General features: G+C 47.5%; 1 protein-coding gene across 4 annotated transcripts; it reads left to right on the top strand.

Moving 5' to 3' along the window:
- The first annotated feature begins 47,067 nt into the window (after nucleotides 1-47,067).
- CCNL2 (cyclin L2) lies at nucleotides 47,068-128,938 on the top strand. 4 transcript variants are annotated; one of them, XM_069610117.1, is made up of 11 exons: nucleotides 47,068-47,628; nucleotides 49,873-49,947; nucleotides 61,181-61,290; nucleotides 61,794-61,914; nucleotides 62,335-62,399; nucleotides 117,528-117,627; nucleotides 117,716-117,820; nucleotides 118,328-118,469; nucleotides 126,180-126,297; nucleotides 126,384-126,470; nucleotides 127,642-128,938. In XM_069610117.1, exons 1-11 carry the CDS (start codon nucleotides 47,383-47,385, stop codon nucleotides 127,997-127,999), a joined length of 1,527 nt encoding a protein of 508 aa, XP_069466218.1. In that variant the 5' UTR covers nucleotides 47,068-47,382; the 3' UTR covers nucleotides 128,000-128,938. The 4 variants fall into 4 exon arrangements, with proteins under 4 accessions (XP_069466218.1, XP_069466219.1, XP_069466221.1 ...); XM_069610118.1 differs by lacking the exon at nucleotides 47,068-47,628 and having other exon boundaries at nucleotides 61,118-61,290; XM_069610120.1 differs by lacking the exons at nucleotides 47,068-47,628; nucleotides 49,873-49,947; nucleotides 61,181-61,290; nucleotides 61,794-61,914; nucleotides 62,335-62,399 and adding an exon at nucleotides 94,829-94,843.
- Nucleotides 128,939-144,179: the final 15,241 nt, after the last annotated feature.

The raw sequence follows: 144,179 nt of genomic DNA, 5'->3' as shown, positions 1-144,179 counted from the left end.
CATGACCTCTGTGTAGTGGGGGCGCAATAGACACTCACCAGAGTGTCCCTGGCTATTGGGTGAGTAGAACGACCAATGCATGACCTCTGTGTAGTGGGGGGTGGGAATAGACACTCACCAGAGTTCACACAGCTTACCACTGCAATAGCTAATGGCAGTATGCCATGTCACAGGCAAATGTAAAAAAAACCTAGCCATGGAGTGGCACACCTTGGAATGGCAACATGTGTAAGGGAATATAGTCACCGGTGATGAAGTAGTAGGTGCACCCATGTACTGGGTGGCTATTTCTCATGCCCTGCGCAGTGGTTTCTACAATCGTGTGTGCTGCCTCTGCCTGACGCTGATTTAGCCTACACCTTACAAGACATGAGGCACCTAGTACATAGGAACACACCATTGTGTACATTGGAAGGAATGCGACATGTAGTTGCCTAGCAGCAAATCACAAATGGAGGCATTGCAGGCTAAACCGTCTCAGTAGTAATGTGTGATCCAAGTGTGTAATATTGAACAGTTGATCCAAGTCAATTTAGCAGAATGCATAATGAAATCTGTGGCCTGTACTATCTTGTGTGCTAATATCATACAGTGACTGTGTACATGCTATCATCGCCAACACCAAATTCCTACCACAAACATCCTATTACCTTTCTGTCACTCCCATGCAGGTGATGCCGGATACACCCTCACGCCATGGCTCATGACACCCATCAGACAACCACGGAACAGGTACGAGGAGGCCTACAACTGGGCACACATACGGACACGGGGCATGATAGAGCGGACCTTTGGACTGCTGAAGGCCAGGTCCCGCTGCCTCAGCCGATCCGGCAGGGCTTTGCTGTACAGCCCTGTAAAGGTTGGGAAAATTGTGCAGGCATGTGCCATGCTGCACAATATGTGTATACGCAGGAACATTCCACTGTCCCCGGACATGGACCCAGCAGATGAGGATGAAGAGGATGAGGATGATGATGATGATGGGATGAGTGTACAATCAGAGTGGGGAGCCATGGATGGACAAGCACGGGGAGCACTTATAAACAATGCTTTCTGATTCAATTCTACTGCACATAGAGCACACTATTTTGTAACACTTACATTAAATGATTGAAACACACACGGAAGAAGATTGCCCACTCATAATTCGATTTTGCAACCCAGTGTATTAAGAAAACAAATACAGGAACAGGTGCAACAAGAATAAACACCCATACGTACCTACGACCTCCCAAACGTACCCACCCCCCAGCCAGGCCCCAACTACCTATTCCCACTATGGACCACCCCCACCTCCCAAACATACCCACCCTCCAGCCAGGCCCAAACTACCTATGTCCACTATCGACCACCCCCACTTCCCAAATGTAGCCACCCTCCAGCCAGGCCCCAACTACCTATTTCCACTATGCACCACCCCCACCCTCCAGACAATGGAACAACACTCTATTTCTTCCCACACTTGGCCCCATGTATCTCCCTCTGAGTAGCCCCAGACAGTCGTGTGGACCTCCTCCTGGGGCTGCCTGCCTGCGAGCTGGAAAGAGTGGTGCTCGTGGAGGGCATAGTGGGGTTCTGTGGGGGTAGGCGGCTCATGATGGCCAGCAACATTGTCTCAGCAATGTTCGACTGAATGCTGTTGCCCTCACGGACCCTACGTGACATCAACATGTCCGACGTGGCACAACGCCCAGTGGCACATGCAACCCTGCAGCCTATTTTTTGGTTGCTCTCGCGCTTCATGCAGGATTCCTCGCATTGGAGCCTGGACTCCTCAAGGTGTCGCTCAACTAGTTCCGCCAGCATGTCCTGCCGTTCCTCTATGCGCTGGAGACGGCTGGTTATCTCCTGCAGTGATGGTGTTGGGGAGCGCATAGGACTCCTGAGGCTCACTGGGCTAAATGTGCCCAGTTCATCAGGGGCGTGGGGGTTGTCCTCGTTGTCTGATCCTGGTGTCTCACTGGCCTGTTCATCTTGAATGCTGTCCATGCCATCTGACTCAGACAGGTCTGGTGGTGGTGCTGCACTTGCCGCTGTAATAGCTGTGGCAGCAGGGGTGTTTTGCTGGGGTGCCTGCTAGATTACCGGGGCTGCAGGGGTGGTTGGCTGTGGTGCCCGTTGGGTTACCAGGGCTGCAGGGGTGGCTGGCTGCAGTGCCTGCTGGGTAGCCAGGGCTGCAGGGGTGGTTGTGTGCGGTGCGTGCTGGGTAGCCGGGGCTGCAGGGGTGGTGGTTTCCTGGCCGTGGTGCACCTGGGCCGTCATTACACCACGGGTGGCCGAGGTGCCAGCACCTGATGTTGGGTGACGTCTTTGAGGATGGGCACGTCCAGTCCCCCTCAACGTCCTCGGTTGAGCCCCATCCTTCTCAGATGATGTTCTTGGAGGAGACTAAAAGCCATGCTGTTAGTGTGACAGGATGTGTAGAGTTCAATAACATGCAACACACTCCTCAAGCAACATCACATTGTGGTTACATGCACTGATGTGTGTTGTGGTCATGTGGATGTGTATGGGTCATACTTGGGTGCACGCAATCTGCCTGGCTCGGGGGAGGAGTGGCATGGGAGTAGTGGGTGTGCTTGGGTTGATGGCAACTGTGATATGTGTTTTTCTGTGCATTGATTGGGAGGGGCAGGTTTAGCTTGATTCACAATCATGTTTTCGCTCTTTCTGTACTCACCAGCCTCGGCAGGTGTCACTGCTCCTGCCTCTGCTGCACCAACTCCCTTGATGCCTTTGAGGTGCAGCACGCTGCTACACTTTTCCTCCCACGGGAGCAGCTTCGGTGGCGAATGTGGTACACCTGTACCACTGCACTGTTGTCTGTGGGCTGCCAGTCGGTTGTGCACCCTCATGCATAGGTCATCCCACCTTTTGTGGCAGTCCTTGACCGAACAAGCTGCGGCCCCCACAGCTGACACCATCTGGGCAGCCTCAGCCCATATGATATGATATGATATGCTATTTATAACGCGCTTAATATCCAGAGGTTTCTAAGCGCGGATCCGGGGATCAAACCTGTGTTGCTCTGTGTCGTTGCTTCCAAAGTGAGCATGTTGCCACTGAGCTATCCTCCTGAGACCCTATGGCCTTGCGCCTCAGCTGCATGCTGCGCCTCTGATCTGAGGTCAATAACTCCCCTGCATTGTCAACTATGTGGTCGACAAGCAGGGTGAGTTCAGCTTCACTGAAGCAGGGTTTGCTCTGACGGCTCACTGGAATCCTGGAAGACATATCCCTGAGTACTTGTGGACACTCACAGTAGCTGGATGCCTTGTGGAACCTGGGAATTGCAGTGGATTGTGATTTTTGTAATGGCCGCTGCTCTCTTCCCGGTTTCAGCAATAATGGTATTTCCGGGTCTGGTGTTTCCGCCTCGGCATAGGCGGTGCCGCAATGTCCAGCATGCACAGGGCAGAGGCAGATGCGCCACTGACATTTGTGGCAGTACATCCATATCCGCCGGTCTTACGGTGGTAGCGGTGTCACAGGTTCTGCACTTTGCTGATGCGTGCGGCTGCCAAGCCGTAATTCTACCTTGTTTTTGCCACCATGAGGTACCATCGCCATCACAGTAACACCACATTTTTAACGCCAAACTTGTAATGAGGCCCGCTGAGTTTGCATTCTAGTCAGTAGTACATCTACCGAATGAGGCACAATCACGGTTAAGGAGAGTCCCAAAACCATGCCTTCACTTTATTTTACTGAGGAGGCAGCAGCAGCCGAAGCCTTGAAACATTTTGGCAAAGCGCATGCAATAGGGTCTTACGTGGAGGAAAAATAACTGCATTGCCTGTTCTTTCCCCCATGTTCCTGTGTCAAAACAGCCAAAGCACAACCATCCCTTTCATGCACAAATAACACAAATTCATTAGCGTAATTTGTTGTGCCCAATACTGGCGTGGAATCAAAAGCATCTTGACAAACTGTATCCCAAGGTAGAGCTAGAGCTACATCTTTCTTTGTTCGGGCTAACAAAGGCTTAATAAAAAGGGAGAAATTTGGAATCCATTGGCTGCAATAGGAAGCCATCCTGATAAAAGCCCTAACCTCTTAATAAGTGTTTAGTACCGCCATATCAGAGATAGTTTGTACCCATTCAGGTGCAGTGCACCTACCCTCATTCGACACAAGGTAACCTAAATAGGCAACCTCCTGTTGACAATACTGGAATTTCTTTAAAGATACCTTATGTCCATTGTCAGCTAGATGTTTTAACAATAATATAGTACCCTCCTTACAAGTGCTCTCTGAATGTGCAGCGATAAGAAGGTCACATATGTATTGTATTAGCGTGCAAGAGGAAGGTAATTCAAGCGCATCTAGTTGCTCTTTGAGGGCCCCACTGTAAATGTTGGGTCTTTCTGTGTACCCTTATGGGATTCTGGTGAAAGTAAAGGAATGTCTCCCAAGAGTAAAGGCAAAACAATATCTGCTATACAGGTGTATGGGTATGCTAAAAAAATGCATTTTTCAGGTCTATTGCCGAAAAACTGGTAGCCTGCGTGAGGATCATGGTTAGAATGATAGTGATGTCACGAACAATGGGAAACTGGGGTGAAACAACCTTATTAATAGCTCTCAAGTCAATAACAAAATGTTACAGTAATGCATTGTTACCTTTCTTGTAAACAGGCAAAATTGGACTATTACATGCACTAGCAGAAATGTCCTCTTTCACACCTCGATGTACGAGGTCAGAGACAATACTTTTAAGAGCTTGCTCTCCATCAACCAAAACTTTATATTGGGGAATGCGAGGTGAGGTGGCACCGGTTTTTAAAACTATGCGCACTGGTTCAACATCTAAAATTCCAACATCATTGTCATTAAGTGCCCAGAGATGTGTAGGTACCTGGTGCAGCTCACTGGGTAAAGGCAAAGCCATGAATTGAGAAGTGGAATTCCGTTGGGGAGAAATTGTCAAGTAAACCCCATCCGGAGAGCAGTAAATCACTATGTAAATCACATGTAATGTTTTCAGCCCCAGCAGATTTGAACTGCAGTTGGTTATTAACAAAAAGGGACACAAGTCAGTGAATGCTGCAAAGAGATGGGCACCGGTTGGGAGACCGGGCTTACCACTGGAGTACCAGAGAACACTACTAATACATTTTGTAGCCCTGACAGGGGGCTATCTGAAACCTTTAAGTGGTCAATGGAGTATTTTTGAGCTCCTGTGTCCACTAGAAAGGTTTGCGCCCTAACCCCAACTTTTGTTTTTACGTAGGGCCCTTTCTGGTCTCCGGGGATAGGGGTGGGTTCCAGATCCTGCTTCAGGCTGTACTAGTGAAATAAAATATTATTGGATGTATAATCTTTAGAAAAAACAGTGTGGGTAGTGTTGTCAAAAATGTTCGCGCCCCTAGTATTCTCTTGCCCATCTTGATTCCCTACATTATTGTCGTATTGCTGGTTCTGGGAGAACTGACTTCTGTTTGGCCCCTGAATGCCATTGCTAGGTGCTCTTCTACTGGACATTCCACTCGCTTTCTGTTGGAGGATCGGACACTGTGCCCTCCAATGGCCTTCTTGTTTACAATAGGAACACTGGTTCACATTCACAGTTCCCATGGTTGGGGCGAACTGTCCCCTGGGTTGGGCATTTCCTCCTCTAGGTCCTCCTCCTATTTGCTGCAAAAGCACCCCAGTCTTTAAATCAATTTTTTTCTTTTCAATCTTTTCCTTCTCACTGTTCACTCTATCCTCATAATGCTGGGCCGTACATAGATTTCCAGATGGTGTCTTAGTTGGCCAGGTACTCTCTGAAGCTTTTATTTGAGACTGAATGTCGGGCAAAAGTCCATGTACAAATGTATCAACAGACAACCTCTTCCCTGATTCAGTTCTCAAGTTCTGGCCACGATAGACAGCAAATACATGTTCAAATTTGTTTAAATGTTATGTTGTTTCTTCTGTCCTCTCCTGCACGCAGGTAGTCAATTTATCCCAAACAATCCTCTTTTCCGGGACTAGGGTTTTTAGTTTGTTCATGATATGGTTGGGTAACTGTAATATCGATTGGGGGGGTTTTCGCCCGCCTTTTGGTCAGCGTCTGCTCTCACTAGGGCGGCCCATGTGTTTCCAAAGGTTGTGTCATCTTCGACAGATCTAACCTGTTTCCATAAATCTGGGGGTAATATGTTCCATAAATCTGGGGGTAATATGACAGAAAAAAGCAGATACATGTCCCCCAGGGCAAACACACCGGAATTTAAAAATGACTGTATTTCTGTGTAAAACCCAGTGTTTTTTTCTAACATTGGGGATGGTTTGCTTGAGAGTATTTATTTCTATCCTAGAAAAGGGGACATATACAAATTATGCAAGATGATGAGACTCTGTAATTATTTCGCGGTTGTGGTCGTCTGGATGGGGTTCCCTTTTAAGGGGCACTAATATCAGGGATACTTCTCTCATGGGCAATTGTGAGGTGGGATCCTCAAATTGTTTATTCAACAGTAATGCTAAGTCGGGGGACAGTGAAGGTGCTGAAGTATCCTCAGCAAACATGCGTTTATATATCTGCATAATACCTGCTGCACAACACAATTGTCTTTTAAAACATTCGTCTTGTAAGTATTCAGCCATAACCTGCAACACTTTTTTCTGAATGGGCGGGGAATATTGGGTGAAAGTGTCATGGATACTATAGGGGGGGATAGAGGGATCTGAAATCCATCTGTGCGCATCTCTATTGATGATGCGCATTTCTTCAGTGTCTCTAATGCGTAAGAGAAAAGCGTGTTTTTGGACGTATGATGCAAGTTGAGTGGTACCAGCATTTTTATCTAGCTTGAATTAGTGTAGCTGATCCATTTCTCGCTTAAAGGAAAATAGCTTCAACCTGTGGTTCTGTACTTCTAGTGGTGTAACTCGGGTACAGGCTAGAAAATTCAAATCTTGCAAATTTTGGGGTACAGCGGTATCAGTATGATTGCCCCAAATCTGGACCAGGTATTGTCCTATCTGTTCTAGCAATACTTTCTGTTCAGGGTTGTGTTCATGATCACGAAGAGAGCGGGAAGCGGCTGCTTCATTGCCCTCCTGTATTTGTTGTTCTGCAAATGTTCTCAATATTCTTCTTCCCTCAGTGGATAATGTACTACGAGTCACAGCTCTCTGGTTACTGGGGGAACTGTGGTATTCACGTAGAGGAGTGGCAGATGTGAGAGGGGATGTTGGTTGTGAAGTCTCAGGTGATTCTGGTAGGGAAGGGGGTGGGGGCAAAGAGTCAGAGCTTGTGACAGGAGCTAGTAGCTCTGGCTGGATTGCTGGTTGTGGTGGTGGAACATGGGGAGGGGTGGTGGTGATGAAGGAGGTGCTCACCTCTCACTCAGCAGTTTGTCCATTAACTCATCAGATGTGTGCAAGTCTTTTGACAGGTATATTTCATGTATGTCTAACTGGACGTTCCTGTCCATGGCCCTAATAGCCTCATCCTGCTTCTATTGGTCATGTGCTAAAGCCTTTTCTGCTTGGGTAATGTGTCTGCAAGCACATTTTTCTCTACTTTTGAGGCTCTCGGTGGCTTCTTTGCCCAATCCCGAACCGCATCAAAAGCAGCGGGTCTAGCCTTTTTTTGTAACAGCACCGATTCTAAGTGCTGTATGCTAGTAAGTTCAAAAGAACCATTCTCCCGCCACTGAAGGTCTGCCACATGTCTGGTCTGGCAGTGCCAAATACTATTAATAACTATCGCTCTTAACCCAAACTTTATGTACATCTCGTATGCGGGGGGACCCTCAGGTGGGGCAGGCTGACCATATTGTAACCCATGGGGTTGTTTTCTATTGCACCAGAGCACTGCCCAACATGTGCGCATCTTACTAAAACCAGGCATTCCTTAACTCAAAAATGGTCTTACCTGGCAAAATATTTTGCAATTTTTTTTTATATATACAAACAGTTTGAAACAAACTCACCTGATTCAAAATCAAAAGTAATCCCCCATCAAATGAACCCTGTGACTGGTGGTCTTCGAAGAAAAAGTGAAACTCAGTCACAGCTTACGATTTGGGACTCTCACCGGGATGACCTCTGGGCGAAGAGACGGACGTGGATCACGAGTAGCAGCTGCAAGAAACTCTGTCTCAGATTAGCAGGGGCCCCCAGTACTCTCTGGTCCCAGCGTCAATTTACTCCGTCCTCGAAAAGCGATGGATCACCCTCAGGAGAGCCCCACGTCCTGGGCGCCAAGCCCCACGTCCCGGGGCGCCAATTTGCGAAGCCAAAATCTAGCACTGCAAACAAGGTAAGAAAGACCATCAGTCACAATTTAAATATTAACAACAGTTTATTTGCTTTAAGCGGACCCAGGTTCATCTAGGACTGAGAACAGCCATAGAGAGAAGTGAGAATTTATGTTGTGGTATGTTCGCCTTATATACATTTTTGATTTGCTGAAGTTGTCAATTTCCAGACAGTTTATGGCTTCCTGCAACATATACATTTTCTGCGAAAAACATAAATTTCTCATGAGTATCATGTTTGCACAAGTTAGCCTTTCCTAAAGTTCAAACTGTTCCCAGCGCAAGGAGACATTCTCATGTACGTAATCTATGTTTTGCCCGACCAAAGGTCGCTGTGCATCTGTGGCTCTGTAGTTTGTTTAGAATACCCCCATCCTGGAATGTACAGAACGTGTCATGCTTGCAGTAATCAGTGGTAAATATATTTTCAGGCCTGTTCAATTAGCTTTGGAAGACGAGAGACGGGAAGGCATATATTATCTCTTATCTTACTTGCACCGGGCTGTTCACGGTCTGAGGCCTGCACAAACACTGAGTTAATCATTCCTTGCTAAGCATGTTTTTTTTCTGAAGAGCTCAGCAACCTCATGCTGTGAATATTTTAATCTGGAAAATAGGAGACACAAAATGGAGGGTGTGAGCGAGATGAGTTAACCTAGGCTAATCAAAATGGATGCCGTTTCACAGGGGGATATCCCAGATTTCTGGACTTGGGCTCCTGGAAACCCATGGGGTCTTCCCATCTTTTCAAAATTGGGGAAGTCAAACTAGGAGACTTTGACCTAATTTGCTTGCAGGAGGCCTGCGTGAGTAAAAAAACGAGCCTGGACGGCTAAACTGTCTGCATTAACCCAGCCATAGCGGCAGCAGTGGGTAGACCATCAGCAGGTCTTTTAAGGAATGGGATGGGTCTAGAAGTGGTGACTATGGTGAACCTAAATCATTTTATGCAAAAGGTGGTCCTATGCTGACATCCCAACAGTTTGACCCGAACAAAAAGGGGAGAAGGCCTTCTGATCATTATAAATGTCTACTGGGTATGTTTGAATTTTTTAGGCAAAATCAGTGACCTTACTGATGAAATCTACGTGACCGAAGAGCCATCCTCCCTAATAGTTTGTGGGTACCTGAACATCACGTGTCTAAATGAAAAGGGCTCTATAAATAGAACGGATAGCTGTACTTAACACCTTCTGAAAGAAGGGGGCTGGCATGGATAAGAGCAATGGACCAAAGAGATCTTCATGTACTGAATGGCTGTTTTGATAGTGACATCCCTTGCAACCGAACCTGGTCTAGAGGTACTTAAACAGCGATAATTGACTATATCTTTGTCTCTAGAGACCCCATCCCAAGAATAAAAGTATTCAAAGTGATGAAAACTAAGGCAAGCGATCATAGCTTGCTAAGACTGAAAATTGAAGTTTTGAATCGGAAAACAGAGGTCGGGACGAGCGTGGCAGTATAGTAGTCAATGGGGGCTGTAGGCTGAAAATGTCCAGTAAGAACATAAAGAGCCTGTCTGCCCAATACTCAGAAAGAACGAATGCAAAGGTACCAAATGACTCGGTTAACCTACAACAACGCCCTGGTAGCCAAAGGAAGGGCACTTAGGAAAGCACTAAGACGCCTAAACATATTGGAGGAGGAGACTTTAACCTTGGCTACCAGGCCCTTAAAGAACATCTACAAGTACTGGCTATGTGGGCACAATGCCAGTATGCTGCAACAAAATGCAGAGGACATATTGAGGGTACTAAGTAAAAAGAGCTTGGGAGAGGTTTGGGGCCTAATACAGGGCACAAACTCTACTCAAGATGCCTATCAAGTAAATGGGGTCTCTGAAGCCATCTGACTGGCCCATTTTAAATCCTTTTACTCCTCTAAAACCCAAATGGTGGTGGACATGGAGGATGGGTGAATGGCATGTAGAGAAGAATGTGGAGGAAATCTTGGGTTTGATCAAGAAATCTAGCTCATCTTGTGCCCCTGGTCCCAATGGCATGACTAATGCAATGCTAAAACAGGAGCCAGAGTTTTGGGCACTTTTTTGTCCATGGTCTTTAATGGATTGAGCAGGAACACGATATCCCTGACTCCTGGAGACCGGCTATTATTGTCCCAAAATGTAATAGAAGCAGCAGGGACGACCCTGAGAACTATTGGCCTATTACCCTCCTGGACATAATGGGGAAGACCTTTGGGTCATCTTTGCTGGCATAGCTGAACAAATGGGCTGAAAGTGAGGGACACCCAAAATTCCCTCCAGTCAGGCTTCATTAAAGGACTTGGAACTAGCCCGAACATCGCCCCAATTACATTTCTGAAATGCAGGCCCCTGGATTGGAAATCGAATACATATGTCGACTTTGTTGATTTTGTTCAAGAATTTGACAGTGTGAGCAGTCCTAGGCACTGGGAGAAGCTATCAAGGTGGGGTTGTCTGAAAGAAATTTTGCAACAGCTAAAGGCACTGCACACTGAGAATACTTTGAGGGTAAGGCTGAATGGAACGGGATTACTTTCTGATGAAATAAAAACCTCAAGGGGGCTTAGACAAGGCTGCCCGGCACATCCCCGTTTCAACCTGTACATCTCAGACTTAGGGGAGTCCTTAATAGAGGCCAGATCTTTCCCCCCAAAGATAGGTAGAATTCCAAATGGCCACCTCCTATGTACAGACGACGTAGTCCTATTGGACCAAACCATGATCTGACAACATCAACCAAAAAAGCTAAAGGAATATGTGGCCTAGCTGTAAATACAATGAAAACTAAAATCATGTTTTTTGGTTTACAATGGAAGCAACAGCCAAAGTTTAAGTTGTACTTAGGCCGCTCTGAAATTGAAGTAGTCGAATCATTTAAATATCTGGGAGTCTCAATAAACATGAGCAAAGCTGAAGTCAATGCAGAAGTGATAATCAAAGCCAAAGCACAAACTCTGGCAACCCAGGCAAGATTGCTTATTAAGAAGTTTTGTCGGATTTCGATGATTGCATTGTTGGACTTCTATAAGATGGAAACCACCCCAGCATTATCTTATGGAGCATAGGCCTGGTTTCTCGTCCGTTATTCTTTGCGGCCTGCGGTGAAGGGCATTTTCTAGAAAAAGGTGCTGGGTCTTCCAAGATCCATCCCAATACAAGTGGTCCAGCGTGTACTTCGGTTGATTTGCTTAAATCCATAGTAGATTGGAGATCATTGCCTCTTTATGGGAAATGTATCCAGAAATCTCCACCTCTATTGTTTACCCTGTTGAAAAAGAACTGGATTTGAACAATGGTGGGACCCTTGAAAAATGGGATCTATATTGCAAATCACTGTTGGAAAATCTATTGGTATCGGAGGAAGATTTATGCACAAACCCAAATAAGGTCAAGGAAAGCTTATACAGAACAGACTGGATAGCAACTTCGGATGAAGCAAATAGGTAAAAACTACATTGCCAGTTAAAGTGCAAAACAAGGGCATATGGGTCAACACCAAAGCACTTGACAAAATCTCTGAACAGCTATTATAGAGCACAATTCACATGAGGCTGCGTTTCAATCTCTATCCTACCCAAGAGGTGCTCTCCGTAAGAGCTGGCCCTGGACTCCGAACCCTACACTGTAGATTCTGTGAAGATTTGGATTCAGAAGAAAACCAGCACCATTTACTGATTTCATGCAAAATATTCATGAACCCCCAAACAAAACTCTTTTCAAACACCCTGTCTAGGTTTACCTCAATTTCCTCAGAGGACTGGTGGAATCTGCTATTGTGTGGAAACCGGCCGACCTTGGTTTTTGCTGCCATGCAGTTCCTGTAGGTCATATTTAAGAGCGAATATGGAAACGAGAGATGAACAGGGGAGGCTGGACAACTACAACTGAACGTGTCATTGTAAATGGCTAATAGGCACCATAAAACTGCTAGTGTTGCTGACAAGGATTTGTGTGGAATTTCCAATTTCCTTCTTTCTCGTCCTCTTTATCTCCCTCTCGCTACCTCCATGCTCTATAGTTCTCTGTTTTAAGAGTATCAGGATCAACATGACTGATGATGGTTTAAATGGAATTTCTTTTGTTTTCCCAAAAAAATTGAAATAAGCTAAAATGCAAAAATTAAAAAAAACATTTGCTAACAAAAAGAAGTTGATTCAAGATCTTGGTTACAAGTCAAAAGAGGAACACTTTATTGAATATTTGTGAACTTTTGGTTGAATTCAAGTTGGAGCTTTGATTAATCAACGTGGAACTTTTTGTTGTGAGGCAGGATTTCCTTATCCTTTTGGAGCTGCTAAACATAATCCTACTTAAATCTGGGGATGGGGTAATTCACCCAGATTGTAAAGAGAAGCTTTTATCATGATGTGAACTTAACTGTTATATTTGTTGCTTGTGAACTGCAATATATTAACTTGGTGTATGTACAAGTGTGAGGGATTGTTAGAGTGTTACCTTTAGTTTATTTTAGGCAGGGAAATCCTCGTCGGGGTAGGTATAGTGAGATGTTTATCGAACCTTTTGAGTTAATAAAATTGCATCTTTTGAAAAACCTTCACAAAGTTGTCCGCCTCACATTTCTGACCCCCCACAAGATGTTGTAGTCAACCTTAACCAGATTACATATTGTTGATCATGCAATTTCATGCTGAATATTTGTTTTATTAAGAAACCGACAGTGGTGAGATGATTGGTCTGCATGCCCAGACATCCCTAATTTAAACTTAATGATAGATGTGCATTAGGATTTTTGCTGCACAATATATCATGCATCTCCACTAAGTGATATAATCCTTGTTCGATCTACAGTAGAACTAAGAGCATTGAGACATTTACACAGTACAAGTAAGATGACTTTGATCGACATAATGCCTAACACTGAGGTGGAAATAATGCTAAGATTGGCCTGGTTGGTCCCCATTAATGAAGCAATTGCACATTTTAAATGTGGACACATAATATTGTGATACAACTTGGTTTGATTGAACTGATGATGGTTGGGCAGAGTACATGATGAAACAGCATATATATGTGTATTGTGGGATCTGTGTGATTTGGCCGTGGCATAATTGTTTGCGGCGGAATTGACCATAGCCAAACTCCCCAATACACCCCCCCCCCCACTTACCTTTTCCGCTTCTGCCTCTTTCTGACTCTGCAGCGTCAGTTACCGTTGCTCTTACGTGGGTGGGATTCAACGCCGAAGGGTCGGCTTTTCTCTTTTTTGTTTTTTTTTCCCCGTCCCCCACCTCCAATTCACAGAAAGTGGGGGACAAACCTGCTATCCCCAAAAGCCATCAATACCGAACTTGGGGAGTGGGGAACATCCCTGCAACCCCCGCTCCCCATGTTCGGTGGTGATTACCCAATTTGATCGATTTTAATCGATGAAATGGTACTGGCCGAATTTAGCCTCATGTACGACTTGATTAATAAAAATCGATCAAATTGGGGGCGTGGCTTGGAGCGCTGACGATGCGGCTGCTCCTCTGAGAACCTCCATGCCGGGCCTGCCGAAAAAGAGAAATTAATGGAGTTTGGCACCAAATTGCATGCTCTCCCGCTACCGTGCAACGGGAGGACCCAAAGACCTCAGAGGGCGAGTTTGAGGGCTCACAGTTCCCGGGGGACCTACTCCAATCCCCTCCAGCGACCTCGCGCGCCGGGAGCTGAGGAGATCAAGATGGCGGCCGGGGACTCGCGCTGACACGGTCCCCTGACACAAAAGAATGAAGCCCCCCCGAGTGTCCTCTTCGGGCGGATTGGAGGAGGAGCCCCTTGCCCACAGCCCGGCCCGCGGATCCCTGGTGCCACTTGACCAGAGGCCCCCATTGCCTCCTGCCCTAGCTTGGAAAGGGACCCTGGCCCTGGGGGGCCCTCCTCCTGCTGCCGCCTGTTCCAGAGCTGCACTCTTCAGCCCCTCCGTGGTGCGGCCGTGGAACCTGGCCCCCCCCAGAATGCTACCTTTTCCGAGCCTCGGCCCACACCCTCAATGAATGCAGGAGCCGCGGGGCAGACCGGACTTCTCTGCCCCGTGGGGTATGGAGGCGAGGGGCCACCTTGGAGAGGGGCTGGCCTGTAAGCTCCCCTCCTATCTTCCAGGCAACTGGGCCAGCACATCACGGCCTCGGGACATCCCTAGGGCCCGGAGGCCCCTCCATCATCACCTGGGGCACCCCAGCCCACCCAGCTATCCTGCTCGTGCACCCCAATGGCTCCGGAGAGTGGAGTGAGCCCCTGCATTGATCTGTCCCCCCCAGAATACAACTTGCCTCCATCCACGGCCGAACTCCAAAGACTGCCCACCGTCACCTTACTCCTGGGGCTCTCCTGCCCATCCAGCGGAGCTTGGCGGGCATCTCATTGCCCCGGAAAAGTCACACAGATAACCACAACGACAAGGCCTATGGGAGATGCACCGGCTGTGTTAGGACTTCCCGCTCTGAGGTAAGCCAGCTCCACCTGACCACCATTTCCCTCTTACAAGGCCCTCCCTCGTAAACAGCAAGCAACACAGCCCTAAATAGGGATTTCCCCTCTTCCCCCTTCCTGGGGCACCCCGGCCTATTCAAATACTCCCCTCCACTCCCTGGCTACCGGACGCCCAGTGGATACTGGCTGCCTCCGCAGCACTTGGCCACGCGCTGCTGGAGCAGAAACCTCCCGTATCTGCACTCTACCCAACGAGAGCACCGAACAAAGGCACTGAGCACCCATCAACCTAAAGAGCTGCTAGGTGCAGGCCCAGTGACCTCCACCTGGCTGCCCCCGCTAGTCAAAAACAACACCTCGACACTTCCCTCCCCTCTAACAGGAACCCACCATGGCTAAGCAATCAAAGGCCAATAAAAATGCAGACATCTCCACAATGCTACTGGCAACCGACAAGGCCAAGAAAACTGATACCCCCTTAATAATGGCCCCACAAATGACAGCGGACGATAAAGAATCCCTAGCAACCAAAGAGGACATCCAGGCCTTTATGGCAGACATCAAAACCGAGTCCAGATCATGCATGACAGAACTCACTACAAAACTTGAACATACCAACCAAAGGGTTACAGAAGTGGAACAGCGTATAGGGGAAATTGAAGATCATTCTCAGGACCAGTCAACATCGATGGGGGAGATCCAACGCTCGATCCAGTCCCTGCAAGACAGGTGTGAGATTCTAGAGTTTAAACAGGAGGAATTGTCGCAACAATCTCCGACTCCGGGGTATTCCAGCCTCCATCCCGGACAAATATTTCCCCGAATTTGTGGGGAACTTTTTTCAAGCCCTCCTCCCCCACCTAGACAAATCGTTGCTTCTAATGGACCAAACCCACAGGTTGCGCCCTCGACGACAGACTCCCCATCTGATGTGATAATCAGAGTGCACTTCTTTACAACTAAGGAAGCCATCTCAGAGATAAGCCGCACCCGAGACAAACTGTCCTTCCAGGGGTCCCTCTTCAGATCTACCAGGACCTCTCACTACTCACTTTACAAAAGAGAAATGCCCTCCGCCCTCTCACCCTTTTCCTCCAAAGCCGCCAGATCTGATACAGGTGGCTCTTTCCTATGGCTCTTCAGTTCACGTTGGCAGAGTGAGGGGGGTCTGTCTCTGAAACCCCAGGCCCCCCCACGTTGTACAAGTTGGGGCTCTCCCATTGGAGGCTCTGTTTAAAAGTTCAGAGACAGAGTGGCCAGCAGTTGCAACCCTACTATAATGGCGGCTAGTCCTCCTCCCTCTGCGGCGATGGACCCCCCCGGGCTCTCGAACTCTCCGATTTATCTCCCTTAAAATCGAGGGCCTGAACACCCCGGCTAAACGCAAATCGATCATCCAGCAACTCCTAGACAAAGGCACGGGTGTAGCCTTGCTGCAGGAGACCCATCTGCTCCCGGGGGATTTTGGCCGCCTTAGATCGAAAGACTTCCCATTGCAGCTATTGGCCTCGGATGGCACCAAAAAAGGAGGGACGGTGATCCTCTTCAGAAGGGGCCTAAACCCGCAGATCCTAAACACCAAAATAGATCCAGCGGGCCGCTATGCGGCAATCAAGTGCCTCCTATTGGGCCAACTCTACACGCTGGTATCCGCTTACGCTCCTAACGTGGGCCAGACGGCCTTCTATGATTCCTTGGGCACGACCCTCTCATCCTTCTCAGAAGGGTTGAAGGTGATTGAAGGCGACTTCACCGGAGTCCCAGACCCTACGAAAGACAAGTCGCCCCCCCCTCTAAAGATCTTAACACAGCCCTGGGATTCCTGCACTCTTAAGGACCCTGGAGGTGGTGGACGCCTGGAGGGTGCTCCATCCCACAGAAAGGGACTTTTCACTTTTCTCATACGTCCACAGGACCTTCTCCAGAATTGACCTCCTCTTAACCTCTCCGCAAACTCTGGCCTACACCAATGAAATCTAGATTGGAACACGCACTCTATCAGACCACGCACCAGTAACCCTGGAACTCCGAGCCCACCGGGCTACACCCCCTCCACTGCGCCGCTGGGCTTTATTTGACCCAATCCTCAATGACATGCCCCTGAGAGATGCAATCGCCTCCACGATCCGTAACTTCTTCAAGGGAAACCGCAACGAAGACACCTTCCCGGCGAACACATGGGATACTATGAAAGCGGTGGTCCGGGGGGAACTCATTGACCAGGGAGCTACATATCATAAAGCTAGGCGCCAAACCAGCCTCTCCCTGGAGAAGGAGATCCAAGAAGCAGAAAAAACACACAAGCTGAAAGGATGGTCCCCGAAGACGAAGACACAACGGGCGATCCGCACTGCCCGAAATAAAATCGAGGCGCATTACGCCAAACACACAGCTCATCTCCTGGCCAAGGCGAAGCAATTTTATTATGCCAAAAATAATAAAGCGAATAAACTGTTAGTGAGAAAATTAGCCAAGGCAAGACGGACCAACACCATCACCGGGCTACGGGACTCCCAAGGTAGGGTCCACTACGCAGAGCCGGAGAAACAACAACTGTTGGCGGTCCACCTGGCTCGAGTGATGTCCCCCACTCCCAGAGACCAGAGCAAACAAAGGGAATACCTACAAAAGGCGACGCTACCCCACCTGAAGGAGGTAACCTGAATAAACAACCACACATCTATCACAAGTGAGGAGGTTATTAAAACCCTCAGAGCACGGGCCCCAGGGCCCGACGGGTTCTCAGCAAGATTCTATAAAATCTTCCCACTGCAACTGGTGGCCCCTAAGGTCGCCCTCTTTAACTCTTTCAGGGACTCGGGCATGGTCACTCCCTCGATGGCAGAATCCATCACAATCCTGTTGCCCAAGCCGGGAAAAGACCCGAAAGACCCAGCCTCATACACACCCATCACCTTGATGAACATTGACGCTAACATTTATTAGAAAATCCTGGCCAACCGCCTTTCAGCCATCCTACCCGAAATAATCCACCCGGACCAATCTGGCTTTATCGTCAATAGATCTACAGGAGATAATGTCTGGAGAGCCTTGAACTTGATTGATATTACAACCCGAAAATCGCAGAAACTAGACCTCGTGGCCCTGGACACTGTCAAAGCGTTCAACAGGGTGGACAGGACCTTTATGAGCCAAACCTTGGAAGCCTTCCATATCATACCCATGTTCCAGAAGATGGTCTTAGCGAACTACCAAGCTCCAAAAACCCTCCTTAGAGTCAATGGTGCCCTCTCCGCCCCAATATCGCTTGGCTGTGGGAACAGGCAGGGATGCCCGCTATCCCCATTACTCTTTGTCATGGTGATGGAGCCATTTCGCCCAGAGGATCAGAGCCAACCCCAACACCAAAGGCCCTCAGATTGGCCTCACCCAACACAAAATAGCCCTCTATGCAGACAACATCCTGCTCACTCTCTTTGAAACCGCTTGCTCCCTGCGCCACGCCCTGACAGAAATAGACAACTACGGGAAAGTCACAGGCTTCTCCATTAACTACCACAAGTCAGTTGCCCTGGGGTCTGGCCTGTCGTTGGGGCGACTGGAGGACCTCTCCTCTCTATGCCCAGTACAATGGAGAGAAAACACTATCCCCTACCTGGGAGTCCAGATCCTGGCGGACCCTAAAGCGGTTTATCAAGCAAACTTCCCCCCACTCTTTCACAAATTAGAAAAAGACCTGAAGAGGTGGGCGACGCAGGGAATCTCCTTGATGGGCACATCACAGCGAGCAAGTTGAATCTTCTCCCTAGATTCCTGTATGCATGCTTCGCTCTCCCCATAACGATTGCACCGGCCGCCCTCCAGGGACTCCAGTGGAAACTGCTCCAATTAATCTGGAAAGGCAAAAAGGCCCGAATCCCCCTAAGAACAATGCTGGGAAACGCTTGCCTGGGAGGACTAAGAGTACCCGACGTCAGAACTACCAAATAGCGGCCCAACTAGCCCACATTCACGCCTGGCTAATGTCCTCGGGGAGCCCTCGATGGGTGGAGATTGAACAAACCCGGCTGCCTCTTCCTCTACATTTCCTCTGTAGGTGCCTTTCCCCGGCTTACTACGTGTAAGAAAAAATAAAATAACCAACACAACCCCTGTCGGGGAAGGAGGCACCGAGACCCGGATGCAAGAGTTCAAAGGATGGTTTATTTCTCCAGCTAGGAAATAACCCACAAAACCCTTCTACAACATTTACATCATAACTCATATATATATCAATTAAAGTAACTCTAACAAAAAATACTAAAAGGACCCGATTGGCCAGGCGGTGTGGTGCTGTAGGTGTGGGTGGCATCTCTTCCTTCTGGTTGGCTGAGTGGCTGACGAGATGACAGACGTCAAATATCTTGTGCTCCACGCAGGTCAGGGTCCGGTCACTGTGGTCACTACCTAAACTAATATGTTGCATTTGAAAAACACTAAATAACAAATTATCTAAACATTTTATGCTATTTTTCATATTTCTACACAAGTCACACATAGTAATTATTGTCAGTACAATTGGGTCATTCGTGGTGTTAATTGGAGGCCTTGACCTTTATTGTGCATGTAAAAAGAATCAAGCTGTGTTTCACATATCTCCTAAGCTTTATACCTATTAGGATAAGTAAAAACATATATTGTGGTAAGATGCTTAAGGTTAGTAGTGGGTGTGTTGGGTGAGTTTCGCAGCACAGGCAAGGGTCTGGCACTTGAAAGAAATACCTTACAGGGAGCACAGGGTCAGGATGGCAATAAATTGCTCTAAATGGGGGTGGGTGGCTTGCACGTTTATGGGGACGAACAAGCAGAAAGTGCTCAGCTCATCCTGGTTCACGTGCTGTTTCTCATGCTAGCAGTGATCTCAGAGGAAGAAAACTGTATCATATTGGTTGTTGCAACTTTCTCCGGCTTCAGCGTGAGAATAGGAGTGCAGAGTTTTCCTTCGCAGGGGGAGTGCAAGGGTGGGGGCCAGCCAGCTGCCTGCGTGCTTGTGTGTGTGTGTGTCTCTGTCCTTGGCTGCTGCGGTGGAAGGGGAGCTGAGCATTGCTGTACTATCGCAGTGAGGCCTGTTTACCCAAGATGGAGTTGAAAGGGGGCACAAAAGATGGATGCCCAGTGTCCTACTCAGTAGTCCCATCTATGTAGCGGTCAACCGTGGTTAACTTTACATAAGGGCAAGGGGCAATCCCACTACCGGAGGCACGTGGTCCAAGCTTTGTGCTGAGGAGTGTACGGTGCGAGGGGGCCTAGGGGCCCCTCACTCCCATACATTCCCCCCTTTCGTTACATCTAAAGTAACAAACTACTTATCTCGTTCTTTCCGTTCTCCCTTCGGTAGCGCTCAGCTTCAGCCACAGCCTCATCCCAAGCGGGTGTACCCTTTATTGGCATCCATGATTTGCACACACTTCTTAAGCTGTTACCTCTTCTTGCGTATTCTTCTGGGGTGACCATTAAGTATATCCCACCATCCCCATCTAAATCTATCCAAACCTCGTTATACCACAGCAAGTCCTTTGGTTCTTTAATGGTAGTGTGATGTAAATTATCGACCACGTCCCCATACTGCCTATAGATGGCAGTCATTCTATACTGCGGTGTGGTGTATTCTCCGGTTTGTACTTGGGCATCTATCATGGTAGCCACCGTTGTCTGTTGGCCCACTGTTACCATCATCATCGCTGAATTAGGCATATTATTTTCACAGCATCTTAGTCCCAGTTGGCACAAACAGAATATTAGGAGAAGAAAGACAATAATGGGAATGAGTATCTTCGCTGCTATGTTCACCCATGATGGTATCCAGCTTAACAGATTGTCGAACCATGTGTTGTTGTCTGCTCCACCTTCTGTTCTCATTCTTTCTCCTAAATTATGCACTGCTGTTATCACGTGTGACAGTGTCCCGTTATCAGCATCTGAAGTTGGTATAAACTTGCAGCACGCCCCCCCAATTTTTTTGCATACACCGCCGCCCATCGCCGTGATAAGATCTAAGACATATCTGTTTTGCATCGTCATCAGGCGCAGTGCACGGAGCTCTATTTTTATGATGTTGAATCCTTCTTCAGTGTCGTTAGCCAGCTGGATGAGCTCCCAGCGTGTTATCTGCAGCCATTTCGCGTTTGTCCTTGCTTGAACCCCTGGTGCTAGAAATGATGCAAAAAATGTCTCTGCAGATGAGAAAAGCTTGTACTGCTGCGGGATTTCAGCAAGGAGTTCTGACGATTTGGACGAAATATAATTGGATCTTTTGCTGTGTGACAACTTGGTTCTCACTGTTTCTTCTGGCAATAGTTTGTATGCTGGGGGCTCCGTGATTGTCTCATCGGGCGCTGTCGATGGTTCAGCCGATTGCCCTGCTGCCGATATGTCAGCCGATTGGCCTGCTGTCGAGCTGTCAGCCAAAGACCTTGCTGTAAACTGAATGTGGCTCTCTGGTATCACCATTAGTGCTGAGTGAAGTGTGGCTAGGGCACAAGTGTCCCTCCAGGATGCTGGGAGATGCAGGTAAGCTCGTTTGCCACAGATCCAGTATATGTCCATTAATGCGGCAGCGCCTTTTTTCATATCTGGTATTATTAAAGTCTTATTGCACTGCTGTGCGTTTCCCATATTCACCTTCCCTTCTCCATGGAAGCAAAGTTTGTGCGGTATTTCCCTTTGAATCTTTATGGGTCTCTCCAGGGGTGTGACCCATGTCAGCTTGGTGATATGCTGTGACCAGATGGGGATGCATGTTTCTTTTGCCCACTCGTATGTTTCGTCTGGCAGCCCTCGAAGCCCCTTAGCTTTGCATTCAATCGTTTCATCATGCCACTTGTCCTCTGCATACCTTGTCCCTTTTATGATGAAAAATGGCTCTTGGAGGCAAATTACTCCTTGTCGTCTGCTGGTGCATGTTTGTTCGTTTTCCAATTTTTCCATGGTGACTGTGTGTGCCTGAAATGTCTTTTTTATTCTACACAGCATCAGATGAATCAACCATTGGGCCTCAGACAAGGGTACTTTCTATGGAATTAACATTTTTGGGGTTCCAGTTGCATGAGGGATAAGTGAGCATACTTAGCAACTTTCATTACTTGTTTGCTTTGCTGCGGTGCTCCTGTCTGAATATCATTTATTTGATTGGTCAGGGTATCGGGGGTCCTCTATTTAATCTAACCCCAGGTTGTGATAAATATCATATGTTTTTTCTCGCCCCCTTTTTTCTCCTCCTTCTTTTGTTTTTTAATTGGATACCAACTCTTTGATGTTGCAGCGGGAATATTCTGGACCATGCATCATCAATGTTGTTCATGATGACATGTGTGTATTCAGTAGTGGTTTCTGGTGCCGTGTGTGTGTGTGCATGCTTGTATTTCTGGAGTTAGTCAATCAATAGTAATCGTCATTTTCATTCCATCCAAGCTCTATTTCCTTGGCCATAGTATTACTCAACAATGGAATAGCAGTTTTGTTCACATGCAATTTGTTATAGGATGGCGTTGCATTTATACTATTTGCTTCAACGTTATAAGTGTCCTTCAAAATGGTTGTTACTCCACTCCATATTAGTTTAGACCCTGGTTTTGTCATATTAGCCCCGCTCCCCCCTTTGTTCATTTCATTTACCACAAATAAAACAACGTTATACCAAATAAAATAAAACATCATTATTGCAAATAGTATGGCAGCATATTTTATAATGCATTCTACATTGCTCCATCTACTGGCCCTAGTGGCATCCCTATTTTTATCTAACATTTCAGCCTGCTCAGCCGTTTAATCGCATTGGCTCATGTTGAACCTATGTGGGCGAGACAAATTCGTTAAGTCATCATGAAAAGAAACATATTTGCAATTGTTCATTCTTTTTCATCTTTTTGCTCAATTAGGCAATTAACAATTTCTTTCCATTTATCATAAAAACAATGAAGAAAAATAGAAAAAATAACACGATTCATATGAGATTTGAAAAGAAAAAAGAAAAAAGAGAGAGAGAGAGAGAGAGAAAGACAGAATATATAAAAAACATTTTGCTTTTTCACTATACTTTCCCTGTCTTAGTTGCAGTTTTCATCATGTCAGACTGTGTTAGCGATGCCATTCACGCAGTCTGTTTCATTTTGGGGGAGTGCGACACTGCGCGCCCTTTTCACGTCCGAGAGGTGCACCCAATATTTCACTTTAACTGCAGTTGGGGTGCTGTACACCACTGTGTATGGACCATGAAATCTTGGTGAATTCCACCTTCTTACAAAACTCCTAACATAGATGTGTTCCCCTGGCATTAATGGCCCCTCCGGGCTATCTGCTGCTGGCATGGAGGTGTCTGTTGCTACATCTTCAGTAAATGGAGGAGCAATTTGTTTTGCTATGCTGCGTACTGCGCGTGTTAGCTGTGCTAGGTATTCCTTAAACTCTTCCCCCAGCACTGTGGCAGCCCTGTGTGCATCAGACGCCCTCCTAACAGGAGAGAGCGGCGTGTGCATTCTTCTCCCCGTCACGATTTCGTGCGGGCTCAAATGGTGATCCCTGCATGGTTGATTTCTGAGTTGGAACAGTGCTAGGGGCAGACAATATACCCAATTTTTTTTCAACGTGCTCCATAATTTCGATAAATTACTTTTGAGCAGCCCGTTGATCCTCTCCACAACTCCATTGGCCATTGGATGATAAATCGAACATAGTTTATGTTTCACCCCCAGGAGGGAGGTTACTTCTTTGAAGAGATCATTCACAAAGTGCGTGCGGTTTTCTGAACGGATCACGTCACCGATTCCCCACCGCGAGAATACTTCTCGCACAAGGAACTTGGCAGCACATTTTGCATCCGGATGGGGACAGGGGCCCGCTTCCACCCACCGTGAAAAAGGGCATACCACCACAATCAAGTATCTTGCTCCATTACATCTTTCTCCCATATCGGCGTAGTCGATATGTAGTTCTCTGAATGGACCTGTAGGGCGTGGCAAAGTGCCACGCAGAGTTCGTAATGTCATTCCTGAATTGTAAGTTTGGCATGTAGTACATTCAATCACAAATTTAGACAAGTATTCGTGCAGATTGGGAACAAACCAATCCTCCTGAATGTCTGAGGCGATGGGTTGTTTTGTAACGTGAGCTGGGAAGTGCAGTTGTTGGAACGCTACTTATCTTTGCTGATCTGGCACTGAAAAAAACGTTGTCACCTACAATCGTTACGCCACGGAATGGTGCAGGGGCACTGTTTGCGGCCGCTACAAAAGGGTTATTGTTTATGTTCCCTACTGAGTTTTGTCTTGCCATGGGCTGTAGTGCGTTTTGCTGTTGTGGCTGCTGCTGTTGCTGCTGTTGTGGGGCTGGCTGTCTTTGTTGCATTTGGGGGTCATAGCAGTACTGATCTTGTTGTCCCTCCTCCCCATTGGAGCTCAACAAGGGCTACCTGTGTGTGGGCAGCCCCACTCCTGTTCATTGTTCATGGGCTGCTGCTGCCCCTGAAAACACCCCGATGGTCGCATTCTACAATCTCGTGAATAATGTCCCCACCTTCGACAATTCCAACATGACCCCTGTTGTCCTCCTCTTGGTCCTTGCCCACCATACCCTCTGTTTCCCATTCCTCCGTATCCTCCCCTCTGCCCATGGTACCCACCTCTTCCTTGGGCCGGCCTGTCCTGCCACTGTGATCTTTGGCATGGCTGTTCCTCTTCGTTCCACCGTCCTTGGTCCTCTCCAACCCACTGCGCTGCTATCCCAACGGTCCTTCCTCCCGCGTTTTCCTCTCCTTCGTTTCCTCTGTCTGCGGTTACACTGGCAGTAATGGCGGCGACCTTCACTAATTTTGTCTGCACTAATTTTGCTTCGTCGGCCAGCCTCTTTTGTGTGACCTCCTTTCCCTTCTCTTTGATCCTCCTCCAATGGTGTACAATTATGCTCTGAATTTCAGGCCACCCTTTGGCTTCGATTTGAGCTATTTTGTCCAAGGCCTTCTGCACCTCTTTCGGCAACCCCTTTTAATGATAAAATAAAATAAGGCTGTTGATTGATTCCATGACGTACCAGTTTCACTTCTCCATAATTCTTGCACTCGCAAAATGAATTGCGCAGGATCCTCGCTCTCCTCCATCGTGCACTGCATCACTGCATGTAGATCTGGAACGTCTGGAAATGCACGCCGCAATGCATCCCACACTTGTGCTCGAACATTGTTGAATGGTGATCCATCGTGGCGATCACAGCTCATTGTTACTCCCGGGAACCCTGCCCTTTCCCAGATTGTGTTTGCTTGGTCCCCGATTGCTGATACTAATAAGCTTTTCACATCACCTATAGCTAACGGCACGCATACCGTGTTCTTCTCAAATACATGTATCCACTTACCTGCTCCTCCCGTCAGCGGGGGAAGAGTTTTAACAGGTTGTTTTTGTCCATTTGGGCCCACGGGATATAGTTTGGCCTACTTGCTCCTTTATGTATTAGTGGCATTTGTAGTTTCTGTTTCTTTCCTGTTTTGCTCGTTCACTCCTCCCTGTTCGTTGTTTTAATCTACCCTGCCTTCAGGTGTATAGTGTTCTGGGTAACGGCAGTTTGGCAGTGGGGAACCCTCTGTGGCAGCTGCCTCTTCGTATTCATCTAAATCATCCCATACTTCTTCTATTTCTGACTCTAGCTCGTTATTGTCCTCCCAGTTTTCCTTGGGTTCACTTCCTTGTCTTTCACCCTGATCTCCACCTTGTTGACTCTCTGGTGTATCTGGGCGTATAATTCTCACTGGCTTGTTATTCAATTGGAACAGGAACTGTCCTGACTGCCACTCTTGTTCTTGTCTTTGCTGTGATGACGTCCCTTGTGATGCTATAGATTGTCCTGATACTGAGACTGCTGGGGTTACATTGCTTGCTGCTCCTATCGGAGGTCTGAGATCTGCCAGTGACATCGGGGGTACCTCCTCTCCCCCTGGCAGCATTTGCCCCTTGTCGCATAGAGCTCTTAACCGTGTTATTTCCATTTGTGCGTGTGCTAGCTGGCGATTTAAATCGCCTGTTAAACGTGCTAGGTTCACAGGAGGCGCACTCGTGGTGCCGTACATGCTTCCTTTGTCATATGGTGGGGTTCAGGGGCTGTTGCCCCGCACTGAGCAGTGGGGGTGGGTGGTATATACAGAGATTCACTAAACCCTACTGCTGGCCTGGTCATTAAGGGATAGATTTTTGTTACTTCGTTCTTGGTTGTAGTCGTTGAGCACTCCCCTTTTGGTGTCCCGCTTACTTCTTCAGGTATTTTCTGCTTTTCTATCATTCGGCTTGTACCTACCTCTGCCGTGGGGGTAACTTCCTCGAACATTTGCCATAAATCTAACACTTCTCTCCGGTTCTGTAACTGTTTCCCTTTGTATCGGGCTAGCAAATGTGTTGATACTAGGTCCAACACTCTTTTGTCGAATGACCCTCCTTCTGGCCAAATTGGTATAACCCCATCTCCTTTTATCTCAGTGATCCAATGATTGTGATACTTCTGTATCCTATCGCTATAAAGTGGAAGGTGCTGGCAAATATGTGCTAGTGGCGTTACTCCCCCCATGGCAATGCTTCTTTTCCTTTCTTGTGTGTTCTGGTACCCTTGAGTCCCTTCCCACCTCTGACTTGGTGTGTCAGTTACAATATGTGAAAATACGTTCTTTATCAATGCTCGCAATTATGGTATGTCACAGCTGTTCTTTCTGAGAGGTGTTACCTGGTCACCTCTCACAATTTATTTCCTTGCCTATTATTTATTAATCAACAAGTTACTTGTACTGAAATACTTTAGCGTGTTCAACAGGACATATACACAAAGCAGACCGACAAACATATAATCATGCAACATACACATGCACTGCCTGCGCGCGTTTGTTCTTTTCCTATTCCCGTTACTGTCCCCAGTTTTTCTTCTTCCCTATTCTACTATTTCGCATTCACTCCCCAACTCTTTCACCTTATTATGTCTCAAGATTTCTTACCTCCACGGAAAAAGAATATTCTAAAACTAATCCGAGTCTACTCAATATATAAGACCCCTACTATTTTTCTCTTTATCTCTATTCTGCACTTGGTCGGGACAAATGCTACGCGGCGCCGCCTTCTACCCCGTACGGCCTAGGATACCACTTCTCTTCTTCTCACTTCTTACAACACCTAATGGCCATATAAAGGATAGATCAGAAAAGCCTCGCCATCACTCGCACAGACCCTATTCTTAACTACCTTCCCTTTGTTGCTAATTCCCTTCTTCCCGTATTTCCCCTTACCCTCCTTTGGGATCTTTGCAACCGGGACTCCACGTGTTCAGTCAGGCACTCCGAGGGTCGCCGCTCACGGCCGGACCTCGCTCAGGTCCGTCCCCCAACTAAGCCGTGGCCTGCCTTGGCGAGCAGCCTTTTCGATCGGGTATTCGTCAACCGGGAACCCTTGAGCCTTTCTTCTTGGTGTGCACAGTCTGGTCAACCGCGGAGGCGATGGTTTTGCTGGGGGCGTCCTGGATCTCGCTGCCGGGTGGTGCAGGCCTCGAGGCACCTCTCTAAATCACGTCGCGGGGGTCACCAAAAATGTAGGTGCCTTTCCCCGGCTTACTACTTGTAAGAAAAAATAAAATAACCAACACAACCTCTGTCGGGGAAGGAGGCACTGAGACCCGGCTGCAAGAGTTCAAAGGATGGTTTATTTCCCCAGCTAGGAAATAACCCACAAAACCCTTCTACAACATTTACATCATAACTCATATATATATCAATTAAAGTAACTCTAACAAAAAATACTAAATGGACCCGATTGGCCAGGCGGTGTGGTGCTGTAGGTGTGGGTGGCATCTCTTCCTTCTGGTTGGCTGAGTGGCTGACGAGATGACGGACGTCAAATATCTTGTGCTCCACGCAGGTCAGGGTCCGGTCACTGTGGTCACTACCTAAGCTAATATGTTGCATTCGAAAAACACTAAATAACAAATTATCTAAACATTTTATGCTACTTTTTATATTTCTACACAAGTCACACATAGTAATTATTGTCAGTACAATTGGGTCATTTGTGGTTTTAATTGGAGGCCTTGACATTTATTGTGCATGTAAAAAGAATCAAGCTGTGTTTCACAGATCTCCTAAGCTTTAGACCTATTAGTATAAGTAAAAACATATATTGTGGTAAGATGCTTAAGGTTAGTAGTGGGTGTGTTGGGTGAGTTTCGCAGCACAGGCAAGGGTCTGGCACTTGAAAGAAATACCTTACAGGGAGCGCAGGGTCAGGATGGCAATAAATTGCTCGGAATGGGGGTGGGTGGCTTGCACGTTTATGGGGACGAACGAGCAGAAAGTGCTTAGCTCATCCTGGTTCACATGCTGGTTTTCATGCTAGCAGTGATCTCAGAGGAAGAAAACTGTATCATATTGGTTGTTGCAACTTTCTCCGGCTTCAGCGTGAGAATGGGAGCGCAGAGCTTTCCTTCGCAGGGGGAGTGCAAGGGTGGGGGCCAGCCAGCTGCCTGCGCCCTTTTGTGTGTGTGTGTGTCTCTGTCTTTGGCTGCTGCGGTGGAAAGAGAGCTGAGCATTGCTGTACTATCGCAGTGAGGCCTGTTTACCCAAGATGGAGTCGAAAGGGGGCACAAAAGATGGATGCCCCGTGTCCTACTCAGTAGTCCCATCTATGTAGCGGTCAACCGTGGTTAAGTTTACATAAGGGCAAGGGGCAATCCCACTACCGGAGGCATGTGGTCCAAGCTTTGTACTGAGGAGTGTACGGCGCGAGGGGGCCCCTTACTCCCATACACCTCCCACACACTCCACCCCACCTCCGACAAAGCAGAGACGAACTACTTCTCTCCACCTAACACATGTTAAAAGCGTGGGACTGGGCGCGGCGGCAACAAAAGATCCCGAGGGGCTTTAGCCTCTTGTGCCCAGTCTTTATGAACCCCTCTTTTGCCCCCGTAACCAATCCCCACAATTTCAAGAACTGGATAAGGGAGGCTTAGAGTCACGGGACCAATTTTTCACTGAAGGTCACCCGCGAACATTTGAACAATGTAAAGAGACCTTTCGGCTGAAAGAAACAGAAAGATTTACCTATATTCAACTTCGGCACTAAAATTGCAAGATCTCCCGACTCGGGGAAGGATCTCGGCTCTATATAAATGCTTTTCGGGAGACTTCCTCAGCTCCAAAACCTGAGCAATGGCCCAATGGGAGGCAGACCTAGGGCACCCGCTAACTGACCAGAACTGGGTGGATATTTGGTCACAAACTCACTCAGCGTCCTCCTGCATCACAAACCGACAATGTGCATACAAACTCCTACTACGGTTGTACTACCCCCCTATGGTTTCATCGCATAAATCAGGCCTTGAGCCCCACCTGCTGGAGACTATGTAGACAGCCAGGTTCCTTTTACCACATGTGGTGGTCGTGCCCGAAGATGAAACTTTTCTGGTCCCAATGCGTGACCACATTCGCAGACATCACCCAGAAGGCAATCCCACTTGGACCTGAAACTATCCTTCTGGGGGCCCCAGTCCCAGGATGCTTCCCAAGATTAGGAAGAAAGGCCACACTCCTGACTCAATGCCTCCTGGCAGCGCGGATTGTGGTGGCCCATACTTGGAAGACTGCTGAGGGACCACTGATGGTGCTGTGGTGGGGGAAAATGTGGGACATTCTGATTACAGAAAAGATAACAGTGGCCAGAGCCGGGACTCTGCACCACTTCCAGGACATTTTGGCCCCATTCCTAGACTATAACTGGAGGTTCCCGCCCATAACCCACCTACCCCGGAACACTGTGACAATTCTGGAAGGGATAGAAACGAACTGAGCGGAAGAAGAAGCATAGGAGGGATGGGCAGGGGGGCGGGAAGGGTTGGGGGCTGACTGCCATGTGCTGATTTTGCTTGTAATGTTTTCACTCTGCTCGATTGCAAAAATAAAGACAGTTAAAAAAAATAAAAAATAAAAATCAATCAAATTGGGTAATACCGTATTGTGACAAATCCCAGGATGTCGTCCCTGCTTCCCTGGGAGGAGCCAAGTCCCATGAGGGCAGGGTGGTGAGGCTGCTACGTGATAGTCCCTCCCGGGGCGGTACTCAGCGCTTGGATCGCGTAGGGAGGGATTCCCTCCATGGGACCAGGGACGACTAGCTGGAAAGAATGCAGTATGCAATGCCAGCACCGGAACCCCTCTCACTCCGCTATCCTCTTGACCTCTGTACTCCATACATCTACATATAGGTGAAGAGTAGAAGAGTCCACTTCCTGGGGAAGTACTGAGATGAGGAAGAAGAACCCCCTATACCCACTGGAAAATCTGAAGATCAGTACTGCGACAAGGGAGAGGTACAGAGAAGTAAAGATTGCCATGTGGAACCAAGCTAAGCAGTCTAGTGTTCCCCAGAACTTGATTGGCCAGAGCCAATGCAAATTAGAGGACATAAAAACAGAGAGAGAAGGACCCTCCCTGGAGGGAACGTGAACAGAAGAAACATTGGAAGCCCGAGGTCGGTGTAGAAGACGCTTTGCAAGCTGCCACAAGACTGTCCGTTTTTGTCGGTCCTGGACGGAAGAAGAAAAAAGCTGCTGGAGTTTGCTCCAGCTCCCGCAGAACGCTGGGGTACGTGGCCAGGGGAATCGAAGTTGGAGCAGAAGAAGTAGTGCCGCTGTGTTGCCACCGCACGCCATCACGTGAGAGTGGCCCAAAGGAACCAACACAAAGCCACACTCAAGCCCCCCACCACCAGAACAGAGCTTTCGGGATGCTTGTTGGGAAGTTGATAGAACTCAGAATTGATGAATGCCGGCTTGGGGACCCGCATCCAGTGAAGAGGTTAATCTAAAACCCTGTTCACCATCATAGAACTTGGCAGGGGATTGAACCGTGTCTGTGTAACAAAGATTGGAAATGATTATGTGTTAGGGACCCGCACGGGGAAGAGTAACTAGCATCCTCTTCATCATCACAGTGTCTGGCAGGGTATTGAACCAGACCTGTGAAATCCAGCATGAGAAAGCATACAGGTCTGGCACCAGCACACCTATGACTGAGATAAAAGTTTTTGTGAAAGTGGAAAAGCCTGAGAAAGGCCAGGGGAAGAAACGAATACCCCCTGGCATTGTGAATTGTACAAGCTTGAGCAAGGTCAGAAGCATACCCCCTAACATTGTGAATTGTGCGAACCCGAAAAAGGTCATGGGAAGAGAATCATTCCCCTGATGTTGTGAACAGTGTAGACCTGAGAATGACCAGCGGAAGGGAGGCATTCCCTGTGGTATTACAAGAAGCTAAAGAAAGACCAGATGAAAGGGAGTCATTTCCTCTGGCATTGCGAGAAAATTTATTAAAGGTGTCCGAGACCCTAGGCAGTACCTGGCAGGGAATTATACCAGGACTGCCCACTGAGCCAATGAAAGGGCTCCACCAGAAAAGGCCTGGAGAAGGCAGACATTACCCCATCACTTGTTGAACTTTCTAAGAAACCTTAGAAATACCAGGGCAAAGGAGACAATCCTGTATCAGCCGTTGGACTGCCGCCTAAGCCTCGGAAAGGCCAGGGGAAGGGAGACATTACCCCCATCAGTTGTTGGACTGCCGAATAAGCCTGAAAAAGACAAGAGGAAGGGAGACATTCCCCCATCAGTTGTTGGACTGCTGCATAAGCCAGAGAAAGGCCAGGGGAAGAGAGAAATTCCCCCATCAGTTGATAGACTGCCAAACAAACCTGAGAAAGGCTAGGGGAAGGGAAACATTCTTCCCACCAGTTGAGCTTGAACTTAATTTTGAGGACTCTTAACTTTATTCAGTGAAGGCTTTGATCCTATCCAGAAGAAAGGGATTTACTTCTTAAACTTAGTTTATAGTGTAAGGGAAAGAGCTAGGATTATGACATAGGACTGTGGACTTTTTACTTTGGACATTCCGACAGACCCATTAGCATTTTAGTTGAGGCTGGGAAACCCCTCTTAGAAATAGGGCAACGTAGGGTTTTCCTTTCAGTTATATTTTGAATACACATTTTTGCCAACCACCATGCCACCATTGTGTCGGAGTCTTACTTCTACACCCTTACAGTATATTGAAGGAGTGACCACTATACCTTTAAGATGGTGCCTTTGTTCACACTGACCTATGTGTGGGGAAAGAGAAAAGGGACTAGGTCTGTATATGTATTCCCCTTTCCCCATTGCAATTCAGATGAAGCACGGAATGGGTGAAACACGTAAATTGTAAGTAATGGTCTTTCCACCAATAAAGCTATTATTGGAAATATCTGATGGCCTGGAGGAGTTTATTTTGGAGTACCGCTGTCCCCAATGAGCAGGGTTTGAAATTCAGAGGATGTGGGAAGTCATGACCAGCTTATCTTGGCGCATACCCATAGCAAAGCCCATGAGCACATACATGTTATAAGAGAAGTGAGTCACAATGACATACAAAATGGCATTATGCGGGACATAGCATTATGGGGGACATCAACGCTAACATGCAGAGTTAAGCTGATCATGGCTTTCCACATCCACTGAATTTGAAGGGTGTTGTTGCGTTAAATCTGCTCAACTTAACTACACTTTAAAGGTTTTTCAGTGAATTTCAAGGGTTTTGTTTGACCATATATTTTTTACACCCCACTAGCCATGGCCTTTGGCCGGGTCTACTGTACATGTTCCCCCAATGTCTTTCTTTTGTACCCACTTGGTGGCCTGAGGCATTGGCCGTGGCCACAATACATGTCTTTCGTGCCCACTAGCTAGGGCCTTCAGCCGTGCCCACTGTATCTTTTAAAACCCTACCTTTCTTTCCCGCTCACTAACCATGACCTTTGCCCAGGTCCATTGTCCCCCGCCTTTGGCCGTGGCCCCTTTACATGTTGCCCCAATATCTTTCTTCTGGTCCCACTAGACATGGCCTATGGCCATACCCTTTGCCCATGGCCTTCGGCTGTGGCCACTCTACATATTGCTCAAATAGGTTTCCTAAACGCCCACTAGCCATGGCCACACCACTAGGTTTCTTTTAGACACACTAGCCATGGCCTTTCTTTGTGGCCCCTTGACATGTTGCCCACTAGGTTTTGTTGGAGCCCACTAGTCATGGTCTTCGGCCGTGGCCACTTTCCATTTTGCACCATTTTCTTCCTTGAAGTAACCCAGTAGCCATACCCTTCGGCCACACCTATTACCACCCACCTCACGGTAGCTGTAAAATTACCCTTTTTTGTCTTAATCTCATTTTTTTAACTCTCTCTTTTAAAAGCAACTTTTCCCCCATAGGTTATCAATGTACTACAGATAACCGCAATTATTGTCAAAAGCGTGCAAAATCCCAAACTCTTCCCTGCACTCGCAACCACTCACCAAGTGCCCCCTCCTTGTGCCATACTCCCCCACTCTCCTTAAGTTCTTTTTCCCTTCCTAGCTCTCTCCCATTCCCCCATCACTCTTCCTTTCGTCTGACGCACTTTCCTTCCCAATTTAGTTATCTATCATAACCACGGTTTTCCTGCTGGATAACCCCGGTTAAGTGAAAATGTTCGAGCTCTGACCTTGGTCCCCAGACCACGCCCCCCTCAACCGCCCAATTTCACATGCCGTCCTGTATCTCCTTCCCCACACCTAACCTGATGCCATTCTCTCCCTTTTCCTCCTCCAAATGGCATTTTTTCCACTTCTCGTTTTTACGGATCTCCCCGGATACCTGTTATAACCATGGCTGTCTATCGCATCGAACAAAAAAAGAATGACTGCTTTTTCATTTCTGAAAAGCCTTGCTATTGCATTGTGGGGCACATATATAGCTATAATTTTGGGAGATGGGGGCAACCCCTTCTCTGTAAAATATGTAAACAACTACTGGATGGAATAACACCAGAACCCTCCCGGAAATCTCATTAGCTTATCAGCTGCAAAGCACCAAGACCGATATAAAGGTTTTAAGGAGCAGGGGGCACCCCATTCTCTGTCGAATATTTTTTAAAACGACTGGATGAATTTACCCTAAACTAGTCAAGGATATTAAGTCAACGATTGTACCCAAATTGTATCTTATTTGGTCCAAATATAAGTGGTTTTCACGCTACAGCTGTTCAAAAACTGCACTTTTTCTCTATGGGAAAATAAATGTGAGTAGGCTGAAAACAGCATTTTTATGTTTTCTTAATAACTTTTCCATTTTTTAACAAATTTTTCCCAAAATGTCCAATTAAGTGGGACACTTGACAAACTGTTTGTTTGGAAAATGTCATCCGAATCCAACCAGCAAGTTAAATGTTATTCACCTTAGCTCAGCCTCTTTGCTGTAAAAAGCACCAAGGCCGATATTAAGGTTTTAAGGAGCAGAGGGCACCCCCTTCTCTGTAAAATATTTTTAAAACTGCTGGATGGATTCACCCCAAACCAGTCAAGGAATTTAAGTCAATGCCCCAAGATGTTTCTTATTTGTTCCAAAGCGTTTTTTGCGCTACAGCGGTTCAAAAACTGCACCTTTTCTCTATGGGAAAATTAATGGCCTGAAAACTGTGAAACTGTGGTATTTTGTTTTCTTAATAACTGTCTCATTTCTACAACATTTCTTACTCAATTATTTGCAGTTTGGGGAGCCGGGGCAGGGAGGAGGCGTCAGGGGGGCTTGACAAACTCTTTGTTGTGAATATTTCATCCAAATCCATCCAGCAAGTCAAAAATTATTAGCAATAGTTTAAAAGCATGGGGTTAACATACTTTTGTATAGTTACATATCTAGTACATTAAAAACGGTTCCAATGGGAGGCGTGGCCTGGAGCACCAGCGATGCGGGACGTTGAAGGCCTAGTCGCATCTCCTTGGCCGGCGCCCCCGCCTCAGATAGTGGAGTTCAGCATTCCTTCTTCCCCCGAGTTCATACGCCTCTTCAGTAACAACTCACCGGCTCCGAAACATGGAACTACAGTTATTTGTGGCGGGCTTCCCACGGTTCATGCCCATTTCCAAGGTACTTACCAAATATGGGTCCTTGGAATGAAACACAGTGCATGTTTCTTGCCCCAGCCTGGTGGGCTGGGGGCACACGTTTGGCCCGTTTGGCCAGGGGACGTGCCGTACCTAAAATGTCGACCCCCCTACCGGTTAAAATTCCGACCTCCCGTTGGAGGCCGGGGTTTAAATCCCAATGGCAGGGTGGCTGCCATTAACTTCTCTCAAGTGTTCGATACTATTTATCGCACCTGTGGAGCAAGTTGAGAACATGGCAACTTTCAAACTATTTATTGGCTCTGCTTATGAAGATACATGAACATTTGTCTGTTCAGGCGAGATTGAACGGGCAGGGGTGCCTGACAGGGGACTTTAAGTTTATAGGGGACTCTGTCAAGGATGTGTCCTGATGTCCCCTGCCTCTTCAATCTCTATCTTTATGACTTAGCGACGTACAACAAGGTGGCCCAAAGCGCAGCTCAGTTGAAATGGATTAACACCAGATACTGCCATTTCACCATTCGCCAACTCTGAGAATACTACAAATTAAAAATGGCCACATCGCTGTTATATGGACATGAGTCCAACTACCATGCCAGAGAGTTAGATTGGTACACCATTGAATCAATTATTTGGAAAAATTGACTTAATGTGCCAACTTGCATACCGATCGCTGCATTACGAATTGAATTGGGACTAGTTTCCCTGCAGGGATGGTTTTATTGGAAACCCCTCTCCTTCTACAGGTGCATCGTAGCACCTTCTCCAGGGTCTCCATTTACCAAATTGTACGCAGATATGACAGGGCTTGCAAAATCTACTAGCCTACTAGCATTGGCCAGTAGTTTATGCAGGCCGAGTACAATTTGCATGATACTCTACCATGCTGGCGAGTATGGGGATGTTAGAAACATTTTTTCATTCAATGCAAACACACTTTGCAGTAAATGGAAAATACAGGTTTCACTGTGCATGCTCAAGCATTTCAGCTTGCAGCAAATATGAAGTTGTTAGAATATTATAATAATATGCATCTTTCTTAGCCCTAAGCTAATCCCTTTTTGTGATCCAAATCCTGTTCTCTTAGTAATGTTCAAAAAGGGGTCGCATTTGTCAGTCAATGAGTAAAACAAAATGGAAATGTGTTTGTGGCTTTTTCTGTCGGTCATTACAAGAAAAAACTTGTTCTGTGTAAAGGGCATGTTTTAGCCGCCTGACCTTCACTGATAAACTTAGGTTAAACAACATTAAGGATAGGTCCTCCCATTCAGCAAAGTAAGAAAAGCTGTTCCAATATGGTTCCATTCTCTTAATTGAAGGCTATGTAAAGACTGACTGCACTAAGCAGAGGTTAGTTACACACAGAGTTATAGTGTTCAGCCCTTCCACTTTTGCTAAACGCATGAAAGGTATCTTTTAAAGGGTGTGCAAATAGGGTGACCATTGTTGGAACGAAGGGCAGGTGCATTCTGTGTTTAAGACCTCAAACTTAAGTCACCATCCGTGAACTAGGGGATAAAGTAGATGGTTAAGCTATAAGCAAAGCGGAGATTCTTAACATAGCAAATAAAATGTTGAAAATGCAATTTGTCCTGCCATCTTGAGTTTAGATATATTATTGTGTATGCAGTTTAACCATATATGCGTTATTATCTTTTGCAAATGAATAACAAATGACATATGTTGATGCCGGCACTGCTTTTTTGTATACATAGTGACACAGTGAATCATTCAGGCACTTCACTTCTCCACTCTCCATGAAATACTGGCCGTGGATGAACCTGAAGTCCGCTCGAGTGTATGATATGCGCAAAATAAATCTTACCTTGCAATTTTGAAACTCTGTCTCAGATGCTCTACTTTGTTTGAATTATAGCGCTTAGAAGTCTAAATGTGTGCTTATTGCAACATGCACTATTTTACTAAAAGCAATGGTAAATATTTTGTCACCAGTCACCTTGGGGCAAGTGCATTTCTCTTAGGTCAGGTATGTAAACTAAGGAACTCGTCTTGTAGGTCTAGTGGGATTTTTAAGAATTTGCAAGGTCTGCATGATTGAAAAAAAACATGTGGGTTATTTTTGTTCTTACACTGAATCTATTCTAGATGTTTGTGATTTGATCCAAGATACCTTAGTGACCAATCCAGTTTGGACGAAAAAAATATTCCTGGACGACTGGATAATCACAATTAAAAGTATGAGATCGTATTGTATGGTACTGTTTATTTATAAAGCGCCTATATACAGGCAAGTGTTTCAAAGCGCTCAAGGAGGGTGGGTACATGGGGAAAAAACAACGGTCGCTCAGAGCCTTTGAAATTCTGAGACAATAATAGTGTGCACAAGTAGAGTAAGTGCATATAATACATTTAACAGTTGAGACACAGCAAATAGGCCTAAACAGCGATTCTGCAGTATTTACCAAGTGCATTTAGGGTGAAGACCAGGGAGAACAGACAGACGATCTTCAGGCGCAGTGCATTCGGAACGTGCAAGTGTGCAGTGGTCACAGGGAGGGGGTGGTCCAAGTGCAACCAGCCAGTGGAGACTGGGGTAAGTGCACAGAGAGCCACTCTCTAGTGAATTTCCCAGTGCAGTAAGGGTGTAGGGCCCTGAGGCAAGTGCGAGAGAGGACTGACGGGGGTGCCTGGGACCTGTGAGAGCCTGGGGTACACCAGGCGGCCTCAGCAAAGCTGTAGGGAAAACGAGGGAGAGTGGGAAAGAGTAGAGAGCAAGATTAGCAGGGAAGAGGGAGAGAGAGGAGAAGAGGAAGGTCTTGAGGAGTTTTCAGAACTTAAGGAGATTAGGCTCAAGATGGACGGCGGCAGTGAGGCTGTTCCAAAGGGAGGCACCTGCTGAGGATAAGGATCTCCCTCCAAATCTCTGCTTGGAGAACCGGCTCACTCGCATAAGGTTGGACGTAGATGCGCAGAGGGCTCATGAGGGACAGTATTTAGGGAGGCAATGTTGCTGGTAGGTAGGTACCAGGCCCCAGAAGGCCTTGTGGAAAATGCAGAGGGTCTTGAATGTGATCCTTGCAGCCACGGGGAGCCAGTGGAGGGATTTCAGCACTGGAGAGATGCAGTCCCAGAGCTTGAGACCAAGGATAAGTCTTGCGGTTCTGTTCTGGATGAGTTGCAGAGGGTGCAGGGCAGAAGCAGGGAGGTTGAGGAAGAGGCTGTTGCAGTAGTCCAGCCTAGAGAGAACCAGGGCTCTGGAGACATTGAGAGGCTGGGGGAAAGTGAGAAAAGGTAGAGTATCTCTGAGGAGGTGTAGCTGATAGTTAGACTTTTTAGAGATGACTGAAATGTAGGAGGAGAAGGAGAGAGTGGAGTCGAAGATGACACCAAGGTTTTTATCCTCACAGGTTGGCGCGGGTGCAGGGCCAAGTGAGGCCTGCCAGAGTGAAAGTGGGAGTAGGGGTCCCAATGCAAACGATTTCAGTCTTACTGCCGTTGAGGCCAAGGTCATTTGCAGCACACCAAGACTGAATAGCGGACAGGCAGTCAGATATGAGCGTGAAGGAGACAGCTGGGGGTAGCCTGAAGGATAGTTGCGTGTCACCTGCGTAGCACTGGAAGTTAGAGGTGAAAGTGGCAATCACACGTGCCAAGGCAGTCATATAGATGTTGAAGAACCAGGGGAATAGGTTAGATCCCTGGGGAATGCCACAGGTTGAGAGAGCGATAGTCGAGTGAAAGGCTCAGAGTTGCACCTGGGATGGGCAGTCGGAGAGAAAGGAGGTCAACCATGCCAGAGGCTGACCTGTGATTCCCAGGGTATCACAGAGATGTGTGATTAGGATTTTATGGTTAACTGTGTCAAAGGCTGAGGAGTGGTCAAGGAAAATGACAGAGGGAGTGCTAGTGTCAATAGGCTAACGTTTGCGATAAACAACTGAGTGTAGTGCTGTAATACTTGATGAAGTTCCCAAATCCGTATTGGTTACTACAATTTCTTTAATTTAGACTAAATGCGAAACCCACAGGTGAGATCATGTATATTTGTTCAGGAAAAGTTTGTAGGTTTGTTCATAATGAATCCTGGTTGGTAACTAGTGAATTTTGGGATAGAACGATTATCAGACACCAGATTGACCTGTAACCCTGTGCTATGCATGCAACTGATCTTGCCCATATTGGATTTGACCTGCAGTTCAGTGTTGGATTTATAATGTAACTTGTCTGTTAGATACCAGATTGCCAACCTGTCTTGACTTGCAGCCTTGTCCGGTACTTGTAACTGAACCTGCTGTCATGATGCCTACCTCCAAGGAGCCAGGCCCAGCCCAGCAACCCCAGAGGGAGACATCATTTTCCCCAATGACGTCTCAGCGGGCCCAAGTTGGGGCCTTTTGGACTCAGTCCTGGCGCCTTTGGCGCCAGGCTCATTCTGGACCCCAGTCCTGGCGCCTTAGGCGCCAGGCTCATAAAGCAAGACATGTGTGTAAGTGTTTTAATGTGCACTTACCTGAAGCAGACCGTGCTGCTACATCCAGGCCCTCTTGAGGACTGAATGGGACTACTTTATCTTTTGGGCTACTTTATCACTCGGGTGTGGTCTGAGGAAGAATACATACCTGAGTGGAAGGATACATACCTGGAACTACTTTACAGGCTATTTAAACCACACCCGAAGAGCGGCACATGCTTCGCGTTGTTCTGCATCTAGCAGCTGGACGCTCAACGTGTTTGCTCCTGCATTCGGACTTCTGCCACGCCTGCCAGCATCCTGATCACCTACAAAGGAAGAGAAAGAGAGAATAGGAGAAGGAAAAGACTTTACCTGCAAGATCCGCATTCCGGAGTCAGCTCGCCGACGATCCTGCAAAGGAAGACACTTAATTTAAAAGCACATCGCATCGACCGCCGCAGCGCCGCATTCCACTCACCTTCACAGGGCGCCTCCATGTTCAGCAGCGATCACCCGGATTCGCAGCCACGCTTCAACGCCTAGGGAGAAAAAGACAAGAGCAAAGGTGAGAGAGAGAAGGGAATGAGGAAACCTAAACCTCCATGTTAAGACTTACCTGTTGGGTCATTCCCTCTTCATTTCGGGTCCGCGCCGCATCCAGGCATTTCCGGACCCCGGCCCCTATGGGGAAAAAGACATTAGCGTCAATGAGCGAATGAAAAGACATTACCCAAAAACGCTCATCAAGACTTACCTGATTTCTACAGGGATTCACCTCGCATCTCGGGTCGGTGCCTTTTCCCCGGCATTCCGTACCGCGGCCCCTATGGGGAAAAAGACATTGACATTAGCATATTGATGCAAGGACAAAAGGGGAACCTTTCAAGGAACTTACCTGGAAGCCAAGCAAGTTTGGTTCTCATAAAACCAAGAATACAGTGAAGTAACTGGATACCAACGCGCCCCTGCATCAGAAGCAGGAAGGAGAGCTCGCCCTTCAAGACCCTAAGAAGGATACTTTTGCAAGCCGGACAAGCAGGAGTTGGGAGTCCGGTCCAGTCCATCTTCTGAGCCCCGCGCAACACCATAGAAGAGGTCACAGCAGCACGATCCTGGCCAGGGCCTCCGTGGGAGTCAGGTGAGCGTAACAGAACGCGAAGCCTACCCACAATTCCCCACCCGGGCGCTATGGAGACTTCTGAGACAGACCAGCTGGCCCAGCTGTTGGGGGAATTAATGGCAGAGGTACACTCAGCTCGCCAAGAGACTAATGCCCTCAAAAGAGAACTCATTCTCTCCAAGGAATAAACTGATGACCTGGCCAAACGATTGCTACAGAGTCAGGCTGGACAAATTCCTTTACCTAGTCCCGGGGGAATTTCCACTTCGTTGGGTTCGAGTAACTCTGTTCAGATCAATCTGCCGGGATCCATGCCTTTAGCACCGCCTGAACGTTTTGCGGGGGACCCAAAGAAATATGCCATTTTTATGAACCAATGTCGCTTACATTTTATATGCAGACCAGGAGCCTTCCCTGATGATAGGACCAAAGTGGCCTTTGTGTTATCGTACCTAAGTGGCTGTGCTGCCGATTGGTCTGTTCCCTTGGTGAACCAGAACGATCCAATTCTCCAGGATTTTCAGGGCTTTCAGGCCAGCATGGAAAGGTTGTTCGCTCGACACTTGCAGGGACAGACCCTTGACAACGAACTGCTATCTCTACGACAAGGTAGTCAAGATCTTTTGTCTTATATAGCCTCCTTTAACAGACTGGTGGTGGAAACCGGATGGCCTGAAAATAAAAGGATCACTTTATTTCACCGGGGTCTGCGCGGAGAGCTAAAAGACATTCTGGCCCAAGTAGTGAATCCACCCCAGGGCTGCGCAGAATATATTGACTTTGTGGTACAACTGGATCACAGACTTCAGAATAGGAAAGCAGATCGGTCCAAGTTTGAAACCCGAGTACCGATCAGAACCCTCGTAAACCCCAGGAATACCGAAGCTTCGGAACCTATGCAAATAGGGGGAGTTAAGGGGCCGTTAACTCAAAAGGAACGCGAGAGAAGGCGACAAAAGCAACTATGCCTCTATTGCGGGGCTTCCGGTCACTTTCTTCGTGATTGTCCGGTATAACCACCTAGGAAGGTGGTTGGTGCCTCTGACAACAACTTAATGGAACCTGTTTCGGGAAACGACCTGGCTCGACAAGCGTAGAGGTCCGCCTGCCGAGCTTGAAAACGAACTCTCTGACCTCGCATTTTGTCTTGCCAATGGTGCTCGTGGATCCAAAAAGGCCCCAACGGTTGCATGCCATCAAAGCATACGTCGACAGCGGAGCTATCGGAAACTACGTGGACCGCGAATTGGCCTCCAGGATGAACCTTCCTCTGCATCCAAAAATAAACCAGGATGTCATTACTACGGTTGATGGTACCGAAATAGCCTCTGGGCCGGTAACGCATTCCACCACAGAAGTGACACTTGTGAGTCAGGATGGACATCGGGAAGCAATAGTGTTTGATATAATCAAGGCTCCACAATTTCAAGTAATCCTCGGAATTCCTTGGTTAGAAACACACAATCCTCGAATAGACTGGCGAGCAAAGAGAATAACTTTTCCAGATTGTGGTCCCACTTGTTATCCTAGAAATCCAGCTATTGGTTTAGCCACAGTAACCTCTGCCACTGTTCAACTACCGGCAGAATACCTTGAATACCAGGACGTTTTTCAGAAAGAACAGGCTAACACGCTACCCCCTCATTGTTCTTACGATTGACAGATCGATCTAGTTCCCAATGCTCAACCGCCGTGTAGTAGGATTTACGCTCTCACTGAACCTGAAAACCAGCATTTGCGTCAGTATTTGGATCAGTACCTTGCCAATGGCTTTATTCGCCCATCAAAGTCCCCGGTCTCTTCCGCTTTGTTCTTCGTGCCTAAAAAAGAAGGAGACCTTAGAACTTGTATTGACTACCGTGCTTTAAATCAGATAACGATAAAGAATCGTTATCCCCTGCCTCTGATCCCTGAACTTCTTGAACAAGTAAAAGATGCTCGTATATACACCAAGTTAGATCTCCGGGGAGCTTATCACCTAGTGTGAGTAAAAGAAGGTGACGAGTGGAAGACAGCTTTCCGCACCAAATACGGGCTCTTCGAATATCAGGTTATGCCCTTTGGTTTGTGCAACGCGCCTGCAGCTTTTCAATTCTTTATGAACGATGTTCTGCGAGAACTTATCGATGTTTGTGTCATCGTATACATCGACGACATCCTGGTGTACTCATCTTCTGAGTCAGATCATCGAAAACATGTTCGAGCAGTTCTAGAGAAATTGCGCCAGCACAAACTATTTGCCAAGCTGGAAAAGTGTGTCTTTCATACCACTGAGGTTGAATTCCTCGGATTTGTTCTGACTCCTAAAGGAATTCGAATGGATTCACGAAAGGTGGACACTATCCTCAAATGGCCATCTCCCGGTTCAGTGAAAGGGGTTCAGAGTATGCTTGGCTTTGCCAACTTCTATCGAAGATTCATCCCGGAGTTTTCACGAATAGTCCAACCCATTACTGCTCTTTTACGTAAGAATAAACATTTTGAATGGACTCCAGAGGCCGAACAAGCCTTTCAAGACCTAAAGACCAAATTCACTTCCGCACCTTTGTTGAAGCACCCGCGTCCTGATCTCCCGTATATTGTTGAAACTGACGCATCCAGTTTAGCCATGGGAGCTGTCCTGTCGCAAAGGGATCCGAAAACTAACCAGCTATACCCTGTAGCCTTTTGGTCCAGGAAATACTCAGCTCCTGAAATTAATTACCCAATTACCGACAAAGAGTTACTGGCCATTAAATCTGCTTTTAAGGATTGGCGTCATTACCTCCTCGGTGCAAGACACACCATCACTGTAATTACGGATCACAGAAATTTGCAGTATTTAAAGACGGCCAAAGCCCAATCTTCACGACAACTCCGATGGGCTTTATTCTTTGCAGAATTTGATTTTATAATTACCTATCGCCCTGGCTGCAAGAATGGCAAAGCGGACGCCTTATCCCGGATTGGCATGGAAGAACCCAATTCGTGTTTAGAACCTGTGCCGATAATACCTGAACAAAGAATCTTAGGTTTGACTTCATTGCAAACCATCGAGGACGTTGAAACTCGAGTCAAACTACTTTTTGACCCTTCAGCCTTACTGGAATGGACTCAAAAGGGTCCCCACTTCACTGTTAAGGATAACTTACCGTACTTCCAAGAGCGGTTATTTCTGCCAAGTAAGGAATTGCAAGAACTAGTTATTGCTCATTGCTCATGAATCGTTAATGGAAGGACACGATGGTATCGCTAAAACGGAAGAAAAGATCAAACGCCAATTCTGGTGGCCTTCTTGGAGAAAAGACATAAAGTCTTTTGTGATGTCTTGCAGAGTTTGCGCCCAAAATAAAGGTCAAAGGAACAGGCCAGCCGGCCTACTTCAACCCTTGGAGATTCCACCGGCACCTTGGCACACCTTGTCTATGGACTTCATTACGGACCTGCCTCTGTGTGGTGGTTACAACACTATCCTAGTAATCGTGGATCTGTTCTCCAAAATGGCCCACTTTATCCCTCTAAAAGGATTGCCTTCAGCTTCCATCCTGGCCAAGGAATTCCTGGAGAATATAGTTCGAATACATGGTTTCCCTTCCGTACTAGTCTCAGATTGTGGAAGTCAATTAATTTCCCATTTTTGGAGGAAGTGTTGCCAACTAGCACAAATAGATGTGCGATTATCCACCAGCCACCACCCCCAGACCGACGGACAAACCGAGAGGACAAATCAGACTCTCGAGCAATATCTTCGGTGCATGTTGCACCAATCCGAGTACAATTGGAAAGACATTCTTTGGATCGCAGAATATGCATACAACAATTCTATGCATTCCGGAACCGGTCAAACTCCTTTTTATACTTTGTATGGTCACCATCCTCGAACCTCTGACCTAGATCCACCTCTGACCCTGGAAATGCCTGCAGTAAATCATCTGCATTCCACAATAACCCGAGCCTTCAAAGAAGCTACAAATCATTTACAGCAAGCCAAGAAAAAGTACAAAGAAAACGCTGATTTGCACAGAAGTAAAACACCTCCTTACCAAGTAGGAGACCAGGTTTGGCTAGCAACTAGACATTTATCTCTCAAGGGCCCACGGACTTTCAATCCCAGATTCATTGGGCCTTACCCCATCAAAGCCATAATCAACCCAGTGGCCTTTAAACTGGATTTGCCTTCCAACATGCGTATTCATCCCGTTTTTCACGCATCACTTTTGAAACCGGTACAACCAGGAACCCGACTGTCCAGGCCTCCAGATCCTATTCAAATTGATGGGGAATTAGAATTCGAAGTGAAAGACATTTTAGACTCCAAAATGTTGAAGTCAAAACTCTTCTATCTTGTTGACTGGAAGGGTTATGGACCTCATGAGAGATCGTGGGAGCCTAGTAACCATATTCACGCACCTCGATTAATACGAAGGTTCCACCGTAGATTCCCGAACAAGCCAAAACCCCCGGAGGAAACAACCTTGGGAGGGGCCTTGTGGGGGGGTACTGTCATGATGCCTACCTCCAAGGAGCCAGGCCCAGCCCAGCAACCCCAGAGGCAGACATCATTTTCCCTAAGGACGTCTCAGCGGGCCCAAGTTGGGGCCTTTTGGACGCAGTCCTGGCGCCTGGCTCATTCTGGACCCCAGTCCTGGCGCCTTAGGCGCCAGGCTCATAAAGCAAGACATGTATGTAAGTTTTTTAATGTGCACTTACCTGAAGCAGACCGTGCTGCTACATCCAGGCCCTCTTGAGGACTGAATGGGACTACTTTATCTTTTGGACTACTTTATCACTCGGGTGTGGTCTGAGGAAGAATACATACCTGAGTGGAAGGATACATACCTGGAACTACTTTACAGGCTATTTAAACCACACCCGAAGAGCGGCACATGCTTCGCGTTGTTCTGCATCTAGCAGCTGGACGCTCACCGTGTTTGCTCCTGCATTCGGACTTCTGCCACGCCTGCCAGCATCCTGATCACCTACAAAGGAAGAGAAAGAGAGAATAGGAGAAGGAAAAGAAATTTACCTGCAAGATCCGCATTCCGGAGTCAGCTCGCCGACGATCCTGCAAAGGAAGACACTTAATTTAAAAGCACATCGCATCGACCGCTGCAGCGCCGCATTCCACTCACCTTCACAGGGCGCCTCCATGTTCAGCAGCGATCACCCAGATTCGCAGCCACGCTTCCACGCCTAGGGAGAAAAAGACAAGAGCAAAGGTGAGAGAGAGAAGGGAATGAGGAAACCTAAACCTCCATGTTAAGACTTACCTGTTGGGTCATTCCCTCTTCATTTCGGGTCCGCGCCGCATCCAGGTGTTTCCGGACCCCGGGCCCTATGGGGAAAAAGACATTAGCGTCAATGAGCGAATGAAAAGACATTACCCAAAAACGCTCATCAAGACTTACCTGATTTCTACAGGGATTGCACCTCGCATCTCGGGTCGGTGCCTTTTCCCCGGCATTCCGTACCGCGGCCCCTATGGGGAAAAAGACATTCACATTAGCATATTGATGCAAGGACAAAAGGGGAACCTTTCAAGGAACTTACCTGGAAGCCAAGCAAGTTTGGTTCTCATAAAACCAAGAATCCAGTGAAGTAACTGGATACCAACGCGCCCCTGCATCAGAAGCAGGAAGGAGAGCTCGCCCTTCAAGACCCTAAGAAGGATACTTTTGCAAGCCGGACAAGCAGGAGTTGGGAGTCCGGTCCAGTCCATCTTCTGAGCCCCGCGCAACACCTTAGAAGAGGTCACAGCAGCACGATCCTGGCCAGTGCCTCCGTGGGAGTCAGGTGAGCGTAACACCTGCCTGCAACACACCATATTTGACTTACAACTTAGTGCTGTACACACAATTTAACTTATCTTCAACATACACTACTACATATCTGATGTAGCCCCCTTACCATGAGACGTGGCTTTGCCAGACTGTGCACCTACCCTGTATCTTTTGCGTATCTGTACATCTGATGTAGTCCCGTACCATGAGGTGTGCTCTGCCAGCTCTTGCTTTCAAGAACCCACCTGCATGTTGTTACTATGGGTGGTCCTGCACTTCTTAGAATGTCACACTGCACTTTCTGTAACTACCGCCTAGATGCCTGTTGGTTTTGTGCACTGCTATAAACGTAAACATAAAATAAATGAAGTTAGTTTAATGATAGGTTTGTTAACATTTCTGGTCTGCATAGGTTTGTTTGCTATTAAAAAAACATGGCTGAATGGGGAATTACCACCCCATTCCGAGGTTGGCGGGGCGGTAATTCCCCATGCCCCTTCCCCATTCCCATTTTTGCCCCATAGGGCATAATGGGAATGGGGAAGGCGCTAATTATGGTACCGCAAATTGCGGTACCGTAATTAGCACCAAGGTCCCTTTGCGGGTCCCTACTTTAAAGGCTGGTCTACACCAGCCGTTGGGGTCAGGTCCCGCAAAGGGACCTCGTAGTAAGGCGGTAAGGGTTAACGGTCACCGGTAGCATTACCGGTGACCGTTAACCCTTACCGCCTTCTGTGTATGAGGCCCTATATATACATAAATGTGTAAATAAATAATATATCACTGCCTTATCTAAAAAAAAGCTCTTTGGGCCCCTTGGAAAATTTAAAAAAAAAAAAAAACATGAAAGGCTGGAAGGTCAGGGCTCGTGACACAGTATTTTATATTATGCTGGGTCACGATGTATATTTGATATTTGTTCGTTTATTTAAAAAGCTTTAAATGTTGTTTTTAGGAAAATGTTCTCTTTGTTACTCGAGATTCGAAAAGTAGTCTTATCTATTGACCTTTCAAATGTTATATAAGGCTAACTTGGTTTAGCTATAGTTCATAAAACCATTCAAAAAAGGTTGGCAAGTGTGCTTAAGAGCTTGCATTTACCAGTTCCTGAACTTCCCCCGAATTCACTTTGCGAAGGAGATAAAGTACAAGCAGTACCGGAAGTCTGAAGCAACTGGCAACATTTGGCAAGGGTCTGAGTCACGCACGGCCCGTCACTTTACAGCATGAATCACGACGGGCACACGTCACCAAACCGCTCCCTAAGAACAAAGACATGACGACGTAGCACCAAGGTGGTACGATAGTCCAATCAGAAGAGACAGCACTGGGGCCAGATTTCTGTTGTGCCCAATCGCGTGCGTTGTTGTTGAGATAGTAGGTGGGGCCTCGGGCCGGAGTTTCGGTGTGAGGTAACGGCTGTTCGTGGCGTGCGCCCCCTTAGTTTCCTGTCGGAGCCGAGAGGAGAGTAGCGCTCGGGAAAGATGGCCACGATGGCAGCGACAGGCATGACGACACCGGGAACGGGCGCCGTCTCCGAGGGTATTCTAATCGGAGATCGACTGTACTCCGGAGTCCTAATTACGTTGGAGAATTGCCTGATGCCCGAATCCCAATTTTCCCAGACCCCGTCCGTTACAGACGGCCTTGGTTCGGACATTGAAAGCGCTCTGCGAAGTGTGGGTTGCGAGCTCATCCAGTCGGCTGGCATCCTGCTACGTATGCCGCAGGTGAGAACATAGCCTTTACTAGACCAAAGAGTCATATTACCGTTTGTCAATAGACTATTTTTGGGAAACTACTAGAGAAATGTCTTAAACCTTGATCAGATGAAGGCACGGTATAGTTGGTATAGTGAGTAAAGTTGGTTGTTGGGTATTCTGGCCGTCCTGCAAGTTTTTTGCTTGAAGGTAAAATGGCGGCGTGGCGCTCGGCCTACTATAGTCATTGCAGTCTGTAGATCTGTGCAGTTGATATATTACGTGAGTGTGCAGCTTCAAATGTTAAGATCTCGACGAGTTTCGATATTCGAGATTTAATAGCCCTATTTGGCGATGTTTAGGACCTTTTAGTTTACAGCGAGAAAGCTTGATATAAAATGGCGGCCAAGAGTGCAGCTGTCACAATAGCGGCGCCTGCTTGAGCTAAAGGATGTCCCTCCTTATAAGGAAGTACGTTTATCAAAGCGTTAGTCACGCTTTTTACATCGAATTGTTATGATCCGCCGATTGTATTTCTATATGCGTAGTCATTTAAAACTTTGCGTTCATGATATGCAACCTTCCGCAGCGGCCTTTTATTTTGGGGTCATCCACGGTTATAACTGCCCATATTGGTAGACACTTATGGTGGCCTGCGAACCATGTTTTTCTCCCATAAAAGAAAATGGGGAAAATCTTTACAACCTTAATAACGCAACAAAACTATCCATGACTCGATTCTGTGCGAATTTAACTTTCCCTCCTATTGCGGTTTAGCTTTAACTTGTACTGTCGCATCTAACGTGGTCATTGTATTCGTTTCCTGGTCAAACTTAATGTAAAGGAGATGTGACCATTGTTTTTTTAAGAAATGTGAGTCATATTCCAGTCCAATGCGGCAAACTTATAACTTGATGTACTTGCTTGACTTTATAGAATTAATCGTGCCCCTCTTAAAAAATCATCTCGCATCATAGGCCGTTTTGGCACAGGTAAATCGCGCTGCACGTTTTTCCTGTGTTTCCCATATGATCTGCGAGGGAATGGGTTCCAGGAAATTCAACTGCCTGCAATTCAGGAGTTATGTGCCAGTAAGACAGATCCTCTTCTCCGGGAAATACCAGCGCTCTCGTTTTCTCTGGCCGCCCACTCTTGGCCCTACTTGTGAGGCTACGATCCTTGGGGGTCATCTTCTCTCCTCCCATTTCTGAAGTCAGATTACCAACTGCACTTCCTCGGAGGCATTCTTCCCCTGGAAGCTCACTGTCTCCAGAGCTCTTGTCCTCTCAAGGATGGACTACTGCAACAGCCTCTTTCTAAATCTTCATGCCTCTACTCTCCGTCCTCTACAACTTAACCAGAACAGGACTGAAAGACTTGTTCTTGGCCTCAAGTCCTGTGATTGTATCTCTCGGCTCTGAAATCTCTTCACTGGCTATAAGGGTAAACTTCAAGAGCCTCTGCATTGTCCACAAGGCTTTCTGGGGACTGTGTCCGCACTACCTCCAACTCCCTAAGTATCTCCCTCCTCGAGCTCTCTCCGCTCAACCACCTCCAACTCTGAGGGTCAGTCGCTTTTCCAAGCAGAGAGTTGGGGTGGCAGATCTTTCTTCGGTTGGGGCCTCCCTCTAGCACAACCTCCCTGCCTCGCTCAAACTTGAGCAGGACCATCTTCGGTTCCGGAAGCAACCCAAGACCTTCATCCTCGCTTCCCCTTTCTCTTATTCTCCCCTGCTATTGACCTGCCTGTTCCACACACTGGTTACCTGGCCATCCTCTCAATTTGGGCCCAGGTCCTGGTCTGTCCAGTTGCCCCTACCCCAGCAGTTGTGGTCTGTATCTGTAACCCTGTAGTCCCCTCTGCACTTATGACCCACCTGCTGGTTGTACCCTCTGATTACCGGCACTTAGCCATCCGCTGGCTGCACCTCGTTACCTGCACTTCTCCCCCCGCTTGCATTTCACCCCTCCATGCGTTTGCGCGATCTAAATGACACGATGCCTAGTAAGATTGTTGCGCTATATAACACCTATTTAGTTGGTTTTGTCCTCCCTTTGTGTCCCCCCAATTGTCCTGTCATGCCTAGAAACACTTTTGTACATGCACGTTATAAATGCCATATCGTATAACGGGTAGTTTTCTGTGACCTGGGCATTGGGAAGTTTGAGGACATGGGGAACGAGGTGTCTATTTTTCCATTCTTTAGTGTTTTCAATATTTACTGTTGTATATATAAACATTGTCAATCATTTAATATCATTTCACTTTTTTAGGTGGCTATGGCAACTGGGCAGGTCTTGTTCCAGCGCTTCTTCTATACAAAATCGTTTGTGAAGCATTCCATGGAGGTAAGAATCTATTTGAACATACCTTTACAATAATTATCAACCGTAAATTTAGTTTAGCCAGCAACCAACGTGCATGCGCTGATAGTAGACGGGGTGTGCATATCATTAGTGGAACTTAGAGCACAGGTCAGCAGCCTGCACTGGGCCGTGATCATGTAAATTAAAGGTGTTCATGTCGCTTTGCTGTGTACCATTCTGGGTTTATATTTTAATTCTGACTAAAAACATCCAGGAGATTAATAATACACGTTCTGCATTATTTTTTTTCCTATTTGAGATTCTTAGGCAGCATACAGTCTTTTCTACACCATGCTATAAGTAGTTGTGTTACTTGGCACGACAAGGCAGGGTAGACAAGTGATCTTACTAGGCCTTGTCATTCAGTTTGTGGGAGGGAAGAGTGCAGTGGCAAAGCGCTGTAGTAATTGTTTCCAAAGCGGTAGCTCAAGTAAGTGCAGGGAGACAGGGCAATGTAGGGTTACAGTCCCTAAGTGGGCGGGAGGCCCGGAGGCAGTGCAAGGGGCTATACTGGCAATGCAGGAGCATGGTGCCCATGAGGTTCGGTGGGTAGCCAGGTAACCGGTCAGTACAGCAAACTGGAGCATCGGCAGGGGAAGAAAGCAGAAGCGAAAAGGAAGCTCTTGAGTTGCTTCCGGAACCTTGGGTGGTCCTGCTCAAGTTTGAGGGAGGCTATTTCAAAGGAAGGCCCCAGCCGAGGACAAAGATCTACACCCCTCCCCCACTCTGTCTAGAGAAGCGTCTGACCCACAGAGTTGGATGTGGGTGAGCAGGGGGCTCAAGAAAGATGCTTAGTAAGATGCTATATAAATTCAATAAAATACAAATACAATACAAAGAGTTGGATATTGTGTGGTCCCTGTCCCCCTAAAGCCTTGTGGAAGATGCAGAGGGTCTTGAATTTGATCCTTACAACCAGTGGAGATATTTCAGGGCTGGGGAGATGCGGTCTGTCCCTGGGCTTGAGTCCAAGGACAAGTCTTGCTGTCCTATTTTGGATTAGTTGCTGAGGGCGAAGAGTGGCGGCAGGCAGATTTAGAACGAGGCTGTTGCAGTAGTCCAGCCTAGAGAGAACCGGGGCTCTGGAGCCAGTGAGCTTCTGGGGGAAAGTGAGAAAAGGAAGAACACCTAGTAACGGCAAAGAAAGCCTCACCGCCCTAGTTGATTAGGTAATTGAAATGAGCTGTTTAGGGGGCAGTCCAAAGGTGGTAATTGATAGACTTGGCCCATGAATTCTTTATTTTCAAATCCTGTATATCCACACTTGTACATTGGGGATGTAGTTTGTTTAGATCTGCTCTGTGCCATTAGTCATGGTTTAAGGAAGGTGATGAGACGTTAGAAACTTGGTTACTAGAGCACATACCTACAACAGCTGACAATCCAGCACTAGCCCAATGGCAGCTCAAGGAATGCAAGCAGCACCAGCTGGATCCCACCTGCACCTGATGAAACACCTGGGTCCAGGAGTTGTGGCGTCCACGTTTTTGAACAAGGCAAAGTTCCAGGAGCACAGCCAGGTACTTGTACTTAAACTGATTTTCACAACACTGAGATGGTGACTTTCGTAAAACGTTTTCGAGGATCTCGTGAAAGGTAGGTTCATGTTAGGGTTGGTTCTTCCCACCTTGCATACTCCGATTCATCTCTGGAATATAGGTGCTCTCGTAACCAAAAGCTCTGATCTTATTACCGGTTTGCCCTGGCAATCCTGGTGAAGTGTTTCCATTGTCACTTTTACTTTCATATGACTTCACTTGGGGGGGGGGGGGGAGGTTGGTTTTTTTGCCAGGGTTATTTCTTGGTTCATTTTGTACTGATATGGCGGTTTCATGATTTTGGCTAGTCCCAGAATAATTAATGTTCATAGAGAGTCTGTCTCGTGAAACTAAAGGCACCGTTACATCGAATTCCACAACTATTATAACTTTGCTACTCGTCTGGGCTTTGTAAAGCCCTCACCCAGAAATTTTAATTAAGATGGGTCTGCATGTGCTGTGGCACAGTCCTAGCTATATTCACCCCTCCCCCTTTTTTAGTTTTGGCCATTACGCCACCTATAAGCCAAGCCATTGCGTTAAAGTACAGCGATGGAGAAATGGCATACAGGGAGGGGTGCCCATCTTGTCAGTGTTTGGACCATCCTGTTGACTGGCCATGCTAATACCTATAGCCATTCCCACCCACTTCCTGCTCCTCTCATCCCAAAACACAATCCTGGGATCTCTTTCAGTTAACTTATTAACAAACTTTGTGCTTTAAGTGCCTGCTGGTGTTTTTTCAAAGCAGTCAACTGAGTTAAATACTAAACGGGCCACTCTTTAGAAGCGCTCGGCACGTCATTCACTGAAAGCCTGTTAAAAACCAGCATTCGCAAAACCAACTCTTGGATTGTGTGCAAGTATTACACACCATTGATGTCTTGTTCATACCGCTGCAGCAGTGCCTCGCCAATGCCAAAACAGTTGGCTTCGAGAATACTCTGCCTTTCATCCCAGGTTGCTCATGTCTGACCCTTTGGATGGTAAGGGGCATGACCAAAACCAAGCTTTTATTTATTGGACATTTGTATGACGCCTATACAGTAGGAAGTGTCGCCACAAGGCAGTGGGCATAGGTGGAAAACTGTCCTATGCCTTGTGACATTCGGAGCGGGCAAGTGCGTTATTGGGGGGAGAAGGGCAGGGAAAAGGGATAGTATTGGGGTAGGCAGCCCAGGGGGCTGGGCAAGTGTGATGGTGTTCCTATGAGGGCTAGGGTGATGATGCAACGGGGCAGCCTCAGAAGGCTAATCAGGGAAGGGAGCCGTGGCAAAGTGCTGGTATGAAGGCGGTGAGTAGGGGAGACTGGACGAGGGATGACCGGAACCTGGCAAGATTCATATGGGACATATACATCCAGATATAGTGGCAGGAGGAGACTAGGAAGGTCTTTAGGAGCATCCAGAACTTGGAGAGCTGGATCAAGACAGAGGGGCAGTGAGGCTCCCCAATCCTGCCTGGGTCTGGCACAGGCTAAGGTTCGCAATTCTAACTAAGTGGCATTGCTAACATTCATACTTCTGAGGAAGTGCTCTACTCGCCACCCATGTCACACTTTTTGTTTGCAGCTGGCTGGACGCTGGCTTCCCCTGCTCACACTGTCTGAGCGGCAGCCTTTTCCTCGGGCCCTTAGCCGAAGGGCTGCACGGGCGGATGGCTGCCCTAGGGAATCCATTTGATTGTGGCGGGGAATCTACCAAAAAGCAGATCGGGGCGGGCTGTGGAGGCCGAAACCAGGGAGCTGGGCCCGGCAGGGAACTGGACTCAAAACATGCTGCACACAATGAAAATATGCCTAAAATACATTGGCCAAAGGATTGCGTGCCCCAAGGGCGGGAACCCTGCCGCACAAGGAGGCTGGAAGTTCTAAGAGTTTTAGATTAGGAGCTGCATGTGGCTAGCTATACCAAATTTCTTTTTATTGGTAGTCGCGGTATGCTAGTGGCAGAGGTGTTGAGGTACGTTGGGTTTTTCAGTGTGGATGGCTGTATGCGCTGCTAGACCGGGTGAGCATAACCATAGCTGCATCTTACAGTGCATGGATGTTTGGCCGTGCCTGCTGCCGGTGTCCAAACTGGTGTGTGGTATACGTACCATAGGCTTCGCAGTTTGGCTGGAGTGATCTTGTCCCGTGCGGACGGTGTGGTCTCATTAGGTGTAGTCTCTCTGGTGTGAGGGTGGGTGAGTTTATTGCAGTGTGTCACAGCGAAAGCTGCTGGCTTCCATTTGTTACGTGAGAATGTGTTTGTGCATGGGGCAACATGTCGTGTGATCTGCTGCAAATGCTGCCGGCCTCTGTGTTGTATTTGGTGTACGGTAATGTTAGTTCGACTGGGTGGTTTTGACATGGGAGGATTCAGGGGGATATTGAGGGAGGAGCTAGCATTTTAGGGCCTTTCTGAATTTCAGGTTGGTTTGTGTTGCAGATGTGTAGCAGTAGGGAGTTTCAGATGATTGACGTTTGGTGTGAGAAGGGGATCCGATCTGCCCGGCCTGTAGGGGGGGGGCAACTGGGTGGAATGCTGTGAGAGATCTGCGATTCCTTGAGGGCTAGTAGGGAACGATTTTGTTGTGAAATTGTTAGTGGAGTTGGCAGTTCTATCCTGAATTGAGGCGCTGGGCTTGCATGGTTCTGCATGATGCCGCTGTCCTGATCTGGGCCCGTCTGGCATTCAAGGTCCCTTTCTCATCATAGCCCCACCTGTCCTCCCTTCATACTCCTGTGGCTAGTGCACCTGCCAAAGTCAACTAGTGGTTGTAGCCTGTCAGTAGGATGGTGTAATCTATGGTATCAAAGGCTGGATGAGCCTAGGGAAGGTTCTAGGGGATTGTTGGCTTGGGCATAATGTCCAAGTTGTTTGTATGCTGCGCGGTCCATCAGTTTGGCGCTGGGTGATGCATTCAGCTGTCAGAATTGATTGTATATGTAACATTTAGACGTTTTTGTACTTGTTCTGATGGTGAAATTAATTGTTTTTCTAGTTCTGCACGGTGTTTTTGTAAAAACCAATTGCAATAAAAAAAAACTTTTTGGGGAGACAGTTGAATGTAGCGGTGTCCCAGGCCCCAGTATAGAGTATTGGTCTTTAAATTGGATTGGTTATGAAGTGGGGGGGGGGGGGGGCAGCTGGTCATGTAGTTGTCGGGCATGCTGTGTGAGGTGGCACGTTGATTTCTGACCCTGCCCTTCTTTAAACATTTAAACAAAGAGGTTGCTGTTAAACCTTGAAATTTCTCCAGTGGCTTAAAGGCACGCGCCCTTATGGGGTAAGTGACTACACTAAAAGGTCTTATTTGCGGTATCAGACAGCTGTGTGAAGTGCTTGGCTTTCGGGTGTGACCATGAATTCCCTGATTGTACCTCGGTTCTTTTCACAGGGGGCGGTGGGCTCACTGGTGATATTCCTGTACTTTAAAAACCCACCGCAAAGGGCTGCTGTGTATGTTTACACCAGCTGTACCCTATTGATCCTCTCTCGTGGATGGTTGGTTGGGTAGCTGTTAATCTACCCGAGGGCTGATGATCCGACTCAAAGTGCTGTTCCTGCCCGGCCCAACTGTTGGGTCAACTGGGTCTTTTCAATAGCTGTGTACGTTTCTTGGAGAACAAGTACCTGAACTAACACTAAGGCCTTCAAAGATGCTAATTCCACAAGACTCTTATTTTTCTTATCTGGTCGTTGGCCGTGGCACGGTTGGTCTAAAAGTTTGTGTCCAAATAGTGGAAAATGCTGTCGGTTTGTCTGTACCCATACCCATGGAACGATCCAAGATTTTAGCAAGAGGACCAACCATGTCCAGGAGACTCTTGCCAGCCTTGTGTGGGGTGAGGGGAACCATTAGTCTTCAATGGGAAGGGCCATGTTCTTCTGAAGGAAATCTTGTTTGAACACATGGGATGGGTGGTTAAGTCCTTCTAGTACCTACCTAAGGTAGGTCAGTGTGAAAGCAGCCCCCATGTGCACTTGGATGTAGGCATGAATGGCCTGGTGCAAGCTGCTAGACAGCCGTAATGTCAATTGCGCCCTCAATTCTACGCAGCCCTCCATTTCTTACTCACCAAATGTCACTTATCAATAGCTAGTGGTGAGCAGTTTGTGGCTTTGTCAGATGCCGTGTCTACTAGGAAGAGTCACTTAAGCAAAACATGCGCGAGAGGTTGTGGTGCGGTCCAAGTCTTGAGCACTAGGTGGAAATCCCATATGGGGTTGGGAGATCGAACTCTTGGGTGTGTTCTCCGATCTCCTCCCCTCCAACCCCCCCCCCCTGCATCCCTCTTAAGAAGACTGGGTGTGCACTTTTGAGACTGGACACTTGGCATTGGACTAAGGTTTTCCAATGTCTTGTTGGGGTGGTGGATAAGCACTTGGATGGTTGCAAGGCCAATCCCATCTCTGGGGAAGTTTTACTTTCTATTTCCAAGGAATGGGCCATCAGCTAGAACAGCTAAAATAGTTGGTGCCAGAAACTTGGGCATAGGCGAAAAGGGAGGGGTGGTTTTAATGGTCCTCGGCCACCATGATGACATGAGCCCTTGTTCTCTGAATACACTGGTGAAGAGAAGTTTCATTGTATTAGCGCATTGGGTCACTGGTAGTCCAGGCTTAGGTGGTCATGAAACCTTGGCGGGAGGATATACTGGTGACAACGCATGATATTCAACCTGTTGCAGATTTCCCTGGAGGTTGAGCCTTTCAGGGAGGACTCCACTGGGGAGGGAAACACTGCTGATAGAATCTGCACTGGGATGTGACAGTAGGTTGGAATCTATCGTGCACATTAAATTGGGATGTTGGCTGCCGTGAGTGGTGCCTTTTGCTTCATATAGGTTTTGATCACTGGGTTGTCTTTACTTTATAGATTTATATTGTGCGTGCCATGGGCCCGTAGGCTTAAGGATGCAACAAAACAAAAACTATGCAAGAAATAGGCAGATGGCTACAGAGCAGACACAACTGGAAAGCAATGCAAGCAATAGTTTTTTAAAAAAAATCTGTTGATGCACCTCAATTCAGAGGCAGATCATTCCGAGCCTTTGGGGGAAGCTATGTGAAAGGCTCCCTTTGCAGCCTTCATTGTCCTACACCTCTGGATCATCCGAATCTCCTGATTGCTAGATATGAGCGATGGTTTTCTTGGCTAAGAGATCCTGCAAGTATGCAGGAATTTTGCCCTGCCTACATTTGTGTGATTACAAGAAGCCGAAACCAGATCCTACCGTGAACCAATGTAAGACTCTTGCAGCTGGTACGTGATCTCTCCGGGCAAGACGCATGACCACTTGCACAGCTCCATTCTGGGTAACGCCAGAGCAGCATATTTTTGCACCTACAATTGCTCTTGCGATCGTCTGCGTTAGCTTGGGTAATGATAGGCCTTTGGTGAGTCTGCAGTTTAATATAATATGCAGAGGCTGACGCCAAGCTCCCAACATGCACCTTCATGCTGAGGTACTGATCAAAGATAACGCCCAGTGTCTTAACTTTCTTAAGAGGGATTATTTTAGAGGCCCCAATATGAAAGCATTCATATGCCGGTCCAAGTTTCTGAATCGAACAAGGAGAGCCCACAATCAAAAGCTGAGTTCTATCTTTATTCAAGGATAGGCTATTTTGAACCATCCAGTTCTCTATCCATGCATCTATTTTGTTCAACTGAGCTTCATGATTACCAGTGATGGGTATTGCCGCACTGCGTATCGTCGGAATCGAATATCACCCCCTCTTTGCTGAAAGGGCAATGAAAGGAGCTGTGAAGATATTATACAAACAGGGTGAAGTACAGGAGCCCTGCGGAACATCAAATCTTAAAGCGATGGGTGTTGCTTCTGCTTCCTTAAAGAAAAACTCTGTTGTCCCGGTTGCAGAGTAAAGATGATATCCACTGGGCTGCTGTGTGAAAAATGTGCGACTTCCCTCAACCTGGCGACCATGATGGGGTGGTCCACCAGGTCAAAGGCTGCCGTCAAGTCCAGCAGCATCAACATGGATACTTCTTATCCATGTGATCTAAAAGCTTAGCCTTCAATTCAAGCAGAGCTGTCCCTGTACCAAACCCTGACCTAAAACCCGATTGGGGGACACTTGAAATGGGGGGGTGTTTTCATATGCTCTGCAACTTGCTTATAAGCCACCGTTTTTTTTAATAGGCAATGGTTATTGGTAGTCGGCCTGTAATTATTTGAGATGTCAGCCGGAAGTCCTGGTTTTTTGGGGATTGGAGTTAACCTTCCCCGAAGGATAGATTAACAAATTAACAGCTTCAAGTAAGGTGGGCGGGCAGGCTTTTAGGATAGCCTCACAGGGATCACTTTTACATTTTGTGGCCTTTAGATGTTCAACTATAGTGGCCAGTTCAGCTGTAGAAATAGCAGTGAAGCGAAATTGCAGACTGGTCTTTGGCAGCAACTTTATACCAGGGGTGACTGGGTGGAATGAGTTATTATTATTATTTTTTTTTTTTACTTCGAGAGAACCATACATTTTTTCCCCTTCTCCTTTTTAGCGGGGCTAAAGTGTTAGTGATGCTAGCCAGGTTAGATGGAGACCTTGACAATTCATCAGATGAGGTAAAACTCGAAGATTAGCCAGTGGGCTTAGATGGGGTTCTACCCTTTCTACAGTAATGTAAGATTTCTAGTCGGCACCCCTGGCATTTTTCCGTCCTTCAATTTCTTTGGGAATTCAGCCTGCACAGAGCACTCCACAAAGTGCTCAAAGCCCGGGTAATTACCATCCTTCGGTTCAATCTAAGGTATGCCCCAAACAGTGGGTGGGAGATTAGCCCGAGTCTGATGGTGCTAGCTGGAGATGTAAGGCATTGTCCTCTTCCTCATGCCCCAACCAAAAACTAAAGTCGCACATAAGAAGGAAACTAGTATTCTACAGAGGAACTAGTATTCTAAGAAGGAAACTAGCATCTACACAGGAATGCATTGTTTACATGGTTCTGTATCATTGCTACCAAATGGGACTGAACGTTTGCTTATGGTCTGTTCTCACTGCAGATCTTCTGTGCCTTGGGAAGATCGAGAAGTAAGCTTCAATCGGTTGATGGTGGTTAATAACTCCCTTGTTCCACAGTGGTGGTTCCTTAATTGTCCATCTTGGTGGTTTCCCTGGTGCACATGCTGATCAAATCTGTTTGGGTGCCAAGTCCTTGAGCTAGATTGATGCCACGAGGAAGGTGCTCAACTAGATGCACTTCAATTCAGCAGGGGTACAAATTAAGTTGCAAGCTACTAGCCAGGCATAAAGTCACTCGCCCCTTCTTTACGCAGTGTTAGGGTGTCTATCAGATCCATAGTGGGTTAAATTAAACTCTGGCACAACCTTATTGAACAGTGGCCTGTGCTTGCATGTTTCTTCCTAGGCTGTGATGGAAGTGCTCGAGTGGGCCCACTATTGCTGACTGATCGAATCCTGGCTCCTTGAGTAGGAAATTGACTGACCTCTTGGCAAATGAGTTTTGTTTGGGCTTGGGGCCCACTTAGTCTGCAAAAACGTTTCCATTTTGAGCCTGGTTCTAATAGGTGTTGTTTACCTGGAATGGCTTAGGCTTCAAACAATCGATTGATTGTTTACCTTAATTTATTTTACTGTCAGCAATTGTTCCCCCACAATTCCCAGAAGATCGCAAAGCTTGTTCTTCATCCAGCAGGGGGATTGAAACGGAAATCCTTGAGCAGGGCACTGGTGCGTGCTGATCTACTTTACCTGAGGGTACACATTCCTCTGAGAAGTGTGCACACAAGGGGGATCTATGGAGTCTACTCTTGAGGCCATCGGTTTCGCCCATGCTTTGTGTGGTAGCTTTCTTCAGTTCCCTCCACTCTGACAAGATAACATACACTACAGAACATAATGGCCTGTTTGAGGCATTGCAACGCATCGAGTATGTCCGTAAATGTCCACCCCAACAACTGAACGGGTTGTTTATCAAGCAAGGAAGGGCCTCTTCTGCTATTTTCTGCGTAACTTCCAGCCCTCCTTTGCTGGGCTGATAGTACTGCCACTGCTGTAGCAGGTCTGCGCCAATTGCTTTTGGTTGGAAGAACTCAGAATGTGGTCAAGGTATGATGAGATTCTGGAGCCTTAGTAGGGCAGGGGTGTCTCCTGCGAAATATGATTTTTTTTTTTTTAGCAACCCCGTTTCTCTCCCTCTAGATCGGTGGTATTCAATGGGGGAGCCAGGTTCTATAACGTATGTATAAGCAGATTTTCTATTAAAAGCGGTCGCCTTAATCTTTTCTTTAATATTAACGGTAATCTTCGCTTGAGTTTCGAGGGGGGCCCTGGACGTTTTAGGCCCCCACCAGTTTGAAGACTGCCACTGTAGATCTTAAGTCGGGTGGTAATTACTCATGTTGGCAGGAACAGACCACCCTTTTGTATGCCAGTAGTGCACGCCGTCTGCACCACTTCGAGTCTGGTACTACTCCTTGCCAGAGAGCAGCCTAGTGTGCGCACACATGACGACCTCCCTACGATGTTGGACTTAATTATGTGGGGCCCATGATTTCCTAGTCCCTGTTGGGTGGGGTTTTTTCGTCGGTCAGCAAATTGTACCTGTATAAGATGCTCAATACTTGCCCATAAGGCTTCCTCCTTGCAGGTTAAGTGGCGACAGTCTGATCTCTTCCCCGGGCCAGGGGTTGGCAGTTTTGCACGGGGTTCCCTGTCTCAAGATCTCCCACGATAAGGACGAGGGACTAGGAGATCACCAGAAGCTCCACAGTTTACACCTGCAGGATCTGTGTAATTCTATACTTCATTTTTAGTGATGGATTTGGGTCAAATATTATTTCAGTGTTTTGAGTGCCCTAATGTCCCTAGCCCTATTTGTTGGTCTTCTGGTAGTGTTTTATCCTAGTGGTTAAAGATGGATTGGCTTGTTTGTGTGCTTTTGAAGGGACGTGATGCTAGATACACCATCTACTCTGTTGGATTTCTCTTTGCTGTTAGGGATCCTCAGACATGTACCTGATCGTCTGGTTTTGAGGGATTTGTTGTGGCGACATGTGCTTCCTTCAGGCCCTGCCCTTGCACGAGTTGGTCACTGAACCCTTCTTTAGCTTGCCCAGTCGCGTGGCCAATCGATACTTTTGCTGTGGCGTCTAACCCCTCGCTTGCGTGGTTTCCGCTTTGCTTGTCGCATCTGCCAATGTGAAAGGCAGCACTGTTTCTCTTCGTGGAAATGACATATAATGAATGTGTTGAATCGGGCCATATTCTGTGCCCAGTAGAATGTTGTTTTTTTGGGGTGATGTCAGATCTTAAAATAAAATGTGTTGTGGCCTGATGTTGGGCAGTCCAGCACAATGCAAACATTGAGGATACTTTGAGGAGACTTCTGATGCGCTCCAAATTGTGTTTAGAAAGGAACGATTTCAGGGGATGGTTTTTATTTTGCACATTTGCCTCTCGAGTGGCCCCACCCATTATGCCCGTCAATCCTGTTTGAATTTCGGCATGTAGTTTAGTACTCCGCTGCATGACTTTGTTACATGTTGATTTTGATAATTTTGTAAAATGTGCAGATTGGGAGGGCTTTTTGACAGATTTGCATTTTATGTTGTATTCATCTGCCATTTTTTCTTATCCCTCCTTAAGCTGTTGGAGGCTCAGTTCCTGAATTGAACAAAACATCAGTATGTTGCAATACTTCTATTTCAGCATGTGTCAATGGCCTGTGTACATTTGGCATCCAAACTGGAAGAGGCACCAAGACGTGTAAGGGATGTGATCAATGTCTTTCACCGACTTCGACAATTGAGGGAGAAGAGGTGAGATAAAACATGTTCTTTAAAATGCTTAAGGGGAGGAATGGTACTCGCTGCAAAAGTAGTGCAATTCTCAAATGTTAACATTAAGTAGACTAGAAGTTACCTCAAACCAAGCTTGTTGCTCCTACATTGTTGCTTGCGCATGGGATGTATGAATACGTCTGCAAATCCAGCGTTAGCTACTAGGCGAACCGCTTTCTCTACTGCAGATTTCCATGACGCTTCTGGGTAGTTATTGCTTAGTGAATGCTTTGTTGCAGGTCCCGACTAGGTGCTGTTACAATTATCAAAAATAGCACCTTGTTTGTGGTCTTGACTTAATCTCATTCACCAAACGTATTTGGTTAAATCGGGCCGATTAGTGATTTAATGTGACCGTATGTTCTAGAGGCTTTGCCCGTGCTTGAAGTTCATACGGCTATGTATTTGGATGCAAACGTGTTAACCCTCTTGTATGACATGCTGAACTTAGTTATTTTTTTCTTTTTTTTTTGTCTTTCTAGAAAGCCTGCCCCTTTAGTTTTGGACCCGGACTATGTCAGTCTGAAAAACCAAATCATAAAAGCAGAGCGGCGAATCTTGAAGGAATTGGGGTTTTGCGTGCATGTAAAGCATCCTCACAAGGTGGGTACAATTTGCTGCACAACTTCTTCTCAACTGATTTCGCCCCCTCCCCTGTTTTGAACACGTGAGAATTTTTTTGTGGGCTTCCAGTGCTTTTTAAGCTTTGAAATGAGGCTGTTGGCGCTTAAAATACATGCTTGGTGTTTACGGTTAGCCTGAAAAGGCCAAACATTTTTTCTCGAACATGGAAAGTGTTTTCCCCCCTCTCCAGGTGTCCTTGATTGAAATCTGATTTGGTTTGCAGACTGCACTGTCCCTTCCAAGTACTTTTTACATGATGCACACACTAAGGAGTGGATAGTCCAAACTGAACCTGAAGCCTTTTTGCCCTGGTAGAGCTAGTGTTACAGCATGGTTGTTCCTTCGTTAAAAGCTATGACTTCGTTTATTTGATGATAATCTATATCCCGTATTTTCCAGATAATCGTAATGTACCTCCAGGTGTTAGAATGTGAACGTAACCAACACCTGGTCCAGACATCATGGTAAGTTGATTGTTCTAATGTTTTCATTTATATTATTGTTATGCCATATCAGTGGTCGAAATTGTTTAAACTCCAAGCAGAAGTGACACATTTTGTACAGACTCTGTTTCATGAATTGCACCCAGCATTTGTTACACTTAAACTCCAGGTTTGTTGTGGTGACAATGACCCTGTAAAAGCATTTACTGTGGCAGGAAACTGCTGCAGTGCTGTGCCTTACGCATGCTGCAGGGACATAAGTCAATGTCCTTGGCACTGATGCAGTTCCATGTACCTTATATACATTATTTAAATGCAGGTGGTTAGTCAACAGGTATCACCGCTTGCGACCAAATGGATGTTGCGAGGCAGCTTTAATCCCGCTCATATGCAGCGCTTAACCAGATTCCAGCTCCTAACAAGAGCTATGGCTTTATGGGGATGCTAGGATTTTTGGGGTTTTATACAGATATAGCTGTTCTAAATATGCTCTGTACTCCAAAGTTGAAAACTGGTACACAGCAGCACCTATAGCGTCTTCCCTATTAGGGTATTTTTGGCAGGGTATAAATTAGTTTTTATGTATTCTGCTACTTTTATACCACTGTACTTTATCGACCTCCTTTAAGTGGCATGTATTGGGGCACGTGGTGCGGAGGCAGCAGTTGTGTTGATTGGATCTGGGCTCGGTAAGCTTGTGTTACATTTAGTGCGTAGCCCATTGGATGGTGGCTTGGGTCTAGTGAGGCGGACATGCATTGTGTATCTTGTCAATGTTGGTTAGAGGTGTACTTTAAGCTAGAGGGTTTGTGTGGTGTTGCACATCAGTGTGCGCTTGTCAGGTCTTTTATAAGTGGTGCTTTTGGTTGTGGTACTTTGTTTATGACAGGGAGGTGTCATGTCGTATGGTAGACTTCAATGCAGATAGCTGAGCTGAAATCGGTGCGCTGCATTGAATGTTGTGCAACTGTCATGGCACATAAGTGTGAGCAACAGTGCACACTGCCCTAAGCACATATCAGTGAAGTTGTGTAATATGTATTTTTAGTGACCCCAGAGCAAAGGGGGTACTTTAGGCTAGTAGTTTCAAACTTGGGCAGGGATGTGGGAGCCATATCAATGAGGTGCATATCCCACAATGGAAACGCCTCAACATACCGAGAGGGAGTGATGGGGACAGCAGGGAGACGAACGACTAAAGATGAAAAGGGGCGAGGGAAAATAAGTGGAAGAGGAAAAATGGCACGGTGAAAGAACAAAGGGATGGAAAAGGGAGGCTTATACTGAACTGCTAGCTGATTGAAATGACTGGTAAGAGGCAGAACCAATCATAACTGCAGAAAGTGACAATAGGATATCTGGGTGAGATTGCATGGGGCAGATATGACTGTCAAAACAGGAAGAGGGGAAAGCAGCAGGCTGGGCAAGATGAGAAACCACCTGAAGAGCGCCAGAAAAGGAAGAGGAGACACACTGGAGACACAGAACAGGAGGTAATGGCAAGGAAGTATGTGGTTGCACTGTAATGTCTATCCTTGCTGGCCTGTGTTTTTTGTGTTTTGGGATCTTGCCTACTCCACCCAAACGTACAGGTAAACATAAGTTGCTAAACAGTCCAGTACATTCATATTCGAAGTAAATACTCCCATGAAAAATGTACATACAATGGACCCATACAAGCTCTCTTCCAACAGAATAGTGCCACAGAAAGGAGTCCAATAGAATAACCCGATCTTATAGACACTAGTGAGGCTCTTAATTCAGGGATCAGGTGCCGAGCACTAGCTAGCCATAAAGTCACTTGCGACATCAATTCTACAAATATGCACACAGAGCGCACCATTTCTTTCTTGCCACAGTTTAATGTTGTGGTTAGTGCAAAGTTTTTTATGGATTACAAAACGACATATTAATATGAGGGAGCGAAGGTCTTGGAGATACTTTGGTTCCTGGTACACTCAACAAGCGCCCTCCTCCATGCAGGGGTGCAGACTTGAGGTGGGTGAAGACGTCCATTATGTATACGTCTTTGCTGGAGCATGGTGCCTTCACTATGATGGAAACGGCAGCTTCCAGATCAGCACTTAACTAAACTACACAGTACCTACTACCTGAAACCGCCAATTTGAAAGTCACTTGCCACCTCTGTTTTACACATGAACACAGCACACCATTTCTTACTCGCCAGGAGTCCATTTTCACTCACCAGTGGTGAGTAGACATTTTTCACCCTTTTGGTACATGTGCCACTCCTCAGTCCACTTCCAGAGCATTCTCTAATGGGAATTGCCCTGGATTGGTAACATTGGCTGAGATATCTTTAGCTATTTTGATGGGCATCTCTGCATGCCACAGCTTTAATCACGTACAATTCATGTATTCCAGCACCTTAAATCTGCAAGAGGGGCTATTCAGGTCAAATGTTTCTGATGCGCGGTTTACCAAGGTTGACCATACTGGTTGAAGTCAGTGGCGCACCCACAGTCTCAAGGATGTAGAGGCTGGGAACTAGGGTCAGTTTGCTTGCCACATGTTCACAATTTTTATTCGCCTTAGTCCAATTGTATAACTGCCAGTCGCGCTCAGCATTTTGTAACATGAACGGGCAATGATGTGTGAAAAGTGCCTACATCTAAAGTTGAGCTGGGGTAAAAGTTTCAAGTTGCAGGTTGGTAGCCATGGTTAAACGGTCACACGCCTCCTGTGTGCACATGCAGAGGGCTCAATTTCTTACTGGCCAAGAGTCAATAATCACCTGCCAAATGCTATTTCATATTTTGGGACCTACACTACAGATCTGATGCACTAACTCAGCAGCACTGAGTAAATATTAAGTCTGGACAATTCTCAAAAAGATTGTGAAGGAAATCAACCAGGCTTCTCTAATGAGGTACATTTAATAAAATGAGCAGGGCATGAGGGTAAAGGTGCGATACACAAGTAATGCTCAGCTTATGTCACGCCGAGCCTTTGATCCATCGCAGGAGCTGCTGAGCCCCACAGTCTACTCGAGACGTAGCGCATTCACGGGCTGAGCCCGTGACAACTCGGTGGGGAAGTGGATAAAACAAACTCAGACGCCGGATCTTCGAATTTCCTCTGGCATCTGCATGGATGAGAGATGTGGTCAAGATTAATCCATCAGAAATCTTTTCCCAAAATAACGCTGAAATCGCCTCTAAAACAGCTGAGAGGATTCGTGTCCTTGTGTTACTCTTAAATTCATGACACCCAAGATTCCCAGTTTGAGCCAAAATTAAACTTGAAATATTACTCCCAAGTTGCGTTATGCCTCTTGAATTTGTTCACCTTTTAATTTCCAGATTTAGTTCTTGTACTAAATTTGAATCCGTTCTAGTCAATAATAAAAAAACTCGTGCTTCCTCATGCATAAACAAAGAATAACGACTGTATTCTGGTCTACAATTTCTGTTTCTTAGAATTCTTGAATTGGCATTAAAGAGTGAGTTGGTTTCAGAAGGCGCACATTGGTCTCTTCACTGGTAGCTGGATGTCATGTTGGGCTGTTGCTTGAGTTCAACGTCTGCCTCAGAAGAAAAGAATTTCATTTACTCAAACGCTGGTAACTACTGAAACTGGCCAAGTGTCCCATCACATTTTACGTATGAGTCTGCTTTCAGTTTTTTCAACCAGCATTGAAGACTTCTGCAGTTTCTAAAACGTACTGCGCCAATAGAATTAGTCAAACTAGAAATGGTTGCAAAGGAAGCGAACCGCTGCCGGGTGCAGTTTGTTCCCCTCCTTCACTGCACACACTGCGCTCGGCAAAAGGATACAGTTAAAACAGATTTCGTAATGTAATAAATCGTGTCCGTCACCGCGCAAGTGAAAAGCAGGAATTACATATTCATACAAACGGGGGAAAAAAGCTCAATGCTTACCCCTTTGGGGAAAGGGAACCCAGGAGTTCTCCCTACTGCACCAGAAGACGCCGTAGCAGGAAAGGGAAGCGCCAACCGTAATCCCCCAGTCTCGCAGAGCACAACACAGCTGTAGCTCTCCAACGTATTACCGATTTGGCAAGGAACCCTCTCGGCGGTGCTCACAGTCCTGGCAACCATTAACCCCTGAGGAACCCAAAATGCCAAACTGTATTAAAGTTAACATAGACACTCTCTAGCTTTCAATTGGTGATCTTTGGAAGTTATTACTTGACAGTTCAGCTTTTTAGAATTCAATTCTTTTCTTCATGAAGACCTTTCTTCTCCTGATGACTTGACATGTTCCTTGAAGATTCAGTTCATAATATTTCTCTTGAGGTCCTAGGCTCAAACACTTGAAGGACCAAACGCATGACCTGGTTACATGAACAATTAAATGAAAGGCAGTTTAGAATGTTAATCGTTCTCCCTTCTACCATCACGACCCCTGCTCCTTTCCTCCATTTTGGCTTGGGCTCTCACTAGCATTCTGGATACCTATGTTAAGGGCCAAACCAACTCCTGAAAACTCCATTAACGAATAATAAAATAATAAACTCAAAGAGAAAGTGAAACCCAGAGCAGTCAATTGTGTATGAGGACTAAATGGAAAACTTTGGTCTGAATTCAGCTGGTTATTTACCCAGGGACCTGACAACTTACAAATGATGCCTCCATTAACAAGCAAAAGTGAGGAGCATGATGAGTCTAAGTGGACCAGTTGGTATCTAGTTTGGGGTGATTGGTGCCCTGAATAAATATGGTGGTGCCCAAAGGAGGTGGTGGGGGCTGAAGTGGCGTCTGTATGGTCTAGCGTTTTTATAGTTATTTGACTAGATACTATACAAGGGTGAGGGCAGGGCCCTTGTCACTTCGGTTCACTATGGAACTGACTGGTCTTATATCGGTACTTGTTTTTCTTAACTATTTTCTCTGTTCCTGTTTTCAGATGTTACCTGTAGCATGGGAACATGCACCCTTTGCCCATTTGTATGGCCGCCTGTGCGTTTTGTGGTTGGAATGGCCTCTGGGACCGTAGTCCACATATGGGAGATTCTAAGCATTGATTTATAAGATGCGTGTGTACATTTTGCCAGGTTAGGACTTGGGTGGGCTGGCTAAGCTCTAGTATGCAGTCCTGAGGTCAGGTGGGTGATGTTGGTGGTTTAGGATAGAGTGCTAGCGCCAGACATTTGATCTGTGCCTGGCTGACATTTTCTGTATTTTTGTATTTTATTAGATATTTGTACGGTACCTATACAACAATTGGTGGTGCCACAAGACATGTGGGGTGGGGGGACACGAGAGAAAGATAACAGTCCTAGTAGGCCATGTGACATTGGGATTGTGCAAGTGCAGTAAGTGGGGGGGGGGGGGTGCGCCAATCTGCGCAAGTGCTAGGGTGGGAAGGGAAGTGCATGGTGAAGAGTGGAAGGAGGGGGGTAGAAGGCTAAAGGGGAGGCCAGGAGGGAAAGTGACAGGGATTGCAGGGGAGGGTGCTCCACATGCTAAATATGAGGGGGTGGACTGGGTGGAGGTTGGGGAGTGGGGTGGGAATAGTGCCCTGTAGAACGGGCCAGGTGGCCAGTCACTACGGCAGGTGGGGGAGAGTTAAGGAAGAAGAGAAAAGGAGGGTCTGAGGACCTTTGGAACCTGCAGAGATTCGGCTCCTGACTGAGAGGCAGGGAGATGATTCCACACCCCCGCCCCTTAGAAAAGCATCTCATCTGCAGAGAGTTGGAGCTAGAAGACTGGAGGGCTCTAGCAGGGAAATATTTAGGGAGAGTGAGTTGGATGTAGCAGGGTCACAGGCTTCCGAAAGCCTTGTGGCTGATGCAGAGGGTCTTGAACTTGATCCTAGCAGCAACCGGGAGCCAGAGGAGAGATTTCAGGGCTGGAGAAATGCAGTCACTGGGCTTGAGATAAAGGAGTCTCAGCAGTCCTATTCTGGTTTAGTTGAAGGGGGCGTAGGGAGGATAAAGGAAGATTGAGGTAAAAGCTGTTGCAGTAGTTGGCCTAGGGAGAACCAGAGCTCTGGAGACATTCAGTTTCTGGGGGAAGGTGAGGAAAGGGAGACTGCTCTTGAGGTACAGCTGATAGTGGCTTGTCGCTGTATACTATATGGAGTTTCCATGTGGACGGCTATGTGATCTGCTAGACCAGAATTACAAAGCCATAGCTATGATATATTTTCTATCGTGCTCATACACTGGTGTTCCAGAGCGTGACGAGGCAAGGGAGGGGAACAGGGAGAACAAAACTCTTACTAGCCCAGTGACTGAGAACGCGCAAGTCCATGGGGGAGGGGAAAAGTGCATGGAAGGGGGAGAAGTGGAAAGTGCAGAGAAGAAACGGAATACATAATCTAAAATAAACAAAAGTGGTAGTGCAGCCAGCAAGTGCTGAGTTTAAGGCAGCAGACAGGTTAGGTCTGATAAGTACAGGAGTGAAAAGGGGGGGGGCTTGTAAGGGTTTAGTTACAGATCCAAGTACAAGGGGTGGCCTGGAGGCAGTACGGCAGGGTGAGCAGGATCCTGGGCCTGGAGGACAGAGGGTGTCCAGGTGCACAGTGCCAAAAGAACAGATCAGCAGGGGAGAAGTTGGGTGGGGGGGGGGACAGCAAAGAGGAAGGTCTTGAGGTGCTTATGGAACCGGAGATGGTTTTCCTCAAGTGAGCTGTTCAGAGAGGGGCCCCAGCCGAAGACTGAGATGAGAAACTACTGACCCGAGGGAGTTGGAGGTAGAGGACGGAAGAGCTCGAGAGGGTAGGTATTTGCGGAGGGTTAACTAAAGGTATTCCGGACCCAGGCCCCAGAAAGTCTTGTGAGAGGGTTTTAAATTTAATCCTTGCATCCACTGGGAGCCAATGGAGGGATTTCAGAGCTGGAGAGATATGATCCCAGGTCTTGAGGCCAAGGACAAGTCTCAGAGCCCTGTTCTGGATTAGTTGCATAGGATGGAGAAAAGAGGCAGGTACATTTAGAATGAGGCTGTTAACAATAGTCCAACCTAGAGAGAATCAGTGCTTGGGAGACTGAGCTTCTGGGGAAGAAGAGGGAAGGTAGAGTACCTCTGAAGAGGTGCAACAGGAAGTTTGACTTTTTAGGAACATCAGAGGTGTGGGCGGAGAAGGAAAGTGTAGAATCAAAGCTGACCCGCTGCATGATAAAGTGCATGTATAGGTGGCCATGCATGCAAGGTATGCATTCGATATTGAGTTCATCTTCAGTGTCATTTTTCTAGGGCCAATACAATTGGCTGGTCGCGCCAGTTGTGGTCTCCCTGGATTGAAAGCCTAAGCAGTGGGAAAAGGAAAGGGGGGGGTGGGAGATGATGTACGATCGTCTGGGGTTGGGTAAGGGAGGGGCGGCACATTTATCCCAGTGTGCTACTGCAAATGCTGCTGGGATCCGTGGAGGTTTGGGTAAATGGATATGTTCGGTTTGGGCCAGTGTTTCTGTGCATGTATTGACAGAAGGTTTCAAGGGGAGGAAGTGAAGAGCTGGCCTTTCTGAATGCCAAGTAATTGTCAATGTTGCAGAGGTGCAGGGGCAGCGAGTTCCAGAACAGCGCTTGGACAGAGGAGGATCCACCCAGTCTAGTGCAGTTGTAATGTGGGACAACTAGGATAGTGGCTGTACCAGATCGGAGTGTCATGGTGGTGTGGGTAGCAGAGTGAGTGATGCACATGGCTTTAAAGGCAGTGCGTCGACCAATAGGGAGCCAGTGTAGGGCTTTTTTCTCTCGGTGAGAGGCTAGAGATCTGGGCCCACCATTAGTAAATACAGATTTAATTTTGGATTTTTCCAGTAGGAATATATTATTTTGATACGGATTGCATCAGTGTACTTTTAATTGTGGTGTTGGTTTAGAGCCTATTTGAGAAGTATCCAGTTGAGATGTCTCCTTCACTTCGACACCTGCAACATGTGTTCTTGAATTTCACAATCTGCAAGCTCTAGCATTTAGGATAGGGATTGGGGCCTAAACTGGCAGTTTAGGAGTCCAGAGGATTGATGGAGAAAATGGTTGTATCCCCTTTAATTTAACGGGCATCCCAAAAAGATTCCCATTCAGACTAACCAGCTGTGATGGACAGGTATTCGACTATTTGTTCTTTATGCTCTGGTGTGTTGCATCAGTTGTCGCAGTGGTGGTAGGGATGGGCAAAGTTGGGGTAGATAGTTGGTATGAGGGTGGATGATGGATGAGATGCTCAGTCCAATTAAGGAGGAAAGGTAGATGGGCTGGGCTATGTGTACAGTTGGACTGGATATATTGTGGGTCTCCACTGTATTCTATCAGGCGCAGGGCCTAAAGTGGAGGGAGGTTGTTTTTGCAGCCCCACAAGCTGTTACGTTACCGTATGTGGCATTATATAACACCTAATGCAATGCCCTCAGTGCTGTGGGGTGAATGTCCTTGGATTTTTAGAATGCGTGTGAGCACTTTAGCCTGGCCCACCATCCTGTGCTGTGCCACCATGAGCGAGGGGTCAGAGGTGCCCGGTTGTTCTACGTGGATGATTAGCTTGCTTTTTAAGAATTTTGTATTTATCCTCCTCCGCATTAAGGTGTGTTGCTTTGCCCCATCAAAGCCCATATGGGGGCAATACCCAGCCCACTGGTAGGATTTTTTTAGGTTAGAGTTGCTGAAGTTACCACTGGAGTCGTCCTGGTATGCAAGTGGATAGCTGACCGATGGGCAGGTGGGACGAAGTGGACTGTTGGAGATGTGCAGAGGGGCAGTATCAGACTGCGAGGCACAGAGAAACTGGCACCTTCCAATCTGGATAACTTGAAAGGAGGGACTACCAGCAGCTGTGCTGAGCCTGATCTGAGGATTCTGGTGGGGTGGTAGTGAGTTAGCTGGTTTTGGAGAAATTGTAGATTGTGCGGTGGGCCATGCACAAGGCTTTGAAAGAGGCCCATCGGCTCGGCTGATGGGCAGTCGGAGTGTCCCGAGCGCTCTGAAGGAGAGTAGATATGAACCTGTTGGCTCTTTCTCCATTAGTATGTTGGCCGCCTAGGTAGAGGGAGTAGTCTAGGCTTGAGGATGATGGCTGTGATTGCAGGATGTGGAGGGTGCATGATCTGGATACTGCATTGATTTGATGGGAGAGGGTCCGGCCTGAGCTAAAGGTGCATTCTAGGTTTTTGTGTGAGGGGGGGTGCAGTGGGGGCTGGTCCTAATGAATGCAGCCATCGGATAGTTTGGGAAAGGAGAGCTCTTTACTGACAGATGGGGGTTTGCTTTTTTCAAGGTTGAGGAGCAGGTGATTGTTGGTCATCCATCTGGAGGGCAATGTGAGTCGGGATGCAAGGTTTGGGTGGTGTGAGGGTAGTGGGGGAGTGTCGTCATAGTTCTAACAGGTGAGATTGTGGGAGTGGATGAACATGAGGGGAGAAAGCGGGTGAAAAGGTGGTGTGGGGCCATCCATCCATCCATCCATCCATCCATCCATTCATCGTGAGACTGGGCAACAGAGGGGAAAGGATGGAGAGACAATTTGGGAGCAGTCAGAGGAAAGGAGATGCATCTAAGGGCAGAGTCCTTATGCCAAGGTGTAGTGTTCATGGGGATGGAGTGGTTAATGTTGGAGTTTGCCGAGTGGCCAAGGAGAAAGAACTGCATTCCTCAGTCAGATGGTCTTTTCAGGTCGTCCCGATGGAGGGGTTTGAAACCAGACTGGGCAGGGTCAAGAAGGTTGTGGGTCTCTGAAGAGGCAGTGCTGAGAGTGGGCTGTGCAGTTCTAGTATGGCTATGAAGCAGTTTTTGGAGATAGGAGGGGGTTGTGAGGGGGCTCTTTTGATTTGACGTGCATGGTTTTCTATTCCGGTGATGCCTGCTGTTAAGAGTGGTTGATTATGGATCTGGCAAGGGTGCCTGCACAGGTGGCACTAAATTTCCCATAGTAGAACCTCTTTTTCTCTAGCCTTCTTAATCGCAAGGCACAATTTGCGAGGAATCCCTGTATGGGATGCTGTGTGAACTGTCGAACTGAATTTCAAGGAAGATGGCCCTTCCCAACAAAGTCGCTTCAAGCGTACTTTTGCAAAACCCACACAGGTGACAAGGTTTACAGACTGCTTTTCTCATGTTTCACATGCAATGTGACCAGTGATTTGGAGTTTGGTTTTTTTAAACTGTGTTTTTGAAAGTAATGTGCACAATCTGAATCTGGTTTGTCATGTCAGTTGACAACTGGCTGTTAGTGGACCTAGCATGTCTGAGTTAACGTACACGATTTGAGGGAAGAATGAAGACCTATTCTGAGATTGTTGCTTAATCTTGGATTATTGAAAATCTGAACGATAGTTTTCTAACAGACAAATGCAGTCACTGTAGGTTGAAAGCTACATTCTCTGTAATGCCTCTGGTTTTGAAGGAGGGCTTCTTTGTCTTGTCCCTTGAGCTACATTCTAATGGGACACTGCTGCCATTGATACTGCAGTAACATCTTAGAAATGTGGACCAAAATTTAAAACTTGGTGTTAGCATTAGCAATCAGTGGTCAGTGTTTGCTATGATGATCAGTTTTCCATACCTCTATCTTAATACTGCAACACTAAAAGAGCAACTGGTTTCAAAATCAATGCAGGTGCTGGGTTTTGGTTTGTCTTGATAAGGAAGAAATGGCCACTTCCAACTGAAGGCAGACCAGCCAAAAGCCACCACCTGGTACTACATTACTCCACGTTTGCACAGCACACAAGTTATTTCTATCCAATAGTTTATTCTTTTTGCCAGTGATAGATGGCGAGTCTTTGTGACCTGTGCAATGGCTAGAAAGGTTTGGTTCTCCAGCATGTGGTCTAGCATGGATTCACATGCTCATGAATATTTCCATCAGGCTGGGAATCCTCTAAAGAAATCAGTGTTTTTCACTTCCGAGATGTCTTTCTCCTAACCAATCACTGGTCTCTGGGTTGTACTGCCCCCCGCCAATGACTAGCCTCCACCTAAGCCCCACCTCTCTGGCAGCCATCTTCAGATTTTTATTGCATGTTAGAGTGGTGGGAGTCCTCATGATTAGCTCTCGGGCTTTTTACTGAGTGTTGCGCTTTTTCCCTATTTTTTTTTTCTCATCGATCCATCATCCGACTAACTGGGAACTGTTTTTCTGAACTTTCTACGCCCCTATCGTCGAGTTCCCTTCTTGGAGGATTCCGGAAGATTCTTTGAGGCCTACTCCGCGTGGACATGGCAGAAGTTAAAGGAGACTCGACGCCTCTGTGCAGGGTCTGACCTGAACTAAGGAACATTTTCCTGGACGATGGGCACTCCCTGTGCCTCAACTGCCTACATTCCGACCACACACGTGGAGACCTGTGCGTTCTGCAAGGATATGGTGCCTCGCACCATGAAGGACTGTCGAAAGTGGCTCTCCCAAGTGTCTCCAGGAAGATCCCGGGCAGCAAGAGGAAATCTGAGCGGCCTTCTAAGACCTTTTAGGGTGCTCTGGCGATGGGGGCCCAACATAAGGCAAAGCACTGCAAGCCCGTGGGCACCCAGAGCGCCGTTGGGACTGCCTCCTCAGCGGCCAACTCAGGAACGGCATCTCAGCACCCTCGACCGCGAGCCAATGCTCCGGGTCACCGAAGAGAAAGTCGGACCATCCGGGTAAGCTTCTGGAGAAGCCGACTCTGACGGAGAAAACCAAGGGGGAGCGGGGCACTGACGGTGAAGGCCACCAGTGCACCCAAGCTCGTGAAGGCCCAGATTCACTAGTCTACGTACTCCCTGGAAGGAGTGGTGGCGTCCCTAGCAAAGGCTGCGGATGCGGACTCGCAGGAGGGAGCCCACAAACGAGTTTCCCTGCCTGCTTGGAGGGAATCTTTCATTGAGAAGACACTGTGAAGACGATGCCCCCTCGAGCAGAAGGGGTGAGGGGGAGGCGGTAGTCCTGCAGGGCCTCGTCATCTCCTGAGGAGCAGCTTTCTGGTCTGAAGGCCATCCTGGACAAAAAGTTTGTGGCCAGGTCCTATGGGAAGGACCCCGGCAACCTCCTCTGAGGGACGATGATACAGTGACAACTGGCACATGTACAGACAACTGAGTGGACCTCCCATTGTCAGTGCCCAGGGCCTCACCACCTGACAAGATTGGCTCTTTCCACACCTCTTTCCACGCCATGATCGCTAGGGCCTCAGATGTTTCAACTGGCCCCCGAGGGGAAGGAAAGCTTCCTGTACTAGCGCTGGGAGGCCAACAGGGAGACCGTACTTTCTATCCCTCTATTGGACACTTGGGACGAGGGGCTGTCCCTCATGAAGAACCAGTCCTCTGCGAATAGAGACCGGTACAAGAAGTACAGGGTGCCGGACTCTGCACCCAAGTTTCTTAGATCCAGGACGTCTTGGCGGCGGCATAGAAGTCCTCTATCTACGGGGTCTACTTCCTCGTATATCCCCCGTCCCCGCCCCTGGACGGCGTGCGAAAGAATCTGGACATCGGGCGGCGGGTCATCTTGTCGGCTGCGACGACGATCAATGCGGCCAATGCCTTAGTCCTCATGGCCCATTATGACAGGGAGCTGTGGTTCAAGATCGCTTCCCTCCTGCCGACAAGAGGGCCGAAGCGCTAGAGCTCCTACAAGAAGGTGAGGGAGGTGGCATCGTACCATGCCATCACGGTGGCCACGGACATCACAACACAGGCTTTAATCAGATGGGCAACAGCATTTGCCTTTGTCAGCGGGGGTTGGTTGAAGGCCACTAACTTCCGCCAGGATGTACAGTCGAGGGTGTTGGACATGCCCTTCGGGGACAACTTATTCGGCAAGACAGTGGTGAAGCAGGATTGAACCGGCCACCGACTGTTGGGTGCTGGACGCCCTGGCCCACGGGACACACCCTGGAATTTCATCAGAAGTGCCTGCACATTCCACCGGTGGCCAGGAAGGAAAACCACGTCCCTTAACTTCTGCTGGAGGTACGGGCCATGCTGAAGAAGGGCGTTGCCATCCCAAGAATGCTCCGGGGCTCAGGCGTGTACTCCCAGTACTTCCTCGTCTGAAAGAAGACTGGCGGTTGGAGACCTATACTACACCTCTGCCGCCTCAACAAGTACATCGGGTCCCAGAAGTTTTGGATGGTCACTCCTCAGCACATACCGGGACAACTGGAAGAAGGACTTCCTATAGTCGCTGGACCTTGAGGATGCCTATTTCCACACCCCCATTCAGAAGGGAGTTTCTGCGCTTCGTGGTCCAAGGGCAGCATTACCAATTCAAGGCCCTTCCCATCGGATTGAAGTCGGTGCTAAGGGTTTTCACAAAGTGTCTGGCGCCAGTGGCGGCACGGTTGCGCCTGCAGGGGTTTCACATCTATCCCTACCTGGACGATTGGCTCATCTGAGCGAAGTCAGGGGAGACCGATGTCAAGCACACAGCGTGAACTGTCAAGCTACTCGCGGAACTGCGTTTCTCGATACATTTTGCGAAGTCCTGCTTGGTGCCATTGCAGGACGCGCTGTTTCTGGGGTCCAGGCTCAACACGGTGTCGTGTCTGGCGTCCCCGTCGGAACAGAGAATAGCGGCCATCGTGGGCAAGTTACAACAGCTGTTGACCCTGAAGATCGCATGGGTGAGGTCCATCAAGTCACTTCTCAGCATGATGTGCACTTAGCTCGTGCGCCTGTTCAGGCTGCAGATGCGACTGCTGCAGGAGTTCGATGCCCGTTGGATCCAGGTATGGGGAGCTTTGAGGACAAGATCACCTGTGACAAGTTTCCGTCAAGCAATTTGGTGGTGGTTGGGGGAGGGGAGGTCCGTGCGCATCGATCGGCGGGTGTGGCTTTCCAGACCCCCAGCACCAGGAGACTGTCACGACGGACGCATCCCTGGAGGGATCGGGTGCACACACAGATCATCTCCACGCGAGAGGCCTGTGGTGCTGCCAGAGGAGAAGTCGTTGCACACTGTTCTGGAGCTACTGGTTGTGTTTTGGGCCCTCAAGTCTTTCCTTCTTGCCCTCAGGGGCAAGGTGGTGCGGATTTTCATAAACCCAACCACAATGTTTTACATCCGGAAACAGGGGGGCTATGGATACCCGGCGCTGTCCAAAGAGGTGCAGGACCTATGGCGATGGGCCGATGCTCCTCGTCACATTTCATATGGCAAGAGTGAAGAACACTGGCCGACTCTCGGCAGGGAACTGTGCTCGTGCCACGAGGGGGCGCTTCCGCGGGACCAAGTAATCTTCTATTCCGACGATGGGGCAATCCCCAGATTCATGTTTTCAACAGCAACACCAGTGCCGGAGGTTCTCCAGCAGGTTTCCCCAGCCGGGGAGCATGGAAGATGCATTCTCCTTCCCCTGGGACGGCCTGTTCCTCTATGCATTTCCCCTATTGCTTCTGCGACTCATCAGTCAGCTCAGGCGGTCCTGGTGCAGGATGATCCTTGTTGCACCGGCGTGGCCGAGGCAGATATGGTACCCGGACCTTCTGGACATGTCGGCGTCCCCTCCAGTCAAGCTTCCGGCAGACATCTTCTCGCCAGGGAAGGGCGCGATTCTGCACCACGGCCCAGGGTCGCTGAACTTGAAGGCTTGGCTCCTGCAGCGCTAGAGTTGGTGGATACGATCTCCTGGCGGAGGCCAGGGCTTCGTCTACACTGAACTGCTACGGACATAAGTGGAAGAGGTTTGCTGTCTGGTGCTGTGCACAGAAACTCGACCCTCTACGGATTACAGCCGTGCAGGTGCTGCTGTGTTTACTGTCGCTGGCCAAAGCAGGGTTGGCCCATGCTTCCATCAAGGTTCATCTGGTGGCTATCTTCCGCTACACCAGAACTCCGGGTGGTCGTCGGTATGGTCACACTGCCTGGTCAAGGATTTCATAAAAGGACTTTTCTGTTCGGTCCCGCCGGTGTAGGCCCCGGCGTGGGAGCTCAATGTGGTGCCGACTAGGCTCATGGTTCCCCCGTTCGAGGCTATACATTCGGCGCAGGTAAAGTTGTGGCCGTCACCTCTGCATGAGTGGGAGAGATTCAGGCCCTATCTTGTAAACCACAGTACTTGACATTCCATGAGACGAGGATGGTGCTGCGGACGAACCCCTCCTGCATGGCCAAGGTGCCGTCTGACTTCCATCTCAACGAGCCCTTGGTGTTACTGGTTTTCTTCCCGTTGCCGGCTGGTAGGACTTTGCACTCGCTGGATGTGGCTAGAGTGCTGACGTTCTATGTGGACCGCACAAAGTGTTTTCGGAAGACATCACAGCTGTTTGAACTTTGGCCCTGTGAACCAAGAGAAGGCGCCCTCCAAGGCTTCTATTTCCAGGTGTCTCTCCGGCTGCATCACCCATTGTCACCGGTTGGCAAACCGTTGCCAGGCAGTCAGAACCCATTCGACCAGAGCGATTGATGCAACTACGGCAGTCCTGTCTGGTGTGTCCCTGCTGGACATCTGCAGGAATGCTACGTGGAGGTAGACACCTTCATGGAATTCTACTGCGTCGACCGGGATTCCAGGGAAGAGTCCAGTGTGCCAAGCAGTGCTGCCAACTTGTTCGCTTGAAGGTGAGCCTGGTGAGAGATGCTTGATGTTGAGATTCTTAATGTTGAGCCTTGTCACCTCCCGTGGTTGTGCATGTGTGTACTGCTATGTATTCTTTGTGAATCCATGCCAGACCACATGCTGTTCTCCATCATGGGTCTGGCATGGTTTCACATGCGAACCCTCCCACCTACCCCTCTGCAGCTCTTGGTGCTACCAAATCTTAAGATGGCTGCCAGAGGAGGGGCTTAAGTGGAGGGCATTAGGACTCAGAGACCAGTGATTGGTTGTTGGGTGAAAGTTCAGAAGTGAAACTAATCAGCCGGAGGGGGAATATTCATGAGCCTGTGAATCCATGCAAGACCCATGCTGGAGAACAGTTACAGGTAAGTAACTTTTTCCTTGACGGGTTGGGAGGTGTGGGGGGCAGGGTTATCATCTGATTCAACACATCATGCACTTACTTTATACTGGCAAAGATGTTTTTTCCCATTGAAATGTGCGATGAATCAACCGTGCTAGATTGGGATTGTATGGGTGTGACACCTCATGGCATCACGTCACTTCTCCCTAGGGGGAGCACTTCCATGAGAGGCTAGGGAGGTGAGGTCGCTACCCGATGGCCTCCCTAGTGGAGGTAAAATGCAGGACCACCTCTTAGGGTCCGCGAACCCCCCCACCCCGGTCCTGGGATGTAGACACCCACTTGGGTCACAGCCTGCCATCACCCGAAGTCCCTTGCACAGTCACCATCCACTAGCTAGCAAGATCGGTTGGTATTGCCAAATCTACCTATGTTTATTGAGACAAGGAAGAGCATAGAATACCCAGTGTTCATGTACAGAGACGAGGTGCTAAACCAGCATGTGGAGTATCAGGGAACCATTGACAACAGCGGTTTGTTATGCTGGTGCAGAGTCAGCCCTATAAGGTGGACCTGGATGAAATTACTGTGAGTGGCAAAACAAACATTAAGTTGATAGTACATGCTGGTGCAGAGTCAGCCCTATAAGGTGGACCTGGATGAAGGCCTCCAAGCTTTTGTTCCTCAGGGAACCCGGGAGATTCAAAGTCTGTATGCAGACCGAAGAGAGGGTGTGCCGAGGATGCTGGCGAGCGGCCGCAGGAGTCCTTGACGAGACTTGGATGGACATGACAGAGCCCAGCTAGAAGGAGAGTGCCACGCCCTCTAGGTGGAACTGTACCGAGACTGCAAGGAGCCACTGGGTCCAGATTCGCTGCATAAACCAGATCAAAAGAAGCAGATTGCCGGAAGTAAGGGGGAAGGAGACGGACCACACTCCTTGGTGAAACTGGCCAGAAGGTAACTGGAGACAGAGGCACACCGGTTGGACTTCATGCCGAGGCCAGCAAAGGGCTATTTCAGGAAAGCATCCTCATTGCAAGGAGCAGTCCACTGACAGCCAGAGAAGGGTCTGGGACCTCAACACAAGTGAACTGAGCATCCGAGGAAAGCGTCCTCGAAGTGGCAGGAATACGTCCACTGAAACCCATAAGAGGATTACTGTGAGTGGCAAAACAAACATTAAGTTGATAGTACATCAAGAACTCTCGAAACCTATGGGAATCATTCTGCTGGTGAAGAAAATGAAGTTCTTTGAATATACTCAAGGGTAAGGGAAACCGCCCTCTTGCAAAAGAAGAAAATGTTTGGGACACCACCTGATCACGAGCAGAAGGGAGTAGTTCTCCCAGATGAGAAACTTTCTTTTGGATTATTCTTTAGTTGTAGTGTAAGGGATGGATGTAGGTTGTGACAGGACAGTGGTTTGATTTTGACAGACCTTCTGATGGTTTGAGGCAGGGAAAACAAGATGGGGGATAGTGAGTTTCTTTTTACAATTTTCACTTTTATAGCAGCCAACATTTGCGTCAGCTTCCTCCTTAAACGCCCTTTTTCACAAATCTCGGTCCTTGGAATTGCAGGTACAAATCATAAAAACCCTTTTTGATGACAGTATATTTTGAATCGTTGACTGGACATTTACGTTTTGAAAAACTGTTTCCACACCCAGATGTAAAATGCATGGTAAATGAACCTCCCCCAGTGTATTTGGTCTTTTTAATTTGTTTTTTTAGTTTCACATACCAATGCCATTTAAGGATACTTGGACAGCCATATCCATATTAGTGAAACCAGCAGTTTTTCCACGTGGGAAATTTCTGGCAGTTTCAGGTGAAGTCCTAAACTCCCCAAAGGGGAAGGGACCCAATAACAGATTTATGCCTTCAGAAGTTGAGAATCTGCAGAGGACGAAAGGTTACTCCATATCCTTCTCAATCCCTTGATTTGTTTCATTACCTGTGCTCCCCCTCGAAAGGCTGAGAAAACGTGCCTTTCTCAACTGATTTGCTCTCTGGAAACAGTGCCAGATTCTCCGTCTATAGTTTATTATCTTGCATGACTTGGATGCCTTTCTTTCCTAATTAATTTCCTTTTTAAAATACTCAGCAGAGCACCTAACTAACCAATAACTAAACTTTTTTAGCCTTTTGAAAGTTTCTTCTTGATCCTAAAGTATGAAGAATAAAGCTTTGAACTTGCTGAACAAGAAGTTCCCAAGCGAAGATCTGCAGTCTCAGGGGCTTTCAGAGAGCCAGTCTGCTTAATCCAACGTGCATGCTGTCTTGCAGGGTCACTATTCCCCGCCAGGGGGTGAACTAATGACACCTGACGGAGACGCTCCTCTGTTCTCTAATGCCGTGAGTGAAACGATCGCCGCCATTATAAGAATATGTGCACTGGATTTTCAGATTTTACGCACGTCTGGCTTCAACATTTACCCTCTTACAATTTAAGGCCAGTTCCAGTGAGAGCGAGCGGAGTAAATGTGCATTTAATCCCAGCTTCACATTTATTTTACACTCTGCATCTAACTATTAACAGTTTACTTGGTTCACTGAGTTACTTAGTTGAGCCAAAAGGTAACTTTCAATAAACTATACCGTCCTTTCCGAACACTGAGATAGCTACGTACCCACCATGAAGGGACGGATGGAAGCCAGTTTAGAATGTCAGCCAGAACTCCATTAACCAAAATCGGCATCAGTTTTCAGCTTCTTCCTTCCATGATTGACTTGGGCAACACTGCTTCTGAAGGCTCAAACCATCAAGAGAAAGACATGTAAGTATTTTCTATTTACAGACCTGATGGTGGGTCAGGTCAGCAAGACCCTCCTATTCAGTCAGCTCCCCATGAGGATTCCTTACAAGCTGTACCAAGCGTCTCCTTGGGGCAAAACAGGATATTTTTGGTCTGACCACATAAGCTAAGGGGTGTGAAGCCCAGTAAGGACCAATCGTGCTAGTTCTGTGGGAGAGAAAGCCGAGGAAAAATGCAATCCTTGCACTGACTAAGATGCCAGTGTTCATCTACAAGTATATTGTGGTCCACTAATCGGTGAGGGAATTGGTCATCTGTTAGTGTTGCCTTGCCTTGGTGTCGCCTAAGAAGTAACCCAGTTGATCTTTGTCACAGATTGACTGAAGGTTCAGAGTAGCTGGAACAGTGTGTGGGGGCCATTGGGCGGTTGCAGATAGCTTAAATCATATATAGCAGCACTCGCAGCCCGTGGGCATCTAGGTGCTAGTTTGGGAGCACGTAGAAGGGAGGAGACACTTTGGTTAAACCGTGTTTTTAGTCCCTTTCTGAATTGATGTGCTCAATAGTAGGATTTTATGCTAAATGAAAAGCTTGTTTGGTTGCCAATAAGCCCAAAATGTCTTCACCACCTTCAGAACACATTGTAGTTAGCCATCCAGATGAAAAGCAGACTCATATCTGGCGAGGGTTTCAGAATCCACCTATGGAGGCGCTTTTGTGATTAGTTGTGCTCCTGCTTACATGTAGACGTTGCCTCTGGTGAAGGTGAGATTGATAAATGGCACAGGAAGGATTGTAAAGTCGTCTTCAATAAGGCATCTTTCCATCTGACGGGACCACCGTGGCATTGTGCTGAGGTAGCTGTCTCATTTCAGGCGGCCACATCTGTCAGTGGAAGTAGGTATGACATCTACTGTTTTGCGGTATGACTATAAACCGCTACAGCGGGTCAACAGTTCATAGATCTTACACAGGACCAGCAAGGCTAACCCCTTCTAAGCAAGTGGCTGTGGTGCCTCCAATCCACCCACAGCACCCGAGTTGAAGGGGGGGGGGGAGAGAGAGACGTGTCTGTACTTCACTGTCAATCCTTCACCCTTTACTTAGAATGTTTGTTTTGCAGTTAATTGTTGCTAAGGAAGATGCAAGCAATCTGGGAGGTGTAGCAACATGTTAGCTCAAACCGTTACGTACTCAAATGGTGCGTTCGACAAGAGGCAATGCTGTGACTCGTTTTGGTTTGCATCGCTCACCTCCACGCAGCTACATAGTAGAATGTCATTATGAATTACCTTATGTAAGGAAGAGAAAGCCTAGGTTGGCCAACCTGGGATTTACTCCTATGGGACACGCTAACCTGAATCTTTCAGGTGCGAGCAAGAATTCAACTGGAGCCTTGGTTCCTGCTGCTTTCAATGTTCCTAGGGGAAACTTGAACTAATTCTGCTGTCCAACCTTCTTGCCCTCTAAAATCCCAGCAAATTTCAGATCTGCTGTCCAAGCCTTGGTCCTCGACCACCTAGATGGTGGCAATGTCGTAATGGAAGGCCTTCTAGCAACCACCCGGGCACACCTGAGTTTTGTCCAATATGCTGCAGCATGGTTCATCAAAGGAGTCCAAAAATTTGAATATATCACCCCAACCCTCGGAACTGCACTGACTCGCATGGCAAGCACGTATTCCCTTCCTGCTTCTTTGGATACCGGGCCTTTGCCCCTTTAGTCCCCCAAACTACCTTGCTGACCAGCTCAGTATCTCTGGATCTACGATCCACCTTATGCAAGAACATCTGCAGCCTTGGAACTCCACTGGTGCAGGAATTGAAGAACCAGAAGGGAGGCATCTGTTTTATGCCCCTAGAAACAGGAACTTCCTCCTTGTCAACAGACTCTACACTTCTCTTGATAATGGGCCGAGAATTTGGTCACCTTAACCTAGACCAAGGTGCATGCAAGCCTAACACAAGGAACTATTAACAAATGGAAACGCTTTAACTCAAAGTACACCTACACCTCTCAGCGTAACATTTCATGGTGGACGGTGCCCATAGTTGAGGCTTTAATGGAGCGGGTGTCACGGTACTCTCCAATCTTTAATCCTGCTCCTTGCTGGTACCTCCATGTCGTACTTATGAGGCTCATGGAAGAGGGGGGCCTTTGAGCCTATGGACAAAGCCAGCCTTAAACAGCTTACATGCACAACGGCCTTCCTTATAGCCGTTCCCTCAATCGGAAGGGTCAGTGAACTACAACCTCTGTCCCCCTTATAGTTGTGCATAGACGAGGTGGTGCTACCAAAGTTCATATCAAAGAGTCATGTATATCAAACTGTAGAGCGTCCTGCTTTTCCAAAATCCAACAAACGCAGCAGAAAAGTCTACATACACTAGATGTATGCATAGCTGTCATGTTCTACCTTAGATCGCTTCTTTGTGTGTCTAGCCACTGCACGAGAAAGGGAATCTTATCTAAGGAAGCGATTTCTAAATGGACTGCATCCAACTCTTGTTCCTCTCTTGCCAAAAGAACATTGCCTTTTAAACCCAGATCACTCTATTAGGCAGTGGGGACACTTTGGCCTTCCTAGCAAATGTGCCTCTAGATGCCATTTGCAAGGCTGCCAATTGGAGCTCAGTACACACCTTTGCCCAACATACTGTCTGGACACAGGTGAGACAAGCTGCACTGAGACTTGCAGTGCTACCTTCTAACAACCCACCTCCTTCTACTAGTACTGCTTGCTAATCTGCAAAGCATGTGATTGTAAGGGATACGTTATCCAGATGGGGTCTGGCATGGATTCACATGCTCATGAACATTATCCGTCGTGCCGAGAATCCTTGGTAAAAGAAAACAATTTCACTTACTGTATTTCTCTTCTAAACCAATCACTGTACTCTCGGTCATACTGCCCCCAGCCAATGACTGCCCTATCACTAAGCCCCTACTCTGGCAGCCATCTTCAGATTTTTACCACACATTCAAGTGCTGAGAGTCCTCTATTTTCTCTGAGCTATTCTATGGTTTTTACTTTTTTTCTTCACATTTTTGTCACAATAAGAGCCTGTGCTCTTCTCTCCATTTCCTGACACATGGGATCTGTTTGTTGGCGAATTTCAGCGTCCTTCAATGGCAAGGATCGTTGAAGTTTCCAGAAGGCCATCTGGCCTACTTTGCTCTGCAGACCATGACAGAGAAGGAAAGGGGGTGGGGGGGTGTTCCCTTTTCATGGACTGCGAACATGTTTGTGGAGGAACAACTCCTTCAATACCTCTACTGCCTTCATGCGGACCACAAAGGAGATTGCAAAATCTGTCCAGCCTCTCCAAGCGAACAATGAAAGATCGACACAGTAGATTGGTGGCATATCTAGGCGCCAAGGCCTCTGCCTCATCTAGGACTGGCCGGTCCGAAGAGCGTGCTTCTAAGTACTTTGAGGGCTCTGCACCGGTGGAGGCCAAGCACTGCGGGTCAGTGTCCATCGGGGTCGCATCGCAAGCATGTCCCTTGATGGGCAGGGCGCGATCAACTTCTATCTGCCTCAATCGCTAGCCATTGATCGAGCTCCTCAAAGGAATTCGCCCAAGCCAGCTAAGCAGCGGGAGAAGCCTAGGGTGGAAGAAAAGGTGGCTGACCTGCCCAAGATGGGCAAGGCAGCACAGGAGAAATCATTTGATTGAACTGGTGGTGGGCGCTGTCAAAGGCCAAAGGGGCTGACCCTGCGAAGGTAGCCCCTACTGCGCTCATGGGGGTGGGGGGGTGAGTGAGCACCCAGGTACCCCTGTGGGAGGCTAGCTGACTGGATTTGTTGGCGAGTGGAAAAATATCTCCACTGATCGATGGGTGCTGGACGCTCTCGCCCGCGGACATACCCTGGAGTTTCAGCAAGTGTCAGCCGAGTCCTTGGGTGAACCCGCAGGAGCAGAACATCCCTCTTCTCCTGCAGGAGGTATGGGCCATGCTAAGAAAAGGCGATAGCGATAGTTCCATGGCTACTCCAGGGCTCCGAGTCTGCTCCAGATACTACTTGGTCAAAAGACCAGGGGCTGGAGGCCCATTCTAGACAGGTACCTCAAGTCCCAAAAATTCAGGATGGTTATGCTGCATCACATGCTCCGCCAACTGGCGGAAGGAGACTTCTTGATGGAGCTGGAGGACACCTACTTCCACATCCCCATTCACAGGAAACATCGAAGTTCATATGCTTTATAGTGCAGGGAAGACCCTTACCAATTCATGGCCCTCCCTTTTTGGCCTAAAGTTGGCTCCAGGCTGTTAACGAAGTGCCTGCCACCTGTGTCGGCCCATCTGCGTCTACGATGGATACACTTGTACCCGTACCTCGCAGACTGGCTCATCCGTGCCAAGTCAAGAGTTAGCTGTCAAACACTTGGAGACGACCGTCCAGCTACTGGCGGATCTGGGTTTCTCCATTAATTATCCAAAGTCCTGCTTGACACCATCACAGAACGCCCTATTCCTAGGAACCAGGCACAACAGTCTCCTGCCTAACGTTTCCCTCGGAGGCGAGGGTACCGGCTGTGCTGGGTAAAGCATAAAAACGGCCATTACTGAAGACTGCCATGGTGCGGACCAAGTCGCTGTTCGGCATGTCATGCATCTACCTTATCCGGCTCTGCAGGTTGCAACCCCTTCTGGAGTTCCTGGACGCTCAGTAGATTCAGGTATCCGGAAGCTTTGCAGCAAGATCCCTCTCGGCGCGGAGTTCTGCCGGTGTGGTTTTGCGTACACGCCCAACATCGCCTTGGGCAAAGGGTTTCAACCCCCTCCAATGCCAGGAGACTGTCACCACAGATGCTTCCCTGGAGGGCTGGGAAGCCCACACCGACGTCCGCACGCCAGAGGCCTGTAGCTGCCGGAGGAAATGAGCGCCACATGGTATCCTGGAACTGCAGACAGTGTTCTGGTCCCTCAAGTAATTTCTTCCGTCCCTGAAGGGCAAGGTGGTAAGGATCTTCACGGCCAACCCCACCACAATGTTCTAAATCAGGAGGGTGGGGGGGCATGGGGCAGTCTATCCCCAGCACACCAAAGAGGTGCACTGAGCCGTCGACCAAGAGATGTTCCTCATCTCTTTTCAACTGGCTGGAGTAAAGTACACCATTGCCGACCCCCTCAGCAGGGAGTTGCGCTCCTGCCACAAGTGTGAACTTTGGCAGGACCAGGTGGACCACCTCTTAAAGTGGGGCAAAACCCAGATCGATCTGTTTGCAATGCTGGCGAACTCCAAATGCCAGAAGTTTGCCGGCAGTTTCCACCAGCCAAGTATGGGGGGGGACGTGTTCTCCTTCCAGTGGGAAGGCCTGTTCCTGTGAATTCCCTCAGTTGCCTGTCCTTCTGGGAGTGTGGCGAGGCAGACTTGGTATTTGGACCTTCTCAGCCTGTGGGTGTCAACTCCGTCACGCTGCCAGTGGTCGCGTAGCCACACACCAGAGAAGGGGGCGCAATCCTGCGTCATGACCCGGGATCGCTGAACCTGACCGCTTGGCTTCTGCAGCCCTAGGGTTTGGAGGATGAGTTGCCGGCGGACAGCAGGGAGGTCCTTGCCAAGGCCAGAGCGTAATCGACTCGCGTGGAAGCGCTTCACTATGTGGTGCCGGTCGCCAAAGAACAACCCTCTACAGGTCACGGCGTGCGGATTCTTCCATACTTGTTCTTGGACAAGGTGGGGCTAGCGCAGTCCATTTCCTGCTACACCGTAGCAGGTCTCCAGGAAGAACTTCTTCGGTCCTCCAATCAATCTTTCCCGCTGGTAAAGGCTCCTGCCCTGGCGTGGGAACTCAACGTGGTGCTGGCGAGGCTCGTTGGAGCTCGAGCCTATGCATCGGGCCCCTCTAGTTTCTCTTGTGGAAAAGTTTTCCTCGTGGCAATCACCTCGGCCAGGAGGGTGAGAGATCCAGGCCCTATCCTGCAAGCAGCCATATCTGACCATCATGAATAGAGGGTGGTGCTACGACGCACCCCTTCATGCCAAAGATTCTGTCGGAATTCCACATCAACAATCCTTTAGTGTTGCCTGTTTTTTCAAAAGCCTTTGTCACTGGCTGAAAGGGCGCTGCACACATTGCTTTTGCGTTGCGCTGAAGTTCTATGTGGCACGCATGAGTTTTCGGTAGACATCGCAACTGATAGTGAACTTTGGTCCCGTGAACCATGAGAAGGCCTTATCCAAGGCTTCCATCTTCAGGTGGCTCTCCGGCTGTATCACACACTTGTCATCGGTTGGCAAACCGACCGCTGTGCGGGCCGTCCGAGAGCCCATTCCACCAGAGCGATTGCTGCGACGATTGCATGATAGCGTTCCTATCTGGTGTGCGCCTGCTGGACATCTGCAGGGCTGCTACGTGGAGGTCTACGCACACCTTCACATGGTTCTACTGCGTCAACAGGGATTCCAGAGAGGAGTCTAGGGTCCGCTTAGTGCTACGTAGGTTATTGCTTCTGTTGAGCCTTTGCCACTTCCCATGGTTGTGTTGTACTGCTCTGTAGTCTTTATTCATCAGCATGTGAATCCAAATGCCAACCTCACGATGGAGAAGGAAAAAGTTACTTAACTGACTATTCTCCAGCATGGGTCTGGCATGGATTCACATGCAAACCCTCCCTACCCGTCTGCAGCTGTTGGCAATACTGCTACTTTCATCTGTTGGGGGCAGTATGACCCAGAGTACAGTGATTGGTTTAGAGGAGACAGTTTGTAGTTTTTTCAGGATTCCCGGCCTGACTGAATATTCTGGAGCATGGGATAACTTGTTCCATACTCAACGTAATCTTATTTCTGATGCTTGTGAATCTGCTTAGAATCGCATGCTGTGCATATAGTCCACATCTAGTGGTAACCGCATAGTATTGCATCTTGTCTTTCGAGGATCAAAAGGGGATGTCGACATGGGCGTGCCTGTAACACTATCCCTAACATGACGTGTAGTATACTCAAAATCCCTCCCGCTTCGAGGTCCCTCGGATAGTTTTTTCCGCCCAGCTAGCTGGTCGCCTTATGCGTAGACAAATTGCAAAATTATATTTCCACGACCTCTCATTTATATATTAATGTATGTCTTCCGATGATTGTATCGGCTTAGATTCACATGTGCCCCCCCCTACCCCCCCTTCCTACTGTCTGGCGCCTGGGAAAGAAGCTTTCACACCTCCTGGTCTCTTCCTGAACTTCATGCTTACAACTTGCGCTCCTCTTGTAACAAATCTCAGGAACCTCGATACGTGAGGGATCATGGATAACGGGGTACATCAGACTAGAGATAGTATTAGTCATAAACTGTCGACGTCCCTTTTCGAACTTCGAAAACTCCTATGCAATTCTCCAACTTCCACTAGATGTCGGCTTATGCAAAGCATGTGAATCTAAGCAGATACAAGCATCAGAAAAACGTACAGTATGGTGAGTAATGCATCCTATATCAGTGTGTGTAAAAGTGGAAATAGGACACAGGAGTTTTATTGGATGTCTGTTAAACATGTTTAGACTTAACTGTTCATCTTCCCCACCTTGGGGGGCACATGGAACCTTGACTGGACTTACCTGAAGAGGACTGTTGGAAAACGACAGTCGAAGGGAGGCTTGCAAGGGGGAAGTTGTAGATTGGAAAAAACTGAGAGCTGCATTCTCTGTGAGTTGCGGGCCCCCAGGGCATTCTGAAGGACTTTGGCAGCCCGTTGTGGCAGTATGCCCCAGGCTGCGTGTGCAGTTCTGCCTGGGTGACGATTAACGCCCAAGGCGACATGTGCAGGGATGTCCCAGAGCGCAAGGCCGTGGCCAATCCAGGCAGGCCAGAAGAAAGTACTGTGCTGCGTGTGCGGCTGATCAGTCAATGCCATGTGTGGCAGCAACCCAAACCGTGGCCTCAGGGTTGGGACGTGACTTATATAAGTCCCCTAAGTGCACCAAAACTCCCCTCCTGTGCCTCTTCAAGATCGCCTGAATTACTCACTTTTACATTTGCAGGTTGCTCAACGCCTCACCAGAGCAGCTGGTCTGGAACGGTGTGGTGATGTCCATGTTAGTTTCTGGCTCTTTTTTTTTTAAATACTGTGGTCACCCGGGCCATCGGGGGAATAAAATCGGGGCAATAAAATCAGGGGCTGCATAAGTAACACTACCCAGAGATGGGAGTTCCAGTTGTTTTTTTTTCAATCCCACTATTACAAGCTTAGCCTTTTGATCCTTGGAATGTAGGTTTTACTGTAGTGAATTTTCATTTTTGCCTTGATCTAGCCCTCTCCTTAATCTAACAAATGCTCTTAACTTTTTTTTCTACAATTTTGAGCTATAGAGCTTGCTTTTTAGTGGCATGGGGTTTTCGGAAGGTGGTATTACCTGTGTTCCGAGCCTCCATTGAAGTGGCTTAAGCTTTTACTTGCCTTGCACCATCCCAATCCTTGCCCCACCTTCTGGCAGCTGCCTAGTTTTCTGGCTTCCAAAACTCCTACTTTCCTAGTACTTCCGAGCAGTCGCAATGGAAAGGGAGAAGGGACTAGTGCCCTTTGTCCAGCATCAATGGCAGCAATTTTAGTTTGTAACGGCAGTAGTTGAGAAACCACAAGGTAAACCTATCTGTAGGCAGGCATTAAATCTGGTTAAGGCCCTTGGGCCCATGTTAATGCACTCCTTTTGCTCGGGCCTGTAACTCTGGCCTCGCACCATTACATGAATGGTAATGCCCCAACCCCTTAGCACCAGGGGGGTGACTTACTAGCTTCAGTCTGCGTTATGCTGGCCCGCATTGCCATTCTGCTGGTTGTCCATGCTTCCCGAGTCCACTATTGGTAGCCTATGCCTCTTTACCTGCGCCTCCCACCTCCAAATGTGCCCCACATCCCCACCTCCCTATTATAGTGGTACTGAAAACAAAAAAGGCCTTTGCTTGGATCTAGTTATCTATGCTTTCTTACTAGAAGCTCCTTTTTAGTAGGTACTTTTGCGATCAACACTACTCATTGAATTGAGACTGCGTGGTGTGAAGATCAAAGTGCTTTAGATTTAGACTCCACTGCATGTGCACCAGAAAATGCACCAGGTGGGGGGCGGCATTTGCCCTGCTCTTGAGCTGCATAATATCGGTCTCACCAAGTTAGTGGGCTGGCTTCCTGAAATGTACATGCCACTTCCCACTGGAATTTCTGGAACTTGTCCTTCGAAAGATTCTCCAGCAAGTAGGAAGAGAACCCATTTTGCTTGCAGAGGTCTCTGGTAGTGCGTTGCTAACATGGCCCTGTACTTGCGACTGAGATCTCATGGGCAGTTGCATAGTGTTCTAAGCCGGTACTAGCAGTGGCACAAGCCCCATCACCAATCCGGACTACCCTCCTTTTTGCAATGGGATGTTGACAATTCAAAAAGTGAACTGTTGAGAGGATTTTTTTTCCCCTTCTACATTTATCTATCTTTCCACCAACGAATTCTGTAAACCTCCCTGTTGATACCCAGTTTATTAATGGCAGAAAGGCACCCTCTAACCATATCGGCCCATCACAACTTGTCGGACCCATTTGGGTGTTTGTGACCACCTCGGGTATGGAAGCACAAATGTGCTACTGATTGTTCGGCTGAGTCTTGGTTTGACATCCACGGGAGCTGTCGTGGACCCTGACACTCGCAAAGGCGTGAAACACTTAAAACACCCCGGGAAGAGGATAAGGAACAGATTCCCTTTGAGCTCTCGGGATATGTTCTCCTTCTGCTGAAGGCTTAGTGGGACAATTTAAAAATCATTCAATTGAGTTGACCACAAGGATTTCTGTAATGAAGTTCTTCCTTTCTTATTCACAACTTTCCTCTAACTCCTGAGCTAATGCCAAAACATTAATCTTCTGGAACTGGAACGCATGTAGATATTCTTCTGCAATTTATTTTGTTCAGCAAAACTAAAAAACCCATAGACTGTCTTCATGAGCAACTTTGCTTCCTTACTGATTTCTCTACACCAGGAGTCCAAGGGTTAAGTAACTTTTCTCCAGGAAACACTGGGTTAATCTTCTGAGCCACAGTTTATCCCACTGTCCTGATCCCCTGCAAACCGCATTGTCTCCACTGAAGGGAAATGAGTCGGTGCGCAGCACGTGAGAAAAGGTAAACCAATGTTCATGATAGCTGCCAAATCAAAGCTCTGAGTCGGATTTACTCAGCAAGCCTTCAAGAAGAAAATTAAACTGAATTAGAGCTGGCAATGCCGCAGTCTTCTGCTGGCTAGAAGTTCTCATGACTTTGTAAATAGAAAATTGAAAATTTGTATCTGCGTGTGCGCTATGATTTATTCATATCGCGCTCGTACACAAGTGTTTCAGTGCGGCAAGGGAGGGGGAACAGGCGAACCTATCTATCTTACTACGCCCAGTGACATTGAGAACGTGCAAGGGGAAAAGTGCATGGAAGGGGGATTGGAAAGTGCGGCGCAGAGAAGAACATATAAATAATTTTAAAAAAGTAGAGTCAATAAAATAGTAGAGGCAATAAAGTGGTAGTGCAGTCAGTGCTGTGTTTAAGGCAGCAGACTGGGTAAGTCTAAGTGCAGAAAAAATGAAAATGGGGGGCGGAGTTGGGGAACTGTATGGGTACAGATATGTCCACCAGTGCAAGGGGTGGCCAGGAGGCCGTGTAGGGGGGTGGCAGGGTGAGCAGGTACCTGGGGACAGAGGGTGGTCAGGTGCACGGTGCCAAGAGAGCAGTTATGCAAGGGAGAGCGGAAGCAAAAAAGAAGGTCTTGAGGAGCTTCCGGAACTGTATATGGTTCTCAGAGTGGCAGGGAGGCTGTTCCAGAGGGAGGCCCGAGATCTACCCCAGCTTGTTTCTTTGAAAAACGACTGACCCTGAGGGAGTTGGAAGTAGATGATCGAATGGGTAACTGACCACGAATATGCCGTGAAACAGAAATCTCTGGGTAAACAAGTCGTGAACCCTTCTGGTCAGTGCGCGCACCAACCGAGTCAGCCGAAGTGAAACTGACACAAATGCAAACGCTGGAGCTTCTCGCTCGATGCAAAAAAGCGGCTCCGGTAACAGCAGCGTTTCCTTCGACCAGTCACTAGAATTGAAGGCTGCACGTTACGAACTCGGACCCCGTTTATATAATGAAATGTACACTGCGCAGATGCGATCTATGCAGACGACTGGGGAAAGCTTTACCTTGGCAACTGACTAGCGGTTTCCAAAACAATATTTTTTTTATTTGTGTCAAGAATAGGAAGAAATAAACGCTCGAAAAATAAAGCATAACAAGAATCCAGCACGCACAATTCAAAGCATTAATAGAAAGTTCAAAACGTTTTTAAGTCCATTCATTTCACAGTTTCCTGGCAGAAAGACATGGCGTCCTCTTCAGCAAGAGTGGTCAAAGCTGATAAGAAGCAAAATGAACCCTTTTTTGACTCCTCTCTGGTTACAGTCCTCCACTGGAGTTTCAAAGGAGACTTTCCTACCGGATTCAAACACAGGGCCACAACTTTGGGAGCTTCCTGGATCCAGACCACCTCAGCTGAACTCTGGACAATGAAAGGCAGTTGTTTGTTTCCATCTGACCTTGGGAACACTCAGCCAATCAGATCATCGACTGGTGCCTCCATCTTGGCTGGCTAGGGCAAGTGTCCACAGTCTAAATGTAACTGATATGGCCCCCAAACAAGGTGAGTTCCCCCCCCAATAACTTCACCCATTTTCAGAAAACAAAGAATTCCCAGCATATAACTCGGAGTAAACCCAGACACTGTCTTGTTGGTGTTATTTCTACAGGGCTCGAAATTGCAGGAGCCATTTATCTGCTGCTGGTGAGCCTGGTTAGCTTAAAACCGACAGTTGCCAGCTGGTGCCTTCCTTTGAGTGCTTGGGAAAGTGACACCTCTAGGACACATTTAAATATAATGGATCATCCAAATTGGGCAAAATCGTTAGTGTGCATTAATGTGGAAGTTAGATTTGCAGAACTTATTCCTGGTTACCCAGTGTTGGCTCCTGTCTGAGTGATTTTTGACACCCAGGAGCTGGTTTTAGCTTGTGCGCATTGATTCTTAATGTCGAACCCTGTCCAATATCCAAAGGTTCATGTCTAGAAGTGTTTGCTAGTACAGCGTTTGCTGTGATGCCTTTTTGGTAATGTTCACATACCAATGGAGGCAAGTCTGGGCTGTTACTTCGTAGAGGTAGTACTATTCAACATTGGCACGCTTGGAGCCAATGAAAATGCGCAACATGGGCTATATTCACAAAGGTAAGCCTGCGTTCTGAGCACTTTCATTAGTGTCGGGCTCTTCTCTTCCCATTAGCACCCATGTAGGTCACTGCACGGGTGCTAATGGTTCTTGTCTTTCGAAATCCTGAAAGGAAAACATACCTTCTCCAGCATAGGGTATGGCATTGATTCACATGCTCGTGACTTCGCAGTGCTGCCTTCAGCCAGGCAGGCCCCTCTTCATGTTGAAGACTGACTCCATGGTTAGAAGGCAGGGCGAGAGGAAAACGTTTTTTTTTTTTATTTAAAAAGAAAACAATTAGCACCCCTGCATTGATCTATGGTGGTATGCCCCTCAGTGGCATTGCTCGCCTAGTGGGCCCCAGCACATAACCCTCATTAAGGGACCCTTGCTTTGCTCTGGCCCTTTTCGGCGTAGGGCTGCTACCCACAGGGTGGGCCCGCCACCTCGGGGCATATCTCCTCGGTATATCACTGAAAGATTCTGATACTGGTGATCTACGATTCTTACTCCAATTCATAGTGACTATGCCAATGGGAACCGCACTCTTTAAATGCAAAGGATGAGTATGCTAGTCCTTTTTGCATAGACTTGCGTACTAGCCTGCCACTTAAGGGGTTAAGCAGTTTTTTCTATTTTGCTTAATAAAATACCCAAAACCACAAGAGACCACAGTACGAAAACGGATGTTTAGGTTTAAATGTGGACTATGGACACAACGCTGAAGACCACCGAGTTGTTGGTGGGTGTATGCTCTAGATCTTGTGGGCTTGTGAACCATGGATTGACACGGCGGGGGGGGGGGGGGGTTCTTTAAGTGAACGCCGCAAAACTCCTAGTGAGGGATTTTTGTGGTCTGTGCAAATTAGTTGATTGAAGGGTCTGACATTCATGTTTTCTTTTCATTCGTTTTTTTGTGTGTAGACTGTTAGAAGGCTTTTCTATTTACCTAGTCGTGATCATGTCGATTGTGTGCGTGCCTACCCATTTGGAAGCTCCTAAATTAATAACAAAATTGTCATAAATGCCTATACATTTGATTGTCCTGCACTATTCCTTCTGTCACTCAAAGAGCACATTTCTCACTGTATTCATTAAGTGCGATTTTTGTAGCTAGTGCAGTCATATATTGCTCTCTTTACGTGCAACTGGATGCCAGTTGAAGAGTTGGTGGCTTGGGTGAGGAGTGCTCTGCGACAAGTTTCTTTGGAGTCCAGTCATTGCCTTTGCTGCCGCCACATCCCTGTCCAACTTCTGGTAATGTTTCTGCATGTTGGAAATGGAGAAGAGCCAAACGGAGAAAAGAGAACGTGCAAACAAGTAGTACATTTGGCACTCCATGGGCTCTCCTCGATAACCAATATCTACTCTGTCCTTGGCTAAGCTTTTAGCCAGCAATTTAATATTGTATGCAAGGTGAGGTGGCCAGGCGGTGTAGAGGTGGCACAAGGTTCACCCTTTTCTGTAAAGGGGCCTGATTACTGAGCTACTTGTTGGTGAGTAACGTGGTTTGTGGCTGGTGTATACCTGTGACTACGTTCTGTTGCTAAATAATGTGTGGGGGTTCTATGTATATGATTGCTGACTGAACTTTCTGGTACTGTTCCTATTATGATGGAGAACCTGTTTTAACATTATCTTTCTGTACTCTTTTAATCAAAGGGTAGCCTCTGATGGTAAGTGACTAAGACATCTCCTCGGCTGTCCAAGCGCTTTGGTGCAGGGATAGCTGCCGTCTTCAGTCAATCCACTGCAGGCTCTTCAAAGGAGGCCGGCTCTAGACAGGTGGTATACATGACAACATGACTGGCCAACTGCTTCTTGTGGTTTTACTCTCTATTTTTTGTTTTTATTTGTTTTTATTTACTTTGTTAAATGTGTCTCCTAATGTGTACTGATGTGACAATTTAATGTTGCCAAATGTTTTGTTTAAAAATACACATCTCTGCATACTTGTATTCTGTTAAAAGTGTTAGTCTGTTTCAAACCGTGCCCAGATTTGTTAGTTTTGAAAGCAATATGAAAGCACTCTTTTTTTTTGCACACAATTTGAGTCTGTTCAGCAATTGCACTTGTAAAGTTTATGTAATAGCTAGGACTTCTCAGCTAGATCTTGAAGCATTCTTAAATGTCTAAATGTGTAACTGGCAATAGCAAATAGTAAGTTGAGCTCAGTCAAATCAATGCTTTTATATTTTGTGCCTTTAGTGAAGCTTGTACCATGTGCATTTGAGTGCTTGTGTGGAAACCTACCGCTCCCATCTTCCCTAGCTATCATGAACACGGTAGTCTGTAATTGGGGGACACTGCGCTTAACCTTGCAGCAGATTTCTTTAAATGAACCTTTAAGGGCAGGCAAGGCATCACATTTTCCAAAATGGGCTGAACTTGCTGTTAACCCGGGGGTCTGCATTTTTCATGCATGTTGAACCTAGATGTGTCGTTTCAGGAAGGAAGCCACCCCAACACATTTTATAATTTGTGTGCCACACCAACCACTTCTGGTGTATTGTATTAGCAGTTCAGTTTTTGTGAAATAGATTTGGTATTCTAATGTACCCAGGCAGTTTCTTCTTCTCATGGATGTCATTTGCTGTTGTGTGCATACCATGAAATGTTTAGAGAACACATTGACCTACTGGTGCCTGCTAGTGATCTGAGCATCCCAAAATATTTTAGATTTGGTGGATCATTTTGATTTCAGTTTCCATTGCCCATCAAATTCCTGAGCTTCCATTGTATACTGTAAAACAGGTCCTCTAGTGTGCACACCCTGCTATCGGCTGATCGCGCTTGCTTGGTGTGTAGGAAATCAATGGGTATGCATGTGTAGATTACAGTAGCCGGGGCAAAGAAGTTGCAATCAACTCCCAAGACCAAAAAGTAATTCTCCTATGTCATGACTGCCAAAGGGGTGACTGCTAAAACCTTTTTTTAAAAAGTAGCCCTAGAAGAATTGCACCTTTTTGTGGTTGCCTTTACAGAGCTTGAAACAACCCACCAAATAAATGGTAAAGCTATGAAGAGTTGGAGGCTTTCCATTGTTATCCAGGACTCTGTCAGGCTAAACTGATAATTTGAGCGGGAGTTAAATCAGCATTTTTTGTTAACTCCCAATAAAAGTGTTCAAGGCTACAAAAAGCACCCATCGACCTGCTTGTTTTGCTTGCCTTGGTATGTTTTTTTTTCTCTCTAATCCCCCATGGAATATGCTTTGGCATAACCCTGTGGCTTCTGTTTCTACGGAGTCAACTATACTCCCATTATGAATAAATGCATCCAACTAAATCAGCAAATAATTAAATTTTACTTCAAAGTAAACTAACAGGACTGGCCTATGCACAGATAATTGTCCCTGTGCTTGAACCATCTGTGTTGCCCGAGATGGGTCCGTGAGCAAGTTGCTTTTTATCTGCATTGCCTGTACACTTATTCCCCAATAGGTGGCTCGGTTTTGTAACCTTGAAAGAGTAAATGCATATGGGGGTATGTGTGGGGTGAACTTGTTTTCATCGCACTTAACAAAATTTAGCAACTGCATCATAGTTGAACCATTGACCAGTTACTCATTGCGAGTGGTCATGCTCCTGTTAGGCTAATTGAACAATTGATCCACTTCGATCCCCCGTACAATCCCCTCACCAGTATTACAAGTGGATCTGGTTGGCTAACCTTTACGTGCTTATGCATACAGTGGAGTGTGCCAGAGGTCCTTTTTTTAGTTGGTGCTTGTCTTTAGCAATGTTATTGCATTTGAAGCAAGAAGTTGCAAACCTCTGAAGTTCTTAATCACTCCCTCAGATGGTTGCAAGGCATAGAGTGCAGGCTTACTGCTGGCTGCCATTAAAATGGTTCTTGACAAAGGGCAGTGAAAAAAATTAAGCTAACATGCGTAATTTGAAAATTTCCATGCATGTTTTTGTAAGCATGATGGTGATCTAGCTAGAACTTGTATCACCCTGGCATATTATGGTGTCCTTCTATCCTAAGCCCAATTTTGTTAAATGTGATGTTTTTGCCTTACAGAATGTTTTTATTTTTTTTACAGTAATATTCTGCCTTGTATTTGTATCTTTTTGCCCCTGGAACTTTTTTTTTTAACTTGCAAGTTCTTTGAAATTGTGTGTACACGCTTCTTTTATGCATACATGTGGGGGTGCATAGGTGGAGCTAAATAGCTGATGGAACTATTTGACATGTTGGAACTGCAATTTTTTTGTTAGCGTTTACATGAATGCTTGTCACTGTTATCGGACATCTGTAAAAAGCTGATTTATACTTCAAAATATGCTGCGCTAGTGCGTAGGTGACATTATCTGACTTGTAAAAGAGCCAACAATGCTGTTATCCGATTATAGCAGATTCATCCAATGTGAGATATTGTATGTAAACTGAATAGCTCTTCATATAATTGGCATCTCAACCACTAAAATGAACTAGAAAAACACTGCTTGGCTGCTCCAGTGTCCAATTATGCACTGTAGTGATGGTTAAACTTTTATAGGTGAAGGATCTCTAGACTTTGAGTATTGCATTTCTGCTTAATATAGAAAATTCACTGTCTCAATGTCTCTTTAAACTCTAGCGAGGGGCATTTTCCTTGGCTTAATTTTTTCTCCATTGTCTTTTTAGAGACCTGCTTGATTTCCCAGCCTGAGAGGTGGGACTATTCAAAGTTTTCGAAACTAGCATTGGTTTCCGTGTTAAAACCACAACCTATCTGAATGTTCTGTCCCCTTTAAGAGCACACTACTGCCAGGTCCTTGAGACCCAACCTATGTTGACTTCTGCGTATTAGTTAGTTTTGCTTTTAAGAGGAACTGCCCCTAGACTTCTGATCTCTTTGGGCAGGGAAGGAACATTTAGTTTGCGATATTTTCCTTTTACTGGCACTGCCTCATTTAACGTTTATTTGCTGTAGTCACATGCAGCGGGGAGGCTGTTGCTCTTCAAGACAGCCATGAAGTGTTTAAGAAAAATCAGACTGGATGGGACTCTGCATGAATCCACAGGCATAGTGGCTTCCTGCATGTTCGACCAAGGTTCATCCACCAGACCAAGCAGTAGGCTCTTAAGCTTGCCTGCATGAGCCCAGAGTGAGTCTTTGGAAGACTCTAAACCTGATTGTCTTGTGTGCTACTGAAGCATGTGCTAGAGCAAGAAGTGACATGTTTTATTTGGGGGCGCTTTAGGTGTGAAGGTACCTGCGAGTCCAGAACCACTGTGGAGCATCGCTGTTAATCTATGAAACCTCACCAATGTTGCCTAGCACATTTGGTGTGGTAGTCGTTTGCAGAGTTCCTGTTTTTAGTCTGCGGTGTCCCAGCCAAAAGGCCCTACTTGTCTCATTGGCGTAGAATAAAAGCTCAGTGACTAAGCACCTTGCTCAAGGCCATGGACACTGCTCCAACTGATAAATATGATCTTTGAGGTAGTGCCCTAGTTTGCTGAAGGTGTTTACTTTGCAGTGGCACACCCCTGATATTTGCAGATATGTTGAAGATGTTTAGGTGACAGGTGTACGATTACATCCTCAGGAGTCGTGGTTGGCTAAATCTGACTTTGGCTCAACTGAAAAGACCGGTAGAGAACAAGCACACCTGTTTGTCTGGCAGTATAATACAAATTCTATCCCTCAGGTTTCGGTGATTTAATCAAATTTTTGAAAGTAAAGGGTGCAGGGGAGAAAAAGCTATCACAAATCAGAACTAACTATAGACTATGATTAGAATACCCATTCTCTAATGGGTACGCCCGTCCCCTGCACACCTCCAATACTGAAGTCCTCAGGATTTAACGAGACTGAATCTCCAAACAGTCTCTTTAGATTTTACTTAAATTTTTAACACAAGTATTGTTACTCACTAAGGTTCTGTTCACTGACTCTCACTGCTTCTAATACTGCTGCAGTCTTGTCTTGTTACGATGGACCCATGTGGGGGAGGGTGCACATGCGATCTGAAGAAAAGCTGTGGAAAGGGGACCTGACCCCTCTACATGAAGGCATCAGTAGACTTGAGCTACTGTGGTAGGAACTCTAGTGGTGCTGATGGTGGCAGTCTTTGTGAAAACTAGCTGCCTTTTAGATCTGAGGTTAATGTTAAGATGCCCTATTTGATGGAATGCAACCCTTTGAAACTTATGATGAACAAGACCGAGGGCAATGGTGGCCTAGCTATCCAGGCATCTGTCTAGAGGGCGGAAACAGGCTTTGTGCCGCTCAAGCACTGCTCATGTTCCAGCTGTTCCACCATGACTCGCTTAAGCAACCAGGACATGAAAGGAAGATTTGAAATCTGTCCAATTAGTCTGGTGAAGTTTTTCATAAGCAACGTTTGAGGCCTGTCTTAAGATTTGAGGCAGGGCTTAAGGACATCGGAAGCTACGCTTTGAGACTGAGCAAATCGGGGGGGGGGTTTGTTGCACCCTGCCTTGCTGAATGGTCAGCAGTTTGTGAAGACAGCATTGGGATATTACGGTCCAAGGATGGCTCCATGTACCCTACGTGCCTGGACCACTTTGAACCCACAAAGAACATGGTGCAGACCTCCTACACTAGACTCTGGATGTTAAAACGTTTCTGCATGTTCTTCGTTGGCAAACAAATTCTTACCTGAAGGACAATCTTTAGGATACGAAGTCCAGCTGCAGTTTGTCTTAATTGCTGAGACATGAACCTATCGCCACTGGACTTGTTCTTCCCATGGACAACTGCAGCAAACTCGTCCCACTCTCCTTGTGCATGTAATGGAATTTGTCCATGGCAGCGTAGACGGTGTGTGGATGAAGACCTTCTCCTGAATTTGCCACAGGTAATGTCCTGGTGCATTCTTGCCTGCAATGCCAAACCTTTCCAGGGTTGTCCAACTCCAGACCTTGAGGGCTGGGATCCTGAATGGTTTTCAGGATATCCCTCATTAATAATTATGAGCATTTAGTCACTATGCAAATGAATATTGAGAGCTGTCCTGAACCTGACATAGATCTGGCCCTCGATGCCTGGAGTTGAACGACCTATTTAGGGGTTGTCCACCAAGCAAGGTCTTTTCTTCAGTTTTCAGCCATTTCATGCCAGTTACGTTTAGCTGCCCCACCTGCAAAATGTTTAAGGCCCTGCATCCCGTTTCTGAAGGAATTCCATGCTTTGAAGGTGCCTCGATCAGTCTGCTTGGCTAAATCCAACAGTTTCAGACTGCTCATAATTTGTATCCTGGCGTGATGGTTTGAATGTAGGACTTCCAGATTGATCAAAGACTGGCAGATACAGCAGTTCCGCCATTTTCTTCTGAACCTCCTTTTGGCTCCTGTGCTAAACATGTGGCTCCTGTGTCTGCTAAACAAGTGGTTGTAGGCACACATGTTCCGATCCTTCTCCTCAAATGAGCCGTCAACAAAGCAGAAGGAAAACTAGAAGCACTGAAGGACACTTCAAACTGGTAACGGCGAGTGTCCTTTTAAACTCTGAATACTAATCAGCGCAGAATTGGTGAAATCGGTCTGTACTGTCGCCTTAATTAACTAATCCGTTCAGACTTATTTTCGAATTAGTGTGTACATCACACTTAAGTGTGAAAGGGGCTCAACAAGAGGTTCCTAGAGTACACATGTCATCTGCTTTTTTTAGGAAGCGCTGAACATGTAAACTGTATCGCCGATTGCCATGTTCGTTTCACTTTCCATCTGGTGGCATACACAGACTGATGTGGAGTGACTTGCAACACATCGCCAGCACTTAATGGATGGATTGGGACGAGAGTCAGACTTCGTTAGACGGCTGAACTGAAAGACCATTGCCAAATGCTGTACTGGTCATACCCTAGGCATCCAGCAAGCATGATAAAATGGTGGCAACACTGCTCTCCATCTGAAAGTTGAGGACTATGCAATGCTATATCTGTCAACATGGATGACCTTGTAGTAATTGTAGATTTTTTTGCAGTATTTAGCACTCCTGGCTCTCATCTTAAACGGACCTGACCGAGTGCAGGCTAGTAAGAGCAGGGACTACCTACCAGGGTCAGTAACTTTGCTGTGGATGTGCTTCTTATTTGATTTGACAGATGTACTTTGTCAAAGTAACGGACAATGCCATAGGAACCCCAGAAGCCTTTTCGAGACTTAATTCTCATGAAGATACCACTGGGTCTCTTATGGCTTCAACCCACACCCCAACCAGGCCCCTCAAACACTGAGACAGTTTAAATCCTGTTACTAGTGCATAAAGGCCCAGGTAAATTCAAACTGCTGGAGCTCTGCAGCTGGCAAACAAGCAATTTCTACCCCTCAGTGAGACCAGATTTAGGCACTGGACTGCTAATGCACTTTTTTCTCGTTGCATAATGGTTAAAAATAAACTCTACTCCAGCATGGGGTCTGGCATGGATTCACATGCTCATGAATATTCCCAGTAAGGCTGGGAATCCTAGGTAAAGAGGAAAATCAATTTCAGTTATTTCTGAACTGTCTACGAACAACCAATCACTGAGCACTGGGTCATACTGGCATCTATCTAAGCCCCTCTTCTGGCAGCCATCTTCAGATTTTTACTGCACGTTCAAGTGTTGCTTCATCAATCAACCTTCCGACTAACGGGGACCCGTTTTTTAAGATTTTTCAGTGCCCCTCAAGGGCGAATTGCGTTTCATCGTGGAGGCTTCCAGAAGATTATTAAAGGCCTACACCGCGTGGATCATGGCGGACAAGGATTCCCCCCCTTTTCAAGCTTTGTACAGACTGCAGTCTGCAGAATGTTTATATACGTTTGAACATTCCCAATGCCTTTACGGCTTGTACCCGACGCTCAAGGAGGAAGATGGTGCTCGCTTAAGGATCAGCGTAGACGGCTGAAGGAATGGCTACAGGCCAAGGCCTCTACACTGGATGGGTCCCAGGAGATGCCTCTCCTGGATCCGGTAATGATGAGCGGGCTTCTGAATCCTTTGAGGGTGCCCCTCCCGCAGGGGTCCAACAAAAGGCTAAGCACCAAGTCCACTGCCACTGGGAGCGCCATTGCGACTGGCTCCTCGGGTGGCCAGGGCACGTCCGACGTATCCAGCCACTTCAGTCACCAGTCGGTGCTCAGGATCGTCGTCCAAGAGGAAGTCGGACCATCCGGAAAAACTCAAGGTGGCCCTGGAGACTGCCAAAGAGAAGTTCAAGGCCAACCTGCCGCAGAAGGCCAAGGGGGGACTGAGACTCTGACCCTCCTCCTAAGGAGAAGGGCGTCCGGAACTATCAAACCAAGCAGGACAAGGGACTGGTTCTGACTGAAGGCCCAGGTACACCTGACAAAGGCCCCGCCTTCCATTGATGCGGTAGTGGTGTCCCTCTCGGAAGGTTGCGGAGGCGGACCCGCAGGGCACAGCCCCAAAGGCAAGTGTGCCTCCCTGCCCGGAGGGAGTCTTCATATCAGCCCAGTGAGAAGACCTCCAGAGAAGATGATGCTGGTCACCTCCCCAATACTGTCCCCTCTGGACTTGAAGGGGGAGGTCCTCCAAGGCACGGATATCTCCTCTGAGGAGTAGCTCATTTGCATCCAGACCATCCAGGAGGATGAGAACGTCGGGGTTGGCCCCTACGACGAGGGCGCCGACAAAGACTAGGTTACTGTCGAGGAAGGGGACATAGCCACAGGCCTGCACCCCAGCTTCCTATTCCACCTCAGCTGCAGCCTAGAGACCTCTCCGTGGACATCCTCTCTACGCTGCATACTCATCTCCGAGATGCAGATGAGGATGCCTATTGCGCTGACGGCCCTTCCCGCGGTGCCGGCTGACCCTTTGGCGACGGGGAACTGCCAGCCAAGAAGTGGCAGAGGCACCTGCTGCCTCCTTGCCACCCTCTCCTCCCCAAAGAGATGGGACAGCCTGACACGGCGACTACAATTGGCATGGACGATATGTGGGATGTGGAACCTCCCGTCGCTGCCTCCTCCCAGATCCTCCCTGCCGGACAATATAGGCTTGTTCCACGCGATGATCTCCAGAGCTTCGGAGCTCTTCCAGCTCGCTCCAGAGAAGGGCTCATTTCGGTGCCGTGAGGCGAAAAGAAAGACTGTCCTTTCAGTCCCACTCTTGGGTGACATTTGGGACAAAGGCCTGTCTCTCACGAAGAACGCTTCTACAGCCCCGGCGAAGAATAGTGTGTACTTAATTGACAGGCTTGTGAAAACACTTTGAGGGACTTCAAAATGACATGGAAGATTTTTTAGATGATTTTTTTTTTTGGGAATGGTTCGGCTTGGACTCAAATGGAGTATAAAGGGCATCCATGAAAACAGCAAAGTTCTTTTGGCTCCAGAAGTTAAGCAATCCTAAGCTGCACTTTTTTTTTTCATTCATTGTTAGGCTTTGCATGAGACCTGACTAGTGCTGAAGGACCATTTCAGAGAAAATTGAGGGAGTCTGACTACAACAGGGACCTTGTGCTGGGGCGAGTCCCCATTCCAGAGAACCAGACACTTCTCTGGTAAGGTTTGAGCACAGCGCTCATGGGGCATCTGTCGAGGCTGGCACTAGCTTCTTTCTTGAAATCTGATAACTGAGCATACCCTCCCTCCCTCCACATTAAACTTCATGTATTAAGCCATTCTGGCATACAGAAAAGCCCCTTGCCCTGGTTTCCTACTTTTTAATTTTTTTGGTACCTATTGGTGCAAAATATGGTCTGTGCTCATGAAAACAAGAGGTTCTTCGTCTAGGCGTTCAAACTTATACATGAACAACATTTCCAATGGAGTTATCAATAGATTTTGAAAAGGTTTTCATTTACTACTTAAGTTACTAAGGTTTTCCATGGGTGAAGTCGCCACAGGGTTTTCAGCCACTTGCTGATCCATTGCATGTTCGATGCTATCTTGCAGGCCAAGATGTTGTCTAAGGACTCCCCTGCAGCTCCTTCTCATTGGGGGAAGGCAGCTACAGGCTGCCTTTTTGGGAGCATTGATACAATTTCTGAAATTTGTAAGGGGCCATTTTAGGAAGTCTTGTCGGACCACTTTTGTCTCCATTCTTTCTGCTCCCCTTATTTTCTGTATTCTGTGCCTATGAATATTAAGATCACATAATGATATTGCTGATGCTAGTGAATCTCCTCTGAATCGCATGCTGTGCATATAGTCCCACTCAATGTTAATCGCTGAGAATTCAATCTTTTTTCAAAAGATTGAAAAGAACGTTCACATGTGCGTGACTGTATCCCTAACATGACATGTAGTGTACCCAAAATCCTTCATTTGTCGATCCAACAAGATTGTTTTGTTCGGCCTATCTAGTCTGTCACATATGCAGAGCTTGTAAGAGTTAATGTTGCTTGATCTACCTTCAAGTGGTTCCGACCGTCTGTCTGCGAGGCAGGATCAAACGTCGAAGCCATCAAGATTTCCACGTGGTGTGTGGGGTCCTGTTACTGACTCTCTCGAATGCTTCTTCTTTGCCCCTCTTCGTTCCTTCAGTCTGGCTGCCGGTACTCTGCTATGAAGTGAACACCTTTTTAAATTCTGCCCCGTCTTGCAACAGCGAATTTCCCTGGAAAGATGTCCATCGCCAGTGCTTGGTGCCTCCCTCGTGACCAGGATGAGCGGCGCTGAACTTTTTCGTCCCCAAATCTTATGACACCAGTGCACTAAGTGGTTGGCGGCCTATGCCATGCAGGCCAGGCCGTGAGTCGGCCCCAGTGGAAGTTGCGTTCCCGCGTGTCCGTCCCCGACAAGCCTGCCACCGGCAGTGCTATGCATAATTCACACCCTGGTGACAAGGGCACACACGCAACACCTGCTCCTAAGCACACAACCCCTAGGCTTTCCTTGACTGATCTGCTGAGAAAGCCGTTGACGCCTGCAGGCCCGTCAAACTTCGGCAGGACCTACTGACGCTTGAGGTTCAAAACTCTTTGCGCACCTGCCATCGCGGCCTGCACACAGCGATAAGACTTTCAGCGGGCGCACGTGCCAAATCCCTGGCCCTTCATTCAGTAGCATCGAAAGATGTGCTGAAGCGGGCACATTCGTCAAAGTCTAGACAGCTGACCCCAAGAATGCCTCTGCTTTACCTGAAGCATATTCTCCTGCCCCTCTTCCTCGCCCTGCAGCAGGACCCGCCTCCCTTCTGCCCAGCCTTTTCCTCCTGATGATTCAGGCTCCTCTGGGTACACTGGAGACAAATTTGAGGCTTTATTTATTTATTTATTTATTCGCATTTGTTAAGCGCACAGGCAGCCCATAGGGCATGCAAGGACAAAATGGCAAAGTATCGTCAAACTGGCCTGAAAAGTTAAAATGCCATAGGCCTGTTGGTTCCTGTCCCCCAGAAGTCCCTGAGACTCCATTCACCAGGTACACATTTGGTGGACTTTTCAGGAATATGATGACCCTAACCAGGACAACTATGTTCCTGACCCAAGCCACACTGCTCAAGACCATGCCTCTTAGACTGGGTCCCTGCTGAAGATCTGGGCACGTGACGGACACTATGCCTCCCCATTACCCTGATCCTGTGAGCATCTTTTTGGATGCTCCTCCTGTTGCTCAACCCAGGGACTCGTCGCCCATCAACAGCCAGATGCTTTTCAATCTTAAGATTTAAAAATCCCCACCAAAGAAGCCTTCCCTGATTCAGATTTTGTGGAGGACATCCTTAAGGAAAAGGTCCCGGTCATCCAGGCTATCACCCTCTTAAACTCTGTAATGAAACGCCTAGCTCTCTGACACTTGCGCTCTCACTCATGTAGTTTATCCTCGAGTGGAGAAGATGCAATCTGAACCTCTGTACATCGGTGGCCACGCTGTCCTGGATTCCCTAGTCGTCACAACAACCAGGAAATGGCAGTTGTCTCCTCCAGACATGCTCTTTGCAAACGTGTCACCACCTCTGCCGCCTTCTGTACCCATATTGCCAACACCACGCTCATTGTGAGCTAAAGTGACGAACTATGGGGATTCCAAAAGGGACTTCAAAATGTTCCGGAACCAACCCGCACCAAACTCCTTGCCACGGTTGCAGAAGGACTGGTCACACAATATCCATAATACCTTAGACTCTGCTGAGATAGCAGGTCGCATCCTTGCACAAGGGACTCTTCTAAAACACCATGCCTGGCTAAAAGAACTCGGGATTCCCTCATCAATAAACTGGAGGATGCTGCTCTTTTCCGTAAGGCGATCAACTAAGAGCAAGATTTTAAAATACCCGTAATCCAATCTCGGCCAAACCCTTTGTCCAGCGAGGGGCATTTAATACCCACCAGTCCTTTGCAGGCAGTCTTTTTCCCGTTCCCCAGGGACAGTACGGATCAGAGGGAACCGCTTGGTCTTCCGGTTTTCAGGGTACCCCTATTGGTTTTCAGTCCCAACAGCAGGGATTTCAACGAGGGATGGGTGGAGTGAGGCACTCTGCTTCCAGAGGCTCCCCAGCCTCAACCAATAAATGACTCGGCAGTACGGGTCCCTTCGCTTGTTTCACCAGTCTGGGACATCAAACATCTTTTACCCACGCATGGGAGGGCAATCACTTCAGATCAGTGCCAAAGACTGTCGACCAGGGGTACTGCATAGAATTCCTCCAGGCAGATGACTGCCACAGAGTAGCTGCGAATCCTGCTCGAAGAGGTCCAGATCTTTCTAGGAAAAGGGACCCACACAAGTTGTCCCTTTTTTTATTTTATTTTTATTTATTTTTTTTATATCCAGGTAAACAAGCTTAATCAATATACATCCTTGTACCCAAGAATTATCTAACCATACGCCCTGTTTTAGATCAGTATTCTGCAAACACGTGTCAAGCTTCAAAAGTTCAGGTTGACAACTCTTCAGGAAGTAATCGCACTGTGCATGGCCACATTGGATGTGCCGGATGCATACTATCATTTTAATGTTGCCAGCGTACATAAAGTGCTCACACCCCATTGGCAGTGCATCGGCCCAAGGGTGTTTAGAAAGGTACTCGCGGTAGCGGTGGGTCACCTGTGCAGGCAGTCCAACCCAGTATATCTATACCTCGGCGACTGGCGCTTAACTGGAAACTTGTACGGAACATGTCTGGAGAATGCCCAGAAGACCGTAGATATCCTTTTCAATCTACGTTTCTCAAGAAAAAATCAAGTCTGGTCCCCAAGTCAAAACAGTTTCTGGGGGCCCCACCAGACTGCCCAGTCTTCCACTCGGAGAATTCAGAACTTTTTCTGGATCCCTCACTATGCAGCCATTCGGCTGGTAACTGTACACAAAGCCATGCTGCTGCGGAGAATGGCGTCCTGCGTCTTCCTAGTTTTACATGCCTGTCTGCACATGCTCCTCATGTCACCAATGGTGTCGGGCCAGTGGGAGTGGTTCTCGACCGCCCTCGTTCAGTCCCTGCAATGATGATCAAAGGAGAACCTTCTGCAGGGGACCCTTTACTACCCCTGCACTAGAGGCCACTCTCACCATGGATTCATTGCTTTTGGGAAGGTGAGCCTCCTTCACCAGACGGCGCACGGCTGGTTGTCTCCCATCAGTAGCATCCAATCACAACCTGTTGGAACTACTTGCAGTGTTTGCACACCTACAGGGGAAGACATTTCCAGTCTTTAGACGCCACCCGGGCCATGTACTATCTGAACAAACGGGAGAACTCGCTCTTCATGTCGCAGAACATGGGCACTCAAACACGTGTTCCTACTATCTGAGCATGTTCCAGGGGAGCACAATCTGCTGGCAGACCTGCTCAGCAGAGTCTTGCACTTACCCGTAGAACACAAGTGGCGTTTGCAAGAGCACACTCTACTCAATGTCTTTGCAGAATGGGTTTTTCCAGACATCAACTTGTTCGCAACTCTGGAGAATGCCCAGATTACACTAACATGGCCTGGGAGATTTGCCTACGAACCCCTACACCCCCCCATCCCCCCTGACTTTTTACTCACCAGGGTAGTTCAGATGTCCCAGGAACAGGCCACTATGGTCCTGGTGCCTCCAATGTGGGTTCAGACCTCATTCTCATGTCATGAGATTGTCAGTCTCCCCTCCCAGGAAACTGCCCTGCCTGTACAACATGCTGTCACAAGACCTAGGGAAAAACACATCCATGCCCCCAAACACTAACTTGGCAGCTTGGCTCCTCAAGTCAGTGTGGGCACCTCCAACTATCTCAAAGATGTATGGACATACTTGGAGGCACTGAAACCTAACACCAGCCACGGTTACTCCTATGATTGGATACGTTTTGTCATTTAGTGAATACTAAAAACAACCCTACTGATTGTTCACCTAAAGATAGTCCTTTAACACACCATTTTATACTGTTTTTAATTCCCTAAAGGTCCACCTTGCCGCCCTCTCTGAATATACTACATCTCAGCAAGGTTTCTTTGTGGAAGATTCCTGTGATTTAAGGCTTCATGGAAGTGGTTAAGAGACCTCGTCCTCCTATTTCCAACCCAACTCCCGAATGGAACTTGTTTTTCTCACAAGATTAATGTGACCTCCCTTTGAACCAATGTGTACGTCTAGTCTTAAGACCCTTAACAAAGATAAGGTGGTTTTGCGCACACACCCTCTCTTTGCACCTGAATTCATCTTGAAGATCCATGTGAACCATCATTTGAACCCTATTTTCTTTCAGAACCCCACAAAAAGCTGAAAGAAGCCTTAATAAGCTAGATGTTAGGAAGCGGTCATATATTACCTTGAAAGACTAAACTCTTATTTGTCTCTGGCAGCAGTTGGAGAAGTGGAACATGTCTCTAAATCTGCTTTTTCGTAATGGTTTGTAAAATGCATTACACGGTTACTCTTGCCAAGAGACTTACCCTTTATACCTAGAGCTCACTCTACTTGTGGCATTGTGGCTGTCATAGCATTAATTGCAAATGTTGCTCTAGATTCTATTTGCAAAGCAGCAACTTTATGATCCTACCATCACCCAACACTACTTGGACGTTCCAGCACATATCCCACCACAATCTCCTGGTACCGTCGCTAGTCTTCGCACTGAATGTGATTCAAAGCAGATTAACCAGCATCAGAGGACCTACATTACTCACTGTAATCGTATTTCTGATGATTGGATCAGCTTAGCTTCCCATGCGCCCACCCTTCCTCCACTCTTGGCGTAGAAGGAACATGGCCATTATACACCTTCACTACTCATTCATGCTCTTGTAAGACTCCCTCACGGCAGAACAAAAACAACCGGTGGGACGGCTATGATTTTTGGGTACACTACACGTCATGGATGGTATTAGTCAGGCCCATGTCGATTTTCGATATTCAATAAAAATGCGATACTCCGGGATTACCACTAGATGTCGACTTAATGCACTGCATGTGAATCTAAGCAGATACAATCAAAAATAGGATAATGGTGAGTAATGTATGTCAGCCCTAGTTCTCAACCATCGAGCGTCTTCATCAAATTCTCAGGTTTTCATTTTAAAAGAAATTAAAGTGGTTGTGATCCCAATTGTATGCAGAGCTATCTGCCGTTCTTAAAATTTAGATGTCATTGAAATTTAGATGTCATTGTTCCTGAAGTGACTACCGTACTTGCTACATACAGTCCTTCTTTTTTTACATATGGGATGTCCTGGGGAGGAGCATGTTGTGGATGGAGCAGCATTCGAAATGAAAATATTTGTGCCGTGACAAGTGCAACTGCCATTTCAAGTTGCAAACTACTAGTCCGTCACTTGCACCTCAATTCTACTCATCAACCAAACATTTTTTTTTTTTTACTTGCAATGCGAATTTTCACTAGTCAATGGCTAGGGCATATTTTGCTCAGTGTGCACTGGGACGAAGGAAAAAGAATAAACATTTCAAACTCCAGTAGTCTCAAAGAAAGGTGGCACCCATGGATAGAGTACTATGGTCGGCCTAGGTAAGGGTCACTTGTTATGGCCTGTTCCAATCTCCTTCTTGATAAAAGATTACAAAGCATCCAGTAGAGCAGGAGACTAAATGTTCTGTTTGAAACTTGACATCCTGTATTGAACTCTTATCCAAAAGTAATGCCCACTTAGCAAGGCCTTTATCAAAAGCTATCCATGTTTTGCTCTTAAGTGATTAAGTCTTCTAGGGGTTTGCAATTGCCTTCTCTTTTTAAGCCTCAAATACACACAAGCCATCATGCAAGTCCTGCTACACTTGAAGCAACTGTCAGTATGGTTCTGTAGAATTCTTTCCTCTTCTGGATCAGATTAGAGTGACCGGCCAAGACATAAGTGGCATGCAAATCACTTTCTGTAAAAATGTGTACAGAGAACCTTCCTTTTTGGAAGGCTAAACGGGATTTATTTTGCCAGCTGTGGTCACTAAAGCAACTTTCCAGGTAGCCAACTTCAAATCCACTGTCAGTTTAATGCATCTGGTGTGGACTTTGTTCCTGTTGTAGTTTGCCATTTCAATACCCTTAATATTTTTTTCAAAACCATTCCTAATTTACTGTAGCAATGCAAGCTTTTCCCATGGAACAAGCTGCTAGCTAACACATTGATTCTAGGTCTCAAGAATTCGCCTATCGTATTTACAAGCATGAATTAACCTCCACAGTGGGACTTTGCGTGCCATGGATTCAGGCTGGACCTGTTCAATAAGGCAAAGGTCCCAGACTTCGGCCAGCCTGGGGCTAACCAGTGTAGATGAGTTTAAGTTGCTAAGGACCCTTGCTAGACGAGATTTAGTGCCAAATGTACCCTTTGGGTCATTCCATTGGTAGAAGTCTCACAGGAAAGCAACCACCGTCCCCGACACGTGCAGCAGATATTTATTCTTGCCAACTTGTCAATATTTTGACATGGATGGAGCCACACCCAGTTCAGTTTTCTTTCCACCTAGATTTCTCTGGGTTTGCTCCACTCCATAAAACCTGTTTTTGGGTGGTGCTGTTCGCTATTCAGTTTTTAATTGAATATTCTTTTTGCTTCCAAAAGAGGGCCTCACTCTGACGGACGCCTATACAACAAGCTTAAAGCAATGTATTTGGTGTAAAAAGCAGTTTAGTGGCTGTTGGATATATTGCCTGTGTCCAGTGTTTTGGATTCCATCATACATTGAGTGCTTCTGTCTTCTGTGCTAGTTTTCTGCGGTCTCTGTGAAGTTGCAGTCTTTAGAACTTTTACCGCTATCAAATGCAACGGGCTGTCTGGGGCACTTGCCATTGGTGCCAGGGTGAAGACCGCACCACCAGTTCCAGGGTCTTCACCTGTCTTTTTCGGGCACCTCCATATAGTCAGAGTACAGAAGAGTTCCGCTACCTCTGATCAGCGAACAGGCAGGCACCCCATGATGCTTTCCAGCAGGTTCTTACCAAATCACCTGGTGAAGTGTCTAGCATACCACCCATGGTTCCAGTAATTAGCTCTACTTTGTCCTCCGTACTCAAGACTTCACACTTGTCGCACAAGAATGACAGTTTGAGTATAGACTAGACCCAGATCTCTGAAAAGACATTAGAAAAATGTCTAAAGAGCAATCCAAATGGCCTACTTCGGATCAGAACAGTGACAGTCCAATCTTATTTGAGTTGCAGAATGTTGATCCTAGCAAATGGTTCCTATGGAAGACCTTTTTGGTTCTCCAGAGAATCTGGTTTTATTTTGGAACTTATTTTGATTAATAGTAAAGTCCCAAGACCTGTAGTATTTCCTCAATTTACCACTTTCATTTAGTTGCCTGATATTATGGTTTCATCCACATTCCCCCTTTGCAGTAAAAGGATCAGCCAAGGCATTCAGAAGTTGCTAAAGATGTCGCTCAGTCAATGTTGGACACTGCTTTCAGAGTAGTTGAGACAGAATCGAAGTAAAGTTCAACACACCAAATTATCTATGGGATTCCTACTGGGTCGAAGGACATGGTGTTGGTTCCTCCTAGTACATGTCTAGTGTTGGTAATCCTTACCATCAAAATGCTATTTTCCAAAATGTCAGTAAGTGGCCCTTCCTGAATCTCTGATTAAATCTTCTTTTGGGACAAGTGTCTCAGATTCTGGCTGCTCTTTAGATGAACTCTGGTGTCAATGGATTTTCAGGATACATGCTTCACGTTCCGGTTTCTTACGGTGTCTGAGGTCGACAAAGAGGAAAAAGCAATATCCAAATATTTGTTCCTTTTTCAGCCGAAACACTGCTCCCAGACTAAGTTTTGTCTGTGTTTTGCCTTCACTTTAATTTGTACTCTTACTTAGATAGCTGGCTGACAAATGCTCAGTCACCAACTGAGAAAATTCAAACGGTCCAGCTAATCTGCTTCCTTTCTGGAGAATCCTGTTTATCAGAGCAGTTTTGGACAGTATTGTATGCAAAGCCTTTCATGGTTTCGGCAGTTCAACAGACCGTGCCTTTCTAAATTGTCCTAATATCGTCCTGGTGGTTCCAAAGACTTTTGGGTTTGATGGCCTCAAACTATCTGGTCCCATTCAAAAGCATTCTCGGTTGCATTTTTACCTGCAGCTGAAAGCTGTTTGATCATCAGTGGAAAATGCATTATTCCAAAACGGTTTCCTTGATTTTTGGGGAGCCGTTCAGGAAACGTTTTGACAGTTTCTGATCAACCTCAGAAATTTATATTCTTTAGGTTGTGTAGTTGGGTGCTCATGGTCTTCTGGTCAGGATGTCAAAGAATATATATTTTCCCCAGTCTCACGAACAGATTTGGTGCTGGTTCCTCCAGAATCGTATTTTTCTAATTGCATCCCTTCTGGAAGAAAAGAGTGATTTGTTGGTACACTGGTCTCTGCCCCTCATGAATGCGACATGAAGATGTTGGTTGCATAAAATTCTTTCACAAAATTGGGGCAGGGATTCCAGAAGCATGTGTTTGCAACGGTGTACTTGACCAGAAAGAAATGCGTATCCCGTAGGGTCCTGGGGTCTGCCTTCGCTGGGACCTGCACTCCTAGTCGAGGTCAATAAGGCACTATGCCTTCCCTTTTCTGTTAAACCACAGAACGGAGCTTCAAACTAGCGCAGGACTCTTAAATTATCTTTGTGGTTCCATTTTTGGCCACGTCGGAATGGCTCTTGGTTTTCCATCGAGGTTAAGGTGGTTCTTGGGTTTCCATCCTTTCTTAATATTGGAGCTTTTGCTTCTAGTATTTCACAAACAAGACTTTTAGACAGTTTGGCCACTTATGGTTGTCGTGTCCTTCAGCAATATTGTGGCTAAATCAGCAATTGCTTAGCTTTCTAGACTCTGCTTGTTTTACCATGGCCAAGGGAGCACCAGAGGCCTCTAGAAGACCCAACCGTCTCCATGAAATTTGTAGGGCTAACATTTTGTTGCTTAAAATGTTTGGTTCTTCGTTGTCAGCGGATGCTTTTGACAAAAAGGTGCTGTACAATCTGCTTGCTTTAACCATGTATATGCATGCAGTCTCCACCCCTCTTTGGTTTTGAAGTGTGGTTCCAATCAGTTAGGAAAGAGGGAGAGCAGGACAAATGTAGAATTGCCTTCCTGGTGATTCACGGTCTTGGACATCGCCCACCCTCCTTCGCAGACTATTGCAAGCAAAGCATATAGTCTAGTAACTGCCTTGGGCGAAAAACTGAATGTAACTGGTTGTGGCAGTTGATGCAAGGGCAGGCAGTGGGGCCTGCGCATGGAGGCTCACATGCATGCAGGTCCTTTCTACGTTTTCTTGAAGTGACTATTCTGCAAATCTCAGAAGCAGACTGTCGCAACCTAGGAGCGATAGTAAGAACTTCCGAAGCTGAATAGCATGCAGGTCATTTTACACTACTGTATTGGCCTGAACCAAGTGAAGCAATCCATGTAGAACTACAAGGATTACCCCAATCTGCACCTTGAAGGTTGTGGGTCTTCAGGGCTTTCTTTGTGACTCTGCTTGGTAAGGAAGGTCCATAGCCATAAGGTCTGGAATGTAGAACAGTACCTTTGCTGAAAGATTAAAGGTATCCATCCGCAATCACGTTGTGGTTTGATAGCAGGCCAAATACTGTTTATGATTGAGACTGAAAAGCTTGTGTCGATCAGTTTGGAGTACGGGACTACAGCACACATTACCATCGAAGGGGCGAGTGGGGATCTTATTGCCAAGAATTTCCCATGTTAGTCAGTTTGCCTTTTCTGTGGGAAAGGCTCTTCCAGTGAATGTCCCACAAGCGGTCTATGTACTGGAAGTGTTGGAAGAAAGGCAGAGGCTGGTAAATCCAGGGGAAAACACATTCACTGTAACTTGGCCCTGGTCGAAGCCACTGGACCTTTATGAACCAGTTGTCTGACTAAAAAGAATCCCCTTTATTTTTGTTTTATTGGTGGTGATTTGTGTTTTTAATGCTGTACTTTAGCTTACGTGTTGGATCGTAGATCAAACCCATGTTTCATGGTATGGTCTTGTCCGAACGTCTTGACCCCTGAGCTATCCTTTCAGCCTTCGGGCACAAATGGGAAGGGAGCGTGTGCATTAAGTCGGTCCAGTGGATAACATCTTCCTCCAAAATAAATGATAGTGCTTGTTCTGAAGTTACTGTCACACTTTGTCGGGGTACATTTTCCCTGTGGATCCAGAAGTTGCATCAATCACCCAGTCCTTCGGAGGTACTACAAGACAGGCCAAGGATTCTGAGGCTAGCACCTCTTTATGCTTCAAAGTGCAGTAGTTTTCCTATCTCTGCAGGCACATTCAGTAAAAAGCTGTTGGGCGTTGGGGGGGGGGGGTAGAGGCAAATAAGTTTGAACCAGTCAGTTAACCACGAGTTCAAGAGGTGTTTTTTAATACGCATCCACACAGGTAAGCTGTTGGTACTCGTGCCACTAACTAACCATCAGTGATCTGAGGTTTGCCATCTGTTCTATACTGGGACATGTTTTGAAAGCTCTAGGGGTGCTTTTGGTCAATTTTCTAAGAGGTTGACTGAGAAGGCTTGCGTTCTTTTCAGCTGTTTTAATGAAGTGGCTGCAGGCCACCAAGTGGACAATCTAACCTCTGGCATCCTATGTTTGCGGTTACTTTTAGGCAGGCTCTATGGCGGTCATCCATACCGAGAAGTGTGTACCACGGGCATAAGTGACTGCATAACCTTCTGCCGTTTGTTACCCAAGAGTATTGAATCCACAACCCCAGCTGGGAACTGGTGGAAAAGCTCGCCCCTGAGAAGTTGCATATTGCCAGGTGCTTCAGTGTTTGCTTGTCTGCAGTTTAGCAAGCAGTTTAAATTCTGTCTGTAAAGGATTGCTGTTGTGTGGGTGAGAATCTGAACCCTCTCCACAAGCTGCGAACCACTTGGATTGGACTCACCAAATTGAATACAACAGGATGAAGATTTGAAAAACGTCAAGTCTGTGCTGGAAGAAAGTCTACTTCCCAGGGTGCAATGCAAGATGCTCTATTGGCTAGACGAACCCAAATAGCCTATTTCTAAAATAGTAAATTTGGCATATGCATTGTTCCACCCAGAACCACTGGCCAGGAGAAAACAACCCTTTGTCCCAGTTGGCTTCCCTCGACGTTGTGGACTGGGAGCTGTGCTCTGGGGTCGATTGGGGCCCCTCCTTTGTGGGTGTGCCAATTTACTTTTCCTCATGCCTGAAACCTTGATTTCAGTGTACTTTGCAGCGTTGTCGAAGAGCCCTCCGCGCATGCATTGACTGAGGCAACAGTACCTGAGAATGTCTGTCCACTTGGTAGCCTGCTGTATGGGGCTTACTTTTTGGTTTAGGTGGGTTATTTAAAAACCCTCTGGGTTATAGCTAGACGCTACCCCCAACTGCAGTGCTGTCTGTAGAACCTTGACCTGTTAACGTATGGGGAAGAGCTCATGGGGGTTCTTTCTGGTGTAGTGTGAGGAACAAGTAACGGATTATGCATGTAAAAAAAATTATAATAATCCCAAATGGGCGGTGGGTGTCTGTGAATGCAGGGAGGGGTGAGACTAATTTCTACCTATGACTAAGACGTACAGTCTGCAGCAGCTTTTTCTGTAAAAGCTTCTCATCCTTTGAGCTGGGACAGATATCACCCTAAAGTGTTGCTTAAACTGACCTTGTCTTCCGTTGAGTCCGTGCCTGAACCTCTTGCTTCAATACAGGGGGCCGACAAATTATGGACATTTACATTTGCTCAACAATGCTAGTGTCCCCACTGGGTAGAGAAAGCACTATGACTTGGGCGTAGTAGGCTCAGGTGAGATGGCATTGCATGGCATGTTGGGGGTTGGTTTTGTCCTGGCACGTCTTTTTAAATTCTCATGGTCTGGCCCTTTATCCTTCCTGGGTATGTCCTTCCTTAGTGAGGGAGGAAAGCATGCAGTACATAAAGATACAAAAATAGCCAATGGCTGCTTATTTCTTCTCTACACTGGTCTACGCAGTAGGGTTATGAGCTCTTACCTCTACTCTTAATGTGCCTTCCTTTCTGCTTTAGTTTTGTTTCTACAAAACACAGAGGATACAGTGACCTCTCGAGGCACTGATGTGATGGCAAGAGCCGCCATAAAGATTCATAGATAACAAAATTGCTGCATCTAAGAATTCAAGGTAATTGTATTTTGTTTAAAGTGTACTGTTTGATCACCACCATTACCTACACTTCATTTATTTTTTTTACTAAATACAGTTTACTACTCCATTTTGGTTTGAAATCCTGCTACAAATTAAATTGTGCACAGCCACACCTTTGACACCGTGCTGTTTAATTTTGATGGAATTGAAACACCCACTCCATTCCTGATACGAAGTCATTTATTTGACTGTTAAGGACTTTGTTGTAAAATTACTTTTTTTTTTTTTTAAATTAAGGTTTCTGACTTACGAATCCTGTGAATATTTTTCAGTTGCTGCGTTATAGGATTAGAATTGGAATTGATGAAACGGCGGCTTCTAAAGGAACCCTTGAGAAGGAATACTTGCGTGTGGACTTCGATTACACTTTGGAGAAGATTCTTGCATGAAAATACCAAATGTTGTTCATGGACATTCAAGATTGTTCCTCACCCATGCCTTTTTTCAGCTACAAAACGGAACATTAAGCTGCACGTTTGACAGATTCGGAAGGCTTGGAACTTTGCACCTCATGGTGTTTGACTTTTTTCTCCACGAACTAAGCATGGTTAAAAAAATCAACGTTGGTTCATGGTTGTGCCCCCATGAAGCAAGAGACACTTGACTAGTGTCCATTGTCTTAAAGAGAGAAACCCAAGAGCAGGCCAGTCAGTACATGTAGAGGGATAAGCGGGTGGGCTGTGATGAAATAGGTTCTCCTTCATAACTGTTCAGTCAGTTATTTCTTTCATGCAGACTGAGATGTACATTTTATTTGTACTATTAAGGATTCACATTGAGGCAGAATCCTCAGAAAGGATGCAACATATTTAATTAAATCTGTGGGTTTTTGTGGGGATCTGCAATTTTCCTGTTGTCTCTTACAGGAATTACATGAATGACAGCCTGCGTACCGATGTCTTCGTCCGGTTCCCTCCAGAAAGCATAGCCTGTGCATGTATCTACCTTGCGGCTAGAACTTTAGAGGTCAGTCTGTGTAAGCATCTTGTGAACCAATGCAAGCGATTATGTGGTTGTGTTTATCTGTAATAACTTAGTCCCTTTGCCACTTCAGATTCCCCTCCCAAATCGCCCCCACTGGTTTTTGCTGTTCGGCGCATCAGAAGAGGATATTCAAGAAATATGCTGCCACATTTTAAGGCTATATACAAGAAAAAAGGTTGGTTTTAATTTTTTAAAGTAGGGATATGGGAGTGCCTTTTCCAGCTTTGGATCAGTCAGGCTGGGAGTCATCTGTAGTTTTACAATGGCAGAACAAAACTGCAGCAATCCTTTTCCCAATGGGGTGAAGGCTCTAGTCTGACCATGGATTTGACCTGTTCTGCAATCAATTTCACAGAATATTTTCTTATGGAAATGCATTCTGTATATCATGTTAAAAACAAAATTTGTTACTGTTGAAACTTTCCCAGTATGCTTGTTTCTCCATATTTGCTCTGCAGGTTTTTCTTCCTGCCCATGTTTTGATTCCCTGTGGCCTTTAATTTTGATACTTAAGCAAAAACTACCAGATCCCCCCATCCTTTCCCCATCAATTAGCTTGGATTTCCTTTGTATTAGGAGCCAATTGGCATTTTTCTCATTTGGAAGAATGGGGTGGGGGAGGCTCAACATTACATCCAAGTACTGTATTAAACTAATGGAAATGCATTTTATTTTGCTGAAGGTTAACTTGGCGTATCTTGAGAGTAAAGTTGAGAAGAGGAAGCTTGCGATGGAGGAAGCTAAAGCAAAGGCAAAGGGGCTGCTCCCAGATGGGACTCCATGTAATGAAAATTCGTCCCAGTTTTCACCGGCTTCAAAAAACGGTGAGTATCAACTGCTGCCCTCACCCCCTTCCCAAATTTGGTTTAGGCCTTTTTTGTGGATACAGTATTTGAAGCTGTATCTCGATTTCCATTTAGTTTAGAGACTACAGTCATGGCTCAATGAGCTGAGCTGCCAAAAAGGCAGAGGTTTCTTCACATTGCTTTGGTTTCAGAATACACTTGTTGCATTGTAGCACTATATAAAAGCCTAATTATTATTATTATTATTATTATTATTAAGTTGGCAGACACTTTCAGTGGGTGATTCATGCTTTCACAGTACACCTTAATGTGCATTTACTTGCTGAATGCGTCTAGTGCCCAAGAATATTTGCATAGTAATTTCCATATTGGTGCAACCTGCTGCCTGCCAGCATGGGATAATGGCCTGAGCCCACCACTGTCGGTTTAATTCTGCAGCATGGGGTCTGGCATGGATTCACATGCTCATGAATATTTCGTCTTGCCAGGAATCCTCAGTAAAAGAAAAAAGCTGCACTTTCGTTTATAAACTTTCTTTCTCATACACACCAATCACTGCCCCATCCAATGACTGCCCTCCCCTTAAGCTTTTCCTCTGGCTTGAGATTTTAGTGTTGGGAGTCCTCGTGTTTTGCTCTGAGTTTGTCTAATTTTTTTTTTGTCAAATATATAACGTGTGCCCTTCGTTCCTTTGACCAGCAAGCATGGATCCGTTTGTCCGTTTGTCTGCGTAGTTCGCCGCCCCTAAAGGACAACAATCGTTGAGTTTTCAATGAAGATTCCAGAAGGCCATCGGGCTTACATGGCACGCCGGACCATGTTGAAGGGTGGAGGTTCTTTCCTCAAGCTTTGCGCCAACTGCAAATTTTGTAACCTTGCATCAAATAAGTTTTCTGTGGAAGATTGCTCATTTTTCAATGACACTTCCTTTACTGTGCACAGTTGGTCATATTTAATGAAATGTTCTGACTGGTTGTGTCAAGAACTGCCACTGAAATTACTGCCTGTCGCCGCACACACCACGCATGAAAAAAAATGAGGAATAACACAAGAACAGTCAAATTCAAATTGGTCTCCGCACGTACCAGAACAAACATTTAAAAACGCGTTGGAAAAAAATATACATTGCGTGCGCGCCTGCTTACCTTAACTTGGCACGAAAACCCAAAAGGATCCTCCCTCATCTCGAAGATAGGTTGCTGACGAGGTGGACGTAACTCAATTCCTCACCTTCGCTGGATCCGGGAAGAACGCAACGCTGCTGCAGACTTCACACGGAAAGCAGAAGACGAGGAGGGGAATTCCTATTAAGGTAAGCAATAAAACACAAGGAAGACTCCTAGCGGTTCTAATACGAATAAAACACGCATGCACTCGCACTTTAAAAAGTCAGAAATTAACCCCCAATGAACCAGTCTTTTTAGGCAACAGCTCTCATGGAACAGATAATAAAGTAATACAAATCCTAAATGAGAAATTGAAGCACTGAACATGGAAAAAATGTAAGCAAACGTAGAAGTACCTACCAGAGCCAGAATTCTATTTACCCAGGGACCTGACACTGAACCATGGTATGGCCTTGTCCAAGGTTTCCATCGCCAGATGGCTCTCCAGCTGTATCACTCGCTCACTGGTTGGCAAACCCATCGCTGCCCTGCCATCCAATAGCCGATTCCACCAGAGCAATTGCTGCAACGTCTGTGTTCTGTCTGGTGTGCCCCTGCAGGGCTGCTACGTGGAGGTCCATGTACACCATTGCGTCATACTGCTTTGACAGGGATTCCAGGGTCGGCCAAGCGGTGCTATGCAACCTGTGCGCTTGAAGGTGAGCCTGTTCCGGAGGTAAGAGTAATTGCTTCTGTTGCCTTGCCACCTCCCGTGGTTGTGTATTGTTGTACTGCTACGGATTCTTTAATCATGAGTATTTCAAACCATGCCAGACCCCATGCTAGAGAAGGAACAAGTTGCTTACCTGTAACTGTTGTACTCTTATGTCATGTCTCCTTTCCTTCATCCTGCATGGGCGTCCCTTCCTAGGGACGGGAGAAGGAACCTTTTTCAACAGGAAAAAAACACCTTCCCCTTTAATTTTAGAGGGCCGTGGGGCGTGGCCCTGGGAGCATGTGCTGCTGATGCCGCTCTCTGGTGCCACACCTCAGTCCCCTTTTCCACGGCGACTGGAACGGGCTGATTTCACCAGCGCTGCTGGGTTTGGTTTTCGGCCATATAATTCCAGGCGTGGATAATTCTTGTTTTTTTTTGTCTCTATCATTCATGGTACTCTGTCCTCGGGCGTCACACTCCTCCCCGGCTCATGTCGACTACTACAGGGTGCAGCAGGTGCCCATACTGCAACACTCCAACTTCAGACACCCACGCTGTCTGCCTATGTTGACTTGGTCCAGCAAGCTTGTACCGTGTGCGACACGCTTTCCTCGGTCTCTGAAGGACAGACTTGCCAGGTGGAGGGAGCTCTTCCAGAGATCGCCTCCAGAGGACCTGAAGGACTTTGTCAATCATCGATCCAGGCCCAAGGTAGGGCTGCTGTTTTCCAGCACTCCCCGCAAGGGAGACTCCTTTCCAGGGACTCGCCCGCACGGGAGGAACTGTTTGGGTTCTCATACCAGCAGAAGTACAGAGGCTTGGTCAGCTACTGGCAAGCAGGCCGAGGTATCATTGGATCTTCCCGATGTCAGTGCTGAGGGACCAGAAGGTTCTTTAACTGGCTCTTCACCCGAGGGGGCCACACCCTAGTACTGGCAACATGCCTGAGGGGCGCCTATATGCAGCTCTACCACCAGATCCGCCGAGGGCAAAACGCCATCCAGGTCTCTGCCTGAGGAGCAGCATAGGCCTCATGATCCACAGTCCTGGACGAGGCTGGGCCCAGTGAGCCAAGCAACATGACAAGGCACGTGGAAGGCAGCTCGACAAGTTGGCCGCCGTGCCAGACATTAGACACCCGCCCGATACTGCACCACGGAAAGGAGCAGGTGGAGGAACGAGTGTCATGGTGGGACTGTTGTCAACCAGGTATGTGGCCTACGGCCTAGCCTTCATTTGTGCAAGGCAGGTTCCCGCTACGTCCATATGGGCAGGGCAAGCAACGGCTCCAGCAGCTGCCTGCTACCCCGTCAATGTCACCTACCAACCCGCCGGCCTGTGAGGAAAGGTACCTCACGCTCATGAAACTTCCTCAGATGGGGGATTGAGGGGGGGGTCATCCTCAGGGATGTGCTCACATCAGGAATGTGCTGCAGCCAATGGCTCTGGTGCCGCAGGCCCCAATCGGCGACCCCTGTCCCCCTCTGCTACCCATGCCGGCCCCCCAAATGATAGTGCAGGTGGTTCTGTACCAGCCTCCGCTGCAGCCTCCAGTCGGTCTCCACACCTCAGCTGTTGGTTCCCAGCAACCTTCCACTGATGAACAACCGGACCCCCGGGTGGACACGGATGAGGAGGACCCAGTAATGCTGTCGTCAGCCAAGGCCTTCCACAAGCGTCTGCAGGTCTGGCAGACTACCTTCCTCAACCTGAGATGGCACAACAATTCGGTGGGGTGTCCTCGAAGTCCTCACGCTACATCCTGCAGCAAGAACGGGAATCTCGATTAGTCAATTGATGCCTGGATGCCAAGTACAGGCAGATAGAAGGGGGGCTGGTGGGATACTCCTTGCTATCGGCCCACCCTCATCTGCACTGGGGCATCACTATACTCCAAGCCTCAGTGGTCCTCGGCTTCCTCGTCTATGACACTGCTAGGTGAAGAGATGATCTTGGAGGTGTACGGGAAGAAGCTGTATTCAAACGTGTCCCTTCATCTTCAAGCCAACGAGGATGCCCTTCTGGCAGCTGTTAACCAGAGGCTTTGGTGGGAAATTGCTGATTTCCTCCCGAGCTTTCAGCGGAGAGCCAATCGCGGTTCAAGGCTGGACTGGCTGAGGCCAATATAGTGGCACAGACCTCATGGAGTCCACCGTGGCCCACATTGACACCTTTGGCCGGGCCATCTGCATCGCCATGGACATAAGTACGGCCTGGCTCTGTGCTACAAAATTCAACCCGTTTGTCCAGGAACACATCATGGACTTGCAGTTTGAAGGGCGTGACCTCTTCCACTACGGACGAGGAGCTAGATAAAGACTTTATCAGTCCTTACAAAGGCCCCACCCAAAACGTACATCCAGTCACAGCAGCGCTCGGACAAGGGGCATACATACAGAGGGGAGTGGAGGTCCAGGCAACCGGACCGCTTTCTGACCCAACATCGGTGCAAGCAACAAAAGGTGGGGGCGGGGGGGTGTAAGGGCTTTTTCCAGTCACTCCTCTGCTAAAGCCTCAGAGCTAAAGCAGGCATGACACGCCTCTCCACGTGTCTCCAGTTGGGGGCATGTTTGCTCTCCATGCACACTACTGACCCACAGCATCATGAAACCAGGAGCGGGGGCCTCAGGCGCAGATCAACATTCCTCCTTCTCTTCACCCTGACCACACATGGTGATCCTGGGACTGCAACCACAGGCAAGTTTTTCAGGCAACCTACCCCACAGTTTGCCATCACTACGCACTCCTCTCGAGGGAGGGGGTTCGGGGGGCACCTTGGACAACCACTGCTCCCATGCCACCTTGGCCAGGCAGGAGCAGGATTACCATATCAATTGGCTGGAACTGATGGCCATCTGGCTAGTGCTCGGAGCCTTCCTTCTGTTCATCAAGGGCGGACAATTACGAGTGGCAACCTCGTGCTGCATGATATCAGCAGATGGGGACACCCCCAGGTGGACATTTTTGCCACCTGGAGCAACCGGAAGTGCCAACAGTAGCCTCCGTGTAGCGACAGGGCCCCAGCTCCCTGGGCAACGCATTTCAGATTCCGTGGAACGGCATGACAGAATACGCCTTCCTACCCACACCGTTGATGCACAGGGTGATAGGCAAGATCAAGGAATCTCGCCACCTCCGCGTCATTCTAATGGCTCCATGGTGGCCAGCCAGACCATGGGTCTCGGAGCTGTTCAGTCTCTCGTAGAGACCTCCCATTCGCCTTCTGACGGGCCCCGCACATCATCTGGGGGGAAGGGTCATCCACACTGTTCCACAAACTATAGCCCTGAGTGTGGTTCCTGAGCAGATCACGCTAGCGCACCTCAGCCTTTCCCAGGCTAATGTAGAGATCATACAGGGGGCTAGGAGCAAGGCTACCAGAACCCACTGGGTAGATTCTAGGATATCAACCACCGCACATGGTCATTGGACAACATGCTCTCCTTCTCTGTGCACCTCGCCCACTCGGGCGTACAGGTAGACACTTGCTGCATGTACTCGGCAGCAATTGGGGCCTTCATGTACTCTGAGGCAGAGGTGTTCTCTGCCAACCCGATTGTCGAGAAGCATTTGGCAGGCCTCATCAGGCTCTACCCGCTCATCAAGAGGCCACACCCTGTGTGGGACCTTAACATCATTTTGGGGGCCCTGGCGCACAAACCATTTGACCCAATGGCGTCTGGACAACAGGCTGGTCACCATTAAGACTGCCTTGTTAGTCGGCTTCGGCTTGCAAAGTCAGTGAAATTCGGGTAGTCTCCTCAGAGCAAGAGTTTCACAAGGATAAAGTAGTCCTGTGGACACACCAGCATTACTACTCTAGGTGCCTTCTGCATTCCATCTGAACGAGGAAATGGTGCTCCCTACATTTTTTGCTGAGCCTAGAAGGCAGAGTTCTGCACTGCCTCAATGTCAGGCGTGCCCTGAAATCCTGCTGGACAGCATAAGCCACTGCTGGCCAACAGGCACGCCCACGCAGTCAGAGCCAAGGCGACAGCCATCACATTCCAGCGGCATGTCCCTGGCAAGTCATAAGCAGGGCGGCCACATGGGATACCCCTTCGGCTTTCTGCAAGCACTGCTTGGACGCCAGCTCTAGATCAGACGCGGCTTTCAGACAGGCGGTTCTTAGAAACCGGTTTCCACCCTAGAGCTACACTCGATTGTAATCGCCCATGCAGTATGGAGGAAAGGGGACCGAGCCTACGAGTAATTAGTTACTCACCGTAGTGACTAACGTACTCTTAATCCCTAGTACCCTGTCCTCCACACGTCCCATTTAGGGATGTAGCGGTATACCGTTAAAGATACCGTGAACCACTCAATTGAACAATAATAACCGTCACATTGTTTATACCGTTTATACCGTTAAGTGTGCTTTTCAATCTGATTTGGAGAGGCTGTAGTAAGCAAGTGATGCGCAGTCTTGGTCTTGCACTGTTGGATGTGCCATCTGCCAAGTAGTTGCAGTTGGAGCAGTTTTTAATGCCATTCCATAAACCACACGTGCCTGACACAAAATCAATGTTAGCAATAGGAAGAATAAATCCAGTGCCAAGAAGGAAAAGGGTTTACTTTGGGTTGGCGTCTTTGGGGTTTATATATTTATAATGGATAATGTTTGCTAAACATATGATAATGGGCGATTTCCCTGGTTCTATCATTGAATTTACATATAATAAGTCACTGCAAAATTCACTCATCTCTGTGGGTATTCCCTGCTGCCATACCAAAGGGTAACATGTCCGTGATTACTGAACACCTTTTGGCCCGCAAGTAAACTAAAGGCTGTTACATAAAGCGAGCGTGCGTGTGTATGTATGCGCACAAGCTTATACTACCATCAGCCTCCATTGATCTGTGGCATGCAGGTTATAAAGATGGCAACATGTTCATCTTCATCAGTAGCCAGTGGGGGAGCTAAAAGCCTAAATGACCACTTAAGAAAAGCTTTTCAGTTTGCTTTGCCAGTCGCTGGAGGGCTCTCCCCCCTCCTCCTCTCCACACGTGTGTTTGTGTTATGGTAGAAGCAAGGGGTGGCATTTCAGTGGAAAGTATGTTGAAAAGCCCAATTCTGGCCCTGTGTGCCTGGTTTTCTTTTTGATGATAAATCTGACAATTTATGACCTTTTAGAAAATATTGGTTAACTCAACCTGCTATACCGCGATAACCATGATATACCGTCATTTGGCAAGAAAGTTATCGTACCGTCATAAAACTAATACCGTGACGCCCCTAGTCCCATTCCCCCTCCCCCCAATACGTGTCATTAGGCAATGTTAATCTTTTGACGATGCGTCTATGGGGACTGAGGTGTGGCACCGGAGGGCCGAGTCAGGGCAGCGCATGCTCCCACAGATGCACCCCCGCGCGCCTCTAAAGTTGTTTTTTTGTGACGAGGGGGTAAGTAACTTATAATTTCTCCAGCATGGGGTCTGGCATGGATTCACATGCAAACCCTCCCTGTCCCTCTGCGGCTCTGGTCATACTGCCACTTTACCTGCTATCAAATCTCAAGATGGCTGCCAGAGGGGCTTATGGAGAGGGCAGTCATTGGCTGGGGGCAGTATGACCCAGAGCTCGGTGATTGGTTTATAGGCGAAAGACAGTTTGTAAGTGAGTGACTTTTTCTTTTACTGAGGATTCCTGGTCTGACTAGGAATATTCATGAGCATGTGACTTGATGGCAGACATCCTGGAGAACAATAGTTACATGTGGGTAACTTCCTTTTCGCTTTGAAACAGACTGAACCTAGCAGCTATTCACATACAGCTTGTTGTCCTGAGAAAGCATTTTACATTAGTGGAGTTTCCTATAAATGGTTTCCTTTTTAATCACTTTTCAGAAGCTATTACCCAGTGTTGATCAGGTCTTTGATTCAATGTTTTGACTATTTTTGTAGATTCTCCGAAAGATGGGAAAATGAATAAGACTTCACCGCTGTCTGTTCAAGCTGTAAAGAATGCCAGAAAGAAATTTGATGTTGGGAAGCGTACCAGATCCTGTAGCCCTGTGAATGGGTAAGAACTTCTGCACCTTTCTTAATACAAGTGAAGTGTTTTCGCGTTTTGGTCCATGCATTTGACTTTTATCATTCTTTTCTTAGTGTGCAGAAAGTGAGCAGAAGTCGTAGTAGAAGCAGAGATAAGAGCTACTCCCGGTCACATTCGAGATCGCAGTCACCCAAAAGGAGGTATGTGAGGAACCTTATTTAGATTTCTGGTGTAAAGTTATTTGGTCATGGCTAACGGTTTCATAACTTGCTGGTGTTTAATGTAGACCACAAATAGAATGTACATGTAACAAAGCAGATTGCTTCAAACCGTAATATACACGGCTTCACTCAGCGGTTCATGTTAAAAATGTTAAAGGATATTTGTACCGTGCACAATCACCAGTGGTCCCCTGGCGCCCTGGTGGCTCTGAAAGAGGGGGGGGGGGGTGTGTTGGTGGGAATAATTTGGAAAAGTGCAAGAGAGCAGTGATGTGCTGATGGCAGCCTCAAGGGAGATTTTTTTTCCTGTCTAAAACTACATAGTGCAAGGGTGGGTGAAATTAGTTATTTTGCTGGGTGACAGTCCTAGTCTAGGGACACTGCTTGCTGTTTGAAGACTGACTGCACGGTGGGCGACGCCAGCCAACCTCGAGTTATCACTTCAGTATTGTCAAAGTTGGTTTGGCACACGATGTCTGACATAAACTTTCAGAATCTGAAACCCCTAGGATGTTGGCATTTGTTTTTATACTGCAGTAGTTCTTCAGTGAAGACCTCCTCAACAAGTGTCTTCTGGTGACTGCGTCCACAAGCCACATAACTATAACCTATCCATAATCTGAGGCAATGCAGCCTGCCTCAATAGCAAAGTAAAATGCAACACCTTCCCCATTGCCCCGCCTGAAACTATATGCGCTGGTATTCCCTTAATGGGACATAGTTTTAATAAGCTTGCTCTCAGTTCCGTCAACTGACAATCTTATTTGCTATTTGGAATTGTGCCCATCCTTATCAATGTACATTATAGTTATTACATCAAGCAACTTGTTCTGGCTCTGCTAATGTGGGTCTTGGAGAGTCTTGGGAGTGTGTGAGGGCCTTGTACTTTAGTCATTCAAATTGGATTAGCATGAAGGCGGATATTGGACCCCAATGGGTTTGGTGCTCGCTAGGAGAGCGGCAGGTCACTTGTGCCCAAAAGCTTGGATCATTATGCTGCTTTGACATGAATGTGAGAGTAGCTATAGAATTAAGTTTGTACTATGTAGCCTTTTTTTGAAGGTCCTGTACTACAGCACTTAAGATGTAATTTGATGGACAAAACTGGTATGACCAATGTGAATTCAACTAATGCATGTCTTTATTTTAGAAAAAGTGAAAGTTACTCTCCATCAAGCGGTTCCAAATCACGAAGTCCCTCTAGAAGCCGAAGTGATTCTCCACCCAGGCAGTTGAACCACAGCTCCTCCAACAGAAGCTCCAAAACGCGAGCTTATGCAAAGGCAAAGGGGTACAAGTATTCTGGGTCAAAACGAAGGAAATCTCGCAGCCGGAGCTCATCACGTTCCAGGAGCCGCTCACGTGATCGCTCAGACCATTCTGGCAAGTACAAGAAGAAAAGGCATTACTACAGAGAGCATAGACGGGACCGGTCCAGATCTTATGAGAGAACAGGACATCACAGCTATGAAAGGGAACAACATTCTGGACATCGGCATAGGCGATGAGTTGGTGCAGCAGAAACCTTATACTTTGCAATAACTAGTGGGAAGTGTTATGCAGGTGAAAGGTGGACCTCACCGTTAACCATTCAACTTAACAAACCAGTTGAGGAAAATACTGACATTTTCAGCATGGTGCTTTCTTGGCCCGTTTGAATGCTCAACGTAGCTTGCCTACTGCATAACTCGTTTCAAAATAAAGTTTTGTTTTTTTTAGTTTTTTTTTTGGTAAAGACATGTTGGATCCTTTTGAAAAGAACCATGAACGTTTTTTGAAGGTTTTCAGTAATTCTGCGCCAAAAAATGTTTTCAGATGGACACTTTATCCTATTGTACAAATGTAAATATTTTTTATAGCTGTATGCCTATATTAGGTTGTACTTGTTTGTACCTTTAGTTTACCATGGTAATGTGCCCCTTCAACTTTCCAACCGAAGGAAGTGTTGTACAGGTCATATTGTCAGCACTGTTTATCGGGAGGTTTCTCGAGTTGCAGGAATTCATAGTCTCTCCAATGACTTGCAACATTGTCCTTGCTTTTCTGTAATTTTATACAAAAACCGTTAGTAGCAAGCACAAAGTTGTTGTGGAGCCAATGTGTTTTAGGCCATGGGAGAAATTTGCTGAATGACTTCAACTATGAAATAACTCTTCAACAGTATGTGAAGTACGTTTTGGGCAGTTTTTTTTGTTGGAAGGAGTGTTTTACCCATGTGGTTGCTGCGTGCCGGCACGCAGACATTTGCATGGATTTTTATTTTGTAATTTAATAAATGTTACTCAACTCAGGATGTCAAACTTTGACCATTGGAAGCTGTCCAACTACTTTCTCATTAAAACATGTTTAAAAAAGGAATGCCTATATCCACAGCCAGGTGGTATCCGTTTTAGTGGTATGTCTGAGCTGTCTCCTAATTTCATTAAAGTATTGTATTTTGTATTTAACTTCCGTTCAGTCTTTTTTTGTGCTATAGCACAGTGGAGGGGTCCTGGTTGGCTGCCACAGATGAGGAATTCAGTCCAAACCTTGGTCGTCTTGGTACTCCATTAAATTCTATACTTTAGTGGGTTTATGAAGATTTTATAATGCAACCATCAGTGTAAATGGAGTGTGCTGTACAAATCCCCCATGAATGCTGTATCATACAGGGAAGGCACAAGAGGGCCTTTGCATTGCAAAAATCTTACTCGTACATGTCCTCCCATGGAAGGGACAGCAGTATTTACATTTTAATACGCTGGTAGGCACAAGTTTGTGCTTGGAAACCCCAATGCAAGAACTGCTCACTTCTCTGCCCAACTGCTATTCTTGGACAGGGCTGGACCTGTGTGACAGCTGCTGCTCACCATGCCCAAATTCTATTTTTCTCCTTCCCTTCTGACAACTGGTTTCAGCTAAAAGCCCCCCCTTCTCTTGGCGGGGGCTCATCTGCTAAAGTTAAGGCATCTGCATACACAACTCATGGTGTTAATAATTTTTCAACCACTGACTATTTTACCACTCTTCTTCCTGAAAAAGTGATATCCTTAGTTCATTCTGCTTAGATTCACATGCTCTGACTAGTCTGCCATCTAGAGTTTAACACTTTTTTTGAAGTCTCAAAATAGGGCGACAGGCTTTCTGATAGACTATCTCTATTGTACATGTAGTTACCCATGATCCCCCACGTGTAGATGTTTTCAAATATTTTTTTTGCCATCCGCTGGCAGCAAAGCTTGTAGCGAAGAATGTTTTCAGCACTCTTGTACATGTCACCAATTTCAACACAAGTAGTCTTCCGAAAGGACTTCTCGAAGACCATGACTGAATAAGGAATACAGTAGGAAGAGTGGGAGGTATAAATGTTCTGATTGTGAATCTGCCTAGAATCACATGCTGTGCATTATCTGACATCTAGTGCTAATTGCAATATTGCATCTTTTTTCAAATATCGGAAAGGGACGTTGACAGGGGCTTCACTGTAACACTATCCCTAATGTGACGTGTAGTGTACCCAAGAACCCTCACGCTTTGAAGTCCCACAGATTTCCGCCAAACTAGTTGGTCGCACAAAATGCAGAGCTAATTTATATTGCTATCAAAATTGGTGTTCATTCCACGGTTATTCAGTAGTTCGCTCATTCTCAAGACTATTGTCACCTGATCCTACTGACATTCCATCCTGGGCTGTTAGTGACTGTTCCTGTGTGGCTTCAGCCCTCGGCCTGGCCTTCACAGTAGGGAGATGCGGTTGGGGGGGGGGGGGGGGCATGGGCTCTATTAACACTTTCTTCTTTGAGAATGCCTTTCTCTTGTCCATCTCATTTTTCTTTAGGTCTGGCTGCTACTTCAGTCTACTATGGAGAGGACGCCCTTTAAATTTTGCCTGTCTTGCAACAGGAAGTTCCCTTGGGTAGACACCATCGCCTATGTAATCGGTGTCTTCCTCGTGATCGCGAGGGCTGGGAGCTTTTCCTTAGGGGCCGAGCAGGTTTTTCCCCACCATGTGGACAACCAGGACCTGTTTTTGGTCCTGGTGGCAGCTTCAGCTAGGGCCCTTGTACACAGGCTAGGGCCTCAGACTGTCCTTCTCTGGGATCGGGGGGTTTCCGGGTCGCAGTGCGCACTGTTCTGAAACTCCTGTTGGTAGCCTTGCCTTAAGCGGCAGCGGCAAGGTTGTTGGTTTTCCTCTCTGCAATCGGCCTCCTCTACAGGGGCAGAAAATCTCTACACCTTTCCTCCTACCCCACCATTCAAACCTCTTCAAACCTCTCTTCAAACCGAATGTTCCGCTCATGGAGCAAGGGAGGTGCTAGTACTGCTGTCAATGAACAGTGCTCAACCAGGCTGCTCTGCGCACTGCACTATCTTCGATCTTTCCGAGAGAAATTCAAGTTGATCACGCCCTTGCCAAATAAAGTCCTCTTTGGAAGGGCGATTGACTCGGTGTGGTGGTCTTTCAGGATGCATAATGCACATTCTGACTTGAAGCCCGCATATGTTAATGTTAAAGGTCATTTGTACCGCGCACTATCACCACCGGAGTGGTCCCCTGGCGCTCTGGCGGCTCTGAAAGAGGGAGGGGTGGGTTAGTGGGTGGAGGCTGGAAAAGTGCAAGATTGCAGTGATGTGCTGTTGGCAGCCTCAGCCCGGTGGTTCCGTCGGCTGGGCCTGGGGTGTATGCGGCCGGTAGTCGTCGTGTGCTGATGTGCGAGTCTGTGTGTTTTTGTTTTGTTGTTGCAGTGTAGTGAAGTTCGTGCGGTTTGCTGTGCTGGAGGTTTGTGGTTGTTTGGTTTGGAGTTTGAGAGGTGTATGCAGAGAAGGAAGTTGTTAGTGGTATTGGTTAGTTGGCATCTCTATCCTGGATTGAGCCGGTTGGGCTCGTGTAATCTTACACGACGGGATGCTTGTACACCCTGTGCTTCAGGAGGTAGGTGCTCGTTTTTTTTTTTTTCTCCATTCGAGGCCGTTTGAGGATTTAGCTGTCTCCTCCGCCCGCTCCCTTAATAACTTTGCATGCTCCTCACCCCCCCACATGACTAGCGCAGCTGCTAGTGTCCATACTTCCGTTTGTGTGGTGATTAGTTGTGTCTTGTCCGTTCCACAGCTCGTGGTACCTAGTTGTGGCTGTACGGGTGATGGGGGATGGTGAGGGTTGGCTGGAGTCGTTGCCTCCGTCTCCCTGTGTCTCGCAGGTGGACCCCTGTGTCAAGGTCCTTTTTGTTGAGTCATTTGTCTTATTGTTGTTTCGGTTTTAGTCTCTGGTTTTGAAGAGCCAGGTTTTTAGTAATTTTCTGAATTTGAGGTCATCTTTGGTGTTCCTTATTATTTTTGGGATGCTGTTCCAGGTTTTCGCGGCTAGGTGGTAGAAAGCGGTTCCTCCGAGTTCTTCTTGATGTAAGGTTTTTGTTCCAGTCGGATTTCATTGGTTGACCTGAGCGGTCTCGTTGGCTTGTAGATTGTTATTTTCTTTTGTAGGAATTCTGCTCCTTGTCCGCTGATTGCCCTGTGCGTTATGCACATTGTTTTGAAGATGATGCGCTGTTTTACTGGGAGCCAGTGTAGTGTTTTTAGGGCCGGGGTGATGTGGTCTCTTCTGGATAGTTTGAGGAGTAGTCTGGCTGCTGTGTTTTGGATCCTTTGTAGCTTCTTCAGTAGGTATTCCGGTATACCGAGGTAGAGGCTGTTTGCATAGTCGATGCTTGACATGATGAGGCCGACGATGGTGAGTGTTTTGTGTGTGAAGGAGAGGAAAGGTAGTATTTTTCTTGCCGTGTGGAGGAGGAAGAAGCATTTCTTGACTGTTGCGTTTATTTGCGGTTCTAAGGTTAGGGTGTTGTCCATCAGGACTCCCAGATTTTTTACTAACTTAGATGGTGATGGTGCAGATCCCATTTCCGTTGGCCACGGGATGGCGGTTTCCTTTTGTTGGTTTTTGGATATGATCATGATTTCGGTTTTACCTGGGTTGATTTTCAGGTTGTTGGCATTCATCCAGTTGAAGACTTCTTTTAGACAGTCGGTTAAGTTTGAATGATCGGCTTGGGTGTCTTCGATCTTGTAGATGATTTGAGTGTCGTCTGCTTAGTTGTAGCATTTGATGTTGTGTTTCTTGAAGATTCTGATTACTGGGGTTTGATAGATGTTGAAGTACAGTGGTGATAGTGAGGATCCTTGTGGTACTCCACAGTCGTTGACTCGTGGGGTAGATTTGAATGGTTTGATCCAGACGGTTTCAGTTCTGTCTGCTAGGAATGATTTAGTCCAGCGTAGCGCTGTGTCTGTTATGCCTATGTCTGCTAGTCTTTTGGTTAGGGTGTCATGGCTAACTGTGTCAAAGGCTGCAGAGAGGTCGAGCAGGATAAGGGCAGATGTTGTGTCGGAGTCTGCGTTTGTTTTTAGGTCATCCCAGATGGATAGTAGTGCTGTTTCTGTACCTCTTGTGGGTCTGAAGCCGACTTGAGCTTGGTCTAGCAGGTGGTGTTCTTCAGCGTATTCTTGGGTTAGTTTGTATACGTAGGTTTCGAGGAGTTTGGCTGGGTAGGGGATGTTGGAGATTGGTCTGTAGTTGGAGAGGTTGTCTACGTCCCCGCTTGTGTTTTTCAGAAGTGGTTTGATGAAAGCCGATTTGAAGATCCTTGGTACTGTTCCTGTTGCCGTGATAGATTTAGAAGGTTTCTGAAGTATTCTGCTGGTGTTCCTTGTGCGAGGATTGATTTGTAGATGTCCGGGGGACAGGGATCCATCGGTGAACCCGCTTTCTTGCTGTGTTTTACCAGCATTGCGAATGCCTCTGCTGATATTTCGGGGTAGTTATTGAGTTTGTGCTGCGGTTCTGATTTGGGTTCGTTTGGTTGTATGTCGCTGCTAGTTGGTCTCTGTTGGATGGTTTGTCGGATGTCGTTGATTTTCTTTTTGAAGTGGTCTGCAAGATTGTTGCATAGTTTCTCCGAGGGGGTTGGGGTGTTGTCACAGCCTGGTGGGTTTCTCATTTCTTTAATGATACGGAACATTTCTTTTTGTGTGTTGGTGGCATTTGTGATTCTGTCATCAAAATGCCTTCTCTTTGCCTTTTGAATTTCCTTCTTGTATGCGCGAATTTGCTTCTGGAACATTGTTTTGTTGTCTGGGTTGTAATCTTTCCTCCATTCCATTTCCATCTTTTTGTTTTCTTTTTTCATGGTGCTTAGTAGTGGGGTAAACCATTTTGCCATTGCTCTCTTTTTTGATGGTGTGAATGGTTTTTCTGGGGCCATCTTGTCAATTGTATCTGCAATCCATTTGTGTAATATCTCAGCTTTCCCGTCTAGGTCAGCTAGGTCTAGTTCTGTTGTTAAGGGCTTGGTTAACTCCAGTTGTTCGAATAGGTTGCCTTTTTTGACGTCTTTCCAGTTTCTTTTTGTGGTGGCTGTGAGTTTGCGAGGTTGGATGTAGACTTGAGTAGGCAGAGTGATTACGAATGGGATGATGAGATGGTCGCTCCACAGTATTTGTATTGGCGGTGCCGTGGTGATGAGTTTTTCCTCTGCGAATATTGCGTCCAGCGTGTGTCCTGCCGAATGAGTTGCCCCTTTTACTAGTTGTCGTAGTTTCATGGTGGCGAGTTGTTCAATCAGTGAGTTTTGGGAGTTGGCATGACTCTTTGAACCAGATGTTGAAGTCCCCCAGTATGATTCGTGGTTGATTGCTATGTTGGTTATGGCTTCTATGAAGTTGTCGACGAAGAATGCATCATAAGTTGGGGGTCTGTACACCAGGATGAATGTGATGTTGGTTTTTGGGCTAGCCGTTAGGTGTATGACCATGGACTCGCAGTTGGGGATGTTGAGAGGTTCGTCTGTTCTTATTTTCAGCTGTTCTTTAAAGGCTATTGCGATGCCTCCTTTTTTATTTTTCCTGTTAATTTGAAGGCATTTAAAGTTTGCTGGAAGGCAGCTTTGGAGTGTGATTTTGTAGTTGTCGCCCAGCCAAGTTTCTGTGATGAAGAGGATGTCGATGCCGTTGTCGTCGAGTAGGTCGAAGATCTCTGCAGAATGTTTTGACATGGATCTTGCGTTTATTAGATTGCAGTGGAGTTTAGAGGTGTAGCTTGGTTTGCCTTTTTTTGTTCTGGTCATTTTCTGATCTAGCTCAGGAGCAGGTTTCAGGTTGTCGGCGTCCTCGAGTAGTTCTTCTAGGTTTAATCTAGGGTTTTTGTTTTCATCTGGTTCGTCTTCCAGGGGACGTGGTTGTGGGTTGGGGGTTCTTCTTGCTTTGGTGATGTATGGTGTTATAGCTTCAGTTGTGTGCTTGTTGTATCCGGTCGGGTTCGTCTTTCTTCGTGATGTTGGTAGGTTGTTCAGTGTAGTTGGTTTTGGCGTTGCGTTGGTTCGATCTGGTGAGCAGGTCTCGGCGAGGTATGGAGTTAGGTAGAGGGATTTGTCTCTTCTTTCAGTGTTGGTCCGATCTCTGAACCTGTCTGTGGGGGTGTGTTCTGTTGTTGCTGTTCTTGGTTGAAGTTTCGGGGTGTTTGTTCTTTCTTCTCTTCTTTCCCTCTGGGTGGGCCGTTTGCGCGGCATTGTATGATTCCGAGTTGTTTTAGTCTTGTTGTTGTTTCAGTCGGGGTATAAGGTGGAGTTAAGGGTTGTATAGTTATCTAGTTGGGTTTTAACAGTGGCTTTCTTTAGTCTCGGTCTCCCTTCGCGTGGCTCACTGTGGTGAGCTAACTATGTATGTTTTGGGGCTGTGGGTTTGGGTCGGGCGGCCCTGCTGTCAATGCATTTTGGGGAACAGACAGTGCAATTTGAGCACAGCGGCCCTGCTAAGTTTGAGACAACTGTATAGTAGGGAGGGAGGCCTATCAATGCAGTTTGGAGAATGGACAATGCAATTTGGGCACGGCGGCCCTGCTAGGTTAGAGACATCTGTATAATGGGAGAGAGGCCTATCAAAAACAGTCTGGAGAACAGACAATGCAATTTGGGCACGGCGGCCCTGCTATCAATGCAGTTTGGAGAGCAGACAGTGCAATTTGGGCACGGCGGCCCTGCTAGGTTAGAGACACCTGTATAGTGGGAGGGAGGCCTGTCAAAGCAGTTTGGAGAAAAAAAATTATGCAATTGGGCCCTGCGGCCCTGCTATCAATGCAGTTTGGAGAGCAGACAGTCCAATTTGGGCACGGCGGCCTCGCTAAGTTTGAGACACCTGTATAGTGGGAGAGAAGCCTATCAGAGCAGTTTGGAGAACAGAAAATGCAATTTGGGCACGGCGGCCCTGCTATCAATGCAATTAGGAGACAGGCTTATCAGTGCAATGTAGACATCAAGCAGTGCAATTAGGAGACAGAACTCCTGCTAAATTTGAGAGACCTGTATAGTGGGAGAGAGGCCTATCAGTGCAACCTGAACATCATATAATGCAATTGGGAGACGGAACCCCTGCTAATTTTGAGAGACCTGTATAGTGGTAGAGAGGCCTATCAGTGCAACCTGAACATCATACAATGCAATTAGGAGACAGGATTATTAGTGCAATGTAGACATCAAGCAGTGCAATTAGGAGACAGAACTCCTGTTAAATTTGAGAGACCTGTATAGCGGGAGAGAGGCCTATCCGTGCAACCCGAACATCATACAATGCAATTGGGAGACAGAACCCCTGCTCAACTTGAAAGACCTGTATATTGGGAGAGAGGCCTATCAGTGCAACCTGAACACCATATAATGCAATTGGGAGACAGAACCCCTGCTAAATTTGAGAGACCTGTATAGTGGGAGAGAGGCCCATCAGTGCAACCTGAACATCATACAATGCAATTAGGAGACAGGATTATCAGTGCAATGTTGACATCAAGCAGTGCAATTAGGAGACAGAACTCCTGCTAAATTTGAGAGACCTGTATAGTGGGAGAGAGGCCTGTCAGTGTAATCTGAACATCATATAATGCAATTAGGAGACAGGCTTATCAGTGCAATGTAGACATCAAGCAGTGCAATTAGGAGACAGAACTCCTGCTAAATTTGAGAGACCTATCAGCGCAACCCGAACATCAAACAATGCAATTAGGAGACAGGCCTATCAGTGCAATCTAGACATCAAGCAGTGCAAACTAGGAGACAGAACCCCTGCTAAATTTGGGAGATCTGCATAGTGGGAGAGAGGCCCATCAGTGCAACCTGAACATCATACAATGCAATTAGGAGACAGAACCCACCCTATGCAGAGACTGGATATATAGGCACAATTATGAAGTCCAACAGGGCATGTTAATGGGCACACTTCTAGATTCAACTGTGCACAGAGGGGCTATCTGGGGAAACTCTTTTTAGGTACACTTCTATATGCAGTTAAACTACAGATGGGAGGGATAACAGCGTTTTTTTTTTTGGGCGTATGAGTGGTAGGGTAGTATGGCGTGAGGTAGTTGCCTCAGTCCCTGCCCTTGCCACACTTACTTATTGTCGTCTTCTTGCTTCTCCTGCTGATACCTGCAGATACTGCTTGGAGCCGTCACTGGAGGAACCGTCCTTTGCCTTGGGTCCTTAGCCGATGGGCTGTCGGGAGGAGGGTCGGGAAGGGGAAGAGAGAGCGCGAGGGCCGGGACAGGCAACGGTGCACGCAGGTGCAGGGGGCCTATGCAGGGGCCGGATGGAGCTAAAAAAATCAGGGCCCAGAAGGGTCTTGACTGTGTTGCATTCACCTCGAGGCGTCCAGGTGGAAAGTGGCGCTCGAGGTGAGTTGCAGGGGCCTACTTCCTACACAGGAATGCAAGTGGCCTATCAGGGGAGGGGGCGGGCTGGGAGGTGGGAGGAGGGTCGGGAAGGGGAAGAGAGAGCGCGAGGGCCGGGACGAGCGACGGTGCACGCAGGTGCAGGGGGCCTATGCAGGGGCCGGATGGAGCTAAAATCAGGGCCCAGAAGGGTCTTGACTGCGCTGCACTCACCTCGAGGCGTCCAGGTGGAAAGTGGCGCTCGAGGTGAGTTGCAGGGGCCTACTTCCTACACAGGAATGCAAGTGGCCTATCAGGGGAGGGGGCGGGCTGGGAGACGGGAGGAGGGTCGGGAAGGGGAAGAGAGAGCGCGAGGGCCGGGACAAGCGACGGTGCACGCAGGTGCAGGGGGCCTATGCAGGGGCCGGATGGAGCTAAAATCAGGGCCCAGAAGGGTCTTGACTGTGCTGCACTCACCTCGAGGCGTCCAGGTGGAAAGTGGCGCTCGAGGTGAGTTGCAGGGGCCTACTTCCTACACAGGAATGCAAGTGGCCTATCAGGGGAGGGGGGCGGGCTGGGAGGAGGGTCGGGAAGGGGAAGAGAGAGCGCGAGGGCCGGGACAAGCGACGGTGCACGCAGGTGCAGGGGGCCTATGCAGGGGCCGGATGGAGCTAAAATCAGGGCCCAGAAGGGTCTTGACTGCGCTGCACTCACCTCGAGGCGTCCAGGTGGAAAGTGGCGCTCGAGGTGAGTTGCAGGGGCCTACTTCCTACACAGGAATGCAAGTGGCCTATCAGGGGAGGGGGCGGGCTGGGAGGCGGGAAGAGGGTCGGGAAGGGGAAGAGAGAGCGCGAGGGCCGGGACAAGCGACGGTGCACGCAGGTGCAGGGGGCCTATGCAGGGGCCGGATGGAGCTAAAAAAATCAGGGCCCAGAAGGGTCTCGACTGTGTTGCATTCACCTTGAGGCGTCCAGGTGGAAAGTGGCACTCGAGGTGAGTTGCAGGGGCCTACTTCCTACACAGGAATGCAAGTGGCCTATCGGGGGGAGGGGGCGGGCTGGGAGGCGGGAGGAGGGTCGGGAAGGGGAAGAGAGCGCGAGGGCCGGGACGAGCGACGGTGCACGCAGGTGCAGGGGGCCTATGCAGGGGCCGGATGGAGCTAAAATCAGGGCCCAGAAGGGTCTTGACTGTGCTGCACTCACCTCGAGGCGTCCAGGTGGAAAGTGGAGCTCGAGGTGAGTTGCAGGGGCCTACTTCCTACACAGGAATGCAAGTGGCCTATCAGGGGAGGGGGCGGGCTGGGAGGCGGGAGGAGGGTCGGGAAGGGGAAGAGAGAGCGCGAGGGCCGGGACAAGCGACGGTGCACGCAGGTGCAGGGGGCCTATGCAGGGGCCGGATGGAGCTAAAATCAGGGCCCAGAAGGGTCTTGACTGTGCTGCACTCACCTCGAGGCGTCCAGGTGTGCCGAAATCTGCGGTTCTCTGGAACCCGGATATGAATTATCTGTGGTTCTGTGGGAGCAGAAAACTTCAGATTTGGGTACTTTTTGGTCTTGGCTCAGTGAGATGCACCCAAAACTGAGGGGCCATGCAGCGGTCTTGCAATACCAGATCTTCTTCCGAGGTTCCCCATTTGGGTCTAAGGCTGACACCAATTCTTCTGTGGCTTTGGATACCAGGGTTCGCCCTGAGGCGTCTCCATCTGAAGCGAACTGTACCGAGTCTTGGCTCGAGGCCCCTCTCGAGGTGGCTATAAGACGATGGTTAAACCTGAGGTTCCCCTGCTTGGGGCTAAATCAGTCGCCAACAGAATTGAGTCCCTCATCCCGGGTCCTGGCTGTTGGGTATATCCCTAAGCCTTTCCGCGGCCGTGGTGATGTGTTGAGGGGGTGAGGGAAGGCCGTCGTACCATGGACCTTCCAGTACCACCTCTGCTGCGGATCCTCGACTAGAGGCTAAGTCGGGGGAAGCCCCTGATGTATCTAGTAAACACCCTAGATCTGCCAGTACCGGCTCCGTCGAGGTTCGTTGAAGGCTATGATGGCACGCAAGGCCCCTGACTCCCCTGGGGAGACTATTGCTTCACTGGCTCCTGGGATGCAGTTCGCCCCTGGTGTGATAATGGTGGCGCAACATCTGCGGGCCACATCTGCCTTTTTGAATGCCTCCTTTAAAGTGAGGTTTACATCAACCAGCAGGGCGACACTCTCCTTGTGGATCTTGTCATGCAAATTTGGGCTGGGCCATCCAGTATAATTGTTTGGCTCCAGGCTCCATACATCCCAGGTCACGTCAATGTGACCGCAGATTAATTCAGGCACCAGTTGGCATCGGTTAAGAGTGAGATGAACAGCAATATCATCTCCAACTTTTCCAGCAATGGAGCATGCTAAAGGTGGTCCTCTTTGCAGCTCGTGGGTCAACATGAAAGTTTATGCTTTCCCCCTCATTGCTTCCTACCTATTGGTTGCTCTGTAAACACATGGAACCGTTGCCAAAGGAGCTGCGTGGGCTTTCCCACCAGCTATTGTGAAACATTACTGCTTAGACCTGAGCTCCAGGACTGAAGCTCAGTTCGGGCAAGCTGTTCTTAAAAACCTCCTCAATAAAGGAGTTCCATCCACCCGTTATTCTGTAAGGAGTACTTGGTAATGGAGGAAAGGGGACGGGACGTAGGAGTATTATAAAGTTACTCACCGTAGTGACTACCTTACTCCTAGTCCATAGTCCCCTTTCCCCCAACTCACCGTAGTGACTACCTTCTAGTCCATAGTCACCTTTCTTCCATACACCCGCCGTCCCCTTTAATAAGTATCCTCTTATTGCTTAAATGGTCTGACATGGTGATAGAAAAGGACTGAAGGACGATGCGCGGGGCGAAGCTAATGAGGGTGGGGTTATGGCCACATGCGATATCCCGTGTGGAAAGGGGACACATTTTCAAATTATGTTTTTTTACAAAAGTGCTCTGGTCCCGTCCCACAGGACGGAATGTCCCACAAGTATGGAGGAAAAGGGGACTATGGACTAGGAGTAAGGTAGACACTGCGGTGAGTAACTTTATTATTCATGAGCATGTGAATCCATGCTGGAGAAAGAACAAGTTACTTACCTGTAACTGCCTACTCTGCGGCTCATCTCTTGGGCATACTGCCACTTTATGTGCTACCAAATCTGAAGATGGCTGCCAGAGGAGGGGCGTAGGTAGAGGGCAGTCATTGGCTGGGGGCAGTATGACCCAGAGACCAGTGATTGGTGAATAGGAGAAAGACTGTTCAGAAGTGAAACTGATTTTTTTTCTTTAACGAGGATTCCCATCCTGACTACGGGGGATGTTCATGAGCATGTGAATCCATGCCAGACCCATGCTGGAGAACAGTTCCTTAACCTAGAAAGTCTTTCACTTCAACTGTTATTTCCCTTAGTTATCCTTTTATTTCCAAACTAACCCATACCTGTGATGCTCATCGCTGCCTACAATTCCCAGAAGCCCAAATAAAATGGTTGCTGATCGTCTGCATGCTAAACGTAAGCCTTTCTTAAAGAGATGCAAGGATTTCAACAGCATGTAGTGTTGAGAATTACCTGCCGGTATTGACTTTAATCTTGAATAAATTCATGCTTGTTCAAGAAGTTCGCTTGTTTTCAAACCACGCCAACTCCCTTACTCGAGTTGCATAGTGCGGCATGAACTTTAAAAATCTTTACTGAGTAAACGCTTGCGCAGTCTCACACAGGGGAAAGGAAACAGTATGCAAGTGATCACGCTCAGCTTGAATGCCTTTCTTAAATGTATGAAACAATCAGATTCAGTAACTGTCAGGACATCTATCAGCCAGCTACGTTGTTCGTCTCTACAGAGATCCTCGTTAAGCGCAAAATCGCGTTTCTTCGAGCAGGCTTTCAATACATTAGGAAACTATTTTTTCAGTAACTTGCGTCGCTGAACAGCTGAAGAAAAATTACTTTAGTTCCTTGCAAAGACACGCAAGTTAATTTAAATTAAAAACATTGCACAACCCAACATTGGTGCAAACAAAAAAGGGAAGTGGGGGGTGTGTAAAGGCTTTTTCCAGTCCCCCTCCTCCGCAACAGCCTTCGATGGAAAAGGCATGACATGCCCCTCAAGGTCCACGTGTCTCCAGTGGAGAGCAGGCTTGCTCTCCATGCACAGTTCTGGTGCCAGAATTTTGTGGACCCCTGGATCCTCCCAGTAGTATTCATGGGGTACTGCCTAACCATCCCAGTGTCTCCTCACTCTTCCCGTCCACAGTTTGGGACAGCAACTTTTAGTGGCGATCCGGTCAATGGGGGAGAGGCTTGTGCTTCTACTCCAGGATTTTTGCTGTTCAGTAAAAGAACCAGGCGGGCCTGAGATTTGTGCTGGACATTTCCACCCTCAACCTACCGCTACAAAAATTCAAGATGGTTACGCCAGCTTTAATGGAGGGGACGTTGTGCAGGGGAGACTGGATGTGCTCCCTGGATCTGATGGACGTGTACTTGATGTACTGATCTGGCAACCTCATCGTTCTTTTCAGGATCACGGGCTACTATTTCCAATAAAGGTGCTTCCCTTTGGCCTCAACTCAGCCCCCACAGTCTTTACCAGGCTGAATACTGTGGTGGCCCTCCTCAGGGCCACCACGTCTATCTGTACCTCGACGACTGGCTCGTCACGGCTTCATCTCCAGAAGCGGTGCACCGCACCTCACACCCGCATGAACACTCTTCACAATATGGGCTTTTCACTCAATCTCAACAAGTCGCAGCTGCAGCCTACGCAGACTGACCTTCTTTGGGCTCATCTGGAGCACAGGCCCCGAGGGAGTTTTTCCCCTCGGAGGACGCGATCCAGAGGGCCACTGTGCACTTACTCAGCAGAGGAGTGACTTCGGCCTGGCGGTACCAACACCTACTGGGTCGCATGGCAGCAGTCCTATTGGCTGTCCCCCACACAAGACTCTGGAGGATACAGCTGAACTTTGTGGCATCGTGGAACTAGGAATGGGGCTCTCAGGCGGAGATGGTCATTGTTCCTCCTTCTCTTTGCCCAGCCCTTACTTGGTGGTCCAGGGACTGCAAACTGTGGACGGGCAAGCCCTTCCGGCAACCTACTCCACAGTTCACCATCACTACGGACTCCTCAAGGGATGGGGGGGGGGGGCACCCTGGATAACAACTGTCTGTGGCACCTGGACCCGGCAGGAGTACCACATCATTTGGCTGGAACTGAAGGCCATCTGGCTAGTGCTAATTGCCTTCTGTCCGGTTATCAAGGGCAAGGTGGTCCTCATTCAGACAGACCACTCGACCAGCATGTTCTATGTCAACAAGCAGGGGGGGATACCAGGTCTACTCCACTGTGCAGACTGGCAGTCAGCATGTGGGAAAGGACCCTGGAAAACATCTACCTCACAGCCGTCCACCACCCGGAGGAATCAAACCTGGAGGTGGACAGGCGCAGCAGGCTGGGAGCAGACGACTACGAGTCAGCTAAACAACCTCATACTGTAGGATATCTTCAGACGATGGGGGCACACCCAGGTGGACCTCTGACTCCTGGGACAACAGGAAATGCCAACAGTTCGCCTCCTTGCAGGGGCAGGGCGCTGGCTTCCTGGGTGACGCATTTCAGATTAAGTGGAACGGCATACGCCTTCCCGCCCACGCTGATACACAGGGTGATATGCAAGATAAAGGAGTCTCGCCAACTCGGCGTCATTCTGATAGCTCCATGGTGGCCAGCCAGACCTGGTTCTCTGAACTGCTCAGCCTCTCAGACCTCCCATTCGCCTTCCGACGGGACCAGCACATCTGCACAGCAAGGGGGCAGGGTCATTCACCCTGCTCCACAAACTAGCTCACAGTTTGGATCCTGAGCAGGTCACGCTAGGACACCTCAGCGCATCTCAGGCTAATCTAGCGATCACACAGGGCACTAGGAGCAAAGCTACCAAGGCCCAGTATAAGAGCAAGTAGACCAGGTTCTGCCACTGGGCAGACTCACAAAGGTTATCAAACCACTTGCTGCACGCACTTGGCAGCCATTGGGGCCTACAGAAACTCTGAGGAAGAGGTCTTCTCTTCCAACCCGATTGTCAAGCATCTGACGGGTCTCGCCAAACTGTACCTGCCCGTCAATAGGCCACACCCCATGTGGGACCTCAATATAATGTTGGTGACCTGGCGCACAAACCATTTGTGCCAATGGCGTCTGCGGACATCGGGCTGTTCCCTATTAAGACGGCCTTACTAGTCGGCCTCACTTTGGCTCGCAGGATAAGTGAAATCCAGGTGCTGGTCGCCTCCGCCCTATACATTTCACAGGGGATATGGTAGTCCTGCCTAAGGTGCCTTCCGCATTCATCTGCATTTTTTTGATGAGCCCAAGGATGAGGCACCGAGTTCTGCACTGCCTGGATGTCGGGCGTTCCCTGAAATTCTACTTAGACAGGACTAAGGGCTTCCGCAAGTCAGATGCACTTTTTCTCACCTTAAGACCGGGATATCGGGCCTCCATAGCCTGTTTGATGGTCTCGGCCATCAAGGAAGCATAAGAGGGACAGCATAAACCACAGCTTCTTAGAAACCTTTTTGCTTAAGGAGGGTCTCCTCTCCACCCTGGGGCTGTAATCGCCAATGCAGTATGGAGGAAAGGGGTCGGGGGGGGGGGTGGGGAGAACGTAAGAGTAATAAGTTACTCACCGTAGTGACTAATGTACTTAGTGCCCTTTCCTCCATACGTCCCACCATCCCCTCCCTAATAAAACTGGTGTCATAATGTTAATCTATTGTCGATGCGTCTATGGCATGGGTGCACAACATGCGGCCCGCCATGCTGTTTTTTCCGGCCCGTGAGGCAGACTTTCCTAATGGAGGGCGGCCCGCAAGCAGCATCGGCCGCCCTCCATTAGGAAAGTCTTTGTCTTCTGGGCCGGACAAAACACTGGCCGTCATTGGCTCAGCACACATGCACCACGTCACTCCTACGAGCCACGTAGTGTGTGTGCGCTGCAC

The sequence above is a fragment of the Ambystoma mexicanum genome, chromosome 8 (assembly GCF_040938575.1).
Source record: "Ambystoma mexicanum isolate Mex_15411 chromosome 8, UKY_AmexF1_1, whole genome shotgun sequence".
Lineage (NCBI taxonomy): Eukaryota > Metazoa > Chordata > Amphibia > Caudata > Ambystomatidae > Ambystoma > Ambystoma mexicanum.
Note: the sequence above shows the minus strand (reverse complement) of the source record. Positions and strands in the feature narration are given on the sequence as shown.

Excerpts from the sequence above, each read along its gene's own strand:
- CCNL2 (XM_069610117.1), top strand. The coding sequence starts at position 47,383 with ATGGCCACGATGGCAGCGACAGGCATGACGACACCGGGAACGGGCGCC. Across the intron at positions 117,821-118,327 it reads GGCTATATACAAGAAAAAAG|GTTAACTTGGCGTATCTTGA; the intron begins GTTGGTTTTAAT and ends ATTTTGCTGAAG. Across the intron at positions 126,298-126,383 it reads TCCTGTAGCCCTGTGAATGG|TGTGCAGAAAGTGAGCAGAA; the intron begins GTAAGAACTTCT and ends TTCTTTTCTTAG.